The sequence below is a fragment of the Chroicocephalus ridibundus genome, chromosome 2 (assembly GCF_963924245.1).
Source record: "Chroicocephalus ridibundus chromosome 2, bChrRid1.1, whole genome shotgun sequence".
NCBI classification, from domain to species: Eukaryota; Metazoa; Chordata; class Aves; order Charadriiformes; family Laridae; genus Chroicocephalus; species Chroicocephalus ridibundus.
Genome location: NC_086285.1, coordinates 153,626,944 through 153,771,122, shown reverse-complemented (window position 1 = coordinate 153,771,122; position 144,179 = coordinate 153,626,944). Strand labels below are relative to the sequence as shown.

The 144,179-nt window shown below is 43.5% G+C and overlaps 1 protein-coding gene across 1 annotated transcript; it reads left to right on the top strand.

Annotated features, from left to right (window-relative positions):
- The first annotated feature begins 94,050 nt into the window (after positions 1–94,050).
- On the top strand, positions 94,051–124,525 carry RAD21 (RAD21 cohesin complex component). The gene is made up of 14 exons (XM_063327435.1): positions 94,051–94,228; positions 103,395–103,568; positions 105,419–105,548; positions 107,730–107,829; positions 111,407–111,513; positions 112,412–112,615; positions 113,196–113,321; positions 113,532–113,654; positions 114,910–115,133; positions 115,451–115,616; positions 115,976–116,127; positions 117,664–117,813; positions 119,977–120,060; positions 122,711–124,525. The coding sequence occupies exons 2-14, from the start codon at positions 103,425–103,427 to the stop codon at positions 122,900–122,902; spliced, it is 1,902 nt and encodes a 633-aa protein (XP_063183505.1). The 5' UTR covers positions 94,051–94,228; positions 103,395–103,424; the 3' UTR covers positions 122,903–124,525.
- The last annotated feature ends 19,654 nt before the right edge of the window (positions 124,526–144,179 follow it).

Here is a 144,179-nt window from a genome sequence, read left to right as displayed (position 1 = left end):
GAAGGGCAGCTTCTATCCTGTAACATGGACAGTAGTTTTCCTCTCATCAGCACTTCTGAAGTTTGACAGGGAGTGTCATGTCCTGGTTTAGATGTTACATATCCACAGAGATGAAGACCCTTTGCTTGACGTTAAGAAAAGTGGCACTTAGAAAATATATTTTGTTGGTGATGACTGAAATAAAACGGGTTTGACTTAGCTTAGCAGACTGGTGGGAAGGCAGAAGAAAGGTGATATTGCAGAGGTTGTACAGAGGGATGGAGGACAAGAAGGACAAGAAGTGGATTAGGATAATTTGCGTCAAAAGAGAAAGCTGGGCAAGAAAACTGTCTAGTTGGAAGAACAGTTAATCAATGGAGCAAATAACCAAGGGCACAAAGCCTCTGTCACTAAAGGTTTTGAGAAATGTTTAAAGCAGATATAAATTTGTCCTTCAAAATGCTCCCTATAAGGGAAGCCTGAGTTCTTAGCTCGTAAGTAGACCCCCAGAAGTAGGTAAGGGGAGCCCCAAGCAAGATGGCAGAGGAGATTGCAGAAGGCATTACTTAAAGTTACAACAGACTTCTGGGATATGAAGGACCCATGTTTAGTTATCCATGAAAAGACTTGATTCAGTTCTCCCTGTCAGGAGACTGTCTAATCACCACATGATACCTTTAAGATGGCAGAAGATCTTTGTTAAAGACATCCCTTCCAGTAGATTAATAAAATATGCCTTAGCACAAGAGCTGAAGTCCAAAACAGGAGTAAGACACAGGCTCTATTTGCTTTCTACACCAACAGAAGGTTCCTCCAATGGAGGTGAAACCACGTTTCTCTTTTCTGTGTTGAGTGCGTGGGGGGCCGCTGCTGTGCGCGTTCCCTCAGTGCCCCAGGAGCACTGTACTGCTAGGACACTCGTTGCATAGACACTCACAGAGCATTTGTTAAAAATAAATAGATTTGGGGAGGTTGTTTCCGTAGGGTAATGCTCCAATCCCTCAAACAGCAGTGTTGGTTACTGTCCAGATGGTGATGGGAGTCTCTGTTGCGAGGGTCCTTGCATCAGCATCTTCAGCTGGACCTGGTGAGACTCCCCAGCCCTCTGCTCACTTGTTATGATCCAGCTGGGCTGTGGTCCTGCTTGGCCACTCCAGCACACGCGTGGTCTGTTTCTATTGATAGTATCAAATTATGCACAAAACATCTAACCATCTTGACAAAAGGCCGCGCTATGTGCCCATTTCTGCTTCTCGCCAAGAACAGTTTCCACTATTTGCAAGTATCTTACCTATGTGCAGCCTGGTCAGCTCTGTAGCAGGAACAGCCTGGGTGAGTCCCTTGGATGGCCAGGTTGTCGGCCAGGTTAATCAACACATGTCACACACAAATAGTGCCCGTCTGTCAGTCCATCCAGGCACCGCAGGAGCTGCCCAGGGAAATCTCCAGGCCAGTCTCAAACTCAACCTGGAGGGCTCCTGCAGCAGTTGCCCAACAGCTTTGCTGTGCAGGGACTGGGAGCTCAGGCAATCCCCTTGTCACAAGGCAGTCTCTTCTCCTGGGTGCATCCCTTATTTCATATGTGCAGAGAGAGCTCTGCACATGTGGGGCTCTGGGACCAGGAACTAAGTGTGCTGGGTGCACACCCAAGCGTAGCCCTGATCCCCAGCTGCACCGCAGTTACAGCTGTAGGACAACTTGAATTTCAACCTTAGATCTCACTTATAACTGAAATTCCATGGCTTTTGCCCCACACGCATTCACAGAGCAAAGGATACACGCTAAGCTCCAGAATGGAGCCCTGCGCCTGCTGAGCATCCTCTGCACTGGTTATCACCTTTTTAGTTTCCATGGCAGTGCTTTTACTCTTTCCCAAAAGAACGCATCCTCTGTGCTTTCACTACTTGTCATCATATAACTGAAGCTCTTTGTTAAAAGCTTCGCTTGCTGGACCAATTTAGAAGCACATAAGCCTGATGAGATAGCATATTAATAATGACCCGCCTGCATAATCTGTAATAGAGATGTTATAGTTTAAATGACTGTTTCAGGGTTGGTAGATAAGACTTTTCATCTCCTGTATGTGAACGAAACTTCCTGACCCAACAATGATGTCTGTCTGAAATAAGCACAAAGCCCTGCTTGTATTTAAACCTGATACACATTTCCCAGACGGGGGAACTCTACAGTTTACTGCACCCTTGAAGGTCCTTTCTCCATGACTCTTCCTTCATATTTAGTGTAGAGAACACAATAATGGTACAAAATCCAGCTCAAAACATTGCAGCTTCTGCTTTGCAACTCCACCAGCCTCATGAGACCTTTGATACTTCTATTAGCATCACCTGTGAAATTAAGTTAATTGAATTTATTTGCCTACGCATGAAATGGTTTCACATTGTGACTGCTAGTTTCAAAATAAATGGACACACTGTACTTTGGAGGTTTTGCTGGGGAAAAAATAAGATGAAAAATGTTTCAGGGTAGGGGAGAGAAGAAACATGCCTATTATATAAGCAAATACAGAAGTGTCTACTTCAAGGAGGTAACGATACATTTTGGGGTCCGTGGTCACCATCCTCTTCCAGTCCTTGGCTAGACATGGAGTGGAAGCTCTGAATGAAGGAGAGAGATCTACACTGAGGAAAATTCAAAGAATCGGAGATCGAGTAGCGTTCTGCTTTGCACATAAAATAAGCCGTAGTTAATTTCTTAATTATTTTTTCCTAGTTAGACAGCAAACTATATAACGGCTATGACTTTCCTGGAATTAATTTTTCACTTGCAAACAAGGATACAACTCTGCCACTACGGTGTGAACTAGGAGTTTGAGGCCCGATATCACATCACTGAGGACATCAGCGACAGCTCTTCTGGAGAGTTAAAACACCTAAAGGAATTCATTTCATGTGCATCCCCTGGGAAGTGCGGTGAGACTAAGAACTTTTCAAACTGAAATACAGTAGGGCCAGGGTTAGCCCGTGGGGATGAAGTTCTGAGGATTTCAGTTTCTCTAGCTATAAAAGCGGAATAATGGCACTGGTCTTCTCTGGAAAACATTTTGAGATAAAAGGAACCTGATAGCACTGTAGGAGAAAAACCAATTGGGAATCATGAAGTTGCCATACTCAAGTGGATAATCCGTGAATATAAATATCCATTGACTGCTGAAAAGCTGTTTTTAAATAAATGGAAATAATGCATTTTTGCAGTATTTTAAAGGGAAAAAAATCTCCTTTTTACTGAACAGCCTTACTCTTTATATAAGCCTAGGGGATTTCTGCAGCTTTCAGCATCACAGCATCTGAATGAAGGATTATGTTTATAGTCATAAGCACAAAGAGCCCCACGAACGCTATTCTGCTGCACACTCAGGACTTCACGGACACAACCAGAAGAGAGCTCCAAAGCCCGCTGGAAATGATTTCACTCGTTCCAGCTACTTCGGTGGCCTCCAAATCAGACCAGAGAGGCACAGACTGCTTGAGCTGAAGCAGACCCTCTCTTTAGTTTGACCTTCACACTGATTCTGCAGTGCTTTAGGCCTCACATGATGCTAATAATAAAAAATTCGCTATGTAGGATATGTGTAGCACTAGAGCCACAATGCATGGCTGGTAGATGCTTATAGGTCCAGTGAGGAAGGGCAGAGAAACTGGTTAACGACCTGCACGAAAGCACTTGAAGGTAATAATGTGCCTGCAGCTACACAGGCATCTGCCTTTCAACCCATCAGGGGTGGTCACAGCAGAAGGACTGGGTAATAAATAGACACAGAGACGGAAACGTTAGACTTCTGAAGCTATATTCATTAGCAGTCACTTCTGTGGATTTTCAGAGTATTTTGGATGCCAGGTTTAAAAACCCAGCATCTTTTCTGCCCTTGTAAAACTGCTAGATTTTTATAAGTGCAAAAATACCAGTGTTGATATTTACATAACAGAAAAAAAACCGTGTTGTTTTCCCCAGCTATCAGATTTTCAGAGGGGAAATAACTCACCCATGGTGAGCCACCAGATTTCCAGATTCAAGGAGAATTTTGACCACTTCACGCATGAAGGGCATGTACAGGAGATCCACGATGACTGGGTGTCTAAATCAGCCCGAATTATTGCAAATGATTCCTAGCGGGAAGGGACCCAAATTCGGTATAGAGTTTACATGAACCGTGTTATGCCTGTCCCATCTCCTGCAGTTCCCACCTGCTTGCGTTTGTGAGCTGTATCAACGTCACTCTCTGTTACTTGCTTTGCCGTATTTTGTCAGATGGCATTTCCTCTGTGCCTTGCTTTCTCGTTGGGGACCAAATTTTACTCCTACTAAAATAATGCTATTCGCTTGACACCAGTGCAGGAACACAGGTGCAAGAGGAAACCGGCTGTGTTTATCCTCCCGCTGCTGCTGACTATTTAGACCTAGTAAAGGAACTTGGGAAAAGACTAGGCAGTCTATCAGCTATTAACTTATAGACTATTTCACACTTCATAGGACTTTTCTCTGCTTTCAGAACTGTGTTGCTCAAAAAGCCTTGTCAAATTTTACTGACTTTTATAGCTTGTGCTCATGCTGCCTGCATGAGTATGGATTTCCAATATCTCTTTTACATTCTTATAGTTTTTACAATTATGCTTGTCTTCTATCATCATGTGAAATAGCAAGATGTCAATTTTGTTTTATCCTAATTGCTGCTAAAGACTTATTGATGTGAGCAGTTGCTTTCTGTCTCTTATTGCCTTGGAGCTGTTTATATACGGGTCTTTAATGCAATATCAGGAGAAATATTTCTTGGTAAGAAAGTTGGGCTCTGGTATAATTTTCTTGATCCTACTTCAGTGCAGATCTATTGAATACTTCACGAGATGGTGGAGTTCAGAATACTTAGAATTACTACAGGCAAGATTGTAAAGGTATGGAAGCACCTGAAAATGTACATAGCTGACTAATGACAGTAAAAAATGCCCAGGCATCTAAGCTAAACTGAAATCAGTGACAATGATTTATGAAACAGATAGCAAATTAAAATAGAAAGTGTCAGAGTACAAACGAGATCCAAGTTCATTGTAGACTTTTAATTCTAATACTTAAATGTATGACTGATAAAAAATGGGAATTACTGTCCCAAGAGACAGCAAAATAAGGACAATTTTTAAAACAAGAGATTTCAGAATGATAGTAATTGGATTTGTGCGGGCAACACTTTTACCACCCTGAAAAGATGATATTTCAGACATTTTTCACGTTCTCTAAAGCAACAGTATAAAGATGCCGAAACACTTTTTCCTGAATGACCAGACAGATCTATTCCCTCAGTGTGTTTGTGTTCATAAGCGTGTCAATACTGAATGTCCTAAAAAACACGTTACACAAGCAATATACGCTACTCCACGCTTACGACACTCACGGTTGGAATTCAATGTTAATGACAGCATTATAAATGAGACCAGCATAAAACGGGACCCAATTTCATGACCACACATGGCTCCTGTTGCACTGCACAGCTCCGCTGACTTTACAGAATTCTCCATCAGATCAGATAAGGCGCGAACTGGGTCTGTGGTATCTAACGCCATTCTCATTCAGGTCACTGACTTGGTGATTTCTAGAAGGCTGTTATCTTTCGCAGAAGCGAGTTGCTCAGTAGCAGCTCTACAGACGTGTCCACAGCTTCTCACTACTTGCCCACAGTCTTGCTGCTGGTGCAATTAGCTGTGCGGGAGGTCCTGATTGATTGCAGAATGATGTTTTGGAAAGCTATGATCAGTATTCTGGAGGACACAGCACATCACCACAGAAAACACCATTTAGGCTGTCATAGGATGAACAAATGCAGAAAGTAAAGGAAGAATCTGGGGCACTCGGAATAAGGCTTGGCTGTCCATGTGTACCAGGGAACATTTTGGGTTCTTGTTCTAGACCGCAGAATAATCTGTGATAATTATCTTGATGAATGCAAAGATGACGGGTCAGACAGGGCACAACTTTCTGCTATTAAAAGGAAGAGTGTGTTTCCTGGTTCCAGGACTGCAGTCCTTAGGAAGGAGCTGTTTAGTGATATTCCATGTTATTGGTATGGCACTGGCTTGGAAAACTGTGCCCAAACAGTTATCTGTGCTTCTAAAGAACAGTGCTAAATGTAGGCATTAAACAAGCTAACCTCAGTCAGTGGTTAAGAAAGAAAGTGGGGGTTTGACATGCAGTTAGCACTTCTTTTGTCATTTTTGCAAACTATTCAATTTTATACCTATTTGTGTTAGTCTCTGGAATTCAGCATCCCACAAAACAAATGCAGAATTTATCTTTAATGCAGAATTTATATTTCAGTAAATTCCAGTTTCATTTTTCATTTCTGGATGATTTTTTTTTACTTTCATATTTCATTAAATACAAATTCTGATAACAGCTGTTTTTTCCAAGTTATGCTTAATGTTCTAATGCTGGTTTAAACAAGGACAGTAGTGGCATCTGTCAAAGAGAGGCTGCCAATAAAATTCTACGTATTTTGTGCAACAGAGACTATAAAGAACATCTCTTACTATAATGTCATTCAGAAACACGGTTGTAAGAGAGGCTCATATCTTCCTGTTTGCTCTCACCTTGAGATTTATCATAATGGAATTTCATGTCAGAAGACAATTCAAGGTTGTTTTCTTCTAAGCATCTCGCGCAAAATTGCATTGAGCGGCAGGAGGCAGTTGTTTTTATCAGCGTAAGATACTGGAAGGTGAATTTTGGAAGCATTTCAAATATTCTACCGTTCAATATTGTCCCTTTCTGTCAAGCATATGGTAGATATTCTTGATTGAAACAGAAGGGCACAATCACGTTCAGATTATTTTTAATGCAGAGATTGGTGCTTAAGCCAATCGTGTTAAAAGTACAGGACAGCTCTGAAAAAACCTGTACTCACTTCTGGACTACAGCTGCTCGCTGATCTGTAAGTCTGGGAATTTCCATAGAAGAGGCACTGTTTAATCTCAGACAGTGGAAGGTAAAAAGAGAAAGTTGCGCTTTCGTAGTCACCTTTGTTATAGATGTAGCACCCACTGAAACATTCAGGGGGATGCCGGTCCAGGTTAGGATTAGTGTCAGTTGTTGAAATCTAGACAAAGGCATACAACACTGAGGTTTCCCCCTTTCACAAGTTCTGCCCTCTGTTTCTGAATTTATCCTTTGTTATAACAAAGAGTTCATGGGTCAACCTCAGTTTGGGATGAAGACACCGCAAATTAGGTGTCCATATGTGAGCTTGGTGCCCAAGCCACTGCTATAGTCAGTGGAGGTTAGGGCGGCCCAGCTGCCAACCTGATGAGTGCTGAATCTCTCTACTGACTCCCTCTATGTCCCTTTATCTAGTACTAATCAGGGTTCTACTCAATTAGTAAACATAGGCATCCAGTGCCGTTTGAGATGAGCTAAGATGTCTGCACAGAGCTGGCAGATACAGCACAGGACCTACAAGGAGACGTGTGCTCTTCTGGACTTGCAGCTGAAGGCCAACTGAGCATCTCAACAAATTCACAAGGGCATCTCGAAAAGCACTAGGCACCTGTCTTTAGGCACTTGAATCAAGCCCTTACATTTAGACACCTTAATTTAGGTGTCTCAGTCTTAAGCTGAATGCCTGTACTGCAGAGAAAAGATTTTTGAATCTGAGTTACCTTTAGTCACTGAAGAAGTCTGCAAGAAACACCTGTTCCTCAGAGGGAGGCAGGGGCTCCTTCTGTAGCACCAGATTATGAGGGGGATCTTTATGGATACTAAATCTTTCTGTGTGGAAAGCATTGATGTTAAGCTTAAGTGGCTAAAGAAATCCAGTTACAGAACTGCGGAATTACAGTGGCAATATACAGTTTCATCTGCTCATGCAAAGATTGACTGTTTCTGTTAAATCAGGGATTAGATAAAATACCAATGTCACAGTTATTTTAAACAGCCTTAAGACTTTTTTAAAAAATTAGATAAGTCAATAAGTGGGAAACCAAGTTTCCAGACCACCTTTAGCAGAATACTGTTAGCATAATAATTAACAGCTAACAATCTACATACGCTTAGTGAACAAAGGTTTACTGGAGCAAGACGGATAAAAATAGGAAATGTCTATTCAAATTCCAAGCAACCATGAGCTCTCTTTTCCCATAGGAACTGAAAGATAATTAGCATCTCTGAAAATACATACACTGATTTTGACGGCTGCATACGGATTTAGGTACTTCACTTCAGCCTAAACTGAATATTTTGTCAACTTTAGTGGTTTCCATAAAATATAGTACTATGGAAATAGAAGAAAGCCATGTCTGGGATTCCTGGAAATGGCAAGATAGATAATTACTCAGATTAATAAACATTTTGGCAGTACAATTCAGTGCTTAACCTCTAATGGGTCATGGCTCAGATAGACAAGGAGATGCACTAGATTTATTGAGTTGTTATACCATTCTTACTACTTTACCATTATCTTCACGTTTTTAGATTGACTTCTGCTCTTTGAGCTGTGTTGTAAATCTTGGTAAGTCCCCAACGACAGAGGAGTCCCCAGTTTCGGCCTGGTTGTGGATACAGACTTCACCTAGGCTCTTTTCTCCTCCAGAGCCGAGAAGTTGCAGTCAACCAGCTCTCCATTGGCATGGGTCGTTGAGGTTGTCTTGCCCCAAGCCAGAAATCATATTAGTGGCTTCAGTTTTCTCTATCAGCAAAAGAAAGGAGAAGGCAGCAGCTGCTTCCTTTACTTAACTTGCTGCTCAATTTCTTTCCCAGAAGCAGCCACAGCCTGAAGGAATAGGTCACCCTAACCAGTTCTCCCTCACCTAGTGCAGGAAGAACAGCTGAAGAAAAAGTCTCCCCACACTTTCTTCCCAGTTTTTGTGGTAGGAGTATTGCAGTATCTCTGGTAGGGTACTGCAGTATCTCAACAGTCATCTGTCTCAGTGTATGAATGAATTTCCAGAAGAAATGGCCTCTCTCCTCTGAGCCTCCCATGCAAGCATGTTTCTCCTTAATGTAGTGGTTAGCCAAGGTGTGCATTTGCGCAATGTGTGCTTAAAACACTCTGGTTTGGTAAACAGCAAACCTCCAGTGGGAGCCATGGTTGCTCTGGGAATCAGGAAAAGCAAGGTCATGCAAAGCTCACTGCCCTTTCTTCTGTCTCCAGAAGATGGAGAGTAGCCAAAGAGATGAAAAACATGTTGTGTAGGAATGTGCAGCGCATTTTCAGGGGACGTTCACAGGTCCCCTGGCCATGGCATGACTGACGTGAGTTTCAGGCGCCCACATTGTGGAGCTCTTTTGTAGTCTGAGGAACACTGTCTGCCCTCCGTCGTACGTATTGATGGGGACCTGGTGAACCGGCTTCATGCTCCTTCTTAGCTCTGATCCTTTCACAGGATTTGAAACTTCAGTCATTTTCAGAGGCCCAAGGGACAGGCTCTGTGCAGTTTTGACATCAGACCTTAGGAGGAGCGTTTCGTCCGGTGCATGGAGGAGGGATGAGCCATTTTAAGTAAGTAGTCAGATGTAATCCTGTCTTCTTGAACCTGCACAACGACATCAGAAGAAAGAGTGTGTTAGAAGTATGCTTGAAAGGGAAAGACAAGTTTTTAAAAACTCTCATAGAAAACTGTCCGTAAGGAATTCTGAAAGTTAAAAAGAATTCAGAGGGAAACTGTAGGAAGGATATGTGACCTGGAGAGAGAAAACCAAAGGAGGTGAACTTAGCCTTTGAAAACCAACGAATATTGCAGAATGGTTAAAAATATCTATTAGAGAAAGATATCAGATAATAGCAAGATTTCTAAAGAAATAGCAGGTCATTCCTTAACAACAATATCGAATGGCTGGAGGCTGAAACTGAAAATAAATTGAAGAATTAATTAAACTGCCAGTTAAAATAATTGAAAATAGAGTAATTCCATTTGTTATCTAAATAAATGACTTTGCAAACAAAAAGTTTTCTCTGGGGAAATGTTAATGTTTTCTATCAAACATCATCTAATACTCCAAATACTCAACTTTCAGCCAAAGACTAATTTTCAATACAAATATACTGTCCAATGCCTTTGTGTAACGAAGAGTGTAACAAGAAAGATGTAAATTAAGCAGATTTGATTGTGGTGAGTTCGAGCAAATCACAATTCCTGTGTGGGGAGTTGCTTTCAAAAGCATTCTGAGAAGAAATTACACTGATTTCAGGATTCAAAATAATTAAAGAGGAGGGAAACATTTCCTAAACAGTTCTAGTTGGTACATGCTATGATTAAGTATTTGTTGCTCAGTCCCTTCTTAGTCAAGACTAGCTATCTTTTTAAAATATATACTTCCGTTAAGAAACAAACTTGTATTTCTTTCATATACATGAAATTCTTGTTGAAACTATAACCATGCTCTTGAAAACTAGGCGAGTAGTCCATCTGGCCTTCCCTTCATTAAGCCATAAAAATGTTGGAAAATTGTGGAGCCTAAGAAGTAGAAAACTGTTACAGAACTGACAGGATTTGTTTAATCTACTCACCCATGCCAACTTTTGTATCAAATGTGCTTCAGGGAATATAACAAAAGAAGTTTATATGTTTGATGATGTTGCAGAAAGGCAGAAACAAAAAGAGCATGAAGACAGGTCAATTGAGCTTAATGAAGTATGGGGCAATTTGCAAAACAAAAAAAAAAAAAAAAGAAAAAAATAAAAGAAAGAAAAAGAAGAAAAGAAAAAGAAAACTGCAGAAGAGACAAGATACCAGTTACATGGAAACCTGATTAGGTCTTACCTTGCACTCTACTGAAATTCCTTCCTTTGCACTATTTAGGTGCCGCCTTTGACAGTTCCTAGTAATACTCTAGGGGAAAGTTACACAGATGGCAAAAATTTACTACAAGAAGAATTTACTGTCATTCCTCCCATTAATAGATGGGAATGTAATATTCATTAAAAAGATTCCAAACTTCAGTCATCCCCTAATGATCATGCAAATTCCCTCATCAATGCATAATAGAACAAAAGAGGTCTCTGCATTAAGAATTACTTCTACCACTGTCTATGGCATTTCATTAAAATGTCTTATTTCAAACAACATTTTGCAGAAGCTGCTTATCAGATTTGCTTATGGGCCACATCCGAATAAGGGGGAAATGGCAGATGCTTCCCTGCAGTTCTGTTTTGTTTTGCTTTGCTTGGTTTGCCCAGACTTGGATGCGCCAAAGGTAAAATCCAACATAAAAGCTTTATACTTGGTGATGATTTTTATTTCTGCAATACAAACAAAACATCCGCACCGTTGCTCCCTCCATGATGTGGGAGGATTTTGTGACAATCTTTGCAGATCCAACAGCAAGAATCAATCAATAAGAAACTCTGTGCTACTCATGCCCACCCTCTAGCTTGAGCAATGGCATGAAGGCATCTTGGATTCAGGTGCCAGTTGGTAGCAATTTCCTTGCCTTTAGGTTGCTTTACATAATATTTTCATTCACAATAGCGCAGATCCCCCCAAATGAATCAGGAATTATTTGTATCTCAAACCCTGTCATCTGCCCAGAGTTATGGACAGTGGCGAGAAAATACTGCGGTGAGTTACTCTCAAGAAGTAAACGTTGACGGGGAGATTGTTAAATTAGAGTTAGGCTGGGAAACTGGGCTACCAGCAGGAGGGGAAAGTGAGAAGGATGCACATCCTAAATTTAGTCCAATTTAGCTTCCTGCTCTGAATTGCTCTCAGGATGCTCTTTCCCTTGATTACCTGGGGAGTCCATAGACTAACCTTGCAACTTAGGTAAGATGTCTTAAAACTCCTCGCATTGACTGAGACCTCTTCTTTGAAGCACGTTTCAGCTATTACATGCCTGGAGTAAGTGTGGGAAGATCATATATGATTGCTGCTTTCCTTCCGCTAGAAAAACCTGAAATTTAGCTCACCATGAAATAAGACCATGTGCTTAAATCATAGCTAAAATGTCTGTGAAGCTGTTCAAGCCTTGTGAGCTCCGAAAAACCATGAAATGCCCTGAGGAGATTAGCAAAACACCAGGCCCCTGATGGTGCATCCTTCTGGTCAGCATACCATGCTCAGGGGTTAGGAGAGCATCACTCGGGTCACGTCACATGGGGAATGACCCACAGCTTAGACAGCGCTGATCTGATCACTGTAAGGAGGTGTCTAGAGCAGTTCAGCGAACAGCAATAATATTTTTCAGGTGAGAAATGCAAGGAAAACCCCTTGACCTTGGTGTGCTTATTCGCCTTTGAAGATAAGAATTTCATTTTCTCTTTGTAACAGCATGCTGGAAAATAACAAGGCAAGGCTCTGGATTCATCTCAGGTGAGGTTCATTTATCAGGTACCAAGTTGCTCTAAAAACAATTCAACTTCTACATAACAGAGAGTCAGTAAGCATTGGAATTTTTGCTAACTTTCTGCCAAAGTCTGTGAGTACAAGAACATTTCAATATCAGGGTTTTTCTTCATCTGATGATGACACTATTCAAAAGGGAGTGGGGTTGAAGGGAGGAATACAAAGTCATGCTTGAGTAACTTTAATCATTAATAACTCGCTCATTTATAATTGGCTAAAAAGCCTCCCAGGTTTCAGTTGTTAGTTCAATGGATTAACAACACAAGGACACTGGCCTGTCGTGTCTTTGCAGGAGGAACTTGCTGAGTGGAGGTGCAGGAGCAACGACCTCATTATGCATCCTGGGCAGGGGAGGATCAATCCTACTTCAGAGAGGGAAGATGGAAAGCAGCGAACGTGGCAACGTGGCAGAACTAATGGTAAAGCTTTTTTTTTTTTTAAATATTCTTTCTCCAAAATGTGAAAAAAAAAAAAAAGCGGGCCCTGCGTTAGGTTTGAAAGCAGGACTAGGTGTAAAACCAGCTTGTACCATTTTAAGGGAAAAACATCGCTTTAAGGATTATTTTGGCTTGTCAAAAATGTCAGGCAGAAAAGAGGGCGCAACTGAACATGAAATGGATTTACATCACATCAGATTTGGGGAAAGAAAGGATCACTGCAAGAGCTCTCCGAGAAAGGGGATGCTTTGCTGAGTAAATTATTTACTTCCATTCCTGGTTTCAACAAGTAATAAGAAAAACCTGATTTTCACCACCTTCTTGCTGCAGTTGAGATAAGTAATAAATTGTGGCAAGGTGTCTGCTGTGGGGCACCAGCACGGCTCTTGTGGATCAGCATGCTCAGTCTCCGAACCATGAGCAAATAGATGGCACTAATCCTGGCATTAGCACTGCAGGGCTTAAAGAAGTCAGGCTGGTTACTGACTTCCATCAGCCGGGGCCCTGGCCCAGAGATTAACGACGCTACGAAAAACTAAGCCAGAGAAAGAGTTTGACCAAAGCTCTGCAACTCTAACCCAGTTAGATTGTTGTCCATTTTTACTGTTTCTATCGGCAGGATGGGACTTCTTAAGCTGGATCCAGCTGATGGATCAGTTCTTCAATTGGGAAATGCAGTTGTATTAAACCTTGAGAGTACAATTTGATTGCATTTTTCAAAGGGAAAAAGTCCAGCTGGCTTGTTCTGACAGTGTCAAAATGGTTTTTATATTTATGTTCGAATGTTATTCAATAAATGCGATATTGTGCATTGTAGGAAATGTGGGGGGTTTTTCCAATGCATGACATTATCAAAATGAAAAGATTTTGTTGTTTTGACTCAAACTATCTGAACTTTTACAGAGTGGGAATTTTCACCATGCTGGATCTAAGTTTTTGTTTAGAATTGAGAATAATGACAGGAAAGTCACAATTTCCTGGAGAACAACAAAAAAACCACTGTTTTCAGTCCAGATCTAACACCGACAATGACTGGATAGAAACTGGGGAGAAAATGGAAAAGATTTGGAAAAAGTAGTCAGCATTCTCAAAGGAACAATATTTATGACATATTTCTATTAGTATGGTAGCTGATTCTGCTCTGTCAGATGGTAGGTTGATAATTTACCGGAAAGTTGCTGCTTAATAATGAATAAATTTTCTTATCTAGCATATACAGATGTTTTCATCCCTACTGCCTATTTTAGGGTTTATACCTTTACCTACTGTCATATCTGAGCAATGCCCACACAAATCGCTCTTCCCTGTTGGAATTCAATTTTGGGACTTTGCCTATCGGGCTCCCTGGTGTAAAGAATGTGGTGGTGCTCTACCCTGACTTTGCCATCCAAAACTTACACGGCTGAGTCTAACCTCGTCAGTGCAAGCATCATTGTCACTGGAGATAAACAGGCTCAAAGGGTCTACTAAAGGTAGACATTTACCACTGACTTCCATTTCATCAGGAAAATTAAGGTAAACAAAAACCCATCTGTGGTAAAAACAACCTCTGGAACGTATCGTTTTCTTGAGGAAAGTGCAAACGTCTTTAGAGTTTTTTTACTAGAAAAAAAGAAGAATTTTTTTACAATGAGAGTCAGCGTAACACTGGCATAGGTTGCCCAGAGAGGTGGTAGATGCCCCATCCCTGGAAACATTCAAGGTCAGGTTGGACGGGGCTCTGAGCAACCTGATCTAGCGGAAGATGTCCCTGCAGGGGAAGTTGGACTAGATGACCTTTAAAGGTCCCTTCCAACCCAAACTATTCTATGATTCTATGAATTTACCTGAATACTGCTTTTCCTTGCATTTGTATCACTACATCTCAAAACAGAGCTAAGGAAGCAATAGCTTTTGAGGAAACAGAAGCATACAAAACCCAAAGTGGCACAGTCACCATCACCCGGATGGGAAGAGGCAGAGTCTAGCTTGTCCCTGGACTGCGTGCAGTGGTCCAAGCAATGCTGCATCCAGTATTTATTTGAGTGCTAGTCAGGAATTTTCGGAAAAATAAAAATAAATACCAGAGTGTGAAAAATGATCTGAAGACTGTGAGGCTGCTGGAGATGGTCAGAACTGAGAGTGATTTTCTGCAGCACAAGAGGGACTTATGTGGGGGACAGCAGTAAAAGGGAGCTGAATGGTGGCCAACAAACTTTCTCTCAAATATATTTGCCTTGTGAGCATATAACATGGCCTTGCCCCTGGTGCATACCTTGCAGCTGTATTTCTAGCTGTGATTTGCAGCCAGTCCATTCTTTCGCTTGTGCAAGAACAGCAGAATGATTAATATTTCTGAGTGTGCGTCACACCAAGAAGAAACAAATTTATATTTATATTTATCTTGCTTTGTATTTATGGATAAAAGTCCTAGGGACCCTTGTCTTTAACAGACAGCTGCAGGTATACACAGGAGCCTGTCAGAGTAGAAGATGTTTTCCTAACTTGGAAGGTGTGCTGTAACAGCATCTGCTTCATTGCAGGGCAGTGACACTGTGGCAATCAGCGCGTCCCACCGGTGTGCAGTCACAGAGATGCTCAGGAAAATAAGGAACAGGGTACAAACAGCATTTAGGGACTTTCAGAAGGGTTTGCACCAATCAGACACTGCTGATAGGAGATATCCTGTGGGAATACAGAAGCCCATAGCCAACAGGTCATATTTCACATAAGAAATTACTTTCAGCCTTCCTCCAGCCCTGTCAAAGCAAGAAGGAATAGAAAAGATGGAATTGCACGTGACCTTAATAAAGTTTGATTTTGTTTGGGGAAAACCATGGTGAGTGCTGTTAAGGGCCGATGTCGGGAAGCCCCTGTAAGGTCCAGGGAGAGGATTTTCAGGGACAGAGCCACCGCTCACCGCACTGCGGAGGCTCCAGGCAGCCTTCACCTGCCCGTGCCACTCCAAGGGCTCTCCAGCTCTGTTCGGATGATTTCCCTGTGCTGTTTAATTACAAGATCTTTCTGGCTCCGTACGCACTCCCACACTGGGGGTTCATTATCTGAGCCCTCTCTTTCCCCAAAATCTCTGCTCTTTGAGTGGTCCCATTCGAAACACACACTAAACATTCGCAGTCACACCAGAGCTCTTTTTATACTCAAACCAACAAGCACCCTATAAAAGTCACACATAAATATGGCACACACGAAATCTAGTTATAACTGGGAAGTTGTGAAATAGGTGTAGTATGAAGGGAAAGGAAAGGAACTGATTTTATGAGTACATTAGCAGGGAGAAACACCGAACAAGGAACCCTCCGCAGCAGTGACATTTGGAGCCTAAATCAAGATGACATCCACAAAGAGACAACAGAGAGATCTTGCTGTTCCTGTGATTGCTGCGGCTGCTATTAGGACTCCTGCCATTCAGCAAAGCAACTGCTGTTGTCTTTGGGAGCACCAATTCAGGATCCGCTTCAGTGGCTGTAATTTAATAGCAAAGGCATCAGAGGTTGAAACGGGGAACTTGGCAGGCATGCTTGGGAGAAGAGGGCTTTTTGTGTGCGAATCACTAAACCTTCAAGTTCCTGCTGCAGCTCTGCTTCCCTCAGTCATTTTTTGCCAGGGAATGTACAGCCTCAGCATGTCAAAAATGAAAAGCACAGATAACCAGCCAGTGTTAAAATTACAGAGGTTTATATTGAGCTGCAAAGCCAACTTGAGAAAATCAGGGAGACGAAGGAAGCAGAGCCCTCCCTTCTGCCCTTTTTACGGAGGCTCCAGTTGAGCCAAACCCTGGACGGCGGGCTGTGCGCTCACACACTTGATTACGGATTCAGGCACCAAACTTCAGGCTCAGGCAGTTTCCTGAAACTCACGGCCTCTTACCGAGGGCTGTCGGCGACGCTGTGCCTCCGCCGAGTCACAGCCCGATTGCGTTGCCCGAGCCCACGGCCAGCATAAGCCAGCGCAGGTCAGCTCCACCAACAAAGCGGGAGGCTGCGCAGAGGCAGAGCGAAGCCTTTAGCACCTGCGAGGGACGTACCCAGGCTGCGCGTTGCGTGTGCCGACCGGAGCAGAGAGCGCCATGCAGGCTCTGAACAAGCTGTCACCACTCTGGATGCTCTATACTAAATGCCACATGGACAGCAGCAGCAATCTCTTCATCACCCCCTAGGTGCTGCCTGAATTTGGCATATTTTCTGTTGGGCATATTTTAAGTTTATCCAGGCTACCACTCTACCCACCTATTTTTCCTTGGTGGCCCAGCTTTAAGGGCTACCAAGATGATTAGGGGACTGGAACATCTCTCTTATGAAGAAAGGCTGAGGGATTTGGGCCTTTCCAGCCTGGAAAAAAGATGGCTGAGGGGGGATCTTGTCAATGCTTATAAATACTTAAAGGGTGGGTGTCAGGAGGATGGGGCCAGGCTCTTTTCAGTGGTGCCCAGGGACAGGACAAGGGGTAATGGGCACAAACTTGAGCATAGGAAGTTCCACCTAAACATGAGGAGGAACTTCTTTCCTTTGAGGGTGGCAGAGCACTGGAACAGGCTGCGCAGAGAGGTGGTGGAGTCTCCAACTCTGGAGACATTCAAAACCCACCTGGACGCGTTCCTGTGCAACCTGCTCTAGGTGACCCTACTCTGGCAGGGGGGTTGGACTAGATGATCTCCAGAGGTCCCTTCCAACCCCTACCATTCTGTGATTCTGTGTAATTTTCATTTGCCTGTGGGCTCTCTGTGTCACCCACGGGCACGTGGCAGCTTGGCCGACCACCGAGTCCACAGCAAAGCCCAGTGCAGAGGGCTCTGCCTGGCCCCAGAGGGCACGGCCCTCTCGCACTCCTGCTCTTCCACTTGTCATTTAAATAAAAGCTCAGGCAAGCCGAGAGCCCACTAGTGCTGCAGAGCCTTCCCAGGGCTCCTTTGTCAGGCTGACAGTCATGATGCAATTAATACATTTTCAAAAAGACAGCGTATCCTGTTGGCGTTTAGCTGGTGTTTAATATGTTAGGATGACGCGTTTTGCTGGGATGAGAAGTGAGATCGAGCCTTAGCACTTAGGTCTGGTGCCTACGGGAGTTTTAAGCACTGAGCAGAGCCCAGATGATGAAGGATGGGGGTGATCTCTCTGGCCAGAAATGTTTTATTCCCCATAAACAACCTGTTTATGTCTTTTGAAAAACTCACATTTTCCAAAGAACCCAGTCTTCTCTGAAAAAAAATATTTCAAAATTAGCTCTCTGACCGATGTTACTATACATACAAACAACACAAATGCATTCCCCCCTTTCTCCCAGTTCTCTTCCTGTGCGATCCATGGAGAGGAGGCAGAGTTCTGCAGACAGAAGCTGCTATTCAGTTTATAGAGCCATTAAAATAAAACCAAAGTACCTTCTGGAAGGGCTCTGTAACATAAGGGTGCCTATGGCTGGTGCTGTACCATACTCTGCCGAGCTTTAGGGAAAAGAAAAGAAAACGCAATTGACTTTGAGCACCACTGCAACTGTAACTGATATTCCATTTGAATTAAACATTTCATTTACTCTGTCACAGTGACTGTGACCTTTTCAACTGCAGTTTGGCTCTAAATGACTGATGTTCTTCACGTTACACACACGAGGTGCGACAGACTTGTTCTATCAAAGAATGAAAATAGCTCTGCGGGTATTTTGTCTCCCTGTTTTGCAGAGATGTAACAGTGAATGCAATAAAAAGTAATGGTGTGGAAGAGATCGCACTGCTGCTTTCCAAGGGTCATGTGCATATGGCTGGTGAGGAGCCCTGGTATTTCCACCGTTTACTGAATTAAAAAACAGTGATGGGCAGCAGCCACTGCGTAACCTGAAAATGTGCTGCACGGGTCCGGTGGCTTCAGAGCCTGCAGAAAGCTCAGGTCATATTCCTAGTGGTGAAATTTCAGAATACAGGTGCTATGAGTAGGGTGGACCCTTGAAACCATTGGTTTGGGTTTTTTTATCATCTGGGGACTGCCACTTACAGGTGGCTTGAAATCACATTATGGGGAGAACACCCCATCCCTCCCCTCCCTCCTCACCACACGCAGCCCCCCGGCAGAAGGGAACATTGCCAGCGCTCGGAGGGAGTTTCAAGACGCTTGTCCACACTCTGCTTAGCTGACGCCAGTGATTTTATTTCTCTCCTCTTGGAGAACTGAGGCACTTTCCTCCAGAAAAGAGAAAGAGCACAGGTTTTTTAACTGTCTCTGCATCAGTGATCTCCACGGGTTACTAGGCTGGTTGGAACAGTAATAAAACCCATTTTCATGTTGCACTTTTCTTATTTTTCAGATAATCTCCTTTCCAAGGCACTTTAAGGAGAGAAGCAAGGCCCCTCTCTGGATGCCATATGTCCCTGTAAGACAGGGAGAAGTGTCACCGGGTGCCTCAGGAGGACACACACAGCCTGGAGTGCCTGGGAGCAGAGACCTGGCAGCTGGAGGAAAGGGCACAAAAGCTGTCATGGGCTGGTCTCTTCAGGATGCTACGGGGTCACCTGTGGGTACAAGGTAGGCATGTCCCCGATTACAGCCAGCAAAAAGCAGAGCTGAATGCGGCTGAATGGCTTGGGCTGGGATTCAACACGGGGGAGGAGATAATGTGGGGGCAGAAACAGCTGAGTGGGGATGAGAAGGGACAATACAATCTCTTTTAGGAGCTCTGCTGTCTTTAAGTGCTTGTTGAACTGTAGCCTGATTTTAACACACAGATACACCAGAAGTCGACGTGTTGTTCAGGAATGAATGGCCTGAGAGTGTGCACAGACCAGTGTCAGGTGTGCATGGAGTCATGCAATCAGCAACAGAAAGGCACTTCATGGTACTTTGCAACCTTGTGAAATCCCAGCTTGACCCAGGAGAAGAGATCACTTCTGACAAGAGACTACTCACTTTTCCAGTTAAGGGCTGCCGCAGTTTCTGCAAAATGAACTAACTGGAGAACACTGCCTGAAGAATAAGGGTCAGGAAAAGCAAATCACTGGGGATGGTACATCTGATATGATTTGCACAGCCAATTCAGTCTCAGTGCAGACGGTATCAGCCCATGGATGATCACTGAGCATCAAAAGGCTTGACTATAATAGTTGTGAGTCTCTGTACTTGCGTGCATAAGCCCGAGAGACAAGAAACTGAAGGGGGCTAGTTCACTGAGACCCCACTAAGGAACATGAAGAGGACAACGAAGCAGCCAAGGGAATGGGTAGGCCGAAGGCAGCCTAGCCCTACAACACCAGGGGCGAGAGCCAGAGGTCTCTGAACAGAGGTCAATGTCCAACCATTAGATAGCCACAGAAGTAATGACCAGAGGATGTAGACTACGCTGAATTGTGATATGGGCCATAATATATAGCTTCATACTCTAGAAAGCAGGGGAAAGAAAACTGGGGAAACACAGGACTCAAGAACTCATATGGTCACAGAGCAGGTTGGCATTAAAGGGTACAAACAGGAGCCAGTTCATCTGACAGGGGCCCCAGCCTGTACTTTGAGAGACAAGTCCTTTTTAATGGACTTAATGAACTAGTCCGTTGAAGTAAGCACCCAAATTCCTCATCACACATGGGGGGAAGGATGTTCTTTCACAGGTTTCTAAAGGGAGATCAATCTGCCTTCTGTATGTACCTAAATTCATAGCCTACTTGGCTAATTGCTCATAACTGACACAAACTCACAGCTACCTTGGCTGTTGGCTCCAGAAGGTCAAGAAAGGCTTGTACCAGCACTGGGAGTGATGTGGGGAAGGAGAGCAGCAACCCATACCACAAAGGTGACGGCTGATGGACAAGGCAATCCCCATCAATGGGTAGAAGGCTTTCAGTGGTCAGCTCGCCTTTCCCACATTCAGCTGCATTAGCACCGTGCGCAGAGGCTGCCCACACACGGTTAATTCACCTCTATACTCCAACCGGGAAAAACTATGTGTGCTGCAGGTGAATAATGCTTTATATTAAAGCACAGAGTGTGAGGGGAGAGCCAGGCTTACCTCCCACGCACGTATCTTGTGATATCAATACATGTGACTCACCCCTCAGCTGCTCCCCTAAGAAACCAAGCGATATTTCATACAAAAGCTACCCAGAGACTTATTTGCCTTCAGAAAAAAATGATATCCCATGTCTCCTTCCCTTTTTCTTTTTTTTTAATTTAATCAAGCTTTGTCTCGAAATAATACATTCTGCCCAAAGCTTTTCACACGCTCCTAAATAGTGTACAGGTATGTGAATTCAGCGTATACTTATTCTTTGTGATTTCCTAGCCGTTTCCTTTCTTTATTTGCAGAAGCCGTTTTCTGTTAGGAAAGACAGGGACAGATAACTATAGCCATAACCCTCCTTCCGTGCTTTGCAAGGCTTTCCATCCTTATTCTTGTCTCTTCACAACTTATTCCCCTGCACCGAGAAACACGGGCAAAAACATTCTGTACCCTATTTGTAGCTCTCACCGATCTTCTGCTGTTTTCCAATATCGTGGGTGTTGTTTTTCTTCCCAGGAAAGGGAAAAAAAAAATGTTTTTTCTTACTTTATCACCATTATTGTAAAAACTGCCAGGAACTCCTTTGCAGACTGTAAAATCTACAGCTCGCAGATTTCTGTGCAGTCAGAACTTGCAAGGGTTAGTTATAAGGTGATTATCCATAACAATTGTGAACTTGTTTCAAAGTCCAATTATTAGGCAAGCAGACAGTTTATTTTGTGCATATTTTCAGCATTTTGTTAGGTTTTGCCAATAGATTGCTGCTGATTAGTACTGTGCTATCTTGTCTAAAGAAAGACCATGTGTGGGCCACTTGCCACAGATACACTGATTGCCGTAAAAAACCTCAGCATGGGTTTCAGTTATTTATCACTGTTTTCCCATATTTAGAGGAGATGAGATAGCTTTTGACAAATGAGGGCTCTCTTACGGCTAAAGGATAATTCGGTATTTCTCCAGCTATATTTAAGTTAGTTAGCCTATTGCACATGTCAATTATGCTCTCAAATTTTAGGCTTTCTGATCACAGTTAGCATTTTGCCTGGCACTTTGCAGAACTGCAGGGGACCGAGATCCCTTCTCCAAAGAAACTTCCAATCTAAGAGCTAAAATGGGAGCAACCAAACAGCGTGAAACTGGTAAGAAGTGGGGCAGAGTTATCAGGTCACCCTCGTATTGCAAGGTGAGATTGCAGGCGATGAGGAGTCCTCGGCCATGTGGAAGCTCGTGAGTTTGGGCTGATGAGAGCACAAGAGGATGGATGTGAGAAAGGCTGCACGATAACTCTGAGCAGAGAGCGAGCAGGGTGAGGGCTTCCAAAGTCAACACCAGTTTGCCTGTCTGCTTGGGCTGTGGACACGCGTTAGTGCTGCTGGCCTGATGGGGAGATGATTGGGCTGTGGACCCATGGTGGTGCTGCTGGCCTGATGGGGAGATGATTGGGCTGTGGACCCATGGTGGTGCTGCTGGCCTGATGGGGAGATGATTGGGCTGTGGACCCATGGTGGTGCTGCTGGCCTGATGGGGAGATGATTGGGCTGTGGACCCATGGTGGTGCTGCTGGCCTGATGGGGAGACGATCGGTGTGTTAGTGCTGCTGGCCTGATGGGGAGATGATTGGGCTGTGGACCCATGGTAGTGCTGCTGGCCTGATGGGGAGATGATTGGGCTGTGGACCCATGGTGGTGCTGCTGGCCTGGTGGGGAGATGATCGGTGTGTTAGTGCTGCTGGCCTGATGGGGAGATGATTGGGCTGTGGACCCATGGTGGTGCTGCTGGCCTGATGGGGAGATGTGGCAGGGAGATGTGATGGGGAGATCACTGGATGATGTGACGCCTGGAAGCGGTGCTGAGCCAGCCGCTGCTCCCACCTCACGGGAGCCGGCGTGCTGGGTGGCTGTGTGCAATGCACAGCCGCCCTCCTTAAACCAAACAGAGCTCAATAGCAAAAACCACTGGGTGAAGATTTTGAAGTCAGTGAGATTGGGCACCTGAGACATTGCGCAGGTTGCTAAAAAAGCACAAAGAAATAACCCTCACGAGACTGCCAAGGCACTATGCAGCTCAGCTTTGGCTGAAGAAGACTCATTTCCCTCCCGTCACCCTTTAGTTATCCGCTCGCGTTTTCACCATCTCCTCGCTGTCTTAGCAGCTAAACCATGCTTAGCAAGGGCAGCCTTCCCATAAATAACCGTGTCTAAAGCCAGGAGTGAACAAAGGAGGAATCAGCAGCGGGAATAACCGCAAAGAATCTCACATTATTTTCTCCCTGTTTTTTTTTTTTTCGCAGTACCTTGAGGAGCGTCACCCACAGGAGCCCCCGCCAAGGTTGGCGGCCAGCGGGGGACGATGTCACCTGCCCCGGGCGTGTGGCCACCTGCCCTGGGCCGGCGTGTGCCCGGCAGGCGAGGTTGGAAGCCGGGTTGGCAAGGAGGGGAGCCCGGCTGGATGCGGGGGGCAATCCAGCTGGATGAAGGGGAGCCCGGCTGGCGACGGGGGGGAGCCTGGCTGGATGTGGGGAGGCGGGATGGATGTAGGGGAGCCCAGCTGGATGGAGGGGAATCCAGATGGATAGGGGGGAGCCCGGCTGGCGACGGGGGGGAGCCTGGCTGGATGTGGGGAGCCGGGATGGATGTAGGGGAGCCCAGCTGGATGGAGGGGAATCCAGATGGATAGGGGGGAGCCCGGCTGGATGCTGGGGGAGCCCGGCTGGATGGGGGGAGCCCGGCTGGATGCTGGGGGAGCTCGGCTGGAGGGGGGAGTCGGGCTGGCGAGGGGGGGGAGCCCGGCTGGATGCTGGGGGAGCCCGGCTGGATGGGGGGAGCCCGGCTGGATGCTGGGGGAGCCCGGCTGGAGGGGGGAGTCGGGCTGGCGAGGGGGGGAGCCCGGCTGTGCCCCCCCCGCCTCCGCTCTCGACAGCAGGTGGCAGCAGCCGCTCGCGTTTGGGAGGCGCCGGGCGCTCCCGCAGCGCGGGTCACGGCGGCGCCGTTTGGTTTTTAAAGGTGTTCTCCACCTCGTTTTCCAGCCATTTTGTGAAAAATCAATGCGCAGATAAAAAGGGAAGAAAAAGGCCTTTTTTTTTTTTCCCACGCAGTCTCTGTATTTAACTGTTTTGTTGGCTGGGAAGAGCGCTGGGGTCATATTCCAAGCTCCCTTAGAGCTCTGCCGAAGTCACTGCTGTCTCTTAAACGTGACATAGTTAGATATCAAATTAAAATCCCATTCGGGAAAGCTGTTCGGCTTCAAAACGCAGCTACCAGGGGGACTCGCCGCTTGTCAAATGCCGTATGCGAGGTGGATGTGACTGAAACTCAAGGATGTGTTCCTGGCGTGGGAGCGCAGAAAGCATCCCGGGGGAAGGCCGCAGGGAGAGCCGCGCTGCAGCAGCGGCTCCTACCCCAGCGTCATCTTCCTTGTCCCTGCTGGGGAGGTACCCCTGGTTTAATCTTCCGATTGAAATTCTGCTTTTCTAATACTTCTGATTTAATTGCCGTGACAGATAACGCCCGCACCCACTGACTTCAGTGGAATTCAGCCCATGTTTTTGTACCACTGTCCAACTGCAGTATTGCATTTCATTGAGGAACACTTTTCTAATTGGAAGGGCATGTGAAAATATATTGTATTATACAGCTATTTCCAGCACAAACAACTCAACCATCTTCCAGAGTTTGAATAAATCTTGAGATCAAGTTCACCTCCTGAATGACCCATAGATCAGTGCTGAGCTCTGCTGTGGTATTCAATTATTTATTCATGATGTTTTGCCCATTCTCATGACAAAAGAAAGATTTAAAGAGCCATTATGGTGTTTATGGAAGTGTTAACCAATTAAAAGCTCAAGGTTGCATGCTATTTCTTCTGAACAGCAAAGTAAAAAAAAATCAGGAGAATGATTGATACAGTTAATATATTTATTGGCATTAGTACATTCTCTTTTATTGCTGGGATCAGGGTGACATCATTCATCATAAAGACAGCATAATTGTCTTTGAATGTTATAAAAGGTGAAATTCATTCTCCTGGAAATTAAAGAGAACATTGCAAAGCTTCAGTTAAAAAAAAAGGGGGACTGAATGATACAGATGATAAAATGTACTGGCTTTAAATTTCTGTCCATAAACCTGGAATAAAGCTACTGAGAATTAGTCCGAGATGAAGATTGTAATGCAATAACCTGAAATTAGTTTAGGCGTTCCTCTAATCTCATTTTTCATGGTGTAGGACTATTCATCATAAAATCTGTTTTCCTTCATTGGCAGTATTTCATCTGTCTACTCACTGAATGAAAACAGTAAAGAAGGAGTGAAGACACCAAATGAAATATATGTTATTTGTTCTGGCAGAATTAGCTCACTGTCAGCAAAGCAAAGCAGACGGAGCAGTATCTTCTACCTGGACTTTGCTCCCCACACTCAGAACCACTCTGATCCCTTAGTCCCCTTTTTCATATGCAAGTTTGGGTTTAGGAAAAGGCCTTGACACCCCGATAAAGTGTCACTCTCATGGGATTTTAACTTTGCTTAGATTTTGCTTTTATCTCCCTGGGGAATTTCTTATCTACAAAGAGACTCTGAGGGCCTCTATGCTATTCCTTTGAAGATCAGCTCTGCCATTCTTGCCTCCATCACGTAAATCTCACCCTGTGAGTCCGGATTGGGTCCTCTGCCAGTCTGATGCTGCCTAAGAAATGGCATGCAAAAAGAGAGAGAACAGGGAAAAAAAAAGGCTGGAGCTTCTTATTCAGGGCTCTACAGGCTTCACTAAAGCTACGTGTTCATCCTTGCTTCAGCAAACCTTTCGGACCTGTCTCATGCTTTCACCTTGTTTGCCGTGGGAGTGCCATTCAAACAAGTTGCCCATGGGGAGGGAAGCCCCCATGGCAAGATGGCCAGCATCATTTTTCATGCTATAAATCAAGGTGGACATTCCCAGTGACTTAGAAGAACTAGCCTTCTGAATTATGCAATAGCTGTATATGCCTGGCTTAATCCAAGTATGTTTAAAATTAGCCTTTAATCTTATGCAAGCCCTGATGTTCCCAAAAATGAAATTGTCAGTGCAAACCAGACCACACTAAGCAGTATTAATTAACACCAGAAGAAAAACACAAAGGATTCTCTTTGATCATTGCTTGAAGACATTTTGTGCTTACCTTTAATTTCCTCTCCTGATTTGAAATAGCAAGTTCAGGTTATAGCTCTTTGTTAGAATAATAATTAAGACAATCTAGTCTATGCATATACATTGTTTAGCTAAAGGACACTAATTATGTGCATACATTAAGGACTAATTGAGGTTAAACCTGCGAGGGAGCAGCCCTTAGATTCTTTAGCAGGCAAAAATTCCTATTAAACATGGCAGTGTCAACCCAAATCTGTACTTTTCATTGTTTTCTCTTTTTTTTCAAAGATATTAAGGGAATCTTTAAGTCTGCTGCTGAGTTCTCCTGTCAAAGGATACAGCTTTTAAAACACTTCCATGAGGGTTTCTCTGCCTTGTAGATGTTCAGAGAGTCACCAAAAAAATCAGACCAAAGGAGCTTCTCAGTTGATGCTCCACTGCTGGGTGCCCTGACGGGGCTGACCAGATGGAGGGGACAGGGATGCTGCCCCGTTCTGTGTCCAGACCCTGAGTTAGCAATGGCCAGAGGAATGGGATGCCACTGGCATTTCCCTTGGGAAATTCCCTTCACTGGTTGCTGGGCCTCCACTCTTTGGACTTGCAGTGGGGATTGGAGGGCCAGCTGTACTGCACGGTCCCTTGCCACTGAGCGGATAGGGTGTCACAGCCGCGTTCCGAGCCTGCTCCCAGGTTTATCTTTACATGTAAGTGAGAAGTGTAAGAGGAGTATCGCCAGGGATGCACCGGAGAAGGCCTCAACGTTTTACCCTTTTATGGAAAAAGCGAACAAGGGAAGCAGTCTATTGCCAAAGCTAGAGGCAACTCATCTGGAATGAGCAAAAAGGAAATCGCACTGTGTCTACCCTTTTTTTTTACAGCCAAAATTTCGAGATGTCAAGTCTTCCCCCTTGTGAGAAAATCTGGAGTAATTGCATTACCCAGTGCAGCTATTCCAGGTTTTAGCACATCCAGTCCTTGACTAAACAGGGACTCTGCAGCTGTCCTAGGCAGGATAATGATTACAAGAGATAATCTTCATGTTTCAAGAAGCATTGCTGACAGAAGTCAGGGAGAAATGCTTTCTCTCTCTCCCACAGTAGCCAGAGAATTTCATAGCCATCCAGATACATTATGAGAACTTTATGTCTTTCTCTAAAACAAATGGTGGAAAGCATTGTCAGAGAAAGCACAGATGGATTGTATTTCTCCCCACCATATATCACTATGGTTAGCTGGAGATTAAATTTCTCTTTTGTATTTAGGCAATCTTGCCTTTATTTTCTTACTAATAGCAGCTGGAGGGAAAACGCTATAAATCTGTTTATTATGTATGCACCACATGACTGCTCTGTTCTTCTTATAAGCAGCACTACTTCTGCTGTCGTTTAAATCAAGGATTGGACTCAGTGTTAGTTAACAATGTCGGTATCTGTTTGATGGCCCTCCCCTGACTCTGTCGGTGATCACAACGCAGAAGCGCAGGGCAGGAGACGACAAGGTTACAAATACTGGCACTGCTTCATATTGACTATTTTACTGCCTCGGTGTTTGCGCTCAGTTCTTTGCGAACTCCTAAAGATTTACATCCCAATCCATCCAAATCACTGTGCAAGGCTAAGTTAACCTTGACAAAGCTGCATCCTTCGCTGCCGAATTTGAAGTTAGAAAAATGGAGTTTCTTCTTACACAGCTTAGCGATTTCTCTTCCAAGTCTGCCACATTTAATAGCCAACGCACGGCCAGGTTTCCTCCTGTAGACATTAGCAAGAGGAAGATGGACAAAGTAAAGTGAACTCAGCCATTGAAAGCACTTCGGCTTCACCCAGAAAAGAGCCGATAAGGATGTTTGAGGCACGATTGAACGGAGGAGCTCAGGTTTAGGTAGACTGCCTCCGACACTGAATTGATCTGGTTCTTTCTGTTAAAAGTCAAAACCGTTCGCTGCCAGGCAGAAAATATATACCCCCAGTTGCTTTCATTATAAATAATTAATTACCCACCAGTCCAAGCCACATACCAGCTGCTGATTATTCGAGTTCTGTGATTGTTTGAGTTCCTTAACAATTACCAGCCATTAATCTCAAGTTAAGAATAACCACTTAATAACCATTTATTACCAAAGAAATAGATTAATGGCAATTTCAGGAAACTTTCTCTTCAGGGAGGTGCTAAGAGGTGCCGTCCCATGGGATGCAAGTGTTTAAAAATGTAGGTGCTTGTGACAATGGCTATTAAGTTCTATTTGTGTGTGTGTTTGCAGACGATGCTTAGCGCTATAATAGGGCGACATCTCTGCTCAGAGCCTCTAGGTGCTGCTCCAGTACAAACAAACAGGACCTAATGCTGCATTTCCTACGTTGTTGGAAAGAGACAGTAATCTTTATTTTCAAGTAAACTGGTATTCTAGCAGGCTTTTCAATAGATACTGAGGAGCAGTATTTTTCCTTTGCAATTCTTTGGTCAACAGTTTAATTGCAATCATTTCTCAATTTAAAAAAAAAAAAAAAAAAAAACCAAAAAAAAAATTTCCATGAATCGACATCCCTTCTGAAATGAGAAACTACTTAAATACATTGTATGTGGAAGTGTCAGTGTATTTTTTTAAATTAGAGAAAGGTTAAAAAAATAAAACGTTAGCACGCGACGTCAATTTGAAGCTATTTTGCTCTGTTTCCTCACCTACCCAATCCCGAACACACGCAAATTTGGTCTGCTCTAATTTTTGCAGGGAAGTTTCCCTCTCTCCCCCACAATTTCAAATGATGATCAGCTGCAAGGACTGCAAGCTGACGGAAATCATTTCAGTCTAGAAACGGAGGCAGGTTCAATGCGGCTGTTTAAAAAAAAACATCTTCCAGTGGTGCTCTTCATTTGCAGACCAAAGGCTTCACAAAAAAAACAAATCTTGCCCACCAGCAGCTCCCAAGGATTTTGCTTCAGTGCCCCCATCCCTCGGGTGGGATAAAGCTGCACAACTTCAAAGAAAGCGTCTTGATTTACGCCGAGGATGTGGTCCAAAAGCACTGCTCAGGTGCTGCTCAGCGTCTGGGTGCAGCTGCGCCCCTCCCCCAGGGGCTCAGTACCCATCCCCGTGGTCTGCGGTAAGCCTTGTCCCCATGCCCTTGCAGATAAGCATGCAGAAAATCTGCAGGAATTATTTTTATATTGAAAAAAACCCCACCTCATTTACATATAAGCCGGTCATAACTATAACCGCAGCAGCAAAGCTTCAGAGGTGCTAAGGCTGGGTGACTTGTACCACGCCAGCCTCAGACTTGCCAGCCTGAAGGCAACGTCCCCGTGCCTTGCCCTGGGCCCAGCACCGGCGCTTCCAGAGAGGTGCCCCAGAAGGAGCCATCGGCTTCACGTGGGAAAGGCCGGCCGCAGCAGCGCTGCTGTTATTTATGGCTTGGCGACGGGGAGAGGGGTGCCTTGTTTCTAATTTGAATTCATCTGCCTCCTGGTAAAGCCCCTCCACATAAGATTTAAGAGTCCTTTGGAGCCGGCTGAGTGTAAATTTGGCCTTGAGCAGGAATGAACTTCAGCAGCTACTGACGTGCCTCCCTGGATAACGACTTAAATTCCTCCTCTCCACGTCAGAGTCGGAGCTCCTGTGTCCGAAGGGACGAGGAGTTTGGTCAGCAACTGAGGCCAGGAACCGGCAGTGCAAAGGATGGCAGAACACAAAACTTATTTGCTGATATTAACTTTAGAGAAAGGCACTTTGTTCTCTTATGCCCACTAATACAAGCAATATCATTATTAGATGAAAATATTCTTATACCAAAAAATTTTTTTTTCTCCCACCTTTCACTCCCAGAGTTAGAAAAACCCATTGTAACACCTCACTTATCTTTATCAGCCTAACTACAATGTGTCCATGCAGAAGATAAATGCTGTTATTATTTAAAATTCCTAGCACCAGCTCCCAAAAATGCTGACAAGTCACTAATCCCAAGAAAATGTATGGTAGTTAATTATAAGTGAAGCATGCAGAAGTCATCCAGTAGATTGCAATCAACAAGATTCACTGAACGAACACTTTGTTCCTCACCATGAAGGAGACAGGTTGTTCTCCGACCCTTCCTCCTCCTCTCAGCAGGACGTCAGGATAACGATGAGCACAAAATAAAACAAATGAACAAATGAGGCTTCAACCCCAGAAACAAATAAATCATCTTTCAGAGCCGAGGACTTGGAGATACACATTTCCACCTTTTTCAGAGCTGTTCTCCTGGCCAGGGAGGGGGTTTTGCTCATTTTACCTGACCTTAAGTTGAATATTGAACAAACCAAACTCCCACTAAACAAAGGGGAGCGATGATGCACCTGGAGGCACCATGGGGTGCCCCATGCCATGTGGTATGGAGCCGCGGACACCCCGCTGAGTAAGCTGCCTGCCAGAGACCCCCTGTGAGCTGCGGGGAAGGAGAAGCCCCTCAAGGGGGTCCATTTCCCCAACACTGGGTGGGAATGACTGGGTGTACTAAGACACAGTGTACATCAGAGGTGGTGTTGGACCGGTCTCCGCATGGTTGCTGTGGTGGCGGCTGGTGTGGCCCCACTGCTGGTGTGAGGGGTAATCAGCTCTTGTAGACACAGGAGATACTCCTCCTCCTTACTGGTGTTGGCTGGGGCCACGGACAAGCTCTTCAAAGGAGCTCGCAGCAGAGGGAGTGGGGGCAAAGAGAAAAGAGCCAGAAATGAAGCTACCATCTCTGGTTCATCTCTCAAGAAACCCTTTTAGAAAAGTGCAAAGCTCCAGTGGGTGAACTCAGTCCTGAGGAAACCCAAGGTCCTCACTGTGTTTATCGATGGCCAATGAGGCAGACTTTCATGGACGCTGATAAAACAGCCCATTTCCTAAGAGCAATATCTGGAGGCAACAGGTGGATCCCAGCCTTCCCGGCTCAGATGTCGCAGGTGTCTGCATGGGCAGGGATTAGCAGGCACACAGAGCTTGCCTATGGTGACAGAGGACATCACCAACATGATCTCAGAGAAACAGGATGGAGCAGACTCCACAACTCCATATGGGACCTTAGTAAGGAAATAAATGGGGCATCAAGGCTGTTGTCATGCCAGCAGAGTGGCCTTTAATGTTTTGAGCTATTTGCTGCTTCCAAAGTAAAGCTTAGTGGGAGCACACAGCCGTGGTTAGGACACCTGCAGATGTAGCAAGGAAAAAAAATGAGCCATGGATGGCCAAACAGTGCACTCATAAAACCCGCGGTCTTGAATTTCCCTTACAGGGGTCCCATCTCCTCTGGCAGCCACAGCTAGGCAAGTTGCTCGGTTTGCGGTTTTGCAGGGGCAGTTTTAAGATCCATTAACCAAGACTGTAAAGATGTATCTCATCAAAGTGGCAGTTGTCATGGTTTTATGTCAGTCCCAACCCATGGAGACAAGAGCACCACCAAAGCCTGCAGACCAGCCCTGCGCCTTGCCTGTCTCCTTTTAGTGCTGAGATCTTTTTCACGCAACAACGGGCCTAGCATTGAAAACATAATTTTTCTGACACTCATTTTATTTCTTTAAACAAAGTCATTAGAAACAGCAGATGCTGTTGATCACACCTGATGTGCTTTGGGGAAGTAAATTTCAACGCGCTGTTTGTATAATGTGAGGGCAGCATTTATTAGCTCAGCTGAACCACTTCACCCAGTGGATGCTGGATTGCCCAAGATGCCATAAATTGCAGGGAATGGGGATCTAAAGCACTGAAGTTACTGTGTTCCCATTGGATACTGCAAATGGAATTGGGCTTCATAATCTCTCCAGCCATAGTCAACAACTTACCCAGCAAAGGGGTCTTGTTATATTTCTAATTATAAAGGGAAGAAGGCAGGGTTTCCATCATATTTATGTCTAGCACCTTTTCTTCTAGGAAAATTGATACAATTTCCAGGCATTCACAATTTAGATTTAAATAATTTTCATGAGAGTATTTAATATGCATTGTTATAGAATGATATAGCTGCAAAGTATTTCATTCTGAATGAGTTTATGGGTGCTCTGTAAGGAAAAATATTTTGGTTTCACTATTCAGCTTCAAATTGATTTTCCTGCCCTTATCCAGAACAAATAACTATTGAGTGTGGGATGAAAAGCTTTCTTTAGGTAGAGCAAAGGGTTTTTCAGGTACCATAATGTCATCTCTGCACTTTCCTATTATTATTCTATTACTTATGATTTCTCTCCCACCAATAACACTCTCTGGTCTGTATCATAACAGCAGCTTCTTCCCCAAGTGGTTTATATCCAAATGAAGATAAAATGCACTGGAAAATTCAGAAACGAAGCTTTATTTGTGCGGAGTTTCAGGGGGAGAAAGAGTTGTTCTATTTAGGTACAGACATATCTCTGAGCGTAGACATAAAAACATCCCCGCTGACATTTATAATGTTGAGGGGGTTTTGTTTGGTGTTATGGAAGACTAACTAAGGCACGAACAACAACTTTGTGACCTGGACTTCTGAGGTCTTTCTCCACCAAAATGGACAAAAAGGAGTGACGGCAGCTAGGGAATTGAAGAGCAAGACCAGCATATCATTACTGACAAAGAATATCTGTGGAATTGGAGGCATACAACAGAAAAACTGTGCTGCACTGGTGAAAGGAAAAAAAGTTGAATATAACAGAGTGTGCAGAGGAAGTTAATATCCGTAGAGATGAGTGATATGTTTAGACTGACAGCTGAGAAAGACAGTTTTGACAGACACATATTAGATGAATTAGTGTAGGATGATGCAAGTATACATGGGATTTTTTTAACCTTCCTTTTTCACTTCCACTATTTTTCAGCTGAGCATAATTTTCTCTTAGACAACATTTACAATCTCAGCTCCAGTTGAACAAGGCTTCCACCAGGCTCTGGACCCTGGGGAAGGTGGGAAGTTAGAAAACATTTTCTAAGTTGGGCTGTAAACAGATTTGCATTACTGTTTCCAAAGACGGGATGGATTTGTATTTAAACCCTCGAAACATGAGACTTGTGGCAAAGATCCCAGTGATTTTGGGAGGATTTTTGTGTAAGCTCGATGACATTCAGGATTTCCAGTCTCTCTTGGGCTTAGCAAAGTGTGCTACATGGGCTAAACAAATGTTCTGTTTTGAAGTCCAAAGCCTTTGGCAACTCAGGTACAAATTTGCAAGTGATTTAGAGACATTTTCCAATAAGAGGCGGTTTGCTGAGTCCTTGGAGACAGCAATGACTGTACTGAGCAAGCTGGGCACTAGAGGGGCATGAGACCATGTATGAGACCATGTGAACACCCTAAGTTTGGCTTGAAGCCTTCAGAACTAGATGAATTTCCCAAAATTTCTTAAAACCTGATACTCCTAATGTAGCAGTTACTCATGCCAAGAGTCACACTGACGTCACCAGAACAGCTTAGTAAAGCTCAGTGTGGTATGGATTGCTGATTTGAGCTCTGTAACCCAAGGAAATCTTCACAAATAATTTTTTCAAGGCAGAAGGACTTAACTTCAGACACAGGGAAGTCAGAAACCATGCCCTTCCTCCTGGGCTGAGTGCTGGAGTTTCATCTAACACAAGATAATACAGATTTATCATGGGGAAATGACAAAATTTGCCTTGCCTCAGTGAGGAGGCAAGATCTCACTCTTACCCTAGGGACAAATCTAGACTGAACTCCCCAAAATATCTTAATTTCTAAGTCGGACCTCTGAGATTTAGGAGGTAGAGATGTGTTCACCGTGACATGTGCTTGTTGCACTTGTCACCTTCCTCATATCCCCAGGTATCTGCATGTCTCCCGTGCAAGCACTGGTGTTGGATTCCTGCATGTGCTCTTAAACCTGATGCCACAGAAAGCCTTCTTGAAGCGAGGGATTCTGTACAGCTCTGGAGAAAGGCAAAGCTGCAATAGCTGCAAATCATTACAATTATGCCTTCTAGAGGCTCTTAAAGTCAAAACCTCCTCTGAAATGTAATAACATGTTCTGCTTGGACTGAGAACAGAAACAGAAATAGAGCCATACACCAATTTGTATAACATAACGCCCATTTAATTGAATTAATTTAGAGATAGAAACACGACAGGATGCTACGCATCCAGCTGCAGAGGACAGAGCTGCTGTGCGCGGGGCGGGCGGCAGCGCGGCTTTCCTCCCGCCCTTCCGCCTCTGCCCAGCTCCGCCGGCTGCTCCACACCGGCCGAGCCCACCGCCGTCACGCCTCGTCCTGGGCTGAAACCCTCTCCCACTGGAGTTACAGAGACATCCTGCCACCCACGCCGACGTCGCCAGGATTTCAGCCGGCAGCTTTCCCGCCCTGCCTTCTGCATCTCGCATGGGCTCTTGCCACTCTTCCTGAGCCCCTCTTCCCAATGCTTACATTTGAGATGCCTGAAATTAAGTTTCTGACTTTGTGTTTTCCTAAAGTCATTTATCTAGATCTCTGCACATCCTTACAGCCCAACAGAGCTGGGAGGATGGCTGTACCCTTCGTGAGACCGCTCACTGCAGTACCTTCCCAGGTACAAGCTATTCCAGCTTCCCCTGCCGAGCTGTTAAAACTCTGCTCGGCACTCACAATTCCTTTCATGTCCCTGGGCACAACCAATTCACAAATATTCAGCACTATGAAAATTAAATTGAATTTAATAGCTGACTAAATATCACCATGGGCATTTTCTGATTGCACGGTACGGGGAGGGGGACAGCTGCTGCCACGTGCCGTGTAATCTCCTGTGCTGAACACAGCAACAGCCCTTTGAACAGACATCAATGACAGATCTAAAGCTTGGCCTTACAAAGCCTAGGTGTCATAGACTTTTTTTCTGTTTAGATTAATGTAAGAGTGGATAGACTCCTCTACCTTCATCTTGCTGATCTTGAACACCTCTCTTTGGATGTGGTAAAGGAGTGGGTAGATATTTTTTAAAAGTACTACAAGCTTTTAGAAGTGTTGTAAGTCTAAGTGATTCCTGCTTTTAAATGTCTGCAATATCTTTAAATTTTTTTCCCTCCTGTTATATAGAAGTTGGGGTTTTTTTATATGTGACTTGTTCTTCCTGCAGTTATACTGTCCATACAGTCTCTTGTTTTTCTCTATCTGTAATGGATGTAGATATAGCCCGCAAATAAACCCTTATCTGCAAGACTTCCATACATTTGGGAGAGGAGCTCTAGGAGGAAACAGAGAAAGCATTTAAAATAATGAGCAATTTGTAAATATTCATGCTTTTCGCTTGATCATTTGAGTACAATATATTATAGATCAGATTATCTGGAAAACTCCCACTCCCGTCTAATAGAGGGTCATAAACCACCAACTGTCCTGTTGCAGATTGGTTGCTCAGGATGATCAAGTTTTGAATGTTCGAAGTCAGACAAAGATCCCAGTCCCGTACATTTTCTGTACTTCTGCATTCTAGAAAAAAAAAAAAAAAAGATAAAGGACCCTAAAAGCTGTATGATACAGTCCTGACTGATCTCTTTCTTGTGGACATGGGGATTTCTAGGTTCTCCTAAGACTAAGTGCCAGCTGTCGGTGTGGACCTCTCCCATGTAGACCTCGAATATCTGCCGCCTTCTGTGGGAGATGGGAGACCTTCTGTCTCTCGGTCCCATGACCACTGTCTCAAAATATCCTGTTACTTCAACTCCATTACCAGAAACTCTCCTCCCTGCACTTTTTCATTTTTAATCTAATTCTTCCGGTAAATGCATTAAGTGAAGAAAGTAAGCCACAACGTTCAGAGCATATCTGAGCCTCTGCAAAAAAGAGGAGTGGATGAGGCCGAGAAAAAAGAGAGCAGAGAGGATGGCACTGTGGTATGTTAGGAGCTCCCAGGATGCTGTTTGACTAGTAAAACTAAACAATTCTAAACTGGTTTTGCCAGCTAAAGGAGATACAGGATCTGCCTGAAGAACCCTTGTGCACATCTTTACTGGAGCGTCTTCACCTGTCTTAAGCATTTGTGGGAATTTTCCTTTGGATGGTCTCTTTTCATGGTTCCGCTAGTTCAGGCTTCTTCTGGTCACGACACGTCTTCTCAGACCTTGTCCAACTTCCCTTTGCCTTACTTAGATTGAACTACATCTGTTCACTCATTCTTCCAAGTGCTGGGTCTGTGAGAGAAATTTTTTGCATGCTGCTTCTTCATTCCTTCTCTGCTAGGATTTTTCCATGGCCTTAATGCCATCTCATGTAAGCAATCTTAGGAGACCTGCTGTTCTCCTGTACTGAATCTCTCCCACTGTTCTACAGTGCTTGCACTTGAATCACAGATTATCCAGGTTAAGCATCTCCATTTTTTGTGTCAATCTTTCCAATCTAAATCTGGAGACAGAGACCCCGTTAGGAAACCACTGATTCCATGTTCACTGAGCCTACACGTTTCAGCCCATAGGGTTTTTTCCAGTCAAGCACAACAAAAAGAGCTTCTACAAGTATATTGGAAGCAAAAGGAAGACCAGAGAAGTTGTAGGCCCACTGCTGAATGAGGCAGGAGTCATGGTGACGGAGGATGTGGAGAAGGCAGAGTTACTGAATGCCTTCTTTGCTTCGGTCTTTTCTGCTCGGCCCAGCCCTCAGGAGTCCCAGGCATTGAATAAAGTAACAGGGAAAGAAGACGACTTCCCTTGGGTTGAGGAGGAGCGAGTGAGGGACCAATTAGACCATCTAGATATTCACAAGTCCATGGGCCCTGATGGGATGCACCCGAGAGTGCTGAGGGAGCTGGCAGAAGTCATTGCTGGGCCGCTCTCCATCATCTTTGAAAGGTCCTGGAGAACAGGCGAGGTGCCTGCGGACTGGAGGAAAGCCAATGTCACTCCAGTCTTCAAGAAAGGCAAGAAGGAGGAGCCGGGGAACTACAGGCCGGTCAGCCTCACCTCCATCCCTGGAAAGATGATGGAACAGCTCGTTCTGGGTGTCATCTCAAGGCACGTGGAGGAAAGGAAAGCTATCAGAAGTACTCAGCATGGATTCACCAAGGGGAAATCATGTCTGACTAACCTGATAGCCTTCTACGATGGCATGACTAGATAGATAGATGAGGGGAGGGCGGTAGATGTGGTCTACCTTGACTTAAGCAAGGCGTTTGACACGGTCTCCCACAGCATCCTCATAGGGAAGCTTAGGAAGTGTGGGTTAGATGAATGGACAGTGGGGTGGATAGAAAACTGGTTGAAAGATAGAGCTCAGAGGGTTGTGATTAGGGGCACAGAGTCTAGTTGGAGACCAGTGACGAGTGGTGATCCCCAGGGGTCAGTACTGGGTCCAGTCCTCTTCAACATATTCATCAATGACCTGGATGAGGGGATAGAGTGCACCCTCAGCAAGTTTGCTGATGACACCAAGCTGGGTGGGGTGGCTGACACACCGGAAGGCTGTGCCGCCATACAGAGAGACCTGGACAGGTTGGAGATCTGGGCAGAGAGGAACCTTATGAAATTCAACAAGGGCAAGTGTAGGGTGCTGCACCTGGGGAGGAACAACCCCATGCACCAGTACAGGTTGGGTGCTGACCTGCTGGAGAGCAGCTCTGTGGAAAGAGACCTGGGAGTCCTGGTGGACAACAGGATGACCATGAGCCAGCAATGTGCCCTTGTGGCCAAGAAGGCCAATGGCATCCTGGGGTGCATCAAGAGGAGCGTGGCCAGCAGGTCAAGGGAGGTCATCCTCCCCCTCTACTCTGCCTTGGTGAGGCCGCACCTGGAGTACTGTGTCCAGTTCTGGGCTCCCCGGTTCAAGAGGGACAGGGAACTGCTGGAAAGGGTGCAGCGGAGGGCTACAAAGATGATTAGGGGACTGGAACACCTCTCTTATGAGGAAAGGCTGAGGGATTTGGGTCTCTTCAGTCTGGAAAAAAGACGTCTGAGGGGGGATCTTATCAACACTTATAAATACTTAAAGGGTGGGTGTCAGGACGATGGGGCGAGGCTCTTTTCAGTGGTGCCCGGGGACAGGACAAGAGGCAATGGGCACAAACTGGAACATAGGAAGTTCCACCTAAACATGAGGAGGAACTTCTTTACCCTGAGGGTGGCAGAGCACTGGAACAGGCTGCCCAGAGAGGTGGTGGAGTCTCCATCTCTGGAGACATTCAAAACCCACCTGGACGTGTTCCTGTGTAACCTGCTCTAGGTGACCCTGCTCTGGCAGGGGGGTTGGACTAGATGATCTCCAGAGGTCCCTTCCAACCCTATGATTCTATGACTCTATGACTCTATGACTCTATGAGAGCTGTGGTTCCCAGCTAACACTGGTGTGCAAAAAAAAAATTCTGTCTGCAAAATCAGATATCATAGAAACACTCTACCTGTGATTTTCTTTCATTTTGGGGGCAACTCTACCAGTGGCCACACCATGAATGCTTTGTTTTTCTATTAATAACCTAATACTGAAGTATACTTTGAAGTATAAACCTGGGTCATGGTATTTAGAGATAGAAAAGCTTCATAAACTCACTACACCTCAAAATTTTAACACACACACAGATTTTCCAATGTGTCACACTGGGCATTCAGGGACTTGTATGGTCTTGGGGCATCTTTTTGCACAACTAGCACAAATATTCTGCTTGCCAAATAGGACCCTAACGGGCGAACTGAAGCTTAATGGCTACACTGCAGTGGAACAGCACAAGTTGCTGCATTTTAATTGCCTCTTATTTAGGAAGTGGCACAAAATCACGAAGTGTTTGGATTCTGGCCGTGACTCCAGCCTCCTGCGTAGTTCTGTCCTCAAAGCCAGACATCAGATCTCAGAAACCCACTCTTGCTTTCTATCTTTTAAAAAGACTTGCAACTACTGTTTAAGGACAGCATTGCCTTCAGGGGCAGATTTTCAGACGTCTGTGAGTACACAGGGCACAGAGAATTGCACAACTGCCATCTCCACCTGCAGACAGAGCTTCGGTGCACACATTTCATGAAACTGCCGATTACCTACCCCTAGTTGCAAAGACACCCTTCACCATTCTCCTTTCTCTTCCACACTTCACATCTCACTCTTCTTGCATACATACATCCTTTCAGTGACGATATTTTACAATATCCCTTGCTGAGGTTTCACAAAGTGAAAAGCATCCGTCTCCTTGTGCCAGACAGGTTCCTGCTCTTACAGGGTGCTCAGCTATTGGGACAGCCGTCAGGCAGCACTCATCCCTCTTCTGGCTTTCTGCATAGGAGACTTTTCTTGTTTGCGAGTCAAATTCTCTTGCCTTGGCCTCTCCAAGCCCTTTTTGACCTGGAAACCAGACCAGTGTCCCTGTGCCTGCAGGCCCTGGGGAAATTTCCTTTCCGATGCTGTAACCTCCCTTCCCAGGCATTGTACGACGGGAGTTGCACACTTGAGTCTACAGCACAAAAAAAGGAGGTGTGCAGACATGCGACAAATCTGAATTATTAATTAAACCTCATAGCGGCCATGGGAAGCAAGCAGTTATTAGCTTAACCAAGGGATGGGGAAATTGAGGCAGTCTTCCAAGGTCACACTGTGGAAGAGATTAATGAATAATCTTGTAGCTCAGACCCAAGCTCTCATTTCCCGACCATTTTTGCCTCTTAAGATATATAATAGAGCAGCATCAGAATTACGGTGTAGAATTCTATTAATAATCACCAGTCAAAAACATGGCACATCTAGCAATAACAGCTGAGGGAAAACTTAATAATTTCCTTTTTAATGTATTTCCTTCGGTACTGCAGTGTTTGATATTAATTAAAAGAGACCCCTGAGCAGTGCAGAATCATAAAAGCCTCAGTCAGTCACAGCTGAGAATATGCTAAAACTTTGTGTGTTAAACTTTCAGGCATGGCTTTTGGTTTAGGTTGAGGGTGTGCTCTGCCTTTTGTTGGTCTGGTTTTAAAATTAACATTTCCTGGCAAATCAACTGAGTCACCTGAGGGGTCTCAAATCCAATCACAGAGCAAGTGATTCCCTCAAGCTTTGAGGTCTTGTTATTTTTTAATTCCCTATCAAATAATTTATATGGAGCTTTACCTATATTATAGTTCACTGATGCAAGTAATTTCAGAGGTTTTTGGCAAAATAAACCTCCAATGAAAAATATTCTTAGTTAATAACTAATATAACAAAGACAGAAGTATTTTGCTATCACTGTAAATTGTGAGTTAGAGTTCTGCCGAAGTGAAAATAATATTGTTTCAGGTCCCAGGCCCATCAACAGCCATGGCTGTCGAGTGATAGGGCAGGTTGTCTGCTGTGAGACTATCTGGGTCTTGATAAGGCCAGTTGGTCTGGAAAATGCAGCATCTCCTTTATCATGGTCAACTTTGGACTCACAACAGACCTGGAGCTGCAGCCTACCCTGAGGGCCTCTAGATGAGCAAGTTTTCTGGTGGACCATCAGGTCATAGGCAGTCTGACCTTCCTCTTCTAATTTGTGATCAAGCTGAACCGAAAGCCTCTCTACCTCAAACAAACTTGCCCTTCTCTCCACCCCACCCCTCTCACTGCTCAGCATGGTCCCGTTTCACAGATTCAGTGAGTCCAGAAAAGCTCCCAAATGTGTGGTGCTTAACAGAGTGTGATACGTGACTCAGACCTGGCCTGTGCATAAGGCAGCACCAACACAATCTCTCATGATGCTCTTGGAGATGTACACATGTCCCCGCTCCTCCTCACTGGCTTCTGATAACCTTCATCCTCAAGGCAAAAACATTCATGTGGTTATGAAGATGTCGTTCACAGTGGTATCTGCTAAGGACCTCCTGCACCAGGAGGCTGTACATATAGCTCACATCAGCAGCTCGTATCTGCTTCTTCATGCTGATTCTTTACAATAGGGAAGATACGGCAGCTTTTTAGGAGCGGTAAATTTCAAAGGCAGGAATCTAGGAGAAGAGTTTAAAACCTGAACCATTATGCCAAACATACAGAGATACAGAGGTATAACAGCTAAAGTGATGATTGAATCCCAAACTCCTCCTGATTTCAAGTGAGATCCAGGCACATATTTCACACAAATGTACTATGAGGGAATGAAGCAGAACTTCCAAAACTTAGGAGAATTATCTGTTCTGGATGCTAAGACTACATAAAGTATTTCTCTGTACTCATGAATTCACCTCTACTCATTACTCTCAAAGACTTTGAGACTGTACGACACTGATCCAATAAAAAAGTTTCTATGGCACTGCTGAAATGATACCTCTACAGATGGAAATGTGTTATTTGGACCACGTGTTGGTGAGACAGATAAGGGAGCTTCACGCTGGCATCCAAGACCCGAAACAGGAGCGCAGTGACAGGATGGCAGCAAACTCGCAGGGTACCACAGCCAGCATCCCTTCCAGCTCTGCATGGACTTGCCCTGATCGCCTCTTGTCAGGAGCAGTCTTTCATGATTTGCTTCCCTGTAAGACTGCCTATAGAAGCAGGTCAGTGCCATGAGATATTTATTATCTATATATATATATGTGTGTGTATATATATATACACGCCTACATACATACATATATATGTATACTTAATCAATATATATATATCAGTATAATATATACTATACATCAGTATATATATAATATACATCAGTAATAAATTTGCACGTCTCAAATCAGTAATCTCACTGCACTGCATAATGTTCTCACTCCAAACCATAATGCTGCCAAAAGCCTAAAAATCACCGTTTCTAACTTTCTCATATTTTTAGACATGTAATGACAGACAGATAGTTCACACAGGCCCAAGCCAAAAGAAGAAATACAAGACCACAAACATTTTAAATAGGTAGCTAATACCAAAGAGCACTTACTCTGGAGATCAATATAGATTTCCATAGGAAACATGTGCACCCTCAAATATACATGATCGGTAAAAGCAAAAAAAGTTTAAGTACCGCAATTTACACAAGCAGCAGGTATTCAGAATTAATGGTATTTGTATTTCTTACTGAGTAATACTTGGTTCCTGGCAAAAGGTACTCCACTGCTGGAGTAGGTTGGACCCATTGTGATTTACATTTTCAGAACACTTTCCTTACATAAAATTAATCTAAGTTAATTAAAGAAGACTGATCCAATGATCCAATGACATAATTAAGTGAGCATTATGCTCTCATGAGCAGAAGTGAGCGACCCTTCGTGCCATGGATAGAAGAGGAAGATGGTGACTTATATTTTCTCCTTCTGACAGCAGGAGCTGGTGGAGCAATGTTTGGTGATAGACCCCAGCAGGGTGGAGCGATGCTCAGCTGTGGACGGTGAAGGCTCCAGACCAGCAAGGACCAGCTCCGCTGGTCTCTAGCACGTGGCGCAGGAAGGCTGACGGCCGGGCTGGGGACGGCTCCTGTCATCCCGTCTGACACCATCCTCTTGCAGAGACAAACCCTGCAGCTCCTGAGGTGCAGAAATTACATTTTTTGATAACATAATTCCAACACAGTAAGGTCCTGATCCAAATTCAGATGAAATTACGCACTCCTGCTGACTTCTGGAAATTCCAAACTTTTAAAAATCTTGCCGTATTCTCCAAAGCTGATTTTTTGAAAGGTGCTTTATTTAATATATTATTTAATTTATAGCCTGTCAAAGGGTTCAAAAATGCCTGTCCACAGCTTCAGTGACAGTTCACCATTCAATCACGAGGCCAAAGTCCCTCTCCCTGGCTGAGGTAAAGTGACTGAGAAGCCTTTCTCAGCTGTGGGGCTCCAAACAGCCCTGTTGATACTGTGGTGTGGACTTTGCCCTCTGTGGGGTCAGAGGAAGACCTCTCGTTATTACCTATGAGTGACTGAATTTCTGAAATCTAACCGTTTCCCATTTCTGCACAATTATTTAAGTACAATTTAAACTCTCTAGAAAAGGGGAAAATTTCCAATTTCCATCTCAGTTCCTCCAGATATACAGTTCCTGAAACTGCATTTGGCCTCTGAGAAAAAGATTAGTTTAAAACAGAGGTTAATAGTTCCTGGAGAATTTCTCCAGATGATATCATCAGTAACTCATTCTAATACTTCAGTCTTTTCTTTTTTCCCAAGCAGACCAGCTGCACCAATCCATTTCCAAGATAGGCCCTACCCACAAACTTGACAGATGAACTAAAAGAGAGGAAGGCTTTTTTCTAGTAATTTGAACTTTGCGCATAATATTGTTCATGAAAGTTCAAGTGAACTCAAGAGAGCTCACTTAAATCCCAAGGCGCAGAAGGTGTAGAAGTAACTAAAAGTGAGAACTAACTGCACAGCGATACCAAACCCAGCACTTTATGGACCTGAAACAGCCTGCCCTACAGCAAAGAACCACTCCTTGAATGAAGCTTTATTTGCATATACATTTGAGATGACAAATGAGGCCAGAAGAGAAGACAGAGAACCCATGGGAGATGTGTCTCACTCTGGAGTGGCAGCTGAAGACCAGGTGGGATACCCAAGTAGGCCGTGTCCGTGCTTAGGTAATGCATTGACATCCTTCATATTTTAATGTATGATCATGAGTTATTTTTCTGCGCTCCTTCACAATCCATATTTCCACTGCTGAAGACAAAATTCCATTAGTGTTTTTTTTTTTTTTAATCTCTGCATCACTTTTCACCATATTCCATTACAATAATTGATAAAAGAAATGACAGAGCAGGTAAGATGCATAGCCGAAAATTTCTCATCTTTGAGATCTGCTGTGAATTATTTGTTCTTGTGTCTCATTTGAGCCCTAGGACTCTTTCAGCAGCCAAACGTGCCCAGCAGTTAAAAAATCAATAGACTCCTACTGAGGAGTATGTCTCTTCCCATCTCTTGTGCTGATTTGTTCTGTAACCTCTGACAAGATCACGTTCCTCTTTGGCTCCCACCCTGTCTGCTTGTGAAACTGTGTGCAACAATGGCCCGAAACGTGCAACAGCAATTCCCAGTGTTGGGGAGAAGAGTCTGCCCTCCACTGAGCAATGTCCTGCACTTTCTTTCCCTGCAGGAAAGATGGGGAGGGACTCCATCAGGGAATGTGGCAATAGGATGAGGGGTAATGGTTTTAAACAGAAAGAAGGGAGATTTAGATTAGATATTAGGAAAAAAATTTTCACTATGAAGATGGTGGGACACTGGAACAGGTTGCCCAGGGAAATTGTGGATGCCCCATCCCTGGAAGTGTCCAAGGCCAGGCTGGATGGGGCTTTGAGCAGCCTGGTCTAGTGGGAGGTGTCCCTGCCCATGGCAGGGGGGTTGGACCTAGGTGATCTTTAAGGTCCCTTCCAATGCAAGCCATTCTATGATTCTATGAAAGTCTCCCAAAAGCTGATAAGCTCTGGAGGCTTGTGGTCCTGTTGAATCCGAGATAGCAAATAAACTCAGCAAGAGTCTGCAGACTGTGTCCAAGGCCATCAGCACACAAGAGCATCAACACCAGGTTTTGTAACTCAGACCATACCCAAGGAGCTGGCAGCTGCTATATGCAGACACAGACCACAGGCGACAGGGTTTATATACACCTGGGTAGGAAGGGACTTCTGAACACCTTCCTAAAAACCACCGGTGCATCGGTATGTCCCTCTGCTTCCAGCAAACACCCAGGGTCAGCCTCCCCAGTGCTGCTCTAGCTGGGTAAAATGAAGGATTGAGGGGGATAATTGAATGGACAGTACCAATAGTACGTTCTAAGTAAGGTCCCTTCCAACACAATCTATTCTATGATTTTATGATTCTCCCAGCCTCTGCGGCTTCCATCAGCATCAGATTAGAGATATTTGCCTCCTTTGGTCATCCTACCTTGCCCACCTCGGCCAATGCCTTCTCTGGAGACCCTGTGAGATCCCCAGGGCAGCACAATGCAACTGAGGAGCAAGGTCTGTTTTTCAGTGAGACCCTCCCTTCCCCTGCCAAGCCCTGGTGAAACCACATGAGCTGAGCAGTCATTTCTCAGCACAAAACTTGCTACAGAGCTAACCAGGACCTATGCTTATATTATCACTGTAATTTAGAGCCAAATCTGTACATAAGTATATGGGTAACTGCAAGCCTCGCTCGTTTTATACTCACAGTGCTTCTGAGAACTGTGACAGCTGCGTTAAAAAATGGGATCATTTACATGGATCCCTATGTAAGATCATAAACCAGGTTTCTTCCAGACTTAATGCTGCTTCATAGCCTCTAACAGTTAGCACCCATACTGTTTGGGTTGCAAGAGAGCTAATTTGTCACCCTTATGGCTTCCACCAGCAGTAGGGTAAGAAAGAGCAGCAATTTTAATTAAAAGTTTATATGCAAACATATCTCACAATTTCTGTGTGACAAATGGTTTTCCTCACCCTGCGGGTTTCCCTGCTGTTGGTCAGAGCAAAATGCTTGCCTTTGCAAAATTGCACATTTTTGTCAAAACACACACAGGAAAACAGCAGTGATTCTCACAGCTCTATTTTGGACTTCTGTAGGAGAAGCAAACTTCTTTCTGTCACGCCTATTATTTTATCTGTTTAGGGCTTCATTCCACAGGCAATTCTGTCTGGAGTTAAGGCATCTTCTTCACTTTATTAGTTTGTAATTGCTTTAAAACAAGGACCATTTTCTTCTGCATTCATGCCTAGTACCTCAGATATCTCCACATTAATATACTGAAAAAAACTATGGTAAGTCTTGGAAGTATTTTATTTTTAAGTCTTTTTACAGCATTATGGCATACAGTGAAATAAAATATCCAAAGCTATAATTGTACTAGCTGTGTTAATGGCTGAATAATGGGAGAAATTACACAAATAAATACATGTCTAATTTAAATGCGCTGGGTATGTCTGCTGAGTGTCCATTATATTTCTTCATGTTTTTTTTTTCCTCATATTAACTTCCATTTCTAATCCTTCCCTCTCCATGCAGCCCTCTAAGATGGAGTATTCTCTCTTCTTACTGTCTGGCTAGCTAAACCATATTCTCAGCAGGCAGTTGCTATAATTGCTGACGTAAATTCTTTCCATAAACTGAAAGAAAGGTTTGGAGTGATTTTCTTCATATCAGCGTATTGCAGTAGATCAGTCCAATATCGTCTATCCCTCGTATCATTCTGTCCAATGCAAATTCATTACCATGTAGTCTGGGATCAGCACAGATTAAGTCTATTCAGTACAGTTTTCTGCATGCATATAGAATTATAGAATCATAGAACTGCCTAGGTTGGAAGGGACCTTTCAGATCGTCGAGCCCAACCATCAACCTAACAGTGACAAAACCCATCACTAAACCATATCTCTAAGCACTATGTCCACTCATCTTTTAAATAACTCCAGGGATGGTGCCTCAACCACTTCCCTGGGCAGCCTGTTCCAATGCTTAATAACCCTTTCAGTGTAAAAATGTTTTCTACTATCCAGTCTAAACCTCCCCCGGCACAACTTGAGGCATTTTCCTCTCATCCTATCGCCTGTTACTTGGGAGAAGAGACCGACCCCCAACCTCTCCACAACCTCCTTTCAGGTAGTTGTGTAGGAAAAAGCTCAACTTCTCTATAAAGCCTTCTGATTCTGTGCTGATGTGGGATCTGGTGGGATCTGTGGGAATCTTTCTTATAAGAACAACTTCTAAGAAGCCTTTTCCTTGCAGGGTAGCGTATTTTGTTTACTGAGTTTCAACAACATTAAATAATTATTCTAATTGCTAATAGCCAGGAAAAGAGGAAAGATAGCAGTTTAGAAAGTTTGTTCACATTCTGAAAGTTGAAAGAATTACTTTGAACACCACTGTATATAATCCTAGACTCCACAAGAATGAAGAAAAAGGAAACAGGGTGGAGAAGCCTTGGAGGAACCCAATAGCAGCCCTCCAGCGCTTGAGAGAAGTCACTGAGAAGATGGAGCCAGGTTTTGCAGAGGTGTCTGGCAGGAAGATGAAAGACTATCATCATCAATTGAAACGGGAGATTTTTACTGGTCATAAGGGAAAACATTTTCATCAGAGGCACTGGAACAAGTTACCCAGGAAGTTTGTTTGTGGTACCTCCTTCCCTGGAGATTTTTGACTAGCTAGACAATGTCTAGGTACCAACCTGGGCTGAATTCAGTGTTGACCCTGCTTCGGGCAGGAGACTGGGCTAGCAGCCTCCTGAGGTCCTTTCCAGTCTCAACGATTCAATGATTCAAATGATTCAAAGACCACTTCTTCCAAGCTCAGGATCGGTGCATCCCTAAGAGCAAGAAATCGGCCAAGGGACGCAGCAGACCTGCATGGTTGAGCAGGGAGCTTCTGAAAAAGCTCAAGTGGAAGAAGGAAGTTTACAGTAAGTGGAAGAATGGAAAGACCCCTTGGGAGGATTACAAGAATGCTGCCAGAGCGTGCAGGGATGAAACGAGGAAAGCCAAGGCCGCTTTGGAATTAAACCTGGCAAGGGATGTCAAGCTCAACAGGAAGGGCTTCTCCAAGTATACTGGAGGCAAAAGCAAGACCAGAGAAGTTGTGGGCCCACTGTTGAATGAGACAGGAGCCATGGTGATGGAGGATGCAGAGAAGGCAGAGTTACTGAATGTCTTCTTTGCTTCGGTCTTTACTGCTCGGCCCAGCCTTCAGGAGTCCCAGGCTTTGGAGAAAGTATCGGGAAAAGAGGAAGACTTCCCTTGGGTTGAGGAGGATTGAGTGAGGGAACAATTAGATTGATTAGATTGTCACATGTCCATGGGTCCCGATGGGATGCATCCAAGAGTGCTGAGGGAGCTGGCGGAAGTCATTGCTGGGCCACTCTCCATCATCTTTGAAAGGTCCTGGAGAACAGGCGAGGTGCCTCAGGACTGGAGGAAAGCCAATGTCACTCCAGTCTTCAAAAAGGGCAAGAAGGAGGAGCCAGGGAACTACAGGCTGGTCAGCCTCACCTCCATCCCTGGAAAGATGATGGAACAGCTCGTTCTGGGCGTCATCTCAAGGCATGTGGAGGAAAAGAAAGCTATCAGAAGTACTCAACATGGATTCACTAAGGGGAAATCATGTCTGACTAATGTGATAGCCTTCTATGATGGCAGGACTGGATGGATAGATGAGGGGAGGGCAGTAGATGTTGTCTACCTTGACTTAAGCATGGCGTTCGGCATGGTATCCCACAGCATCCTCATGGGGAAGCTTAGGAAGAGCGGGCTTGATGAATGGACAGTAAGGTGGATGGATAACTGGTTGAAAGACAGAGCTCAGAGGGTAGTGATTAGGGGCACAGAGTCTAGTTGGAGGTCAGTGACGAGTGGTGATCCCCAGGGGTCAGTACTGGGTCCAGTCCTCTTCAATATATTCATCAATGACCTGGATGAGGGGATAGAGTGCACCCTCAGCAAGTTTGCTGATGCCACAAAGCTGGGGGGAGATGGCTGCCACACCGGAAGGCTGTGCCACCATACAGAGAGACCTGGACAGGTTGGAGATTTGGGCAGAGAGGAACCTTATGAAATTCAACAAGGGCAAGTGTAGGGTGCTGCACCTGGGGAGGAATAACCCCATGCACCAGTACAGGTTGGGGGCTGACCTGCTGGAGAGCAGCTCGGTGGAAAGAGACCTGGGAGTCCTGATGGACAACAGGATGACCATGAGCCAGCAACGTGCCTTTGTGGCCAAGAAGGCCAATGGCATCCTGGGCTGCATCAAGAAGAGTGTGGCCAGCAGGCCGAGGGAGGTCATCTTCCCCCTCTACTCTGCCTTGGTGAGGCCGCACCTGGAGTACTGTGTCCAGGTCTGGGCTCCCCAGCTCAAGAAGGACAGGGAACTGCTAGAGAGGGTACAGCAAAGGGCTAAAAAGATGACTAGGGGACTGGAACACCTCTCTTATGAAGAAAGGCTGAGGGATTTGGGCCTTTCCAGTCTGGAAAAAAAGACGGCTGAGGGGGGATCTTATCAACACTTATAAATACTTAAAGGGTGGGTGTCAGGAGGATGGGGCCAGGCTCTTTTCAGTGGTGCCCAGGGACAGGACAAGAGGTAAAGGGCACAAACTTGAGCATAGGAAGTTCCACCTAAACATGAGGAGGAACTTCTTTCCTTTGAGGGTGGCAGAGCACTGGAACAGGCTGCCCAGAGAGGTGGTGGAGTCTCCAACTCTGGAGACATTCAAAACCCACCTGGACGCATTCCTGTGCAACCTGCTGTAGGTGACCCTGCTCTGGCAGGGGGGTTGGACTAGATGATCTCCAGAGGTCCCTTCCAACCCTATGGTTCTAAGTTTGGGCTTAGCAAAATAATGCCTGAAATGATAATTTATGGTGTGTTTTGGCTTGCAGTTTTGCACTAGAAAAATGCAGGCATGGGACTTGCAGGTTACAGTATGCAGCGATGGGGGGAACAGGACTGGTAAGAAAAAAATACTGTTTATTCCTTGCTGAAAAAAAAGTCAATGCCAAGCATTTCCATCAAACACAAAACACTGAAATTCCAACCCCTGCTCCAATGGCTTTTTATAGAAGTTGGAGGAAGAGAATGTGGAAAGGACCAATCCCAAATATTTTTTGTGAAATAGGGATGTTTTCCAGTCCCAGACTCCACCCTGAACTGCTTTCCTCTGTCACCAGGTGCCACGCAGCCCTTCTGCCAGGGCAGTAGTGAAAGACAAGAGATGGGGGTGGAGACCCATTTGCCTCCAGCTGGCCTGGCCCTTCTCCTCTGCTCTTCTCAGGACACTCTGCTGGGGTGCAGAAGCTGGAGCTCACGCTCTCCTGGTCTCTCATGTCCTCTGTCAGTGCTGATCCACAGACCTATTGAATAAAAGGTCATCTTTTTTTCTAGTGCTTTCTGCATTTTTGGAATCCAGACCAAAGGATTCTTTTTTTCCTTTGGAAATTAAATGCATCACTTCACTTTGGACTTTTTACAAATAATGTGTTGAAAATAACTCCTCTGCTCCTAAACACTAACCAGAGAGGATTGTGTGGGCAAGATCCTCAGCCAGCACAACCCTCCGGGCTCCATTGCTTTTCATGGAGCTGTACCCCAGCTGAAGGTCTGGTCTGAAACGTGAATCTGGCAACCGGTCCGGCGGTCCACCTGAACCATCCTCCTGCTCATGCCAAGAGTGCCAACACCCGACCTCTCTATAGCGATAAAGTTCACCATCAAAAATCACACACACAGCCCCATTGCACAATGTACCCAGACGTCTAGAGCCAAACGGTGGACATCTGTTTTCATCAAGCGACCTTTCATAGTGGATATATTTGGCTTCCTTGCGTTGTATTCAGGTGCAGGGCTCCAAATATACGCAGACGCTAATGTGTTTATTTCAATGCACAACTATTTAACTGCAGGCAGCTGTGACATCCGAAAACTGGCATGCATAATCCTCTGGGGTGTCACATCTGCATTTATTGAAAGATTCCACATCAATATACTCGAGCTAGTGTTTGCATATGTTGGGAGTTCTGCACCTGTATGTATACCAAGACATCCCAAAAACGGAGTTCTAGATCTATTGCATTTCTACTCTTTAGTGATTGAAAGGTAAGCCCATATGGGCAGTCCTTTTCTGTTCCTCTTAGAAGGAGAGAGAAATATCACATTTACCCTTCTTGGCACATCAAACTCAGCAAAAAGGAACAAGAAAATGTTTGCCTATTCTTAGCTCTCAGCACACATTCAAAGCTCAAAACTTAACAGCTCTTGCTATAGCAAAAAAAAAACCTCCCAATGTGAGTCTCTCTTGATAGTTGTTAAGGTCCCCCCTTACTCTTCCAAACTAGATCAAATTTTCCATTATCTTATTTTCCAATTCATCTGTCGTTCACCTCTAATGGCCTTGTTGCATAAGTTGTTTTTGCCTGAATAACAATGATGAACGAGATTGTCATCATTCTGTTAGGAGATGTTTCCTAAATGGTTTATCATCTCTCCCAGTATTTTTTTCCTAAGCTTTTCCGTTGCTTTTACCCTCATTTGTACTTGTGATCAAATGACTTCAGTATTTAGCAAGCTCTTCATCCTCTTAATTTGTGTATGTTATGTTTGAACTTACAGAATGATTGTCTGAACAGCCCTTTTGCTTTCCGTAAGGTTTATTCCAGTTGCAGTGTATAACTGCATGCTGCTATCGAATGAGTAGCAGTTCCATCAATCCTTGCAATGAAGCTGTTTCCCTCTTCATCCACATCTTTCTCCTCAAAAGTCCATGGAACCATTATGTTTGCCCTATTGTCAGTGGTGACCTTAAAACTTGCTACTTAAACTGAAAAAAATAATAATGTTTCCGGTCAGTTCACTGTAAATTTATTAGCAAGTTTTAGAAAAATAAATCTTAAAAAGAAAAAAAAAGTGCATTTATGTTAATGGCTTAAATACACATTTAGAGTTCATGAAATTTGTGGAATCCACTAATTACCTTAGGTAGCTGGATGGATCTGGGAGAACAGCAATAACAGATCAAGCAGTTATCAGATTAATAATATTCCTCTGCATGTAAGGAACATTGACACCAATTCATACAGAAGCAAAAGAAATTGAAAAAACAGACAATGTCCCTGACTGACAAATGCAAATAGGTCATTAATCCTAAAATACTCATGTGGTATTTACAAAATATTTAGCCAAAAGGCCAGCTATTGTGTTCCCGGTCTGCTTTTATTATTCTTGGGAGGATGCACCGTTATGTCAGCAATAAGGAAAAAGACGCATTGTTTTGGGATTTGTCCATGGAAAGAGAGGAAAGGAGCAAGATGTTACAAAAGGGCCACCGCAGGCTGCAGCTGTTTGGCGCTGCCAGATTTAAAGACCCAGCTCCAGAAGCACCCGCCAGGAATAAAAGCCACAAACAAATGCTGCTTCGCCAGCGAGGAAATCAACAGGTTTCAACTTACACAAGCAAAATGCTCCCGAAAGATTTTTTCCCTTGCGGTTTGATAGAACCACGGTGCTCTATGTAATGATGTAATGTAATAATGTCACAGTTTTCTCCTTTTTTGATGAAAGCGCTTTGCTTAGAGAGGGGAACGTGCGTAGCAGCTGACATCCAGATAACCGAGAGGCACAGCTTCACCGCGAGGGTGGATGAAGGGCTACAGTCCAGAAGAACACAAAGCCCTCCAACTCCACGGCTGGTTGAGAGCCACGTGGTGCAGAGCCCAGTCCTGACGAAGGCTGCGCGTGCCCTCAAATAACCCGGCTTAGAAAGTCTAGACAAGCAGCTAGATCGTGCCAAGGCACTTGCTGAAATCTGTTGTAATAACTGAGCGCCTCAAGGTGTTGCTGTCCCTTGTTTCTTATTTGTCTTGTTTGCAACTTCTCTTCACCCTTGTTTTAATTTCAAAGCAATTTTCTGCTGAATCTGTGCGGATGTGCAGAATGGTGTAAAACAGATAAATGTGAGAAGAGAGCTAGAAGTACCAAACACTTCCCGCTGCTCGCCGGGTCACAACATAGACGGGTGCTTAGCTTCAAAATTGTTGCTGAATTCTTTATGGTTCCTCTTCACTGTGACAAACTGTCCTTTATACCAACTGGCTGACAACAAAGGGATGTTCCCCCTGCAACTAACTTAAGCCAGTAGATTTGCAGCATTTTGCAGTTGCCATATCTCAAGATGCTGTCACATCTTTCCTTCTAGCAATAAAGAACCTATTGAACCAGAGAGTCAGTCAGTTTTCCCATTTTTAAAGCTAAATGGAAGGGGAAGAGTACAAAACTGGCAGAGCTGAAAGATGGCATTGTACATTGGGTATCATGTAAATGTGGATTTGTGTCAGGAATTATTTTTTCTCAACCAAGCACAAAATGCAAAAAGCCATTACTCACTTTATGCATCATGTGTCACAGTATGAAATCATCTGTAGCAGACTGACAGATGGAGCTGGAATTATATTTGGTGTTTCCATATGTTAGTGGTTAATGGAAGAAGCTCAGAGGTCCAGTCCTGCAGAACCGAGTCACGCAAGCGAACCCTGTCAGAGGCGGCTTTGATGCTGGTGGGGTCCACCTTGCCCAGGCACAGCGGCCGTGCTCCACGGCGTGGTCCCCACCCTCCGGGAGTGCTCCACCGTTTAACTGCATACAGCTCCATCCACTCGCAGATTGTCAGCCTAAACGAGGTCAGGGCTATATATGCATCGAGAGTGACAGCTACCCGCTACTACAGTGTACATACAATAAATGACTTTTTAAATATGAAAATTTGCCATCTGCCCACTCGCATGGAGAAACTTAGACTTGCATGCAATTCAAAACCTCCTTCGAAAAATAGAAAGAAACTCAAGTATATCCTCTGATCAGAAAACCTGAACATTTAGTTTTATCTTTACTCCTCAAGGTGTTACCATAGCCCAAACTTACAAATATATGCAATAAATGAAGCACTAAGATTTCTTTCCTTTTTAAGGGTAAGAGCAGTTTCAGTCAGAATCAGACCAAGGGCAGACATATTTTCTGGTGTGAGGACACTACTGGCAGGCAGGGATCCCATCCCAGGTGTCCCACCACTGCTGCCTGCCACCACTCACGCTCTCAGAGGATATGACCCCTCTGACCCCCCATCTACAAGAAGGGTCAGAAGGAGGATCCAGGGAACTACAGGCCTGTCAGCCTGACCTCGGTACCAGGAAAGATCATGGAGAGGATCATCTTGAGTGAGCTCTCACGGCAAGTGCAGGGCAGCCAAGGGATCAGGGCCAGCCAGCATGGGTTTAGGCAAGGGAGGTCCTGCTTAACCAACCTGATCTCTGTCTATGACCATGTGACCCGCCTTCTGGATGCGGGGAAGGCTGTGGACGTTGTCTGTCTGGGTTTTGGTAAGGCCTTTGACACCATCCCCCACAGCATTCTCCTGGAGAAGCTGGCGAATCATGACATAGACAAGTGTACTCTTTGCTGGGCTAAAAACTGGCTGGATGGCCGTGCCCAGAGAGTTGTGATTAATGGGGTGAAATCCTCTTGGCGGCCGGTCACCAGTGGTGTCCCTCAGGGCTCAGTTTTGGGGCCGGTTTTGTTTAATATCTTTATCGATGATCTGGATGAGGGGATTGAGTGCACCCTCAGTAAGTTTGCAGACGACACCAAACTGGGTGGGAGTGTAGATCTGCTTGAGGGCAGGAAGGCTCTACAGAGGGACCTGGACAGGCTGGATCGATGGGCCAAGGCCAACTGTATGAGGTTTAATAAGGCCAAGTGCCGGGTCCTGCATCTTGGTCACAACAACCCCAAGCAACGCTACAGGCTTGGGGAAGAGTGGCTGGAAAGCTGCCCAGCAGAAAAGGACCTGTGGGTGCTGGTGGACGGCCAGCTGAACATGAGCCAGCAGTGTGCCCAGGTGGCCAAGACGGCCAACAGCATCCTGGTTTGTATCAGGAATAGCGTGGCCAGCAGGAGCAGGGAAGTGATCGTGCCTCTGTACTCAGCACTGGTGAGGCCTCACCTCGAGAACTGTGTTCAGTTCTGGGCCCCTCTGTACAAGAGGGACGTTGAAGTGCTGGAGCGTGTCCAGAGGAGAGCTACCAGGTGGTGAGGGGTCTGGAGACCAGGTCGTATGAGGAGAGGCTGAGGGAGCTGGGCATGTTTAGCTTGGAGAAGAGGAGGCTGAGGGGAGACCTCATTGCCCTCTACAACTACCTGAAAGGAGACTGTAGAGAGGTGGGTGTTGGCCTCTTCTCCCAGGTGAATAATGACAGGACCAGAGGAAATGGTCTGAAGTTGCGGCAGGGGAGGTTTAGGTTAGATATTAGGAAGAATGACTTTACTGAAAGAGTGGTCAGGCACTGGAACAGCCTGCCCAGGGAGGAGGTTGAGTTGCCATCCCTAGAGGTGTTTAAGAAACGTCTAGATTTGTCACTTCAGGGCATGCTCTAGTGGCAGAGATTGTAGGGGGGTTTTTTTGTGTGTGTCTGGTTGGACTCGATGATCTCAAAGGTCCTTTCCAACCATGAAGATTCTATGATTCTGTGATTCTATGATCTGCCGGAATAGCTGCTTGCATAATTGCTCCCCACGGATTTTGTCAATACTCCAACTAAAATTTATATACTGGGTTTTTCTAACCAAGGTCTGAACTGGATGACTGAGTTTTCACACGCTGAATATACATCAGCAGGTCTGGAAGAGCAGCAGCTTCCAAGGTGGGCTGGTACCCGGCTGCTTATGACCAGCAGAGGGGTTGGGACTTGGTGGTCTGTGTTGGCTGCGAGCAGAGCAGGAGCTGCCCTGGCTGTGGGAGCGGGGCTCAGCAGTCTGACTTCAGAACCGGATGTCAAAGAGCTGCATCGTTCATCCTCGGTGACCAAGTGTGGTGCTGAGCTGTCACAAATAGATGTAGCGGCTCCCTTGGAGATTGTTTCGGCGTCTTTTATGTGTAGTTGCATTGCAGCATGTTTTACAGCCTGCGCATCTGCTGGAGACCTTGTCTGTTCATTGGTCACTGTACCATCACATATTTACTCCTTGCAGATGATTAGCACGTCTTTAAAGTATTTTTCTAAAGCTGTCTCTTGCACATGCCTCTAAGCCTAATAAAGCTCTGTGTTTTTGTTAAATGTGCATTGCTGTCTGCTTAACTGTGAAAAACAGAAAAGAAAAACAGAGAGGCTGCTGTGACTTGCCAAAAGGTTTCATGTAAGTATTAAAAAATCAGCAAGCAACCAATACATGTCCTCATGTTCCCAGTCAGAAAGCAGAGGGTTTTGCATGTAAGTGGTTATTTAATATAGCGAATAAATCAATCCTCCCAATATATTTAATCAGATTAAAGAGGTTCAGTACACCTCTTGTGGATTACCTGTTTCCTCACATCAGGACTTTAAAAAACTGAGCAAAATTAACACTGAAAATGCTGTAAAATACTGGGGAGGGGGGGTGGGGGAAGCATGTTTTAGCAGCTGTTCCTTAAAATAGAACTGACATAACGTGAGCCCCACTATTTCCCTTGCTTTCTTTCATCTTAGCCCTGAATTGCTTTCATGGATATCTTCCACTCATGTAAGGAAATTTGCAGTGCTTGGTCCTTGCTTCATGTAAAAGCACTGCTCTGCAGTCTGAGAGGATGTCAGTAGACTGCACCGAGCCACATCATCTACCTGTCACTTTTGAAACCTGCATTCAAACAAATTTGAAAAGCCAACCACCTTGTTTCTTAGGTGGTCACCAACTTCTGCAAGTGCTGGAAGTGCTGGTGAATTATCTGTGTTCCTCCCTTGATGGCCAAGTTTGACATCCTAACGTGTGGGAAGATGTCCTGTGCAAATGAATGAGGGACTACTAAGAGAAGTACCACTGGGAGGGGGTCCTGGGGCACTAGAGGTGACTGGGGCAGATTGCCTTCAGTCATCTCGATCTAATTGTTTCATGAAGAAGTTTTGGAATTACTGCTTTATATCACATCTCTGTAGAGGGACTTGATCTCACCATATCACACTAGTACTCTTCCAGAAATGCCAACGTGAAACATGTAAATAAGGTACCAAGCACAATACCCATTGTCTTTCGTATCTCTCTGTTTCTTTGTCACCAACCCAACACCCATACATATCTCTGCAATGCTCTGATGTTCTTTCAGCTGCTCTTTCTCTCTAAAAAATGTCAACACACCATAAACGCACCACATGGTGTTAGGAAAATGTCCTCTAGTGTATTCAAGTACTTTATCACCTCTACATATGGACAAAATGAAGCATCACCCTGGGCAAATAAAAGCCTTATGTTAACATAACATCAGCCGAGGAAATGTCAAGGCGACACCAGGAAGGCAGCGCTTCAGCACTTCTTTGGCTTGGAGATGTGGGGTATACGGCCAGTGAGCCCAGGGCTACACACACATACAAGTTAGCCCTGTGGACACAGGCAACCAAAGCTTTTAATGCACCAGGAGAGGTCTGTGCACGGAATTTCATTTGCGTTCTCAAAAGCAGAGGACAGATGTTGGCACCCAGTAGCACAGACAGACGGGCCAGGGTAATATTTCATGAGGATGTGAGGCAGTGACTGGAGAGATAAGCCAATCCCTCACGGGCAACTTTTTGGTCACTGAGAGAACAACTTCTGCACTATTAGTTGGGAAGAGTAGAGCTGTCTTGGCTCCAACAAAGTTACAAGGATTGTTTTGCCAAGGCTGCAAGGGAGGATTTGAAGGATTCTGGCCAGGTCTCCGCTACGAAGCTTTACGAGCATAGCTGTACTGGCTACGAGCACACACAAATCACACCTCGCAACACCAGCAAAAGCCCTGATCTGGGCACAACTGTGCTTTCAGATAATACTTCAGTTCGTACTTTGGGACAGGTTTGAGCTAGGCTGGAAGCAAGCCCCGTCAGAGACATCCCACCTAGATGCGGTCCTCTGCTGTGATGCGGCCGGGGGTGGCTGCCAGCAGAGGCCGGGCAGACTTGGGGCACCTAAACAGTGCTAAAGTCTCTCAACATGAGGTTGTTCCGATTGAAACCAGCTTTCCTCCAGGGGAAGGTAAATTCTTGCTAGCCAGCCAGCGTGGACTGGGTGGTTCAGACCCTTATCTGCAGAGAACTCCTGCTGTTAAGAATTAATAACGTTCAGAAACAGGATGGTCACTTGGTGCATGTTGGCAGTCACATCCCTCAAAGGCAGAACTGCCAGGACTGAAAAAAACCCAGATGGGCTGAGGGAACCCTGTAAAGAGAGAGAGAGGAAGAGTAGGAGGAGGTTCCTTCACCAGGACAGGGTGGCTGAGCCACCTGCAGCTCAGCAGCTCGGGAGACGCTCTGGCAGAGCCGGGCAAGCAGCTGACCCACAGCCAGCACAGGAGCCACATCGTACTGGGCTTCCCCTATTCCTTTTTGAACAAACAGGACACATTTTGGAAGAAAGAGGAGTAGTGGTAAGGTTAACTGCCAAGTAGATAATGCACAAGGGCAGAAAAAATAGTGTTATTGAACTCTGAAAGCTGAAGCACTTGTTATTAATTACTTTTAGGCTACTTTGATACTGTGTGTGTAGGACTGATCATCCTGAAAACCATGGCATTACCACTTATGCAGAGGGCAAGACCAGCAATGAAAATAAAAGATGAATCGGTATTTATTTTGCAGGCTAATTAGATTGCTTTCGGGAAATATATGAGTCTATTTAAAGTAAATGATAGCAAAAGTCACTGATCATTAAATGCAATGTGCACATTAAATGCAATGTGATCATTAAATGCAACATGCACAAATGCACAAATGCACAAATGCAATTTACAACGTGCACATAACTGATGATCAGCATCCCTGCATGCTTAGAACATACTATTTTTCAGGTTTTTTACATATTTTATACGTACTTTTGCATATATTTTACATATGTAGATCTTCTTTACATAGCATCCTTTACTAATGAGAATGTGGTATTTAAGATGTAGAAGTATTAAAGGGATGTAACACTACAGTATTTGGCAAAGTACGTATACAGTAGTTTTAAAGATGTCTGATCTAAGTTGTAAGTATTTTCCCTTCTACAGAAAACATCGTACTTGGGTAGCAAAGGGCAATAGCATCTCACCCAAATGCTGTTACAGTGAATCTAACCAGCCACACCACAGTGAGACCGTAGTCTGTAGTGTTGACTTCAACACCTCTTAAAGCCTATTCACTAAAATCTGAGACCAGGATGAATACCCCATTTCAAATTCCCTAGTGAAAATTCAGAAAACTATCATCCTCTGACGTACTAAAATGCTTAACCTAAGGATGGATCTTACATCAGTCCTGTCCTCACTGAAGACACCCAAGTTCAACCATACAGACTACAACCTTAGGTTTTCTTTATTATATTAATTTTGCCATCCAATAGTCAGCATTTTTACTATCATGATAACTGCATTTCTAAAGAGCCTGTCATTCTAGGTTGTCAACCATTTGGATTACATTTTTTAAGTTTCCCCTTTATAAAGAAACACGTTTTCCCTGCTCTTCTTTTTAATGCTGGTTTTCGTACAAAGTAAGGGTCAACAGCCAGTTTTTTATTATGGAAGATACACTGATACGCCTTCCAGTTTATCTTAAGGTGAAACCTTTTGCAAAGCCAAAAGCTGTGTTACACAGTAAAACAATTACAGAGACCTGTGCAATACTTCTAGTACTTTAATTGCAACCTATAGGAGGAACTGCAATATTACGGTCACTGAGTAATACTCATCCAGCTTTCTTCAAAGCCAATGGTGGACTACTGTTGCCATCAGTCAGAAACAAATTGGGCCTTGAATGTGTACCCATTTCAGTAAATTGCTTGTTAGCTTCTCCCATCAAAACTGCGGTTGAGCGTACCGTTGCCAGGCTGAGACAACACTCACGTTCGTTTACAGAGGTAGCGCAGAAGTGTGACCGTTGCAGAATACGGATTGTTTTGGCTTCTCTGCTTCCATCAGCCACCCCCGCAGAGGGGAAGGCAGGCAAGGCAAGGCAAACCCAGGCAGCTCACAGCTCTGGCTGATAGGAAGTAATGGTCTCTAGCAGCCCAGCGCTGCCATTGCTGGACAATGGTGCGGCTTTCGTGGACCTCTACAAAAGCCTGGAGACCTGCAAAAGAATCCCAGAAGCGTGGGAGCGTGAACTCCAAGCGCCAACCTGCCTGCCTGTCCTTGTTGTCCTCGATGAGAAATACCTGAGAAGTCAATACAGAGTTCCTAATAAATTGTATTCCTGGAGATTGCAACATGGTCTTTCCTCGGCACATTTACCAAAATGAATACAAAATTTGCCCATTCCACAAACCTCTTAAAAATCTCTGCATGCAGTAAAAGGGTTAATAAGTCAGCTTCTTCTCTGCCTGTAGACATTAGTTTTTATGGCTAAATGTTAAATTTTAGAGTTACATACATTTTATATGCACTGATTTTTATTGCCTAGAGAGTTCTGCATTTATGAATCATCCTCAGGTCCTCTAGCTATTTGAATCTAGGAATGAAGTTAAAACGCTGCATGGTACTAATGTAGTTTGTTTTTCTTTAAAAAAAAAAAAAAAGCAAATGACAAAGCATTAAATCCAAGGCACAGTTAAAAATTCTCATTTTCAGGAAAGAACGTAAAGAACATTTAAACTAATGAACACCTGAAGTGACACATACCCTAGTGAAACATTCAAAGAACTAGAAGTTGTATGAAATTATACGTATGAAGAACAGCTTGCGAATGAGGCAAAGCCCCTTTCCTATATATGCGTACTTCTTGGACACTTTTTAAAAAAAGCAAACTCTTCTCCCCAACAAACAAGTGAAACTGCAAACTCTAATATAAACATCACTTTCCCCTACACCCACGCTAAAATATTTCTGTAATTTTCAAACAATGCCGTGTGTTCTGCTACCAAATTGCATCAAGAAGCTCGCGCAGCTTATCCATAACATTGTTGTCAGAACCGTTTATGGAACGTGTAATTCATCCGCAGGGTCTATGTCTTGAAACACGGTTTATTATTCTGGGCTCCCGGCAAAGTTCAGCGCTTTGGATACAAAAGCTGCTGACAGTTCATTTTCATTCCTCAAGTCTCCGCGTTTCTGTGTTTAAATCCAGCGGAGTCCTGGCAGGCTGTCGACTCGAGGAGTGCACCTCCAGCTAAAGACATGGAGGGAAAGATTTTTATTAGCAGAAGATAACTATCAAACTAAATTACAGCCTGACTCTTTAAGGATGGATAGATACATTTGGGTAGAAACATAAAGGTAATTTCCATAAAACTCATCAGAAAAATAGACACTTCTCATACGGTTTTCGAGTGATATAGCCTTCTTGCTAGCTACAGGGCAGCCAAAATAATCCTTCACTGGAGAAGCAGCCACTGGATGGGTATTTATTAGCTACCTAAATAATTCGAAAAGGAAGTAAAATTAATTAGGATCAAAAAGTGAGCAACTGGAAAGCTGACATATACCATCAAATGCAAGTGTGTGAATTAATGCAAACTTAATCTTGTAAAGTGTTGATCTCTGAACCAAGCCCAGCAAGTCACTTAAATGCGCTTTCTAGCTATAAACATGTCACATGAGACCCATCAGGGTACAACCACAGGCAGCCAGTTTAGCGTGGCAATGAACAGGGACACGGTGCCCAGCGTCTTGCAGGATTGCTCCCTTTATCCTCATTTTATGTGTCCTGGAGTGTAAGATTTAACTGCATATACCGTCCAAATACGCAACATCTGCAGTCAGAGAGAGACACAAACATGCAGATCCCGAAGTCTGCTTCTCTACTTATATGAAGGCTAGTCTAATTTAAATGTTTGCATAGCCACCGTTTAGAGAGAGAGTTTACATTTAAATGATGATACCATTTTTGTTAAAGCAGCTCTAGCCCACCCAGCAAGCTGTAAATCCTTCCAAGGTGAATTCTTCGACCTCTATGAAAGTTTTGTTCACAAACGAGTAATTTTCCCCTAATTTTCTATTTTCTTTAATGCTTTCTTATTAGCAATAACCACCACATCTTGCCTACCAGGCAAAGCTCTTAAAAGATAAGTAAATGTCGCAGAAAATGCTGGACATTTCCTAGGGATTATTGCATGCCTTTAATTTCTTAGTAAATTCAGGTTGATTTAGGCGTATGCCGGAATTCTCTTGCAAGGATTGAAGTTGCCGACTACTATGAGAGTCTCAGAAACTTCAGGGATGAGGTACAAGAGTTGAGAGACATAAAGTAGGAATGGATTCCAGCATTCCCAGATGTTTCCTATAAGCACAAACTGAAACCACAATGTGATTTCATTACAGTCAACACCAATTTCCATTTTAACCCTATTAAATGATGAGTGGATCATGATAGGTGATCCTGATAATTCTAGCTGACTAATGTTTTCCCATTAAGTTCTTGTTTTCAGTGGCTTCTATTTTGCCAAATACAACCGTTTAGACTACATTTTTCTTCTTTACTCTAACTGGTTATGTTTTTGTTTTGATTTTTAGGTTTCGGTACAGCCAGTTCAGCTGTTTCTGAGAAGTACGCGGGGAAAAAGTCAATAACTTCGCCAGAGCTTAAACTAATATTTTAGATGCTTTTTTTTAGCATGCTCTTTATGTTTACATATAGCAGTAGGGAAAAGCAACTGAGCAAGATTTGTGCCGTGCCTGTGAAAAACCCCTACTCTGGGCAAATTGTGAGATTCTAAAATATATATATATTATATTTATACATATTATATACATTTTCTAAATATGTTTTCTATATATCCATTTTAAATACATATATATGAAAATACAATATATATATATAAAAATCCAATATATATATAAAAATCCAATATATATAAGTATTGTATTTATATATAGAACGTATCTATACACACGGTGATTGGCAGAACTTAATGGATATCTACTGAAAATATCACTGGGCATCCCATCTGCACTGACCATGCCTCGTCCCTCCTGAAACAACTTACCAATACCAGGTACAGCAAGCACACCGGCAGGAAAAGATTCGGAACTCTGAGTGAATTTTCACTGCAGAAATCACCCTTTGACCAGGGAAAATAAAGAGTCAAATTGGGGGCAGAGGGGAAACCTTCTTGGTTTTAAAGAATTTGCTCCTCTGGTTCTGTGTGGCTCCCGTGCAAAGTGCACTTCCCTGAGGTTCCTGACCCTGATCCCCCTCCTTCTGTCCTGACCTGCTGGGCTTTGCCAGCCCACCCCACTCCTGGCTGGTTCCCAGAGGGCCAGTGCAGAATAATGCAGAAGTCGGCTCCGTCATTGCTCCATTGGAAGGAGTTCACTCAGTACCATACATTCCACCAGAAATTAGCCCACATCGCTAAATTGCTAACTTAGCACCCCAAATGCACTACGTGTCTCTCCGTAAAAATCAGAGCAAGGTCCTCAAGAACCACGAACTGAACCCGCAGTTCATGATCTACATTACTGTCCTGTGATTAACACGCTGATCTCAACAACCCCCAAGGTGTCCTTCAAACCTTTGCTGGGTGGCTGGTCTGTGTAAGTGTTACCAGCTGCTTCTTGAACTCATCTAGTTGGAGCCTGGGCTGGGTAACTAAACATCTTTAGGTCAGTGCTACTGACTGTCCTTTGTGGATCTGCTAAATGGAATTAGATGTGGTAGGAGAATTTATTTACATTTTTTAAGACATTTTGAAAGTGTTAGAAGAATAAGCTGTCTGTAGCACTCAGTATTCCAAGTCAGGAAAGACGAACATGAAGATAGTTCCTTATAAATTGCTCCTTGGGAAAAGATGTGCTGCTGGACTGATGGGCTCTAACCGTGCCATCCCTGTTATCTTGAAGTGTCTCCCTGCAAGTGGGCTTGATGTGGGTGACATGGGAAACAACGACTATAGCCTGAAAGGCTGTAAGTACATGAACGCATGACAGGTGCCTGAACTGACCACCACTTTCGTCAGTGAGAAGGAACACAAGAGATTAGCACATGGCTGCAAGAAGAACAGAGAAAGCTCATTTATTTTTGTACTTTGGGAACACAGGAGTGACTGATTCAGCTCCCGCCCCTTTCATAGAATCACAGGATGGTTGAGGCTGGAGGGGCCTCTGGAGGTCATCTGGTCCAACCCCTCTACTCAAACACGGCCAGCTAGAGCTGGTTGCGCAGAGTCATGTCCAGATGTTTTTTAGATGTTTCTCCAAGATGGGAGACTCCATGACCTCCCTGGGCAACCTGTGCCACTTCTTGGTTACCCTCACAGTGAAAAAGCGTTTCTACATGTTCAGAGGGAACCTCCCATGTTCCAGTTTGTGCCCATCGCCCCTGGTCCTGTCACTGGATATCACAGAAAAGAGCCTGGCTCCTTCCTCTTTGCACCCTCCCTTCAGGTATTTATATACGTTGGTAAGATCCCCCTGACCTTTCTCTTCTCCAGGCTGAACAGTCCCAGCTCTGTCAGCGTTTCCTCATAAGAGAAATGCTCCAGTCCCACAATCATCTTCGTTGCCCTTCGTTGGGCTTTCCAGTACGTCTGTGTCTCTCTTGCACTGGGGAGCCCAGCACTGGACACGATACTTACTCCAGGTGCGGCCTCACCAGCCCTGAGTAGAGGGTTAGACTCACGTCCCTTGACCTGCTGGCAACTTTAACACAAATTTCTGAGAGTTTATCGTATGTATCATAATCAGGGCAAGCAAGCTATAGCTCTAAATTTTAAGGACCAAATAGTCCTGATTTTGCTTTTTACAAAGTTCTGTGTTCTTCATTTTCCCATCCTAACTTTTGAAGGCAGCTTTCTGAAAGTACATAGTATTTGTAGGCACAATTAATAAAATATATGTACTGGAAATACAATCCCAGTTTTGGATTTAACTCTTAACAATTCTATAACCCAAAGCCATGAATTGCATGTAAATATTTAATTACACACATTTAATTGGACTAGGAATGTGCTTTTCTCTGATGTAGATTTATGAAAGTGACGGTAAAAAGAGATGCTACTTGACTCTCCTTTTTTATGACAGAGTATAAACCATTGTCAGTATTTTAATGTATTGAATATTATTAATGTTTAAATGGAGTGTATAACTTTTTTATTAGAACTTTTCTTTGAATAATTGCTTTGAATTGAATTTAAATTCTTTTTTAAATATGACAATGCTATGGACATTTCAATTTCTGAGAATGTTGTTGAAGGGAAATTTAAGAGCAGAGAGATGTATTGGAGATTCAGCATTCACTGACATAGTGGAAGAAGAAACATGACTTTCAAAGGGTCAGTGTTAGCTCCTTCCTATGTTTTATATGGAGTAGATTGTTCAAAAAAAAAAAGCACCAAGCAAATACAGAATAGAATACATGAAAAAAGCAGGCACAATATCGCCTGGTGGAGGGTTCCATTTATGAACACCAGCAGCATAGAGGCCAACCTTCTTATGCCAAGAGTCTTCTAATAAGAGCTGCCTCTGGCCACCATGCTTCAGGTGTGTGCTGGAAGAGGAGCCTTAGCAAGCCCCCCATGGCATGTTCAGAGTTACTCACAGGGCCCTCACCATGCATTGTACAGGACTTTGCTGCCTGAAAAGCCCCTGATGCAGCGTGTGCCCTGTGCCAAACTCCTCGACATCTCAGCTTGAACTGCCCCTGATGTCCCAGGGCATTTGCTTGGTCTGAGGGACTGAAACCTGGGAAGCAGCGCTAGCACAGGAGTTCCTTCATCACCTACTTTCACTCTAATCAAACCTCTTTTCTGCACCTGGACAGTATTTTCTCACCCTAGCTGGTCTCTGCCTAGCTCACAAGTACTGAGATAAGCTCATCTGTTCGCTTAAAGTAAGGTGATTACCAGAATGATTTGATTTAGCATTAGTGACTTCTTGTAATCTCAACATTTTTCTCACTGTATCTGCTGGGTAGGATTGAGCTTTTCTTAACAGCCCAGTCACCTTAAAGTCAAAACATCACCTGATAATGATTTTTGCCAGTAGGAGATGGACAAAATTTGTTAGAGCTTAAACTAACTGCACAATCAGTGGGGATGCCGCAGCTCAAGTCAGACTTCATCTGCTGCTAAATCCAGTCCCTCCCTTGCATTAACTGAAGCAGCCTGCGTAGACCTGGCGTGGTTTCACGGCACACACCAGCGCTGCTCGCTGCAGGGACCTGCGGGTACCCGACCTCCTTTTCGATAAAAGAAATATGGGTAGGAGAAGCCATACTGCCGCATTGTAACAGAGCTCCACGTGGATTAATTTTACTCAAGACTGCTGATGCAAAACGCAGCGCTACTGCAACCAGTTTGCTCCCAGCACTTGGCCTCCCTCATTTACAGCTTGGCTTGGGTAGTTGTTATACCACACCAGAATATGGCCCTGGAGACCAACATTTACAGTGTACAGTTCCTTTGCTCTCACCTCACCTCTGCATAATACATGTGAAGGATTAAGCAGGCATATTAACGGGTTGGAGCCCTGGCCCTGAGGGACAGGGATGGGGACCTGCTGCTTGGTGACTGGGGAGGGACCTTACCCAGCCCTCCTCCCTCTGCTGAAACCAGCCCCAGGGAAGGCCAGGACATCACGGGGTGGCAACGTGGCTCCAAAAATGCACGCTTCTGAAATGCTGTGTGGTCGTTGGAGGGTTTTTTTGTGGTTTGTTTTGTTTTAAATCACAGAAAGCTGTTGGGGTTGCGGCGTGTCCCATCAATCAGCACACCACGCAGTGTCTATATTAAACATCCTACCGAGTCCCATCGGGAGCATGAAATTTCCGATGACAGAAGATAAGAAAATATTCAGCAGGTTTTGTTAAACAATTTATATGTTAAGGGACTGAAAGGTCAGCAAGAGGAAATTGTGTTTTATCTTCCTTGCATATATATTGCTTGATGATTAGGTCAAAAATGCTACAAATACAGATGTAAGTGAAAAATATGACTATTCATAGGCAGAGATGGGAAAACAGAGGGCTTTGTTATACTGTTCATTTTGGTTCCCAAAAAAACAGATTCAGAGAAAGGTTGTGCATTGGTACAGAATGGGAGAGCTGCTTTTCTGTCGCTTGTGGGTATTTTTGTTCTTTTGCTGTACTGTACCTGCAAAGCTTGTGTAAAATTTCTAGCAAAATACATTTTTTATCAATTCTTGTCCATCTCCCGCGCAAAAATGCATGGAGAGCTATTTCATCCTTCAATTGGCAATATTAGATGAGTGCAAATTAGTTACATTTCCATCCTATTGACTGCTTAGGGGTTTGATCTTGTCTTCAAACACTTGCAGGGTAGTACCTCAGTAGACCTGCTAAGATTGGTTGGATAATTAGTGCTGAAAAATCTGTAGTTTGCATTTCTGATTTCATGGGGGGGATGTATGATGGCCTTTCTGGAAAAAGAACTCATCAAAGGGAAGGGGAAAACCAAATTCAGACCTTCTGTGTAGGGACTGTGCCTTGCCTCGGCTGAATTGAGTCAGAAGGTTTTAGCAATGAAGCTTCTGTTATGTTGAATTTTAAAGTGGTTTTCATTTCAGAAAAAAAGAAATGAAAAAGAATAAAGAATTTTTAAGGCACTGGGCAGGCACCTGGGCACAAGGCATTTCTGGGTTTTTTGCCCAGATCTGTCATTGACTTTTTGATTATATCTTGTGGGTCCTTTTATTTTTTGAAGGAAAAAAAAAAGCAATAATAAGAATGTTAAGAAAATGGGGAGGTTTGATTCACTGCAGCATGATCTGTAGGGTTATGTTGCAGGCTGGGTAAGGAGACCTTCAGTGTATTTTGGTCCTTCTTTATATCCATTTTGCCGTTTGTCTTTGATACGTACTGGCTGTAATCCTGTGGTTTCAAGTTCAACAAGGCCAAGTATAAGGTCCTCCACATGGGTCACGGCAATCCCAAGCACAAATACAGGCTGGGCAGAGAATGAGTTGAAAGCAACCCTGAGGAGAAGGACTTGGGGGTGTTGGTTGATGAGAAGTTCAACATGAGATGGCAACGTGCTCTCACAGCCCAGAGAGCAAACCGCATCCTGGGCTGCATCAAAAGAAGCGTGGACAGCAGGTCGAGGGAGGTGATTCTGCCTCTCCACTCTGCTCTTGTGAGACTCCACCTGGAGTACTGTGTCCAGCTCTGCTGTCCTCAACATAAGAAGGACATGGACCTGTTAGAGTGGATCCAGAAGAGGGCCACAAAGATGATTAAAGGGCTGGAGCACCTCTGCTATGAAGACAAGCTGAGAGAGTTGAGGTTGCTCAGCCTGGAGAAGAGAAGGCTCCAGGGAGACCTTATAGCGGCCTTCCAGTACCTGAAGGGGGCCTACAGGAGAGATGGAGAGAGACTTTTTACAAGGGTATGTAGTGATAGGAGAAGGGGTAATGGCTTTAAACTGAAAGAAGGTAGATTTAGATTAGCTAGAAGGAAGAAATTATTTACTGTGAGGGTGGTGAGACACTGGAACAGGTTGCCCAGGAAAATTGTGGATGCCCCATCCCTGGAAGTGTCCAAGGCCAGGCTGGATGGAGCTTTGAGCAACCTGGTCTGGTGGGAGGTATCCCTGCCCATGGCAGGGGGGTTGGACCTAGGTGATCTTTAAGGTGCCTTCCAATGCAAGCCATTCTATGATTCTATGAAAGTCTCCCAAAAGCTGATAAGCTCTGGAGGCTTGTGGTCCTGTTGAATCCGAGATAGCCAATAAACTCAGGATAGCAAGAGTCTGCAGACTGTGTCCAAGGCCATCAGCACACAAGAGCATCAACACCAGGTTTTGTAACTCAGACCATACCCAAGGAGCTGGCAGCTGCTATATGCAGACACAGACCACAGGCGACAGGGTTTATATACACCTGGGTAGGAAGGGACTTCTGAACACCTTCCTAAAAACCACCGGTGCATCGGTATGTCCCTCTGCTTCCAGCAAACACCCAGGGTCGGCCTCCCCAGTGCTGCTCTAGCTGGGTAAAATGAAGGATTGAGGGGGATAATTGAATGGACGGTATCAATAGTTACTTTCTATTAACAGTAACAGCTGGATTCCATTATTAATAACGGCTCAAGTCATAAAATGTGTTCCAATAAATATTGATAGCAGTCTGTATCTCTCCCTGACTGGTTCCCCTATCTGGAAAATTTACCTCCTTCTCCCCCCGTAGTTGAAGAGACAGGGCGACAACGCAAAGAAGATGCCACGCTGTCCCCTGTAGGGGATGGGGGAGGAAGGGACGATGCTCCGGGTGGGGAGGCAGGAGAGAGGCAGGCTGCTACAGGGGCAGGGAAAGAGAGGCCAGCAACGTACCCCAGGTATCCTGGGTTCACCGAGGTCACTCATGACATCTAGGTACTGATAGAAATATGATACATACATTAACAATAATGGTGGCACTAAATTACCAAGATCTTTAGACGGACAGTGCTACAGGCTGTTCTGCCTTTCATTAGGTGAGTAAAGCGGATAGAAGCGGGTAGTCGTGTAAAGATTACCAAGTATTCCTGTCCACAGATGACTTTTTGCAGACACTAACTCGTTTTTGAATGCGGAATAATTTCTGGAAACAGAACACCTCAGTCCACAGAATTTTTCCCTCATTAATAGTGTTAATTGGCTCGTGAATGGACAATAAAATGTTTGCCTTTATGGTCTCCAGCCCTGTTGCTAAGAGCTATATACAGCAACAAACCGTTCACATAAATTTTCACATTTTTCTTAGCTAAAAACCCAACAGGAAGGAAAAAAAAAAAATCCGCTGACATTGATAAAGAATTTGAAAAAGCTCCTATGGTTTTTGCCATTCCAAACTGCCAGTTTATAGCCTGGGAACATTATCGCAGCTTCATTTCCACAACAAAAAGGCCCCATTCTTTTCTTAAGGGTTTGACCGTTCATCCCGTCCTTGGTGTTTTGCATCAGAAACGCACTCGCGCCGTCAGCCGTTCCCTTAGCACTCACCCACCGAGGCTGCCAAAGAAAAGTCTAAGCAAAGGACAAGTGTCCAACAGGTTACTATAGTTCCTTTCGTGCCCTTAAAATTTGCAGGCTTCAGGCGTTTAAAAAAATGTAATTAACATTTGTGCATATGATACATTTAAAAACGGGGTGAACTTTTCGCACTCGGACGTTAACAATTTCCATTTGTCTGGTCTCCAGTAAGTTTCAATCGTTGGTTAGTTTTACTCCAGGGATTTTTGCTTGCGGGGCTGGAATCCTGCTGGGTCCTATTAGGCCTTTTACAGACACAGAACAGGAAACGGCCATTTAAATTTTCAATGTAAATCCAGCGAAATGGAAGGTATTTTCCCCCCAAAGGTGAAAGAACAGGATTTCAATTATTGCAAGCTGGTAGGTGGGAGGCATCTTGCTAATACTAAATTATTCAGTTTTTCTTTCACTGTCATTTTATATAGTCGTTTAGTTACAAGTTATGAAAATGTATCAATAATCCACTTACGCTATGTCAGCTTGCTGTGCAAAACACAGTCCCATAAGTGAATCAAATATGATTTTAGAAACATTTAAGGGAACAGCAAAGTTCGTGCAGTTGAGGATGGAGACATCACACCGCCAGAGAGCTCACGTAACAGTGTTCTTCCACCAAAGTTCCCCAATTAAATTCCAGAACGGACTAATTGTTAATGGAAATTATCATCTGCTGGTTACTTGATGTCCTACAAGAAGTGAGTCCAAGGGTTTTAGTGTAGTTTAGTTTAAAGCATACTGGTCTCTGTATCACAAACGTTACCAGTTGACAGCCTGGTTGGCAATCACCAGCAAATCCACTGACCATTGCATTAGCCTCTGGCGGCAGCATTTGCCGGCCAGGGTGAGATAAGACAACATCAGGAAACCTGCACCGTGCATATTCCGCAGTAGTAACCTCAACTTCATTCTCTGAGGCTGCCAGGGTGATACCTACCAAAGGTGCGAGTCCACACGGTCCTTAAAAATGCCGTTGAAGTTTTGTCTGTAGGATGTTACACCAATTTGAGCAATTAGAATTGGAAAGAGACAGAATTAAGTCAGTACCACTGAATTTTGTTGACGCGTCTCTTTAAAGAGCGGTGCCCAAGAGAAAAAAAATTGCTGCAACACAGAATTTGAGAGTAAACACCTCAGCATTTTAATAACTGCAAAAGCCATTTTTGATGGAATGCCATGAACGTTATTGCTGTAAGATAAAACAAAGGGCAATCCTATAAAACAGTATGTAAAAAGACAAAGACATTACTTGTCACACTGCTTATTTCAGGGCTAAAATGCTGGCTGCATGTTCCCACTGCACTATTTTAATGTTCCCAGCTGGTTTCTGCAGGGGAGTGCTTACTTCTCACAAAGGAATGCGACTAACTCTTCAATCAACGCGATTCATATAGGAAACAGAAAAACACTTTTTCTCACAAAAGGAATGCGACTATTGCTTCATCCAACACGATTCATAGAGGAAGCAAAGAAAGACTGTCTCCCTATTACCTTTTTGCTCCCCGGTCTCCCCTGGTCGGTGAGACAAAAGGATGCTAATTGCAGATCACTAGCACTGATATGAGATTTTTTGGAAAGCAATGTAAATAAGTGTTGAACCAAAGGGACGTAGTAAGTTCAGAAGCCTCACCCCATGGCACGTACATGTGTAGTCCTCTAGTATGTATGTGCTGGTGTCAGGCGTGAGCATCACGACAGCATTAAAGGCATTAATCTGCCTGCTAATGTCAGAGGTAGGATGAAGAAACAGGACCCAGAATATTTACTCCTCCCCAACTGGCAAGAAGCCTGGAAAAAAAGGGCAATGAAATGAAGACCCTGGGAGTCAAAAAGGCAGGGGAGGGTTATAGGTAAATTCAGAGAGGTTCTTGGAAGGACAGATTATCCAAGGCATTCAAAAGGATTACAGATTAAAACTCACAAAGCAGGTGAAATGATTCAGATTGGAGGAAGACATGGTTAGAAAAGAGAAGGTGAAAATGAGTTTAGCAAATTAGTTTTAGATAACAGCAAAAGGATGTTTGGAAATGAGGGCAGAAACGGACAAGGAACTTAGCGATGAAGATAAATTGCCATGGATAGGCTTGCTAATGTCACATGGAATAAAATTATTTGATTTAATAAGTGTGTAGATAGAGAGGCAAAGGAAGAATGAGAAATCAAAGGCGATGTTAAGAGAAGGAGGACAGTAAAATTCTGAATAAACAAACAAGGGAGAAAAGAACATCCTTGGGACAGCTAAGAAAGTCTTATCTGAAGGGAGTTTGAGATGGCGTGGTAACATCAAAGAACATATGATGGAGGCAAAAATTCACAAGAAGAAAAGAAAGTTGTAAGTAACAGAAACTGTTGGGGAGGACGAGTTAGTCAAAATAGAGACTATAAAGATAAAAGGAGGAGGACTGAGGGTGAAAATCTGAAGGGTGCCAACAGATAGTGGAGAGAGAGTGGGAGGATATACCAGAGGAGGTGCTAAGAGAACAGTGTTTGAGGTAAAAGTAGAAAGCAGAGAGCACAGGCTCCCCAAAGGATAAGGTGGAAAGGAAGAAGACGTGGAGAGGTGCCAGTGGTCCTGAAAGCCGCATTAAGGAGGATGTGAATGGAAAGAAGCCCTCTGGCTTGGCTAGGAAAGAACATCAGTGAAGGAGGTCTCAGTGCATACTAAAACTAGATAATAAAGAAAGTCTGATAAATGCTAGCTGGGAATGAATGTTTGGAGGTCTAATTGGGTGTGGGAAAAGCTCAAGGCGGAAAGTGCAATGGTGTTTCCAGGCGGGCTGAAAGAAGCCAGAGAACTGTGGCAAGGCAGCAGCGACATGGCTGAGGAATAAGAGAACAAGGGGCAGCAGGATCGTGTCATACAGGGAACAGAGAGGTAACACCACAGAAATCTTACCCTCCAAGGAACAGAAAGCAAGGGGAGGTTGCATTTAATTGAGAGGCAAACAGAGGAGGTAGAAAAATCAAAGTAGTTTTAATCGTCTTTTAGGGGATTTTGCTATTTAATATTAGCAAAGGGTTGCACGCTTCAAAACTGTCCCCTGCAAATGCAAGATCCAGAAGTCTCAATAGATGTAGTGTCATATATTAAACTGATGCTATAGTTGACCTTGTTTCTTGAAGGAGAGGCAAGAGATTAACTTATATGGAAGCTTTCCAGCCACTGAAAGTACAATAGAACTAGACAAAATATCATAAAATCTGTCTCAGTTATGGGGCAATCTAGCCATTAGCGTTGAGGTGAAAATATTTTGGAGAATCATTAGGGTTGATTAATAGATTTACAGGCCCTGTGAATTAGAGAATAAAAATCTGTGGGGACCCATATTTTCGGTCTTTCTTTTTCTGATGAGACTGCAGGGATTACCGAGGCCACACCAGCCATGAGGCTGAAGTATCAAGGCAGGCTCCTTTTGATTTCTCTCGGTAACTAGAAGATCGATTTACCTGGCACGGTCTGAGAGGAGTTAGCACGGATCTGTCATAGTTTTCCAGTCATTAAATAATTGTGGCAAAGGAGGGCAGCTCCCAGTTTCCAAGCTACTTGTGGTTTACCAAACGATTTCTGTTGCTCAGAAGGGCTGCTGCTGAGACAGGCTCTACTTGCACCTTGGCACCAACTGTTTGTGCCCTGGTTCCAAGGCGAGGTGCAACAACGATGCAGGGTGCGGTACTGGTACTCTGGTGCTATACCCGTACTGCTGTGAAGGCCGCAGTCCCCTTACAAATTCAGTAAGTTTGCCTCAGACACCAAAATATCCGTCGCTTCAGTGCCAGGACAGTATGTAGCTGCTCTTTGTCACATCCTCATCGCACGCGGTGGAGCGTTAGCCGTGCTAACAGCATTGCATTAGTTGAGCATAGAATAAGCTGCTGACCTACAGTAAACCACCGACTAAGGTTGTCAGGCTGGCTCATGGCTTAATCTGAAATATACCGGTGACTTTATGTATTCAACATTGAAAATGCTAGGGCACTCTCCCTATAACTAACAAGAAATATATCCTTGCAGATGACACCTAACTTCCCTGCAACCGGACAAGATAAAGAAATTGTAAAAAGAGCTTTCTAAATATATCGTTCCCTCTTCCTTGTGTAGAAGAGTACCAAATAATAAATGCTATAAGAATAAAAAATGTTTCTAAAGATGGCCACCTGCCATTGTGTGCCTTAGTGTAATTAAGTTCATTTAGTAGGGCAGTGACTTGTCTCCTTGACAGGACCTCTTGCAGGCTGATCTTGGTAAAGATGTTAAACAAGCAATGCATTTTTAAAAAGCGATCGCCCTTCAAATCACACAAACCAAAAGACTGAATTTCATCTGCTTTGAAAATGAATTTTTTATGCCACACAAAATCAGCAACACAGTCATCGTTCTATTTAAAAATGGCATAGTAGGAGGATGCTTTCAGGGTGGTTTGGTTTTTTTTTCCCCCAAAGATTACGTATTCTTTATGGCTTAAGTTGAGAGGCTGCCTAGCCTCATTAGGAATCTGGGTTGACAATAACTTTAGAGAATCTATGCAAATCTATACATTAATACATCTGGTGATTAATAGCATGTGAATTTCTCACAACTCAGATCCACTTATATCTAATTAGAGGCAAGAACTCTGCTAAAGCTTCTAGTCAGAAAGAGACCCAGAATCTCTTTACAGAAAATATTTATTTCGTTCGCACTAGTCTGTCCTAGGGAGAAATACAGAAAGGTATGATTTCTCTACTCTTGTTTCTCATGTAGATGTTGACAGAACTTCTAACTTGCTTTTGAAATCTTAATTCTGAGAAAAGTTAAAGGAAGTACAAGAGGATGATAAAATCTGGCAGATGAGATTTGGCACAAAATGCCTGAAAACCAAAATCATATACGACTCATGAAAAGACACATCAGAAATTTAGAGGGAAGATGCATTGCACATAACAACTTACAAACCTGCAGTTTCTCCCATGATTCAGAAACCAGTCATCAGAGCTGAAAGATATCCTGGGCACCAGAAATCCAGGACAACCCCAGGTTGTGTTTTAATGACTGGTATTCGTTAATAATGGTTGTCTGTTTGGTAGTAAATCAGCTGTGGTCTAATTGCAAGTCCTTGTGAGTTTATTCTTGCATGAAAAAGCCAGCACAACATTTGACCATGCAGTCAACGGTGTGTGGTGGTGGCTCTTCAGGAGCTAAGAACCACATGGCTACAAGGCTAAAACATTTTCTTACTTAAAATATTACTAGGGCACTTGTACTGATGGTGCATGGTAGCTTGTAATTTTGAAACTTTCATTGCACTTGTTCTGTGAATCAACATAGGATTTCACTGTTCAACATTCTTATGCTGGCACCTTTAAGTAGCAGCACTTTGTACATGATCTTTTTATAAATGAGAAGACATAAACGGAGGGAGAACAAATGGAACTCAGGATTTGGGGATTTACATTTCATTTATTTTAGAACTGCTAGAATTCTATTTAAGTCTAATTATATGCATTAAAAAAAATTAAGATATACTTATTTTTAGCACCATAATTTTTGTGGGACCTACAGATTTGTACTTCATGCTTATAATTTCTTTCCCATTATTAACCCTTTCTTCAAACTGACCTGACCTGGCTGGGGTTAGGAGCTCTCCCAGGGAGATTTCAGCTTGTACGGTGGCACTGGAGCTCCCCTTCCTCCCCCTGCCCCCCTTCATCTGAGTACTGGAGACATTATCCCAGTGCAATTCTCCCCAGAGGCTCGCTGAGGAGGGAGGAGAAGGAGAGGGTAGCTCCAGAGCACCAGACAGACAGACAGACACTGCAATACCCCTAAGCAGGACGGGAGGAGGGACAAGGCAGAGCGGTGCAGTGCTGGACAAAAGAGCAGGAGCGAGGATACCGTACGCGTACCGGCATCTAACAAACCTGATAGTGTTGCTTAGTGGATAAACTCAGAATCACCCCCTCCCACTGTACATTTGTTGTCCATCACAGCTGAAACGCTTGGGTCAGTTTAGTTATGGTAACAGAGGCCTCTAGCGGGAGGACAGCAAATGCCAGACAAACACCTTCTGCGAGGATAGTTCAAATGGTTTTACACAAAACTCTCCTTCAGAGTTGTGACAGATCAGTGGACGCAAGTGGTCCGGCTTTCTTTTTGCCCCATCCTTATCGGGTACAGGATACCATACACAGGAACACTATGTACTAGCCAAGCTTGGGATCCGGAGGGTCGTGAAGCTGAGGTTTGTCACCGAGAATGGCTGCACTTGGGTATGAGCATCACAGAAGTGGGACCGAGGTCGTTTATTCCCAAGAAGAGACAGGGCAGAGCCGGTAGCTCTGCACACCACGGGGGCATGCACAGGATATTATGACAAGAGATGGGTGAGCTTTGATGAGCTTTCAGCAGCAGGGAGAGTCGGCATGTGAAGATACGATGTGGATGAAGACAATCTCACTGCAACGCTGTACAGCCACCCACTGACCAAAGAATTTTTAAAAACAACCTTGTCCTAGTATGCACGGATTTAAAGCATAAGCCCTGACATTAATCTCTAACATTATCATAATCTTCAACATTAAATAACTACCACTTTATTTCAACTCTACAGGGATTCCCTAGAATTTCTTTCATCAGGAATGGCTAAAACATTCCCGAGACCCTTGGCACCAGTCTGGCACATGTGATGTGTACTGGGCCTGCTTCTTTACTCCACTGTATCAGTTTTATCCCAGTGTAAAACTGATATAATAGAGAACCAAGCCTCCAACCTCTGTGTTTGACTCGCCAGACCTTAGCTTTAGCACAGAAGAAAATAAATCAGTGTATAAATCTGTTACATATTTCTCATCTTCTCTCCAGAGGCAAATTCATTTTGGATAGGTGCCCTAGGGAGCAGGAAAGACCGCGTTTTCAGCTTTTGTGATGTTTGTTCCTTCTTTGATCAGAAGATTACACAGTAATCTCAACAATAAAATGAACTCCAAACAATAACAATCCACCAAAGTTTTAGCTGTGTGAAGAAAAGCCTCCTCAGTGAAGACTTTGAAAAGAAATAGGAGGTGATGGAGAGGTTAATTTGGATGTAATTTTATTCTTAAGGTGATTTGACTCATGACTGGGAGCAGCATTACTGGAGAAAATGCATTGAACCTCTCTGATGGGAGATGAACTCAATCACTAGCAAAGGTCCTACAGCAGTGGTCCATGACTCCCAGGAAGCATGGTCAGTGAGCAGGTGATGAGACCACTGCACACGTGCAGTCCTCAGCAGCACAGCCCAGATGGGTGTTATGTGTTGCTCTGCCCTCTTCTCTCCATCCTCCGCTTCTCTTTGCGCAAACCAGCCCTTTAAAACTGCCTTCATGCCTCCCTCCAGCCGCAAACTTCACCGTTTTCTCCTGGTTTCTAAAAGGATATACAGGTATAGCCTTGGGTATGAACTTGTTTCCCAAAGCTAAGTTCTATGAAAAACAGGTAGATGCTTAGTGAAAACGTTATTTCTCTTAATTCCTGTTCATGCTGCAAAATAGTAGCCTATTTTATACACACACACAACTATAAGGGCCTCTCTCTCTGAACAAACATATGCTGATACTTGAATGGTTGTGGTTAAACTGATGAGTGAGCTGGAAGTACAAACTGCTGGCACGAAGAGGGTTTCGGAGCCAGGTATGCGTTTCTCTCAGCGGTTACTTTTCACAAAGCAGGCACGGAATTTACTCTTTGAAAAGACACTTCCTTTTTGAAATTGTTACTGGCTTTGAGAAAAATAACACATTTCAAGCTTTCTTTGCACGTTGTAAGGAAACACAAACAGGATATGAACAACATTTAAAAAATTCTCTGCCAGTCACCTTTAAAACCCTGCAATTCTCTGTAAAAGGACTCTGCTGCATTTTCTTCCATTAAATCCTTTCTGTCTCATGTATTCTCAGTGCTCTGTTCCTGCTGTATGCGAAGTATGTCTTAGCCATACAATATCACATTGGGGAGACTTTCTTTTATGATGTGACATACTATCACAGTACAGTTTTAGGAATCATTTGAGCAGCAGTCCTAGGAAGACAAGGGAAAAACCTAAACTTAAGATAAAAAAAAAGACACAGCAAGCAAACTATAGGGATATACTTTTTCATAAGGGTATACCGTAAAGGTATACTTAAAAAATATGTTAGAAGACCCAAAATATGAAAGTTCTCTTCTGTACTTAGAATCATAGAATTGCCTAGGTTGGAAGGGACCATCAACCTAACTCTGACAAAACCCATCACTAAACCATATCTCTAAGCACTATGTCTACCCATCTTTTAAATACCTCCAGGGATGGTGACTCAACCACTTCCCTGGGCAGCCTGTTCCAATGCTTAATAACCCTTTCAGTGTAAATTTTTTTCCTAATATCCAGTCTAAACCTCCCCTGGCACAAATTGAGGCTGTTTCCTCTTGTCCTATCGCCTGTTACCTGGGAGAAGAGACCGACCCCCACCTCTCTACACCCTCCTTTCAGGTAGTTGTAGACAGCGATAAGGTCGCCCCTCAGGACGTTTTCTCCAGGATAAACAATCCCAGCTCCTTCGGCCGCTCCTCATAAAACTTATTCTCCAGACCCCTCACCAGCTTCGTTGCCCTGTTCTGGTAAATGTTCAAATCAAGATCTAGCTGAAGAAAATACAGCTGCTATAAGAAAAGTCCCTTTCAACATTGAGCAGTCTTTCTCAGCTACAACATTTTGACTGCTTGCCATGCAGATATCTTCCTAAAATGTAAGTGTGCACCCACAACTACCAGTGGTAATGTCTCCCCAGACATTCCAAAGGGACCATTATCCAGTCATCCAGGGTGCGTTTATCTCCACATTTGTTATCTAAAAGTTGGCCATCTAGTTCAAACCAGTTGTCCAGGGAACCTCTTCAGTCAGTGGAGGGAGACAAGTATCTTAAATGGGCAAAGATACACATCTCAAGATGTGTGTTTGACACCAATAAGAGGAACTGCCCTCTGGATGTTCCTGTGCAGCCCACTAAAGGAGAAGACAGCTAGCTTAGACAATCATCTTGACTTTTACATGACTGAAGATCAATGAGACAAAGCTCACCACAAATGTACTGTTGCAGTGGGGCTGCTGTAAGACTCGGATTCACTCCTTTCTTTAGATACACTTCCAAAGCACCTACAGGGTGAGTCACTTGCCTGAGGGACCTTCTATGGAGACTGGAGAATGACAGTCTATTCAGGCCGCCTAAGATCTTCTGGGACACCGCAGCAGGAGCCAAGAGCAAACCTTTTGCATTGCAGGAAACCTGGACAAGCAGTTAACATTATGTGGGATGAATCCCAGTTTAAACCCCACTAAACTATGGACTTCCACATTTACTGTGCAGCACTAAATCCAATGTCATACTTTGCTGCAAGATAAACAGTACCCAATAATAAGGGAAAGCCATAATTGTCTGAAATAGTAGCTCTTAAGAGATTTTTTTTTATAGCAGAGCAAACCAGATGTTGACTTTATGGATGTGACAAACTGTTTTAAAAATCGCAGTACAATAGGATTTCAGCTGTTCGCACAGATTCTGCTAAGTAATCGGTATATGTCCAAGGAGAGAATTTGTCCTTAATGGCTACACTTCTGCTTATTTTTAAGCAGCAGCTTAAAAATGTCAGCCAGCATGAAGTATTGGAGCCAAGTGGTCTCCTGCTGTGTTTATTAATTTCAGTGCAGAGCCATTTTAGCTTTGTTTTTTGCCATTCAGATGTCTGTGCACCACATCATTGCTCAGTATTTCTGCCCGCAGTAGTGCGGTGCGTGGAGATGTGCAGGGAGCTTGTGTGTCAGACAAAAGCTGCTGACGTGTTTCTGGCCGAAAGCTTGTCCTGAAAAGTATCAAAGCCAAGGATCTAAACGAAGCATCCAAATCAGCACACCAGGACTCTGACCAACCCCATAACTTCATGTTGTTACGGTTCAGCGTTCTTGCCCACCCCACGAGCAGTGCTCACCTGTAACAGTACTCTCAGGGGTAAGCAGGCTCGGCTGAATGCAGAAATACCTTCCTTTCATCAATTTTTCCTAGACCAAGTCCTACTCTGAAGTACAGCTTCTTGGTTACTTCTACTATTGCTACTTTCACGGCTGTTATCTCAGTCCTGTTGGATCACGGCACAAGAAAGCAAATGCTGCTGCTAAATGAGGCTGGCCTCCACCGTGCAAAGACCAAGGGCCAGATTAGTCCAGTCCTTCAGCTTAACTCTACAAACCTCATTAGTTAAAATCAGATAACCCCCCTCCTTCTCCTTCTCTTCTCCTTCTCTTCTCCTTCTCCTTCTTTCCTCCTTCTCTTCTCCTTCTCCTTCTTTCTCCTTCCTTCTCCTTCTCCTTTTCTCCTTGTCTTTCCCCTTCCCCTTCTTTCCCCTTCCCCTTCCGCTCCTCATCCCTCCCTTTCTCCTTTGACTGCATCTCCTTACCAAACCGTCCATACAGTCCTTTCATCACTAAGGTAAAAACAGGATTCTGCTGACATCTGAGGAAAACATAAGCAAGTAACACATAAAGAGAAATTATGAAGTAGTGTAATTCATATGGATGAATCAGACTAAAAGCTACTTTTCTCCCTATACATGGAACCAGATTTCTATGCTTCTAAATGATATTCTTACAATTGCATATAAATTGACTTTGAGGCTCTCCCGGGGTCACTGTGGACGTTTTCCCATCATCAGTGATTTTCAAGTGCTTTCCAATAGTCTTATTTTTTTCTGCGCTAAGGTAACAATACGAAGGTAAACTACCTTACTTCAAAGGAACATTAAAACCAAATTTATTATGGCATGTGGTGTTTAACTGCTGGGAGTTGAGGATGTTATATACAGGAAGTTTACTGGAAAGCTCAGAGCTAAGGAATTTCTGCATATTAGTTGTGACACCTCTGGGAATATTTAGATTTTGAACCAGAACTCAGGTGGGCTTCAGTGCCATCAATTCTATCCCGAAACGAAAATTATCATGCTATAGGCAAATAGTACTGCCTTGTTCCCAGATAAGAAAAACTTAGTTTTTATAAAAAATAAAAAATAATGTGCTGACTAGGTGGACTTCTCTGCTGTGCTGAAAGATTGTATAAGGTTTATGCAAAACTTTATTCTGAGGCTACACAAAGACCTCAGAATAGGATGTGAGGGGGTGTGTGTACATACATGGCTTCCATCCTCAAAACACTATACTGATAAAGGCAACAAAAAACTGGGATTGTTGTGCCCCAGTTAGCCTGTTAAATGTTCACACTAATAGATATAGTTACTAGCTGAAAAAACAGCTCTTGAAGTTGAGATTGCTATATATCAGAGTCAGAGATAAGCAGGATTTGTGAGATTTAAACTAGAACACAGGTAGGTAAGTAGGTAGGTGATTATCTACTAGTATTGTTTCCAAATTTCAACCAAAGGCAATTAATCTCTTTCTCAGAATGGAGGGAGCCACAAGACAGGAAAAATAGTTATTTATTCATGTTAAACAATTTAGATGGGTTTAGCAGCTTTAGTTTTCCAGTGGCTTGAAGTAGGAATTTGGAACGTGGCATAATACAAGCATGATCCTACTGATGTGTCTTTGGCTTTCTCTGGGAAATGCTGCCTGCAGCAGAGCAAGCTGTTAGCCTGAATTTGAAAGGAAATGAGGCTTATTCAATTAAGGTCTCTGTCAATCCTTCCCTAATAACTTTTGAACCAGATGGCCAGTTTGAAAAGAAAAAAAAATTACAAAGGGATGGAAGTCTCTGCAGCCCGAAGTTCCTAAAAGCTTTCAGAAAAGCAGCAAATACAAAAAGAAGAACTAAATATTGCATACCCAGAGGAGGAGACAAGTGAGCTCAAGTTACCTGGTGTGTCTGGCCTGCCAGGCAGCTCCTCAGCAGCGGAGCAGCCAGGGAATTGGTATCCTGGTGCAGCCAGGGAATAATCACCCCAGCAGTTCAGAACCAGCCACAGCACACGCTTTCTCTTGCCTTGCCCATGGCAGGAAACTGAAGACAAAGTGGGGAAAAAAAAGGCTTAAGGTGCACGAAGGGGAAAAAGGCAAAGTGTTAGGGGCTGTGAGGGAGGCCGGTGCTCTCCCAGGTGAGGGCAGAGGGAATATGTAGTAACACAGATGCAAATTGATAGGAAATGAGATTTTAATAGTGCTGCTGCTCATGTGGCTTCCTGCTTATTAACCATAATCATCATGGTATCACACAGAAGCCTTTTTGCTGAACTGACCTTTGGCATGAAGGTCACAAAACCTGTGATATGTATACATATACATATATACATGTATGTGTTTAGATCTGATTAACGCCGCTTTATCTGAACCTCAGGGACGTAAACATATTTCTGGTGGCAAGAGGAAGGCCACTATAGGTAAAGGGAAGAACGACAATAAAAAGTGAAAATTCTCCTTTCCTAACTGTAAGATGAAATTTTGGCTTGCAGTATTTAGATTTTAAACACCCGTAGCTTTTTTGATATATCTATTACAGTGAGCATGAAAGCTCTTCCAGCAAATCAAAACTGATTCTAAAATACCTATAATATCATCAGAGTCAAGAATTCCTTTATCTTTTGCACAACCTCAATAGAAGGCGAGCTTGAAAAATGCTCCGTAATGTAACAAATGAGTTTGCAGACCTACAAGGAAGGGAAATGAGTACAATGCCAATTTATTTTACTGCATCTTTTATTATTGTGAACTGTATCTTAATTTCTCCTACTGCTTTAATGTTGCTGCTATTGTTATTAGACAATATATATTCTATAGCTATATATTCTATGTTATAGTATCACAGAAAAAAACACTGACCAGTAATAGATGTCAATAGAACATGCTAGAAGCTGTGTAGTTAACAATTATAGGGCAGACATTTTGGAGACAACCTGCAGATAGGAGAAAATGTTCCCTTGTTTTCGTAGAAAATGTTCCCTTGTTTTCATAATACAGTAGCAGTGGCTTTATGCAATGACACACTGGGTTTATATTACTGGAGATATTTCTGTCTAAATCTGAGTATATTATCTACATAAATATCCAGTTTTTTATGTACCTCACTTAGCCCTTGACCTGCGTCTGACCATGAGTGCCATGGGTCGGTCTTGCATCAGATGCTTCGTGTTTTCTTTTATGAATTTTATAAATATTGCCTTCTAATTGCATTGCGGTTTCCACTGTAAGCTTTCTCTAGTGGCTAAACGTTGCAGCCTATTACAAACTAGGGGCAGGCTACGTTCTCATCTCCTTCTCAGTCTCACCCATTTATTGACCTTCTTTGAGGCTAGAAGGCCTAGGCTGCTAACTTAGACTAGGACAACTGAAGCAAAATAAACTCCACTGGAAACTTCAAATCCCAAAGATGTAAATAAGACTTTTTCCATTGATCTTTCTGGATTGTGGCTGGAGGCATTAAAAACCTCACTGTTTCCTGGCACCCTGGGTCTCTGGTAGGCTAATGGTGTGTATTTTCCTCTTTTATCACTTGTCTTACAGTATGCCCTGCCTAACTCCCACTCAGACCCAGCCCCTCCTGTCTTTTGATCTCGGTTTGATTGCTTTGCTCCTTTGCTGACTAGATTCTCACAGCTTACAGGGAGCTGTGATTGAGAAAGCGGCTCAGAACTAGGCCCATCATAGTATAATTTAGGAACAAATATAATCATCCCCACCACATTATATAAGTTTCGAAAAGGTTACAACTCAGAAAAATTACTAATGCTTTTTTGTACTGAAAAGATAACAAAATAACTTAAACACATTTTGGCTATCTCTACTTGAAATAGAAATGCGCTTCCTGAAGAGAGATTATCTGTAAAGATTCAGGAAATACAATCACAGGTTTTAGGAATGTCGAACAAGAAACAATCTGCCAATTGTGTTATATTACTCCCTGTACAAACTAACCAAGCTTTATATTAAAAACATTTGGGGAGTTCTTTTGGCTCTTGCATTTCCTATCCTAGAGTCGTAGTTTTCTGATGTTTGGAAATTTTAATTTCTGGCCTCAGTTTTCCTGTGAACAGGTTATATATGTTTGTCCTTGAGTCATTACTGCCAGTTGGCTGAACTGAATCTTCACCTTCTGTGGCATTTACCTCTCCTGCCAAAACCCCATCATATCCCTCGGCTTTTGTTTCATTAACGTAAATACACCAATTCTTTTTATTCTCTTGACATAAACAGGCTCTTTGTTCTCCTGAGTCTCCCAGTACTCCCGCCTCCCAGTACTGCAAGCCAAGTCTGCATTTCTGGGAATTGAAAACTGTAAAGACGGTATTTATACCAATAAAAGTTACGTAGGACCAGGGCATGAGGACACAAGTACAGGATCATCCATACCATCAAAACACTAGCCTGTTCCCTGGCACAACTTTAGTCCACATTACCCAGCATCCCTCCGGACAACGCATGGCTCAGGGGACAGAGCAAGTCATGGCCGTTCCCAGTAGATGCTTTGAGATGAATCCTGGACTTCTCTTTTAGGCCTGACAGTTGGGAAGGGGGAATGCAATTTAAGCTTATGAGCCATTTATTTGCTAATATAGATATAGCCGCAGAATTTCAGACATTAACGAGACCTCATTTACATGCTGTCACAGCAGACACTTTGATACAGTTGATGACTGCATTTTCTGTTTTCAAGGACACATTACATGGACGACATCACACCAACTGACCTTTTGCAGTTGAGGCACTTAGAAGATGCTTTTATTTACACTGCCATTTAATTATAGCTGAATTAATTTCTGAACACTCATTTCAAAGTATTTTTCGATGACCACCTTTTCAATAACATCACATCACAAAGCCAGTCTAGTATGGTACCATTTCTGATTGGTTCTGTGGCTGTTTGGCACATGTTCTTGTTAGATACCAGGCTCAGAAATATCTAAATTTTACCATTTGTTCTCCAACCGATACCAGAATGACAGACTAACGCTTAAGTGAATTGCATCTATGTCTAAATTGAAAGCTGAGGGGAGATCTCTGGCAAACTTCATTCACACCCTTCAGGAAACTTTCCTTTTTTTAACAATCAATCATCAAAAGGGATAGTAAAGCTAATTTTTTGCTCTTTTTATCCCCTTTATAGGCCCTTTATAGGCTCTAGCATTTAGCAATCTTTTCCAATCCAAACTGCCTTTAACGTTTTTTCTGAAGGTGCAATTTCTAGTTACTTATTTCTGAACATTTTCTGCTTTACAAAGATGATTGCTATTCACTGTGTCCCTGTTGTTCGTATAACACCTAGTTTCATATTCGGCATTGGTTGTTCTAATTTCTTTCCTTTCTTTTGTGTAAGCCCCTTGTAATTACTGTATAGATACTTCAATTGCTTTTTACTGATTATATCCAATTTCCCAGACAGATGAGACACAGTCCTTTCTATATCTTTTTTTCATTAATATGAATAATTTCTTCTAGCTAGCAGTGTTTTCCTGCTCTTTGACCTATCCTTTTTTTTTGTTGTTTGTGTACGTTTTAATCAGATCTTGTTTAATTTGTGCTAAAACCAGATGTCTCTTCCACTCTTCATAATTCCTCTCACTTCTTCGCTCACATAACAGACTCCTAAGAGACCAGTATCCCTGGTGCTCAGTACTGTTATCATAAATGTTTTCCAGCAGCTGGTTATCCTAAAATCTTTTTTTTTTTTTTTTTTCACAGAGAAAATCCTTGGCTGCATTATATTGTTATGAACATGTCACAGAATTGTAAGAAATGTAAACTGCAGGAGCCACTGCAGATCATCAAGTCCAACCTTGCTGCTCCAGGCAGGGCTGGCTTCAGGGACAGAAAACAGGGTGGGGAAGCAGCAGCAGGAAGGATCAAAGGCAGGAGAAGAGCAATAGGAATGACCTATTGAAGGCAGCTAGAGATTAGCAGTTCATCATGATCCTAGCGCATAGATATCAGCTTCTCAGGACGCCCAGATCAGAGACAAAGAACACTGAGTAAATGCTGACAACTCATAGAGGTGAGATAGGATGGAGAAACTCATCACTGAGATGCCCTAAAGGGTACAAAAAAGCACGTGCAAAAAATCAGCACACAGCTCCCAACCTAAGAAGAGACCAGGAGACAAGATGAGGTCTCAATAGCTGGCAGCCTTGTCCTTCAACAGGATTCCTGGACAGACCACCTGGACTCAAGCATCCTGATGCCTACGTGTTGGACAGACTACTTGGGTATATATGTCCTGGTGCTTGTCCGTAGGACTGTGAGAGAGCATGAATGAAAACAGTACTCTTTTAAAGTAAAGCACCTTCCAGTCCCCCTTCCAGGGGGTAGCAAGAGCATGGTTGCTCCCTGAGGGGAGATGAGCCAGGAGCTGAGGGTGATCACGCACAGGCAGAGGTACTGCCCTCACTGACCCGGCACCCTCCCACCGCCCCTGAGCAAGGGGAGCAGGGCCAGGCTGACAGGAACAGGGCCTGATGACAGTCCAGTGACAATCAGATGGATGCAAAGGGATGGGTCAGGTCCAAGATCAGCCCAGGAAGTCCCATTAGCAAGTCAGCAAGGGACGGGGCTGGGCAAACACTTACCCACAGCACAGCTCAGGGAGGACCCAGCAGAAATGGGACTGCAGGACCCCTGGGAAGACCATGGGGGCCCCAAGTGAGACTCATCAGGGCAATTAAGGCTTGTTGGCCACTCAGGGCCCTGACACGCACGTTTTTTTGTACTCATCCGGTTGATTTTTAAAAGTCTCTGAGGCCAAAGATTCACAGAACCCTGGGCAACCTGTTCCAGGGCAAAACCATGTTCATGGTAAAGCTTTCTTTTTCTTATGTGTAAATCAAAATTTCCCTCACCGTAGCCTGGAACTGCTGCTTCTTGTTCTTTCACTATGCTGGCCCTGTCTTTTCTAAAGCCCTGACTGCTTTTAGAGGCCACCAGAGCCTTCTCTTCTCTAGGCTGAAGTCCACTTTGCTTTGCCTACCCTTGTACACCATATACTCCAACTCCCTCACCAAATGGTTTAGTAGTTCTCTGCAGTCTGCTGACAGCTCCCTCGCACAGGGCAGGGCCCAGCCTTTATAAAGGGTTTGAGATGTGACCTCACCAGTCTTAAGCAGAGGGTAAATGGAGAAGGTAAATGAAGGCTAAACGAGTAGAGGACAAATGGAAAGAGATGCTCCATTTCCTGAGCATCTCTCCCTAGCTTGCCGTAATCATCCCTGATCTGTTCCAGGTCATGTCATTTGTTCACAGAAGAGTGACAACCAGAGGAGACTTTTCTGGTTCATCAGTCTACAAATGTACATCAAACTGTATCTCGGTCACTCTTCAAGACTGCTGTAACAGCCAATGTGTCTATCGCTTGCTTATGAGTTTGGTATATGAAAATCTCTAACATTTTCCACTTACATGCTTCCAGGCACCTTCAACTTAACCTATATGTAGTTGTAACTTACTTGTAACATTTATTGATCATCTATTAATTCGACATTAAGCATTTATAAATGTACCCTTCATACAAAGTATGATTCATTCATCTACAGAAATCTATTGTTTGGGAGGTTATATTATATAAAACAGATCTTTATTATTAACAGAATTAAATTACAGTATCCTGTAAAAATCATTCATGATTATAAAGACAGAGAAACTATGCTGACATGCTTAATAGTACTAGAAATTGAATGGTATAGCTATTATACTGTATATATAATATATAGGGGTTTATGGATGAACAGTCTTTGGCTTCATTCTTTATTTAATAGCTATTTTGATCCGCCATGTTGCTCTAACTTCTACCATAATTCTCTATAAATCATGTAGCGCACTTAAATGGTTTAATTAATTGTTCTACTTGACCAAAGAAACAAATATAGCCATACCTATATAAAACAGTAAAATATCCAGGAGAAAATTTCAACAGATAGATAGTCCCAGAAAATTTGTACTGAAAAATAATTAAATGGCCACTAAAGCAACAGCAAACAGGAATTGTGAAATAAGAACTCACAGAGGGAAAGTGCATAAGTAAAAAAAATATCTCATTCAGTGGGAAAACCGCCTTTTCATTCCTAAGAGATTTTAAGACCTGATACTTATCGTATATGAAATACTGTATTTCTACTAACTTTAAGTACTTGAGTTAATAGCAGGCGGATTTATACTACTGGGCAACCTTGCTCAACATCCATTCATGTTACATAGTTTGATGCAGAATCTATATTTCACGTTTGTTCCCGAGACTTCAGCCTTGCCTACAAGAAGGTTACCTTGCAGTAAGAATATTCATTATAGTCATGTCATACTAATGGAGATGCGTCATCCATGTTCGGTGATCTTTTACTTTACCATGATGCATTGTTTCTATACAGAGAACGGAATTTATTTTGAATGACAAACCCAACTTGGGGAAGAGGTAGGCTGCTCTCTTCACTCCCCTTTCAAACACCATGCTTCGGAGGACAGCTTCTATGAAGGCCCGGAGGATACTTACCAGAAGCCAGTTAGGCTGGAAGGCAATGTAATTCTGAGGATGGAATCAAATTTTTAAAGTGGCAGGATTTGTTTCCAGACATCACTGACAATATAATTTTATCAAAGTATAATCCTGATGTATTTTTCCATACTCTTTCCAAAGAGTCTCCCGTGCTGCAAGGACAGTGCTCAGGAGCAGGGTACAACTTGTACCTTCTGTCTTTGATAAGTCAGCACTGGATGATTGCACTTTTGGAGGCCAGGCACAGCCGCTGACGGCGGTTTTCAAAACGGCAGCTACATCTTACCACTGCAGTGAGAGAGCTGGACGAGACTGGGGACGGTTGTTGGAGCAGCTTCATTCTGTTCAAAACTGTTGCCAGACCTGTGAAAAACACTGATAGGCACATTAGGTACAGTCAGCTCCATAGCTGTAATACAACCAGAAGGAAGGCGGGTACTTTCCCGGTGGTCTCTGCAGAGCCTGCCTGAGGAGCACCAAAACGCGTGGTTGCTCTCCCCTGACAGCTCGGCCCAGCGCTCTGCATTGCTACCGGGAAGTTACAACGAGGTACAGACAGCAAGAAATCTTGTGATGAAGACAGGCGCCATTATTTAATAGACACTCACAGGTTTCAGAGCTTGCCAGGAGACTACTAATAGTTTTGCCGCATCTTGGTGTATATAGTCAGAAAGATCACTTCGTGGTCATTGCCTGCACCATGGCTATCAGTTTGAGGAAATGGCGAAATGCAGGAAAGCATAACTTGGAAAGCCTACAAGTATGCACTTGCCAAAGCATCAGATTTGTCTTCTTTGATAATTTTAACTCAAAAGACTTATTCCTACCAACAAGGTAGAATGATGCTATAGGTAGAGCAGATAAGTAAAACAATAGTTTTGATATAAACACACCTTTTAGGTCAGCGCATGGAAAATAATAACGATATCAATTGACATCACAGGAGCCTGAGAAGTCAGATAAAAGGGAGGGAGGTAAAATCAAATTGCCTAATGATAACTGAACCAAAAATATATACTTAACACTGTCATTATGAATTCTAAATTTTTTAAATCCATTTAATTACTACAGTGTGCCATAATGTAGTTGATTTGTACTTTATCTTTCAGAGAGGTACTAGCGTCAGAGACACAGTTAAAGAAGGTTTCATGATTCCTTAATAATTTTAATTATGTACATATGTACAATTATGTATTTAATAATTTTCATATACTTCAGCATTATACCCCTATCTGGTTCTATGAATCAGATAAAATGATCCCAACAGCATTTTAGTATTGAACTACTCCCAGGGCAAGTATTACATGAACATGACCACGCTGATAGAGATCGGATGTATACTTTAATTTCTTGAAAGTTTACATCAATGTAAGATAGTTCTCAATTAAAATGCTGCAGAGCATCAGCACTCAAGGTATGTATAAAGTTTGTGGGTTTGACTGAAAATCCATTCAAAAATCAATGTTTATGTTGTATTTCTGATGCACGCCTTCAGCCTCTCCTTTCCCTGCAGAGCTGTCCCTGTGTTCTTTTCCCTGGACCATCCATTACCAGCTTCCTCAACAGTTTCACCCTTCTGATCAACTTTAGTAGTTAAAAATGACCACAAACTGCAACTAGCAGGTTGGGAGGAGAAAGGCAGAAATGTGTCAGAAGAGTGTAATAGAAGACGGGAGAGAAAAAAGACTGCAACTGAACAGCAAGTTGAAACGTTCTGGTCCAAGAAAGCACTACTGGTGTTTATTGGCAAAATGTGAAATCTATTAAGCTCCAGTATGCAAGAAAAACTTCATCTGATAAGCTGCAAGCCTTTCCAGAAAATTAATATGACAAATGTTTAAATGCATGTTTCAGTTTACTGGAAACAAAATGTGTTAGGAAGAGAAAGGGAGGATGCTTGCAAAGTTTTGTTCTTGAATAACAACAAACTTAAGTCTTTTCAAAATTGTTCAGCAGCCGTGGGTTGACAGGTAATTGAGTCAAAAAGGCCAGTACAAGAATGCTGAGTCTACAGATAATTTGAAATTCTTATACCATTTCTCCTGAGCTGGGGAAAAATCCTTTTCATTCTAAGAAACAAAATTACGGAGACCTTGAAAACCCCGATACAAACAAGTTTATTTGTACTGATTATGCGGTGCATGATTTGCTGTGTCAGATCTTAACAACATTCCACCTACCCAGTATTAGCAAATGTTGAGAGATGAATTTCTATTGCAACTTCACAAATCTAGACTTTTTTTTTTTCCCCCTCAGTTGTATTTCTTTGTGTTCCTCAAATGAAACGAAGTGGTAGGAAACATCTTTGACTTGCCATGTAAAGAATTCCCAGCAAATATTAAACCTTTCTGCCTGGAGCTACTGGCAAAAGCATGTATTGTGAACAAAAAGCCAAAGCGGCAAGAATGCAATGCTTTCATTTACTCCCATCTTTCAAGTACTTCACATGGGATCTGTGCCAGGCGGCCCTTACTGAAGACAGGAGGCCTAAAGTACCAGCCAGAGTGCAAATGTTTGTCTTCCAATGTTCAGACGAGAGCATCGTGCTGATTTGGTGGTGGCAGCTGAATGCCAGTTTCAGAAACCATTACACCCACAGACCACCTAAAGGCAGTTGTGGCTTACAGTTGCCAACTTCTGTCCATGTGCACTTGCAGTAGGAGGTCCCTTTCCAGCACCTCCCACTCTTCTATACATCCGCAGCAGAGCTGACTTGCTGTAAAGAGGCTGAAATTCTTTCTCAGAGAAGGTCCAACATATTGGACAAACTGGATTATCTGCCTTGAAGTGTTGAAGTTTTTAGAGTACGCAGGTTCTAATCAATTTACTTCTACTTCACATGACGCAAGCACGACTGTGACTGGCCCAAATTCCTTCTTTGATGACTCAAAAAAAGCAATTTATCTGGCAACTGTGTTGCTAGTACTTTGAAGCTATTGGGCAAAACAGCTTAGATTGGAAGGAACTGGAAGATGGGTGTGTGACTTAAGAAAGGATCTGGATCTCAAATTTCAAGGGAAAATGTTTATCGGGGGAAAATGATTACTTCAGTTATTCAAAAGGAATTACAACGTCATCCTTTCTCCTAAGAGAAGATTATTTATATATGAACTAAGTTCTTCTGGTGTGTTGCTTGATAGATACACTTGATTGAAGCTGGTAATGAAAATACGCTTTTTGCCTTAGTTTCTTTCTAAATGTCACTGCATAACGTGATCTGCTATATGCCAGCAGGCGTGTACATAATAGTCACAAACTTGCTTTTTTAAGTACCATCTGGAATGCATGTGTCTGAGCAGAGCCAGAGGAGAAATTCAGCAAAAAGTACCGAGTGCCGCATACAACTCAAACAGTGTGCTTCTTTTCTTGTGGTAGTTCGTTAGAAATAAAAAAAAAAAATGGTTCAGGAAGATGAGTACGATGAGTTTGAAGGAGTCATGCAATAATTTAATATATGATTAATAATGAAGAGAGCTCATTCATGTTCTTTAAAACTGATAGGTCAGTGGATGGAACTCAATGGACGTGAGTTCCAAGACAATGTATTTTGATCTTCCCTGTTTACTGTGCTATAATTGTTTTAAAATTTAGTAGAATATCTGAAAATTATGCTGAAGTTTAAATATCAACTTGCTCATGAAGTGCATTCATCTCCACAGTAAAAATGAAACATTTTTTATATTGGGCAATTAACCTTAGTTTTGGACCATGCAAAAGAACTGTCTTGATTTCAATTTTGATGGAAGGAAGCATTCTTGTTAGATGAAGCAGAAAAGTATCAAACTAAGAGACCTTGGAAAAAATAAGCCATATTAAATTAGACTGGCATCATTTTAGAATACATTCAAGAATAAATTAGAGGACAAGATCACAGACTGATCTTCACAGTAGTCACATACTGCCGTGAGAAACAGATGTGATAACAATTCAAATCCTTTAGATTTAAATTGAGCCAAATTTAGACTATAAACTCTCTGGGATTTGCATATACTTGCTTCTTTGAAGTATGTATTTTTAAAGCCCCCTAATAACTAAGTATGGAAAGACTGGAAATGAAACTTTGGAAGAATTGCAAAATCTGACTACAGAGAGTCATCTGGAAAGGACTGGACCTATGTATTAACTTTGTACTTTTAATTAGATGGTGGGTATTACCAAGAACTTAACTTTAAGCATCCTAGCTTTGGTTCCAAATAGGATATCTTTTATTATAGGCAGAATTGCTTGTTCAAACAGTATAGAGCACAAGCAAAAAAAAAAAATCTGAGACCCATTTTTCATTATTTTATGAAAAAAATAATGGGCAATAATTAAGGAAATGGTAGTGACAATTAAAAAATTATCATAATTCTCTCCCATCATTAATTTCTGCTATCAGTCAAAGGCAATCTGATGTAGTGCATCTAGACAGGCAACCAGCACACAGTGGCCAATACTAGCTAGAAAAGCAATTTTGGCCAAAAGCCACTAATACTCAGTGTCTGCCGAAATAGCGAAAGAAGGATTTCTTATCAAAATGCATGCAACTGAGAGAAGTAATTTGGCAAGAGCCAAAGCAAGGCTATGCTATAGACTTTTCAGTAATAATGTGGGTTGGGGTATGAAGCATTTAGATTTCCAACTCACACAGTTGTGCCGTTACTTGACTGGTGTGGCTTTTTTTTTTTTTACCCTGCGAGTCATTGTTTTCCTATAGCAGCAAACGACGCACCTTTGCTCGTCCACCCTTTTGGTGGATTTGATGGTGGAGGAAATGGCCTCAAGTTGCCCCAAGGGAGGTTTAGATTAGATATCAGGAAAAATTTTTACACTGAAAGGATTATCAAGCACTGGAACAGGCTGCCCAGGGAAGTAGTAGAATCAACGTCCCTGGAGATAATGAAAAGACGGATAGACGTGGTGCTTAGGGACACGGTTTAGTGATGGTTTTAGAATCATAGAACTGCCTAGGTTGGAAGGGACCTTTCAGATCATCGAGTCCAACCATCAACCTAATGCTGACAAAACCCATCACTAAACCATATCTCTAAGCACTATGTCTACCCATCTTTTAAATACCTCCAGGGATGGTGCCTCAACTACTTCCCTGGGCAGCCTGTTGTACTCAACCACTTCCCTGAGCAGAACTGCATGTGTAGCACGCGGAGAATCAATGTTTGTTCTGAATACAGGTTCTAATGAGACATTATGAACGAAAATGAATACTGAAATCTGCAAAATTGAATCTGAGGAAAGAGAACTGGGAGACTGGATGTTTTTACATATCATTTGTTTATGTTACCATCCACTAAAATACATCATCTGAGTGTCACAAATAGCAGCAATACTTCTTAAGCCCCTGGCAGGCAGATTTTCTTGGTATTTTAACATTATTTTTGTAAACTGATGCCCCATTACAAAAAAAATATTACTTCTGAGAAGTTATTTTAATAAGATTTTTGTATTCTGGGTCGCTTTGGGCTAAAGACTGTTTGTTGTTGATCCAGAATGTTATTTTATTTACTTGTAGCATCAGACTTCCTAGTGCCTCAGAGAGAAGACCAAAAAATCCTGTTCCCAAACCCAGCCTCCTTGTTTTCCCTTTCCGTTCCTTTTACTTAGTCATTGACTCCTTCTGTGCAAGTCCAGTTGTAGCCACAGTTCCCCCTCTGTTACGGCACAGGTGGCTATCATAGATTAGCAAATTAGAAACAAGAAAACCTTTCTAAGTCCTCTTGAAATCAAGTTACTCCAAACAAAGAAATTGCACGGTGCCTGCAGTTGTTCCTAACTTAGATCAGAAAACACCCCACAGCATAGAAGGAGCACCTGCAGCATCCCAGATAGCAGAGAGTAAGCTGCAAAGCTCAGAAAGAACACCTGGTGTAAAAAAGGATCTTTGTTTTAAAGGAGACTTTTGTTTTGTTTTAAAAAAAGTGAATTAAAAATTCAGAGCCACCTTCAAGGCAATGCTCTTTTATTTTTTGGGTAACCCGAGAGCTAAGCACCACATGCAGCCAGGCTGGTCGCCAGGTGCAGCCCGGCCTGGACGCGAAGGCTGTGCTACCCACCCCCGACCCATCAGCGTCACCGGGCTGGGCCCGACCGGGGTGCACGTCCCGGCTCAGACACCCCGGCATCCCGCCGGCAGGCTGCCCGGCCCATCGGCCTGCCCGACCCCACGTAGGACGCAGCCCCGGAGAAGGCCCCGTCTCGGTGCCCCGCGGCTCCCTGACAGGCCGCACCGCTACCATGGCAACCGCACGCGCCCGCCCAACCGCCGCTTCCGCCTCCCGCCGCTCCCCCGGAACGTCGCCGCCGGGCCCGGCCCTTCCCCCGCGCAGGCGCAGTTACCCCGGCCTCGGTCGCGGCCCCGCCCCTCCCCGCCGCGTCACGCACCCGGCCCGGCGTCACCCCCCGCCGCCCCGCCCCTTCTCCCCGGCGGCGGCGCGGGGCGTAATGGCGTGGCCGGGCGCATGCGCAGCCGGCCGGCTCTGGTGGGGCGCCCGCCTCCTGCGCAGGCGCAGTGGGCGGCGGCGCCGCGCGGGCGGGGGAGGAGGGGGCAGTTTAACAGTAAACATCCGGCCGGTTTGAACGGCCGGTTTGGGCGGCAGGAAGGGCCGCGGCCGCCATCTTGTTTGTTTGAGTGAGCGGCTCGGCTCGGCGGAGGAGGAGCGGAGCGGTTACCGAGCCCGGCCTCGCCAGCCGCCGCACCAGCCTCTCCCTGCACCGGAACAGGGTAAGGAGCGGCTCCGACCGCCCTCGGTTGCCCCGGCTCACTGCCGTCATCCGAAGGGGTACAGCGGGGCGGGCCGGCCGCAGCCTGGCTTTCGGGGCGCTGCCGGCCTACTCGGGCTCGGCTGGGCCGCGCCGGCTCTTGGGCCGAGCCCTCCCGGCGGGCGCAGGCGAACGGCAGTGGGAGGGGAGCGCCCGCCTGGCAGCCCGGGGCGCGGCGCCGGCAGGGGCAGGGCGGTGGGGCCGCTCCGGGGCCCTGAGCTGGGCCGGGGTGGTTGGTGTGACCTGCGGCGAGGTCGGGCAGAGCGGAGCCCCGTCTGAGGCCTGGCGGCGGTACGGGCAGAGCCCCGGGGCGGAGGGGAGGCAGAGGCGGGTGCGCTCCGAGGGGAAGGCGGTCTGAAGCCTGGAGCGGTCCCACGCGTGGAAGCGCAGTGATCCCCTCAGTGATCTCCCCGCTTCCATGGGGGAGACGGTTCACGGGGGAGCCGAGAGAGTGGTGTGCGGGCGTCCGGAGGCCGGAATAATGTACCAGATCCCCAACCGGGGGCCTGGCAGAAGGGCCGGGGTAGCTGCGGGGCTGCCGCAGTCCGGGGAGGGGAGCAAAGTTTCGTCTGCCCGTGGCTTATTTTCTCATGTGATTTAACTTTTCACTTGGACAAATATTCTCGCAGTCCTTACTAGTAACATATGAACTAGCTTCTGGGCGCTGTGGCTGTTGAATAGGCCCCTTTAAAAATGCCTGCCTCTTGAAGAATTAAGACCTTACTCTAGCAGCTCCTAGGGACACTGATGTAAATCTTCCTGTAGTTTTTGAGATTTCTCTCTGATCCTAAATGAAAGACTTCAATATAAAACGAGTTGTTGGTTTCTTATTGATAACAAAGGAAGTTGGGGATCACTGTGACATATTGGCATGGCACTGCTTCAATAAAAATGGATTTTTATTAGATTTAGGCACATGGAAGAAAATACTGTAAATTTGGAGAAGTTACCATTTAGGCCAGTATTGTGTGTGTGTGTGCAGTAAGCTTGTGCTTTCATTAATCTGTTCCTGAGTAAATCTAGATACATGAAAAGTGGTGGAACAACAAAGCATTATTAGGGCCAGACTTGCGTTTTATTTTGTGAAGATTCATTTGTGAATACTTTAAATTCTATGAAACTTGGAAACACAAAGCCCACTGATCTAATGTTTTAACTAGAGAAGGAAGTAAGTGTGATGTGGGATTAAAAGGAGGAGCAAAAAGTTAGTGAGACCTACAATAAACTTAAATTACCACACAATTTAATTAGTCTTGTCTTGCTATCAGGGTTGCTGATATCATGGGATTTTTCCACAGAAATGAGAATAGTTGCCTCAGTTAATGCATGAGTTTAACTTCTTTGAGGTAAAATGTTAGAAAGTTAGTTTTTTTACATTTGGGCTCTTTGGGTGAACAGTGCAGAGAAATAAGCACTGCAAACGAGAGTGACATAAGGAATTCTGTTCTCTTATTCAAGTTATGTACATTTAAGGAGTGTGTTAATACATGGTTTCTACAAGTGTATTAGTTTGACTTGGAACTGGAATTGCACAAAACAGGTTGGAATAATTGAGATAGGGCCTAAAATTAAAAAGATTGTTTTCTACTGGATGAGTAGACACAGGGGCAAGGGCAACCTGCTGAGGTTTAGATTCATAGGGTTCAATAATGTCAAATGCTATACAATAGTTCTGTGTGATCTGCCTTTTGAATTAGTAACTTTAGTAGGGCGCTGGTTCTAGCAATTTGATTATGTAGGTGTGTAGTATATGGTAATTGGAGAACAGTGAATGCAGTTCCTGTAAAGGAGAGGGGTGTGTTTTGAGGTATTACAGACCTGACAGTGCAAGCTCAGCCATAGGATTTCAGGAAAAAATGTTGATGGAAAAAGCAAGGCCTGGAGACAAATGGAAAATGCTGTATGCATTTAGCAAAGGTATGCCAAGTTAGACTGGTTCAGTTTCACCTTTCAATAATTGATTTTGTGGACATAAGAAATTGAGGTGACTTGTCAGTGAACTTCAGTAAAGCTGCAGGTGCCACAAAGAAATACATTAAAATTCGGAAAAATCTGGATTGACCAGAGAATTACAAAAGTGGCTGAAGAAAGGAGGTTAAATAAGGTAGTGCTGAAAAGATCTATTGGAGTAAGGAGTTATTAGTGGAGCTTGTAAAGACTGGTACTATGATGAATTTTATTTTATTTTTTTAGTGGCACCAGGTGTTCAGTGTGCTAATGAAAGCTGCTGGTGAGACAACATTATTAAGTGCCTGCAGCAGGGAAGTTTTAGACATTTAAGAAGGACCGTATCGTGAAGCATTCTGAAGTAAAACTGAAGAGCTCAAAGTACAATTGCAGGGTCAGGGTAATCCTTGCAGACTTCTGAAGTCTGGCGGGACCAACTTGGACTGCTGCAGGTGCCCAGGGTGAGATCACATCCCCAGATCATCCAGGGCTGGCTTGGCTTAGCAAAGCAGAAACAGAGACAGCCTAGGAATAAAATGTGTGTGTGCTTAACCAGCAGAGGAGAGAGATGGAAGGATAGCGTAAGAACAAATTAACTAAAATGACTGGCTGATTTCTAAATTGTAGTATGAAGGTTGTTTGCTGATCGGTGGATGAATGTGGTTCTGGAGTAGCCCTACAACAGGAGCAAAAGTAGGTGACAATAAAACAAATTGAAGACTGAACTTAACCTATGAACTGGCACGTGTATGCATAATCTGACCTAGTAGAGTAACAGGCAAATGGATTTAATGGGCTGGAGTGAACCACAGTCAAAGTAAAATATTGTATATGTTGTCTGGAATATTATTGTCAAATGTTAGTTAGTTAAGTTTCTTTATGAATGACTTGAAGGATGGGACTCAAATTACACAGGAGTGCTTTTCAGAATTTAAATACTTAGCCATTCTAACATCTGGAAGGATTTTAAGACTTAGTATTTGTGAATTGATGGTTAAGATTAACTTCATAGGTAGCATCTACCCAATTTTCATGTTGCTTATTTGGGAGGATCAATTTCCAGATACTCAGATGGGGAATGGAACAGGCAGATTCTGGATCACACCCTGCGTGCTATCTGTATTGTATTAGTTTCACTTTACGTGTTCAATTACTTTGTGTATAGAATTATAGCCTTTTTTACATTTCTACAGAAAGAAAAATAGTAATAAGATTATTCAGTTGTTGAGGACCAATTTAGGCAGAGGAACCTGAAGACAATTGTGGCACATTGAAGCAAATTCAAAGTTAATTAAAATCAAGTATAAAGTCTTTTAAAAGCTCAATTTGGCAGGCTTGGGATTTGATCCCACCTGGTCAGATGTGAGTACATATTATTTTTGCTTCAGAGTAGTGCAAGCAAGAAAAAAAAATGAGTAAATTCTTAGAACAAGTTTTAAGGTCCTGGTTCATATCCAGTCAATTTCAAAAATTAACAGCTGCTGATGTAATTGAAGATGTCCCCACTCATTGCAGGGGGGTTGGACTAGATGACCTCTAAAGGTCCCTTCCAACCCCAAGACATATGATTCTATATCTTACCTTACAAGGTTTTTAAGAGACATCAGCTACCCTTTATCTTTTGAGGATTCTTATGAATTGCTTTTGCAGCCAATGACATATGTTTTATGTGTCTACATGAGCACTCTGCTACTCCAGGAACTCTTAGTTCCTTTAACATTCATCCCAGTCTTGAATTATGCCAGAAAATCTTTCTTCTCCTTTTGTGCCAGTGCATCAGCATACTGCCCTGTGAATTAAAGATCAGACAAAAAGCCTGAAATACGGAATAGGATTATCTGAAAAGAAAGGGAAAAAAAATCTGGGGAAGGTGAGAGCAACCATTGGGGCCTGCTTTTAGGCAATTGCGCTGATACTCTAAACAACAGTAGCTGAACTGCTGCAGCTCAGAACTGTAAAGGTGCGATTTCTACAGTTGTTGTAACCCCCATGTTACCATACAGAGCAGGGTGTTTGCTGGGATTTGGAAGTGGCGGAGCCTCCTGTTATGACATAGGAAATCGTCTCTTCAGAGAATAGAAGTATGGTTTGTTAATAACAGTTCAGATTAAAACAGACTTTAAAACTATCTATAGTCTGGTTGTCACTGTTTCTCTTCATGCATTTTGCTGTGACAAGGCTTCATTAATGGCTGAAGAGAAACAGATGACCTCTGTCAGAAGCTAGTTATTTTTGGTTCTTATTCGCTCCTGAAGTTTAGGTACCCTGCACATGTAGTGTAAGCTTCTCACTAGTCTTCCAAGCAGGTTTTAGGTTTGATCCATAACTCCAGTAGTGAGTGGTAGTCAAACCTAGGAAACACCATGAACGCAGGTGTCCACTTACTGTTTCTGAGCCTTCCCTTGGTGCAGAGGTTTTCAGCCTCTGTTCTTTGATTTAGTTGCTAACAAAGCATACGTTTTGAAAACCATTCGCATATGTTAAGCCCGGTTATGGGGAGTGCTTTGACTTGGATTGTCAGTTCAAAAAAAAAAAAAAAGTTGTGAAATCATTAGCCGTGGTGTGATCCCGACATCTCAGTTTTTTTGGGAACCTTGCTTTCTTTTAGCTATCTTAGATAGTTTGTCTTAAGCTTGCATTACCCTTGCTATCTGGGTTTTAAAGTGGTAAGTTGTTTCTGTCTGACTTGGCCAAATAGTATGTTTCACATTTAACAGGAAATCTTTGGTATATTTTCAGGGTTACAGTTAACTGTATGCTTGAAGTTTTGTGAAGCTCATGCTACATATTTTAATGATTGTAAAACATGGGTGAATAATTGTGCTAAACTCCATGAATCAAAGTACATTCTCTTGCAACTGTTGTTGGAAGTTTTTAGCAGAGCTATATAAGTGGTTTTGTTGACTGTATGTGGCTTTCCCTATTTTTCATAGTTAAGGATAACTTAACAGGCCTGCTGTTACCAGAACAGCGCATGATTGTCGTAGTAACTCAAGATATCAACTTGCTGTGCTGCAAAATTATGTCTCTGCATATGCAAAAATATTGTGAGGCCTTTGAAAATGCACAAGGGATTGAATTGTCAGCTGGCCTTTGAGACAGTGTGATGTCTTTTGAAGAAACACTGGGGGAGTAGAATGACCTTCCTTTAGGTAACTTCTATTGATGAAGGAGACTTCCATAATTGTTTCATTGTGCTTCCTAGAAAACTTTGCTCATGTCCATCTTCTTGCAGTGCTGTCCTTAGCGCCCCCCCCCCAATCTCAACAAATAAAACCGTCATTTTAACTTTCTGTTAATCTGCAGCTTTGTTATAACTCATAGCTATTAATTTCACTCCCAAGAACAGTTTTGATCTCTGTGTCCAGGAGCAAACTATACCAACAAAGAGGAAGGCAGGAAAGAATGCTAGGAGACCTGCCTGGATGAACAGGGAGCGCCTGGACACACTGTCACACAAAAAGAAACTTTATAAGGAGTGGAAGAAAGGACAGCTAGAATGGGGGGCATATAAGGAAGCTGTCCGAACAGCAAGAGACCTGGTGAGAAAAGCTAAAGCTCAGTTAGAATTAAATCTAGCCAAGGAGATCAAGGGAAACAGCAAAAATTTTTATAGGTACGTTAATGGTAAGAAGATGACTAGCGAGAGTGTGGGCCTCCTCAGAAAGGAAACGGGGGAGCTGGTGACAAGTGATATGGAGAAGGCCGAGGTTATCAATGACTTCTTTTCCTCAGTCTTCACTGGCAAGGGCTCCAGCCACACTCCCAGAGTCACAGAAGACTGGCAGGGGTTAGACAGAACTGCCCATCTTAAGCGAAGATCATGTTCGTGACCATCTGATGAACCCAAAAATGAACAAGTCCATGGGACCTGATGGGATACACCCACGGGTACTGAGGGAGCTGGCGGATGAGGTTGCTAAACCGCTCTCTATTATATTCCAAAAGTCATGGTAGTCTGGTGAAATCCCCACTGACTGGAAAAGGGGAAAGAAGGATGAACCAGGGAACTATAGGCCAGTCAGTCTCACCTCTGTGCCTGGTAAGATTATGGAGCAGATCCTCCTGGAGGCACTGCTGAGGCAGAAGAATAACAAAGAGGTGTTTGAGTACAATCAACACGGCTTCACCAAGGGCAAATTGTGCCTGACAAACCTGGTGGCCTTCTATGAGAAGGTCACAATATCAATAGACAAGGGGAGAGCAACTGAGGTCATTTACCTGGACCTGAGCAAAGCCTTTGACACTGTCCCGCATGACATCCTGGTCTCCAAGCTGATAAAATATGGCTTTGATGGACTGACAATTCAGTGGATAAAGAACTGGCTTGATGGCCGCACCCAAAGAGTGGCTGTCAATGGGTCCATCTCCAAGTGGAGGCCAGTGATGAGTGGAGTCCCTCAAGGATCACTACTGGGACTGGTCTTGTTTAACATCTTCGTCAGCGACATGGACAGTGGCATAGAGTGCACCCTCAGCAAGTTTGCCGATGACACCAAGCTGTGTGGGGTGGCTGACAGGCTGGAGGGAAGGGATGCCATCCAGAGGGACCTTGACAGGCTGGAGAGGTGGGCCCATGCCAACTTCATGAAGTTCAACAAGGCCAAGTGCAAGGTCCTCCATCTGGGTCGGGGCAATCCCAAGCACTGATATAGGCTGGGCAGTGACTGGCTTGAGAGCAGCCCTGAAGAAAAGGACTTGGGGGTGCTGGTAGACAAGAGGCTCAACGTGAGCTGTCAGTGTGCACTAGCAGCCCAGAAAGCCAGTCGTATCCTGGGCTGCATCAGAAGTGTGGCCAGCAGGTCGAGGGAGGTGACTCTCCCCCTCTGCTTCACTTTCGTGAGACCCCAACTGGAGTACTGTGTCCAGTTCTGGAGCCCCTACTACAAGAGAGAGATGGATGTGCTGGAACGTGTCCAGAGAAGGGCCATGAGGATGATCAGAGGGCTGGAGCACTGCTTCTATGAAGACAGACTGAGGGAGTTGGGGTTGTTCAGTCTGGAGAAAAGAAGGCTCCGAGGAGACTTTATAGCGGCCTACCAGTATCTTAAGGGGGCCTACAAGAAAGCTGGTGAGGGACTTCTTAGGATGTCAGGTAATGGTAGGACTAGAGGGAATGGATTAAAACTAGAGATGGGACGATTCAGACTGGATGTTAGGAAGTTGTTCTTCACCATGAGGGTGGCGAGACACTGGAACAGGTTGCCCAGAGAGGTGGTGGAAGCCCCATCCCTGGAAGCTTTTAAGGCCAGGCTGGATGGGGCTCTAAGCAACCTGATTTAGTGGGAGATGTCCCTGTCTATGGCAGGGGGGTTGGAACTAGATGATCTCTTGAGGTCTCTTCCAACCCTAACAATTCTATGATCCTTTCTCTACTGTGTTAACTTGAGCTCAAGCTGAGCATGGCCTTCATTTCCTTTAAATCCTCTCCACTGTGTCCATTCTTGGTTATGAACAGAATCAGTGGCTAATCTGCCATTAAGACAGATAAGCTTGGTAATCTGTTCTGTTGTCCAGACAGCTCTGTTCTGTTTAATGCAGCTGAAATTCAAAGCTTTCATCGTTTTACGTGTTGTACCCACTCATAGGTGTCGTTCAAGTACAGAATATGGTACCACTGCAAAGATAATTTTCCCTATCCTTCAACTCCCATTTATTGAAACATAAATGCTCCTGCACAAATGCACAAAATACCCAAAAGATTATTTGCCTTTACTTTGAGATCTACCCCTAGTTCTACAATTTTTAGTTTGTTACCCAGGTGTCTAGCGGTTGCCTTTGCTTCCACTGAACCAGTAATGCCAGTGGTTCTCTTGCTCCTATACTTATTTTTCTAGCCGTCACAACTGTGCTCTCCTTTTTTTTTCTTTTCCTCTTTTCTTTTGTGTGAAGCATACTCTATAAATATCAACACCTCTACCCTAGCTGCTTTGAAACTTGTTTCTTCTACCTACAAGTAAATTGGTATGGTTTAGGAACTGGCTTCCTGAGAATCTCTGTCTGGCTGCCGTGTTTACCAATGCTTTGTGTTTCCCCGTGTTCCCTATTTGCTTATAAGTTGTGTTGGCATGTATTTGGGAAACACCAGGGGTTTTTTTTATGGCTATAAACTGATGCTCCTCACACTGTCTCTGCGTGCCCAGATTAAACTGCCCTGCTTTCACTGTTACATTGCTGTGCTTCCCCTGGAAGTTGTTCTGTAGGCACGGGGGAGGTAAAAACTGAAATGCACTTGTTGCATCTCTTCTGTTCTTTCATTTCTTTTTCCCTTGTTATGGGTATTGCTGGAGAAAAAGCTGTTTGTGGAGAATTTCTACCTCTTTAAAGCAAACTTTTCTCAAACTTTTCTCAATTTGTAGTTGAACTTAATCTTATGCTTACCTCGTGCATAAAATTGGCATGTTTAGATCATAAGACACCATGCTGTTCTGCTTCCCTATGGTTTGATATGTTGGCATCTTATCAGCCGTAGGAAGGTAGTTACGAGACAAGTAGATAAAAGGAAGTCAGTTTTTCTGGTGAAGGAGAAGGAAGAAAATGAAATCTTCAGGAAGTTTAGAATAATGCATTTTTATCAATGCTTGAACAAAAAATGTGAAGCGTTACGAAGAGGATTGTGAAATGGAGAGCAGTCTCTTCAGAAATGAAGACATAATTGTACTTTCTGTTTAACAAAATATGGTGAAGTCCCAAAAGTTTAGGGCTGTGTATTTTATAATGCTGAATGTTTAACTGGAATGCTATAGAACATATATATATACTGGTGTAGTATGGTAGTAGCTACTGAATTAAGAATAGAAAGAAATTGATGTGGTAGAAAACTACAGTGGACTGAAAACTGAGATATGTTTATTTGCATCATATGATTTTGGTATCATTAAGATGAAATTTAATATATTCAAGATTTTTTTCTTGTGGGATGGTAAACATTTTTAAATTATGTAAATGGTCATCGGTTGCTGTTCTTCCTGCTTTATATTTCCTCTGCAATAAATATATATGCTTTTACAGGGCCAATGCTTCCAAGTGTTGCTGCCTTAAATATTTTATACAAATAGGCTGACTTAATGACTGAAAAGCAAACATGTGCTTTGCTTACTGCAGGTAAAGGATGTGTTTACAAGGATGTTCCTCATAAAAGATTTTCTAGAAGCCAAAATAATTTGCCTTTCTTTTTACAGGTTTGCACTTTGTTTTAGACATCTGGGACCATGTTCTATGCTCACTTTGTCCTGAGCAAACGTGGGCCGCTGGCCAAAATCTGGCTGGCGGCCCACTGGGATAAGAAGCTAACCAAAGCCCATGTTTTTGAATGTAATCTGGAGAGCAGTGTGGAGAGTATCATTTCACCAAAGGTATCTATTTTACACTGATGTAATGTTATCTTGTAACGAAAAGAAATTGTGTGTCCAGGTGGTAGTTACTATTTGGGTCACTGAAACAAATAAAATTCTTAATGTTGCTATTTTAAAGAGTGGAAAGATCTGTTCAGATGTAAAATACTCTGATTCAGAAGAGTATTTTCTTGTGAATTTTCTAAAGCTAAAGTATCATGCAATTTAGTTACAAAATGTTTTGCTTTGCATAAATGGAGGACTTGTATCTTGATGTACCATGCATCGTTTAGAAGCAAGTGTTTGAAAGAGAGGAAATCCTAGGCTTTCTAAGAATTATGTCTTAAAGGCCTCATGATGATGCTCTTTCAGTGCTGTTGTTACTGGGAGCTGTAGAAATAACACTTAAGATATTTTTGGTTCTGCTTGTGACCTAAGTTCATAGCATGTTTCTGCTTAGCTACTGCAAAAAGATCTGAAGTATTGTGGTAGCTTGTAATGTTACTGGTTACACGACGATAGCTTTCCATATAATAAAAATACTACACACTAGTGAAAAAGCCTTGCTTTTGAAGCTTTTAGTCTCTGGTTTTCTGAGAAGTGAATAGATGGCAACAAAACTGAAAGAGCATAACGCTTTTGGATTGCTGTTGTGAAACCAGAGGAAATTCTGAGGAACTTGGGTGTTTAAATGTGTGGGGTTTTGTTTTCCTTCTACTTTTCATGAAAATGAAATTTTCCATTTAAGAACCAGTGGACTGAGATGGTTGTGACTTTTGTCACTTAACGGATGTCTGAATATTTTACAAGAAAAGCAACTATGTGAAAAAGAATGAAAACTTATTTTGATCTTTTCTTTTGGTTGATACAATATAACAATGTTTCTATAATGCTACTCTGGATTTGGGAAAAAATTGCTAAGTATAAGCAAAAACTGTATAGTACAATCCCATAGATATTTACAATTCCAGAACAGTGATTTGCTTCAGTGTCAGCTCTGGAAGGATTTAGAAAGAAGATGATAATGTTCATGGACTCACTAGTGAGCTGCAGTGTTCTTTTAGAAAAAGGATAAATTGATAGGCATTCTTTCTTATATTTAACTTTGTATAACGGTTTCATCAGCTGAAATGCAATAAAACTTTAGAATTCTTAGAGGCTGAGGTTCAACCCTGTATGGCTTAATCTTTCTGGGAGACAACTGTTCCATGTACCCTTCAACACAGGTCTCATGCTCTTTCGGACTAAAGTACTGAAGAAGAATCCCTTCCTTAAATTTTTCTATCAGTTTTCTGTTCCCACAGCACATACTTAATTACATAGTAAAGGAGTGAGGTTAAAGAGGAAAGGCACTTAAAACATGTTTTAATGTGTCAGTGCTTGTTTATGGACACCCCATATCTTCCACTATTCCTCTCTGATTTTATTTTTAATTGCAGGACAGAAGATGGAGAAGTAACAAGTAACAGTTTTTAACCAAATTTTACTTAACCAAATTGTAATTTGTGGTTGTCCAAGCTTCTGTATTTTTCACTTTTTTCACATTTAAAGTAACGCAGATGTCAAAAAAGTGTCGTAAAAGGGTTTTATCTTGTCATCTTTTTTTTTTTACTAGGCAGAGCAGTGTTTGGGAATTCCTGGAGTGAGCTGCTATTTAGTTACAGATATTTGCCAGATCGTCTGTAGATAATATGTAGAGCATGGTCTTGAACTGTAGACTTTGCTTTCTTTCTTTCTTTTATTTTTCTGCTGATTTTTATACATGTTTTGGATATTTGATGTTATTGAAAAACTCATGCAAAGCTGAATGAAATTTCATTAAAAGAAAATAATGCTACATCTAATTCACTGGTTGTGCAATATGTTTTTAGGTGAAGATGGCACTTCGAACCTCAGGACATCTTTTACTAGGCGTTGTTAGAATCTACCACAGGAAAGCAAAATATCTTCTTGCAGACTGTAATGAGGCTTTCATTAAGATTAAGATGGCTTTTCGTCCAGGTATCTCTCTTTATCTAAGCACTCTCTGAAAAGTTATGTTGTTATATAATGATATTTATTTAGAAGGTATACTGTTTAACCTTCCTGTCTCAGTAGAAGAATTACATGAAGTTATACAGGATTAAAGGAGAAGTTATTTTCTTCAGTGCAGCTTCAGGCTGGCTATGTGACTGAGTTATATGCTGAAAATCATCCTTAAATTGAATTCTGAATGAAAACTTTTCCTATTAATGCTGATTCAGTTAAATATCAATTATGATTTTGGCTGTTGTTGGTGTATGATGTTAAATGGAAATACGCTGCATGGTTTTTACCTTCTGTCACAAGTCTGAAAAAGGCCAGTCGCATGTACTGAATAGAAGCACAGAAGGGAGCTTGTTTCCATCAAGGGTAAAGATTGCTTTGCCATGAGTTACAGAAGAAACATAGAAGTAAGCTGGTTTTTTACCACTCTCACATTTTAGTTTCTGGAAATAATGTGAACTGTAATGTGTGCAACAAAATTTCCCTTATGTATTTGTGACACAACTTCCCCCTCTATTGTTGCTTACTCTAAGGTTTTTTCCATGAAGATGGAGAGCCATATTAATACCCGAAATTACTTTCCATCCAGCAATTAATTACTTGGCTTACACGCAGTTGGTAGTTTTCTTTAATTCTGTCCTGGGAAACTCTTTTCCAGATGGAGTGTAGCTGTGGCAGTGATGCTGCTTGATACTCAGCTGCTGAATCAGATTCTGCCTTTAAGTTTGTGAGTGTAATAGATTTAAAAGCTGAACTTAAGGAAGACTTTTTTTTTTTTTGAAAGGCAATTCTTGAAAGCTGGTGCAACATTAGAGAAAAGTTAAGGTATATAAGCTTTTAGCTTCATTTCCTGATCTTCACATTGTGATTCAGGCATTGAACTTTAAGTAGGTTTCAGTGGCAATTTGTTGACTGTTGCCAATTTTTTGTTTACTAGTTGCCTTTAACTTCCCTGGGTGATGAGAACACAAACTTGTCTAATTTCACAAGGCAATCCGTTTTCCCAATTTTTCCACTTGCAACAGAGCTCATATAGAAGGCGAAGCACCTTAAAACAAGAATTACAAAAAATGAAACAAGTTGTGGCACTTGTCTTTGTTCTCAGTTTATCAGCTTTGTGGTTTAGGCATTGTCTTGATCCTGTCTGCTGTGAGAATCATTGACATGTTTTATTTTAAGCAGCCAACAGGTAAAAATACTGGATAGCTCTGAAAGGATGGAATAGGTTTCTTCATTCCTAGCCAACTACCAAGATGAGTAAACTACAGACTCATGCTTGTTCCTGGTCTCTCTGGGCAGTGGTTCTTTGATTATTCATTGTGGAGGGGAACACAGTGAGCACAGAAGTATTTGTACCTCATAATTGCCTGTGTTGTGTGGGTCAGAAGGCAGAACGTAGAGTTCAAATCTTCTGCAAGTTACAGAAGAAATTGAACCCGCATTTCCCATGTGCTTTCGAGTGTCCTGACCTCTAAGCCTTTGAATAAAAAGAGAGGCACCAACTACTGTTACTGTTTTTGTGTGATGCCTAGTCTGATAGTCATGCTCTGAGAATGCCACTGAATAGCAGATTAAGCATCATGCAAGGATAAGAAAAGGTATGTATGTGGTTTAGGAATCCAGCTCTGTAAAATGCAGAAGCCTAAGCGTTTGTGTGGCCCAAGTACAATCAATACTGTGCTGGGACTTAAAGAGCTAATTGAACTGACTAAATGACCAGTAGCAAAGTAGTCATACTGTGTTGCCACTGCTTTACCCAAACTAGGCTGCTATGTTGCCATTGCTGTACCCAAACCAAAATATAGGACTAACTAGCTCATCTGGAGCATCGTGATAAAATGATTTTGTAGCAAGTACCTGCATAGCGTTGTGATGACATACGCTGCCTGTGTTAGCTGCATGGCTCTGCATTGTGCTATACAAACATTCAGTGATTTGAGGCTTCCAGGTTTATACAAAACAGTAAAAAGGCTTGAGGGTATATATTTTGAATTTAGACTGAATCTCAATACTAGCCTTATTTAAGGTTTCTTCGTGGGTGTCTATCAGCTAGTTAAAGACAAGAAGCTCACACAGAAAGAGCGATACTGAAAGCACAGGGAAAAATGCTGCCCATGTAAGGAATGGGAACTCATGTCTGACTGTTCTTCTCTGCAGGGGTTGTTGATTTGCCTGAGGAAAACAGAGAGGCTGCTTACAATGCTATTACCTTACCTGAGGAATTTCATGATTTTGACCAACCACTTCCTGATCTAGAGTAAGCTTGGTTTCTTGTTTTGGGTGGGTTTTTTTTTTATTTCCATGTTTTGTTTTCAGTTGAGGAGAACCTGATTTTAACAGCAAACTCATTGCCAAATTAAAATAAAAAGCCTGTAGGTACCATGTGTTCTTAAGTCTTTTAGTATACAAAGCAAGTACGCAATCATATTTGTATTGATTTTAAGTTCGTAATAGCATGTAATTTTAACCAAAGTGAAAGTTGTGATTACAGAAGCTTTTGAAAAACTCGTATGTATTATCGCTTTCTTTTTTCTTCTACACAAGGCAATCTACATCACATACGTTCTTAGGTTAGGCAAGATTAGTGTTTTGGAAATGTCCTTGTTGACCTTCTGTAGTGGCACTTTTAATTCTTAAAACTGTTTAATACTAATGGGTTACTTGTAAACATAACAAGTATACAACTTGCATAGTTCTTGATCTTTAAAAAAGTGATGTTACCCTTTTGGATTACTCATAATGGAATTTCTGGGACATAGTTTGCTTTACTCAGTGTTCTATTTTGTTTATATTCAAATTAGAGTATATACTAATTTGAAACTACATAAAAAATTGTGTTCTAAGAAATGTACCTTAACACATCACAAAGTGTTAACTTGGTACTGCTACTAGATATATTTTTTTGATAAATTATATTAATAGCTTTTGAAGTTGAAGGGGGGTACATCTGTTCTTAGTTATTAATTTGGCATTTAAAATTAGGACTACAATATAGCAAGGAGTAAGAGAGGTTACTGATATGTTTCCCAGAAGCTAACACAGTTTGGATGATAGGTTTTAACCATGAATGGTCTTAGTGTTTTAAGTAGTGTTTTCTGGTTTGCATTCACCATCAGCTGTTTCATTATCAGAGAATCATGGAATTGCTGAGGTTGGAAGGGACCTTTAAGATCATCAAGTCCAACCTTTAACCTATCCTGACAAAAGCCACTTCTAAACCATGTCCCTCAGTGCCCCATCTACCCTTTTTTTTAAACACCTCCAGGGATGGTGAATCCACCACCTCCCTGGGCAGCCTATTGCAATGTTTAATAACCCTTTCAGTGAAAAAATGTTTCCTAATATCCAATCTAAACCTCCCCTGGCGTAACTTGAACCCGTTTCCCCTTGTCCTATCACTTGTCACCAGGGAGAAGAGGTCAGCCCCCATCTCTCTACAACCTCCTTTCAGGTAGTTGTAGAGGGTGATAAGGTCTCCCCTCAGCCTCCTCTTCTCCAGGCTAAACAACCCCATCTCCCTCAGTCGTTCTTCATAAGGTTTGTCCTCCAGACCCCTCACCAGCTTTGTAGCCCTTCTCTGGACACTCTCCAACACCTCAGTGTCCCTCTTGTAGCGAGGGGCCCAAAACTGAACGCAGTACTCGAGGTGGGGCCTCACCAGTGCCGAGTACAGGGGGATGATCACTTCCCTAGTCCGGCTCACCACACTGTTCCTGATACAGGCTAGGATGCTGTTGGCCTTCTTGGCCACCTGGGCACACTGCTGGCTCATATTCAGCCGGCTGTCAACCAACACCCCCAGGTCCTTTTCTGCTGGGCTGCTTTCGAGCCACTCTGCCCCAATCCTGTAGCGCTGCATGGGGTTGTTGTGACCCAAGTGCAGGACCCGGCACTTGGCCTTGTTGAACCTCATACCATTGGTCTCAGCCCATCGGTCCAGCCTGTCCAGATCCCTCTGCAGAGCCAACCTACCCTCAAGCGGATCAACACGCCCGCCCAGTTTAGTGTCATCTGCGAACTTACTGAGGGTGCATTCGATCCCTTCATCCAGATCATTGATAAAGACATTAAAGAGAACCGGCCCCAGCACCGAGCCCTGGGGGACACCACTTGTGACCGGACACCAACTGGATTTAACTCCATTTACCACCATCTCTGGGCACGGCCATCCAGCCAGTTTTTTACCCAGCGAAGAGTACACCTGTCCAGGCCATGAGCAGCCGGTTTCTCCAGGAGAATGCTATGGGCAAACAGTGTCAAAAGCTTTGCAAAAATCCAATTAGATAACATCCACAGCTTTTCCCTCATCCACTAAGTGGGTCACCTTATCATAGAAGGATATTAGGTTTGATAGGCATGACCTGCCCTTCACAAACCCATGCTGACTGGGCCTGATCACCCTGTTCTCCTGCATGTGCCGTGTAATGGCACTGAGGAGGATCTGTTCCATGACCTTCCCAGGCACCGAGGTCAGACTGACTGGCCTGTAGTTCCCCGGATCCTCCTTCCGGCCCTTCTTGTGGATGGGTGTCACATTTGCTAACCTCCAGTCAGCTGGGACCTCCCCGGTTGTCCAGGACTGCTCATAAATGATGCAAAGTGGCCTGGCGAGCACCTCCGCCAGCTCTTTCAATACCCTTGGGTGGATCCCATCCGGCCCCATAGATTTGTGCACCTCCAGGTGCTGAAGCAGGTCCCTCACCGTTTCCCTTTGGATTACAGGGGCTTCATTCTGCTCCCCATCCCTGTCTTCTAGCTCAGGGGTCTGGGTACTCAGGGACCAACTGGTCCTACTGCTGAAGACTGAGGCAAAGACTTCATTAAGTACCTCAGCCTTTTCCTCATCCTTGGTCACTATGTTGCCGGCCCCATCTACTAGAGGACAGAGATAATCCTTAGTCCTCTTCTTATTGCTAATATATTTATAGAAACTTTTTTTGTTGTCCTTGACACCAGAAGCCAGGTTTAGTTCTAGCTGGGCTTTGGCCCTCCTGATTTCTTCCCTACATAGCTTCACTACCTCCTTGTAGTCCTCTTGAGTGGCCTGCCCTTCCTTCCAGAGGCCATAGATCCTCTTTTTTTCCCGAAGTTGCAACACTAGCTCCCTGTTTAGCCACGCCAGTCTTTTTCCCTGACGGCTTGTCTTCTGGCACATGGGGACAGCCTGCTCCTGCGCCTTTAAGACTTCCTTCTTGAAAATCATCCAGGCTTCCTGGGCTCCTTTGCCCTGGAGGACTGCCTCCCAGGGGACTTTGTCAACCAAGCTCCTGAAAAGCCCAAAGTCCGCCCTCTGGAAGTCCAAGGTAGCAGTTCTGCTGACCCCTCTCCTTGCTTCTTGCAGAATCGAAAACTCTCTCATTTCATAGTCACTGTTCCCAAGACAGCCTCCAACCTTCACATCCCCCACAAGACCTTCCCCGTTTACAAACAACAGATCCAGCAGGGCACCTTCCCTAGTTGGCTCTCTCACTAGCTGTGTCAGGAAGTTATCCCCAGTACATTCCAGGAACCTTCTAGACTGTTCCCTCCCTGCTGTATTGTATTCCCAGCAGATGTCCGGCAAATTGAAGTCCCCCACGAGGACAAGAGCTCGCGATCTTGAGACTTGTCCCAGCCACTTATAGAATATTTCATCTGCCTCCTCATCCTGATTGGGCGGTCTATAACAGACTCCTACTACGATATCTGCCTTGTTAGCCCTGCCCCTGATTCTTAATTGACTTTTAAGTGTATAGTGTACTTTTTAGGAACTAATTTCACATTTATCTAAGCAGGCTTTATCTGTTAATTTTTTTAAATGGAGATTTTTAATAATTGCCTTCTGTTTGTTTAAGTGATATTGATGTGGCCCAGCAGTTCAGCTTGAACCAGAGTAGAGTGGAAGAAATTACAATGAGAGAAGAAGTAGGCAACATCAGTATCCTCCAGGATAATGACTTTGGTAAAAATCTCATGTATTTTTACGTGTTACTAAGCTAGTTTTGGTACTTGTAAAGTTATGGTTTTGCAATTACTACAGAATGCCCGCTACTACGTATAAGACAAATTACATCAAACATGCTGTGTTTCCATATATTTAACTTTTAATTTGTACATGTTGGCTTTTCCAAAAAGCCTGTCCTCTAATATTCATCAAGCTTCCAGCTACCTATATAAAGCTGAAGAATATTCAGTCAGGTTAATTAGTGAAGTACTATGTCAATTATAATTTTCAAAACATGGTGTGAATATGAAGTCAGCCGTTGTTGTAATCATAGGCATATTTTCAGTCAAACTGTTACGAAAGTTCTCAAGCTGAAGCACTCAGCAGTGACTAGCTTACTTCTTCCAGTATCTTTTCAAGGACAGTGTTCCAAGATATGAATCAAAGCCTGGAGATGGTTGTATTTGAATATCTAGTTTCCAGAGTACAATAACGTAATCCATAATTTAGTAATCTCTTAAAAAGTATAATCTAGGTATTGATGGTGGTGTTGATTCTGTATTGGTTTGCTCTCTGTACCTGAAGCCCAACCTTGAGGTGTAAGGTATAACTTTTTTGAATTCCTTTGAATTCTTTGGTTTCAGTGCAGCTAAAATTTAGTAGAATCCTGCTAAATTCAATTCAAATAAGTATAATAAAATGCTTTGAAGAGGAGATGGTTATTTTTATAATTGTTGGAAGGGTATTTTTATTATGGTATTGCTGGACATAAATATGTACATCTTGTCATTAACTCAGCAATTAAGATAACTTGAAATGAAGTTACATTTACATTTGGGCCTTTGCTGATTGATTCACTATGTGTCTTGTGTCTTGGTTCTTCGGCATTTATAACAGTGAAATTGTGTTCTTGCAGGTGACTTTGGGATGGATGATCGTGAGATGATGAGAGAAGGTAGTGCATTTGAGGATGACATGCTAGTGAGCACCAGTGCTTCCAATCTCCTTCTGGAACCTGAACAGAGCACCAGTCACCTCAATGAGAAATCCAATCACCTGGAGTATGAAGACCAATACAAAGATGATAATTTTGGAGAAGGAAATGATGGTGGGATATTGGGTAAGTTTGAGAAATTTGTGTTTTCCTCTGCCCTACCTTCTGCCTCAATAATTAGTTCTTCAGGGAACTGGGGGAGGTTGTTTCCTTTGCCAAGGTCCCTGTCTAACTTATGCCTTCAGCAGCAGAATTCTAGTTTGTGACTGTTACAGCAATATAGATGGTGTAGTATGTTAAGTGTTGACGTATTCCAAATGAAGTAAAATAAAATCATCCAGAGATTTTCCATTCTATACGTAATGTTCTTTAGAGAAAAATTAATGTGCAACTCTTTTTTTGTTCTTTCTTCCAAGGCCTTATTTAATATGTTGAGAACTGTATTGAGTGCTTCTCTGTGAAGTACTAAGAAACCTACTAAGATGCAAATATGTGACGACTGTATTGTAAAAAAGGTTATCTGTAAACTCAAAGTTTGAGCTGAAATGCACCTCGAAAAAGCACTCCTAATTGCTTTTGTGTCAGCGTTGAAAGTATAGGTTTCTCTAACCTTTGCACTGTCTTTATCTGTGTTGTCATAAATTTGTCCGTACTTGTTTCGTGAATGTGTGGATGCAAAACTCATTCTTCCATATGGTTGTTTCAGATGACAAACTGCTCAGTAATAATGATGGTGGTATTTTTGATGACCCACCTGCACTCTCAGAAAGTGGAGTAATGATACCGGAGCAGCCTCCCCATGATGATATGGATGATGATGATAATGTATCAAGTGAGTATGATCTTGGGCTAGATCTAGAATTACTTGCTTTCCACTAATTTAATTGGGGTTCTCATCCCCATCTCTCCATCCCTAAAACCATGTTGAGCTCAAAAGTATGAAATGTGGTAAACCACTTTAAGATGTGGAGGAGTGGTTGGGAACGGTAGCACAGTTTCTTAATGTTTTGACATAGTGCAAGATACTTGTTCTAATTGGCAGTGGGTGGACCAGACAGCCCGGACTCAGTAGATCCAGTTGAACCATTACCAACTATGACTGATCAGACAACGCTTGTTCCCAATGAAGAGGAAGCTTTTGCTCTGGAGCCTATTGACATAACCGGTGAGTGAGCTATTTGGGAATGTTTTACTTGGGTCATCAGAGACAACCTTAGCTTGATGGAGTGGAAATGAATGTCTGGCACTGCTGCTGACTCTACTTCTCAGTGGAAAGAGAAATGCGGGACCAAGTACTGAATTCCTTTTATTCTAATGATAGCCTTACAGAATGTTCCAGGTTGGTAGCTTACATTGATGATCTTGGAGGATACTAGTCTGTCGTTTCTGCAGTTGGTATGTATAGCGGCATGGTACTGGGTACTGTAGCTTTTGATAAACGTGCTAGTTAAAATACAGTGAGTTGGAATAGACATCATCATGTCTTTAATTCTAGTACGGTATCTAGTGCAGCACAACTCTCAATACCCTGTGAGGGCCAGAAGTGACTGTTTACACTGAGACTGAGTGATTTTCTAGTTCATAGCTTTAGTGAATTGCTGATTTGAGGAGATGCATCTTTATACTTGAAGTTCCACTAAATAGTGAAATTCCTTGTCGTCTTCTCTAATGCAAGACACTTTTTTATTTTAACTGGTATTGTATTTGGCTCATTATAAACAGATCCCTGCTTCATTAAAAAAATTAAGATCTGTAAAAAATGCAGTTTGTCCTGTGTTTTCAGACTGAACTCCAGCCCCTCATTTGCTGCTTGACCAATTAAAAAGCCCTAGCACTGCCCTCTGGTGGCAAGCTAGCAACAGAGGTCCTAGCTGATCAGCTGGGACCAGCAAAGACAGCATTTGCCAGAGCCTCAGGGCCTGCTGCAGAGTGCCAGGCTGTAAGCAATTTACAGTAAAGTCATTCTAGAACAGGATGGGAGGGTACAGGTAAGATAACCACCCACGTTAACACTACCAAAGCTCAAATAGGGCTTAGGGGAAAAACTTGTTGTGGTATTTTGACTCCTTGTCGGAGGGCCCCTGCATCTCAGGGCTTTGCTCCTGAAGAACACCAGCCTGACAAGTGAGCCATGAGGAAGGGAGGTATGTGCAGGTGAGGACATTGATGAGGCTTAGGTAGATTCAGTAGAACTACGAGTATACGCAGAAGAATTTGTAGGTTATGGAACAGTATTCACAGTGTTTGACCTTTCATAGTGCTTATAGCTTTTCGTTCCTTCTCCCAAAGCTAATATTGCCTTAGATTCTTCAGGCAGCTTTGTACATGGGCAAATAAGACCTATAGAGAACGTGCAAGATTCTTCTACAGCGTGGTATCTGTTTAGGCTAACCTTCATTACTTGCTAAAAATCTCAACAGTCAAGGAAACCAAAGCAAAGAGGAAGAGGAAGCTGATTGTGGACAGCGTTAAAGAACTGGATAGCAAGACTATTCGAGCCCAATTAAGTGACTACTCTGATATTGTTACTACTTTGGATTTGGCACCTCCTACTAAGAAACTGATGATGTGGAAAGAAACTGGTGGAGTTGAAAAGCTTTTCTCTCTGCCTGCACAGCCTTTGTGGAATAACAGGCTACTGAAGGTAATGTTTTTGTGCTGGTTCATTTCTAAATGGACTATATTCAAGATTGTGCCTCGTATAGTAAATATCAGCACATGAATAGCAATGTAGTGATAGTGGTAATCATCATCTAAAAAAATAAACTAGTAAAACAACTAAAGTAACACCAATGCTTACATTATTTATCAGTTACAGAAATAAATGATTTTCTTAAAATGTTACTACTGCTGGAGAAGAGGTTAAATGGGAAAGGAAGATGGCCTGTAATTACTTGGCCTAAAATGAAATTAAGGACACTGAGAACTACAATAGTGAATAATGTAACCTTTCCCCCGTAGCTCTTTACTCGTTGTCTTACACCCCTGGTACCAGAAGACCTAAGAAAGAGGAGGAAAGGTGGAGAGGCTGACAACCTCGATGAGTTCCTTAAAGACTTTGAAAACCCAGAGGTTCCTAGGGAGGAGCAGCAACAACAACAGCAACAGCAGCAACGAGATGTCATTGGTTTGTGTCTTGTTAAAGATGCTCTGCTTTCCTTCAGAGCTTATTTTTCTCCTTTGTTTGTGCTTTATATTAAGTCGCCAAAGATTATGAATGAAGCAATGGTTGATTAGCTTGATATACAGTCTGTGAGTTAAAATAGCTTTTTTTCTAGAGGATGACACTTAAAGATTCAGTTTGCTCCTGTGGATTAAATGGGTGTTGGACTGGATTCTATGCACATCTGTACCAATTCTATTTAAGTCATGGCAAAGGCTATGCAGACTGTTAGGAGTGCTCAATTCTAAATTAATAGCAGACTGGACTTAGTAATGGAATTTCAAATGGTACCGAAGTATCTAAAACTGGGTTTGTTGAATTAGATGAACCTATTCTGGAAGAACCAAGTCGTGTACAAGAATCGATGATGGAAGGCAGCAGAACCAACCTGGATGAATCTGTTATGCCACCCCCACCACCTCAGACAGGTGTTAAACGCAAACTGCAGCAAGTAGAACCAGAGCCGGTGTTACCTGTGAGTAAGATGTGCTGGGGTTTTTTTGTTGGTTTTTTTTTTTTTTTTTAAGAATGAGAAGTGGGTAGTGTCTTTGAGCAGATTAGAGGCACCAGCTTTCTGTGGTGTTGTGAAATATGCTGGAACAGTATCAGAATCTTTGGCCTTGGGTAGTCCTTTTGGTGTTTTTCTTAAATGGGAAGCTTACTGAAACATTTAAAATGTAGGTAGGATAAAGAAATGACACTGTTTCCTCCAGAAAAAAGTCTTCGAGGAGTAAAGTTTATTACTCACAAAGCTATCAAGTTCTTCTGCTTGGCAAATGTATATGAACAGCTTTCATTGATGAAAAAAGGATTGTGCTAGCTGCACAAACTTCCTTTTTAAGATAGTCCTTGTATTCTAGGGTTTAACAGTTCAAAGAAAACCTTGGATCTTCAGGAAAGGTTTTCTAGTTGAGTTATAAGTAGACTTGGAAACTAGGTCGCGTCTACCTCTTCTGTAAAAGCTGTGATGCAGTGTGATAGGAAGCCATATTTGTGAAGGGAGAGGAAATGGGCAAAATGAAAGGTGTATGCTCTTTCTGAATGCTTACCTGGTGAGAACAGCCCTGGTTTATGCTGTCTTTCTCATATTTGTGCATTTTTTAACTCCACTTCTCGTATGTTTCTTGGCTAACAGGTTGTTTGCTGTAGAATGAGACTGTTTAGATGTCACATTGCCTTATTAAAAAGGGTGCAGCTGATGCTCCTCTTGGCCATGTCATTGGGTGAAATTGGCATCAGCTGTTTGTGCTGAAATCAATGCTGTCATGCCAACCAGATCAGGCTTCTAGCAGTGTACCTGTAGCAATAACCTGCTGTATGACTCTAAAGTAGAAGTTATTTTAATAGAGCTGTTTTGGGGTACATGTAGAAACAGTTTCAGGTATTAAGGTAGCTATTGGCAATCACTTAACTGTGTATAGATTCAGGGGGAGAATACTGTACATTAATTTTAATAAAACTGAGTACATAGATCCTGTTAAACTGCTTTTCTGGATTTTCCTCTTGATACAAACGTCTTCTGAGAATGGGTGACTTCTGTGCTCAAGTTATCATACATTTTTGTAAACTTTACAAAGTACCTATGTTTTAATTCCTTCATGCTTGTATTGCAAAGAACAACATTTTGATATTTTGAAGATGTCTTGTTCCAGTGAGTTAAAGTGTCTTCATGTAGCACTGCATCTTGTTATGTGGGATTTTAAAGTTGCATGTTCTGATCCAAGAAATGAGGTCAGTTGTTTGGATGGTGGACTAAGTTATTGGAAAGCCTTTTTCCTTATAGCGGTATCATCATTTCTGGTTTGAGTAGACTCTAAAGGATTAAAGATACACGTATGGACAGCAAAACAAACCAAGAAGGTTCTTCATCTTTCAAAAATGAAAAGTTCTGACAAATGGCTAAGATCTAGAGACTTGGACTTTGTGAAACTGGCTTGTAGCATCAGCATTCTGTTGTAAAAGCACTGATAAAATAATGCTATCTGTTTAACTATATTGTGTACTCTTAAAGCATCCACCATCACAACAGCTGGAAATACCACCTGTAGAAATGCCTCCAGAGGAGCCCCAAAACATCTGTCAGCTAATACCAGAGCTAGAACTTCTGCCAGAAAAAGAGAAGGAGAAGGAAAAAGAGAAAGAGGAGGAGGAAGAAGAGGAGGTAAGAACTAAGCTCTTAAAAGCAAGCTATGTAGAAAGAAAGGATTTGTGTGTTCCCCAACACTGTTTGACTTTGGATTCATTAAATGGTGTAAGAAACCTTCAGTCCTTACTTGGGAAATGATAACCTTTGGAAACGTAGACTTTAAAATTATTCCATGACCGTTTTTATAAATTGCATATACATTCTGCTTTGAATTAGATGGTTATCCTGTTCATACACATAGTTGGATTAAACCAATCTATATATTAACTATATATTAATCTATATGTTAACTTTTTTCCCAGTTTCTCTACCTCCTCCCCTTCAGAAGCACAGGGGGATGGGGAATGGGGCTTCCAGGCACTTTATCACACATTGTCTCTGCTCCTTCCTCCTCAGGGGGGCGGACTCCTGCTCCAGTGTGGGGTCTCTCCCACGGGGACAGTTCTCCACAAACTTCCCCAATGTGAGTCCTTCCCATGGGCTACAGTTCTTCATGAACTGCTCCAGTGTGGGTCCTTTCCATGGGGTGCAGTCCTTCAGGAACAGACTGCTCCAGCGTGGGTCCCCCATGGCATCACAAGCCCTGGCAGCAAACGTGCTCCAGCGTGGGCTTCTCTCTCCACAGGGCTGCAGGTCCTGCCAGGAGCCTGCTCCAGCCTGGACTTACCACGGGCTCACACTCTCCTTTGGGCACATCCACCTGCTCTGTTGTGGGGTCCTCCATGGGCTGCAGGTGGATATCTGCTCCTCCATGGGCTGCAGGGGGACAGCCTGCCTCACCATGGTCTTCCCCACAGGCTGCAGGGGAGCCTCTGCTCTGGTGCCTGGAGCACCTTCTCCCCCTCCTGCTCTCTCATATTCTCGCTCCTCTCTGGCTGCAATTGCTGTTGCACTTTTCCCCCCCCCCCCCCCTTCTTAAATATGTTATCCCAGAGGCACTATCACTGCTGCTGATGGGCTCGGCCTTGGCCAGTGGCGGGTCTGTCTTGGAGCTGGCTGGCATTGGCCCTATCAGACATAGGGAAGCTTCTAGCAGCTTCTCACGGAAGCTATCCCTGTAGCCCCTGCATTACCAAAACCTTGCCATGCAAAACCAATACAACTGTCCATGTCCCAAAATCTGATAACTGAAGTTGTTTCTTAGCTACAGTGTTGAATATTCTGTGGCTATTAAACCAAACTTCATTGATTCTTCTTATTTTACACCCAAACTGCATAACATTAAATTAGCTTTTTAAAAACTGTTTTATTGTTGAAGTAACGTATCTGGAATTTTCCTTCTGTAACAAGTCACACATACAAAGAAATGTGAATTACTTTAATCGAGATGACTTTCCTAGAAATGTAAAAAAACCTGTTAGAATAGAACAGAATATTTTCAGTTGGAAGGAAAGGACCTACAACTATTGTCTAGCCCAATTGTCTGACCACTTCAGGATGTTGCTGGATGCAGATGAATGTTAAAGTCGTACAATGAAGAGGAAGAAATACATGCTGGCTGACTTTTGAGAAATAATATAATTGGCCAAACAGTTTTTCTGTACAGCTTGAGGTTCCTGAGTTAAGACTAGAAACAAAGTAGTTTGCATGTGTCGCTTTCATTAATTAATTGCTGGTTTGAAATGAAGCTCTTATTTTAAAAGCATAACACATCTTCCATAAACAAGTAGTGTTCTGCATAGGTGAGTGCTTCACAGGACATGGAGAGGTGAGTTGTTACTGCCGGCCTTTGCGGCTTTCAGCAACAACCTGGTTTGCTTTTCAATGGTTCTGTTTCCACAGTGAAATGAGAACATGTCTGTGTTTATTAATGTTTGCAAAATAAAAGCACTGTTGATACCATGTTCAGTGCTAGCATTCCTAGATTAGATTGAAGTGTCTCTTCTCATTCAGCTGTCATGACCGAACTCTTGTGTTTACTAATTGTCAGCATAATGTTTTGAGGTATAATCATAGTGGCAGGCAACCTTACTACGATACATCAACTTAATGTGTGTGTCTTCTTCCGTCCCACTACCTGCCTCTCCTAGATGTATCTTGTGACTCAAGTTGTCTAAACCTTCTGGCTTGATGAAAAGAAGAAGCTGCAGTGATATCTAGAAATAGCTCATTTATTCCATAACTCAGTGGATGAAAAGATCATTGTTTTGTAAATGCGTGAATTTTGACTGCTTGCAGGAAGAAGATGGCACAGGGGGTGATCAGGATCAAGAAGAAAGGAGATGGAACAAGAGGACTCAACAAATGCTTCATGGACTTCAGGTACACATGATAATCTGCTTTCTCTTAAAGTTGCTTTTGAGTGTGCCTACCGACACTTTTGACCTGAGTTAAAAGCTTTCCTTGCAGTAGATGTTACAGACTTAAAATGCCAGTTCTGCCTTAAAGGGGAAAAAACGCTTGTAATTGATTAAATCATAATATAATTGACACTTTATTTAAAAGAACATTTGAAGTTAAATCTTTCATTTAACTGTTTTTCAACCTTCATGTTCACATTTGGTGTGCAAGTAAGACTCCCAGAAATCAAAAGTTTAAAATAATTGGGTATGATTTTTTTTTTAATAAAACCTTAGTATCTTTGATTTTGTGCTACTTGACTCTAGGCAAGCCTAGTCAAGGTCTAGGGATAAAACCATTTTATGGGATGCTTATTCCCAGCTAGGCTGGTTCAAAATCTTCAAGCTACAATAAGCTGAATACACAACAACCGTGGGAACCTGACCTTGGCTGAGGTGCAAGCATTACTTTCAGCATGTGGCTTCAGTCTGCACAGCCAGATAACCTTTGTAGGATGGCTTATTGCTTGCTAGAGCTCAAGAGCTTTTTTTCTTAGAAGATAATTGAACACCCCTAGAATACACTTGAACTTAAGTGCAAACTGCTGTCTGTTTTCATATAGGTCTCTCTACATTTACTTCATATATTCTTGGACTGCCTTTACCTTTCAGTCTAGTTTGCCTTTCCTACCCCTTGGTTCCCGTAAACATTTTGGCTGCTCCTGAAACTCTGCTGTCTCTGAAGTGTGTCAGTTCCAGCTCTCTAAGCTGTTTTTGTTCTCCAAAGTCATCCTCACTTTTTGTGAAATTGATAGGCACCATCTCTACTGATAAAAGCTCATTGTCATTATTGTATCTTTGAACGGAAGTGGGTTTGGGAGGAAGGGGGGACTGCTATCGAGTTCTCAGTCAACTGAAATTTTAGTAGTATTTTGTATTAATTAAGTTTCTCAAAAATGATATAATCAAGCAAAAGCTTTATGTTTCTGGAAAATATTACGAGTTATACCATAAGAATTACCTGCATACATCTCTAAAGAATGAAACCTTAATTTTAAACTCCTAAAGAGCCTTTATGGCACTTAAATACACTTAAATTTAGTTCAGATTGCATTGTGTACTAATGTGATCTAAGTTCTTTTGCACACCTGCAAGAATTCCACTAGTTTAAGTAAGATTGTTTTAAACTGTTGTTGTAGTTTAATGCTGGTAATCAGCGCAGTCCCACACAGCTGCTCACTCAGTACCTACTGGTAGGATGAGGAGGAGAATCGGAAGGGTAAATGCAAGAAAACATGTGGGTTGAGATAAAGACTGTTTAATAGGTAAAGCAAAAGTTGCGTGCGCAAGCAAAGCAACATAAGGAATTCATTCACTACTGCCCATCGGCAGGAAGGCATTTAGCCATTTCCAGGAAAGTAGGGAATTGTTGCACATAATGGTTACTTCAGAAGACAAATGCTATAACCCCCAATGTATGCACTCCCCCCGCTTTTCTTTCCCCTGGTTTTCATTGCTGAGAATGTCATATGGGGTATGGGATATCCCTTTGGTCAGTTGGGACATCTGTCCCGGCTGTGTCCCCTCCCAGCTTCTTGCGTACCTCCAGCCTCCTTGCTCCAAAATGAAAACATTTGATCCCATCCAAAACGTAGCACTGTATGAGCTACTGCGAAAAAAATTAACTCTGTCCCAGCCCAAACCAGTGCAACTTGCTTAAAAATAATTTTTTAAAGTGTACAGATGTTTAGACGGTAATGTTTTTTCTCATAGTGTTTCATCACAGTTTCTGATGAAGAGAGCTTTAGAACTCTCTTTGGACCATATCTACCTTTTTTTTTTTTCTCTCAATTCTTTCTTCCATGTTCCCAGAAGAGCATCACACTGGATGGCTAAAACATTAAGTCTGTAATGAGATTCAAAGTTAAGATCTGTTTAATATAAAGTAATTCGGTTTGGCCAGCCTAATATCTTTTCATCTAGTAGATATTCCAGAGCAGACGGTTCTGTTTTAAATTGAAGACGTCAGTTGTTGTTCTAGCCAGCAAACAGATGTATTTTCCTGAATTATTTTTTTTATATTCTGGCCAAGATTTTGAAAAAATATAAGTGGCCATGGGTACTTAGTTTCAGACAAACAGAAGAGTTCTAGAAATAAACAGGCTTTCTCCCTGGGAAAATTATGCATCTTTTAAATAACCTAAGCTCTTGAAATTTTGTTTTAAACAACAGATCATGATTATTTTTTGAGTTATTTTTATTTTGAGAAATAAAACAGGATTTTTTGTTCCTGTTTAAAAATAATTGACCTGTAGTCAAAAGAGACTGGCTAGCTGCTGGTGCAGAAAGGAAATCTTATGGTATACTACAGTGTTTCTGGAATATGTGACTATAAGTCGCACAGATTCAAGACTGATTTTTCACACATCTCTGGGAAGCCTTCTTGGTTTCATTTAAATAAGATCCATATAGAATTTTTTATGTACGTGTTGCAACGTCCCCATCCAATGTCGAGTCCTTCCCAATCCCTCACAGTGTCCTGGGGGTGCCAACAAACAGAATCTTGTCAGGGACTTCCTTGTTTGTATGTAGTTCTCCATTTAATTTGTGGTATCAATGTTTGTGTTTTTCAGAGAGCTCTTGCTAAGACTGGAGCGGAATCTATCAGTTTGCTTGAGCTGTGCAGAAATACGAATAGAAAACAAGCAGCTGCAAAATTCTACAGTTTCCTGGTACTTAAAAAACAGCAAGCCATAGAGCTGACACAGGAGGAGCCTTACAGTGACATCATTGCGACACCTGGTCCCAGATTTCATATTATTTGAATGGTTAGATACAGCAGAGCTAGTGTTTGTTTCACTAGTGCGTACGTGTATTGCCCCATCTGTAGGGCCCACAAGACCATTGCAGAAAATTTAGATTTTATTGTCTGTATAAAGTCCTTGGTTTTCTTTTTGGGTTATTTTGGTTTTGTATTTTAAATTTACCACTTAAATTTTTAGTGAAACTGCTGGGGTGGGTGGCTTGAGTTCCAACTGCAGAAACCAGACAGCTCAAGGACCCAGATGAAGATTGTTTTAACAACTCAGAGCAGATGTGTGCAATATTGGTGCATGTAATGTTGAGTATCGATGAAAATGTCTTACGATAATTTGCCTAGTTGATTCAATAGTGATATTTTTAACCTATACAAGTAAACCTGAATGGCCAACCTATTGTCTGATTAAAAACTTTGCCAAACTCGTCTGAAATGTTCGGTCTGCTTCTCATAGTAGTGGGTTTTTTCCCTAGATCGTTGTGCATACTGTGGGTCTCTTACAGCTGCCAATATGAAAGGTAGTGCCTGATATGTCAGCTTGCTTTGTCACTGCATTTTTGCAGTCGGATTTTTGTAGCCCTTGATGCTAAGGGGAAACGGGTGTCTGTGGAAAGCACTTCCTCTATGTGATACTGTTACATACATGAAAAGACGGAACATGTGTTAAGCATTTTAGACGAAACATTCCTTCTCACTTATCACCTCATTACGGTCCACTACTGATAATGGCTAATTACTGTTAATAAGCGTCAATGAAAACTCTAGTCATTTCATTTAAACCTTTTAAGATATCAAAATGCTTTAGGTTTGTTAGAGCTGTATATAAACTCCAGACTTTTTAAAACAGACTTCTAGATTGTAAATTATCTGATTTTTATTAAGCAGGCATATGAAGATAAGAATAAGAGAAGCTGAACAGATTGCCTCTGTAAAGATGCTAAATTCAGATACCACCTGTACCGAAAGGGCAACAAACTCGAATATACAGTACAAACAGGCACAGTTCCACTTAATTGTGTAGCGTATTAATGGCTCTTTGGATATATTTATGGTTTTAGTATCAATTTTTCCAATAATGCACACTCCTGTGTTCAAAACATTTTATCGGTTTTGCAAAAGAAGTCCCATTTGATTTTTACTTATAAAGAATGAAGCTTTACTGTTAGACCAAGTAGCACCAGAAATTATGTGAATATGTTGATTATGGAAACCTGTCTTAACTTTTTTTTAGGGCAAAATTATTCACACTGAAGGTTCTGGTTTTAATGTTGGCACTTTTGTGAAATAATTTTGGGACTCTGAAATTTCAGTGTATACTCAAATGTAAAATTATGTGAATGTTTTTAAAAAAATCGGAGACTACATGATGACCATGTTTTAATAATCCTCAAAAAAGTTAATTGTATAAAGTTACTGCAGCTTTATTTTCAACATGATGTGCCTGTAAAACCATGATTTCTCCCTTTGTAAAAAGAGACATTGTAGATAACTTGAATGTTTAATTATAGAAAAGGTCATTAGTTTCTTGTTACACATTTTTAGTCTGTTGCTTTTCAAGGTTAATATTCTTGAAAATAGTTGATGCTGTTATGTATAACTTTTCTAATAAAAGTTGTGTTATAAGCTGTTATGTTTTAGCTCGGTATCTTGCTTGAACACCTTTTGATTCTTCTGTAGTAGGGACCTAGCATTTACAGGTTGCTTGTTTTGGTGTTAGGAGTGGAAGTGTAATGATTTAGCTCTGAGAGAGATTTAAACTTGAATATGTTGTAGGTTTCTTGCCATTAGAAGGAAGAGTTGTTTTGCTGACCGTACTGTGGTTTTGTTCAGGCATTCTATGCTAGGAATGTCTGTGCGGAAAATTAGGGGAGACTGTCTATAAAATGGGATTCATCTCCATGCCAGTCCCTTCTGACTGCCAGAACCTACCCAGCTTGAATTCTTGTAGCTCTGCTGTTCCCTTGCTTCTAGAATCCCCTCTGCATGCGGGTATGTCAGTGCTTCTGAAGTTACGTGCTCCCGGTAGATCCAGATGCTTGGATCCAAGCCTGTAGAAGCAGCGCATCTCCCGTAGAGTCACTCGGGTTACCTGCAGAGCTTGTGTGGAGCCCAGGGTCGACACGGGCTGTCTGGGGAAGTTGAAGAACCAGCCTGGATCCAATACGGTGCCTGGGCTCCACACAAGAGTGACTGTACTGCTCTGAGCTACCTGTGGAAGCAGCCGGGCTGCTTCTGTTTGTGCTGTGAGCCTTGTGGCGTGCAGGGTGGTCGGGGTTGAGCTGGCTTGAGTGTCTGCATATGTGTACAACGCATCCGCACCGGAATATGAGGACTTGATTTTTCGTTCCTTTGGTTAAAGCTCTGTAAGGGAGAGAAGTATAGGGACTCGGGTACTCGCACTAGAATGAAAGAGGATTTCTGCCTTTTTCTTGTATCAATAATCTAGGACACTTCTGTCGCCAGTTTTGCTGTTACACCACTGTGATCAGCACGCGTGACAAGATTTTGCACAAATATGTGCTCGTGATGATGTTAAATATAACCCGAGGCAATGAATGCAAGCTCTGCTTTATAATGTACAGGATTTGTTTATAACATACAGGAGTTTGTAATGTGGCCCGCAAGTAGCACTGAGAGACTTGGGTTTCTTGGAAAGCAGGCTTCGCAGTAATACGCTGATCAGCTGTTGAATAAGGTCCAAGGAATGTTGATAGACAAACCATTCGCGCGCTCTATTTCTCCTATATCTACAAGAAGTGTGTTTCCCTCCTCTGTTACTGCGCAGACAGATGATGAGATGCAGAAAGGCTGTCTGTTGCGCAGCATTTATTCTGTTTACCCTGTGACTGCTGTTCTTTACAAAGGTATTGGAGGACTTAAAAAAAAAAAAGTACACCATCTGCATTTTATTATCGTTCCTCTTCAAATAAATGTCTAAATGGTTTTAAAGGAATTAACCATAAGCATTCAGTTAGCTTTTACTAGATAAGGAGCCATTTTCCTAGCAGTTCAGTGAGTAACACCATCGACTTTTCAGAAACCAATCTTCTTGTGAGGGATGTAGATGCGATGGGTCACATTCCTGTAAAACGTATTCCTTGCTGCTTTACCCTGCAGGCTGGAATGTCTCCAGCGTGTTTGGCTACAGCGTTACGCTGCACCAGTGAGGGGAAGGAACTGCTGCGGCTACCTCTCGGTGCTCTGTCTTCCCTGCTGGCAGCAGGTTTGTTCTGTCTGCAAATCTGAAGTATTTACATCAGTAACTACTGGGCATGCCCCGCTTTCCAAATTACTCCTTTTTGGTGGGTGAAAAAGAAAACAGTTCCTGAATCTAAGGCAATATTCCTGCAAGGAGATTCAGTTGCTGAATGAATTCCTGCCCTGCATGTCTGACAGCCTTGAAGACGCACTGCTCCAGTTGTCCCCCGAGAGAGCTCTGTTCTCATGCCAGCTGGGGCGGAAGGAGGAGGTCAGGCGGGTAATGTTACCTGTGTCTGTAGGTTAAAGAGTGCTCTGCTTCTGGGAAGGGTATGAGTAGAGGACTCTTCATAACTCACAAGACGTTTTCTAAGGCAGGTTCTAACTTACCTTCAGCCAATACTTTTAGCTATCACTGGAACTCGCACTTAAAGATTTTAAACCAACCAGCTGGCAGCTGTCATGTGCAACTTGGCTTCGGGGGCTTTGTTGGAGGGTCAGGTAGGTGGTGGTAAGGATGTGGAGCTGGTCTTTCCACCTGCAAATAAAGGAAGGGTTATTCTCCACTCCCTGTTGTCATCCCACTGCCACACGTCTGTCTGTGTGGTGGTACGTAACAGATGACCTTTTGGGGGAGGAGTGGGGTTCTGCTAAGTTTTTCTGTTTCCAAAGCTCTTGTGGAATATATTTCCTCAAGTGGTTATCGTGTTCCTGCTTGTGCTTTTTTCAAAGATTTTTCTTTTGTTAGACCTACAGAGATGGGCTAGGCTATATGCTGTGAACGTCTGCAAGGTGAAATACAGGAAAGCTAAAGGAGTGGGAGATGGACTGTCCTAACACACACTGAAGAAAGGACAATTCTCTCTGTACAGCTGATAAAGCCACCAGAGAGACAAGAGGAGGAGATAGAAAAAGGGAAGGTTTTCCTTCGTTATTCTCATAGGAGCTGTTCTTACATTTGTTTTATTTCAAAACATTTTCATGGAGAGTCCAGAAAAAAAAACAACCCAGAACTCAGCTAGGAGAAAATGTTCATATCAGCCAGACAGTAATGTTAATGTTGTGTTATAAGTAGAATAAAGTGCCAGAAACTTTCTGGGAGAACACACCCCTCCCATTTCACTTGGCCCCAGCTCTTCCCCAGCAGCCAGGAAGGCTACAAGAAGTAGCTTGGCTGTCATGAGCTCAGTCTCTACATGTTCTCCCATCCTTCTTGTTTGCCCAACTTTTGTTTTCAATAAAAACAGTAAATGTTATAACGTAGCCTGAAACTAGCACTAAATAATGGAGGACTGTGTGGTTGACCTTTCATCATGGATGTTTATAGATGTGCTTTGACATCGATCAAGAATACATGTGATGAGAAACACAGGTTTGCTCCTGACGCTTAGCATCCTTCTAGAGCAGATGGGGGTTTGAGGCCAGTAGCGTTCTCCAGGCGCGGACTCATCCGTAAATTAAGCTGTCACTCTCTCAGAATACTTCCCCCTTCCCTGCCTTGCAGTGCCCAGGTAGTGCTGGTAATGATTTGTACCATTAAGTTCTCTAGGTTGGAGGACGGTGGGAACCGATTCATGGCAAAACCCACCGAAAGAAACGTGGGTTTTTTCCCTCCAGCTGGATCCATGCCTGTATCCCGCGCACTGGGCAGCCAGACAGAAACCTGTGCCAGCACAACACAAGAAGCACCAGGCAGGAGAATAGAGAAGGGAAGGGGTGAGGATTGCTTTTTCGGATGGCTGCGCCAACTTTTGCATGTGTGTTAAATCAGTCTAAGAAAATTATTCACGCTAATGCTGCTTGAGCTCAGCATTGGCTAAAACTGGTGCATTGGCATGGTTATCCTCAGCTTGCACACCAGCGTTAAAATTCTGCTTTTCCAAAGGCAGCAGTTGAATGTTCTCCTTCAAATGGGGTATTTCAGTGACAGAGCTCAAGTCCAGCCCGTGCCAGCGGATGTGTCTACACAAGCTTTCTGCTCATTTTGTGAAAGTTAATATACCCAATCCTCGCGTTACTTGAGAGCAAGCCAGAATTGGTGTCAACGTGCGCTTCACAGGCAGCGTGTACCACACATCGCGGTGCGTTTTATCGGGATACCATGAACCGTTCCACCGCTGAGCATTTTTGCAGAAAAGCTCGGCTAAATTTGTTTTTGTGCAAATTAAACTGCTTCTCATATTCCTTGACTACGGGACTAATCTCCAAAACAAAAGAAATGCTGATGTTTAAGGAATAAGAAACCACAGTCAATGTTGTGAGAAAAAATAGAAGGAGAAGCAGCTTAGTATTTGGATTCAAAAGCCAAATTTGATGCTTAGCTTAAGAATGTTTCCCTGATTGGTCAAATAACTGATGAGAGACCCTGAAAATAAACTAAACGTAGCATTTTGCATTTGCTAATTACATGAATACAAACTTGTAGCTAGTCTTGACGATGCTGAGGGAGGCAGCAATGAGCCAGAAAAGCCATGGCAAGGTTTGTTATGGTGGCAGGCGCTTAGCAACACAAGCTGCAGGTTTTCCTTGATCATTTCTCAAGACTGAAATAAGTGTGGAAGACACCGGGTGCTTCCAGTGCGAAGTTTCATCTTCACATCTGTCAGAAGTAGTTCCAGTTCGTTAATTGCGGCAGGCTCCCTGCGGCGTGAATTGGGGCTGGGATCTCTGTCGGCTTCGCCACCAAGCCGGTGGAATTGCAGGGAGGCTCTGTTCCGAGCTGAGCAGATAGCCCCAATACTAAAAAAGGTTGAAAACCAAGGCCACGCGTGGGAGGAATGTACCAGGAATACTTAAACCATCCTTCATGTCAGCAGCAAAGTCCCCGTCACCCCCTGTCTCGCCTGTGCTGTCCCCTGGGCAGGGGTGACGCGACTATCGGAGCGCTGCAGATGTTCGACGGGTTTTACCGATTCCCAACGAGCTGCTTTGGCTGAGGCACGAGGGAGCGAGCGGCTCGGTCTCTGGTGCAGGTGGCTGCGGGGGAAGTTTTCGAGCTCCCCGTCCTGATCTGGGAGTTCCATGTTCCCTGGGGGTGGCAGGTGCAGGTTGCCCCCAACACGCAGAGCCCGGGGAGGAGGAGGAGCCTGAGCCTGCCTCAGAGGGCAGCGTTACGTCTAGCTAGATAGGTACGCAGATAACCTTAGAATCATAGAATGTGTTGGGTTGGAAGGGACCTTTAGAGGCCGTCTAGTCCAACCCCCCTGCGGTAACCAGGGACATCTTCAACTAGATCGGGTTGCTCAGAGCCTCGTCCAGCCTGGCCTTGAATGTCTCCTTACCTAAAATTATTTTGCATTTATGGCAGGCTTTGTTCTTATGGCTTGGTAATGCCGTTTCTGATAGGAAAGGGCCCTTCTGGCTCAGTGTGACGTGCAGACCAGTCCCCCCCACCCCAAGGGAGATCCAGCAGGTGCCAAACCCAGCCAGATGCGCTGGGCGTACGTACAGTGGAGCCACTGGGCTCTGAAACCCCGAGGCTGGAGTGAAAGGGATAGAACCTAAACATGAGGAGGAACTTCTTTCCTTTGAGGGTGGCAGAGCACTGGAACAGGCTGCCCAGAGAGGTGGTGGAGTCTCCAACTCTGGAAACATTCCAAACCCGCCTGGACACGTTCCTGTGCAACCTGCTCTAGGTGACCCTGCTCTGGCAGGGGGTTGGACTAGATGATCTCCAGAGGTCCCTTCCAACTCTATGGTTCTATGATTCTATGAACCGTGGGTTTTCATCGCAAACGGGGCGGAGGCATGAGCTCTGCCAGCTATGGAGGTGGATTCGGCAGGGTGAGAGCCAGGGCCTGCAGTTTGGCTGCCGGGCCGAGGATATGACACAGTTACCCGCCTGCTCAAAACATCCACCGGCACAAACACGAACGTGCTGTCTTGGCGGCCCTTCTGCAAAACCCCTCTCCATTTCCGTGCTCAGCTTTTCAGCTGTAACAGAGAGTTTTCCGCCTGATTTTAGGGCTAAGACTTTTTGTGTCAAAGGACCGGATTTCTGCAACCAGGGCTACGTGTGCTCATTCTGCGTTGGATAGAAAAGCACACCTTTACCTCACGTGCACATCAGGCATCCTCGGTAGAAAAACACAACCAAGACATGCTTACCATACTGGAAGGAAAGATGAGACTACTCTTACTCTTCAGATTTTGGTGGTTACATTCTCCTACCTCCTAAGTGTGGCACTTCTATTTTTGCATTAATGTGTGTGGTTTTAGTTAACGACTAAACAACAGCAATTTTTTGAACCTAACACTTTCTTCCTTACAGTGAGAGGAGCTGGGTTGCCAAACGCCTGGATACGTGTCAGTGCAGTACGTGGGATTCATAGCTTGTCATCTGTGAAGAAAACGGGCCCATGGTAGCAGTGTTTGTGTCTGGCTGAGGGAGACAGCACTGCGCAAGTTGTTGGATTCCTGTGGTACGGTGACCAACACACACATCATTTCTGAGTACGCAGGTAAAAACCTTGGCCTGAGTGTTCTTCTGCCCAAAGAGAAAATGGATGCTCTTACATGGCGGCTCCAAGTCTGGTACTCAACTGTGAGCTGCCAAGAGTTCCCTGGCAGCCTTGGACTCGGGGTTTGCCTGCTCTACGGGAGCTGGCAGGGGATGCACTGTGTGAGGACATGTGTGTAAACGCTCCTCCATGAACGGCACTTGGCCGGGCACCTGGACTACGAAGTGCCCACTCTCCTTCCTCTCCAGCAGAGCAATTTCCCAGCCTGTCCTACTAGAAAGCCCGATCGTGGCCAGCCAGGGTGGGTGAAGCCCATGTGAGAGAACCCTGTAAAGATGACTAAGGTGCGTGCCCTGCCATTTCACTTCTATGTCTTGTCACCTCAAGCGTGTCGCGGCTGCAGAGGAAAGCCAATACTCTGTCCCCTGTCACAGCACGACCTGCCAGAGGCAGAGCCGAGGAGGCAGATGGAGAGAGCGTCTCCCACCAGGAGCCTCACAGTTAGGACAGAGTCCTTGCACCCAAGCCACTGATGCACAGTCAGGTCTTCATCACTTGGGTAAGACTTAGACTAGAATACCAGGACTAGGGCAAGGGACAAAAGAAGATGTCTTTCTGCTTTATAGTAGGAAAGTGAAAACAATGCAACTTTTAAGCAGAAATCAAGCTAGTTTCACCCGTACATTACACACATGCGAGTCAAGAATGCTCGTTCATGATTCTTCCACCTACTCCAGTGGAGAGCTACCAAGTTAGCACCAGGTTTTAAATCCAAAAAGGTAATTTAAAATGTTACAGTAAATTTGCGGCTGACATGTAAAGCAAAAAATGATGTTTTAAGGTCATTGGAATAGCCTGTTACAAAAACTGTACATTATTTGAAAATTTCAGCTTCTAATTAATTCTGCCTGGAAGAATTCTGTTCCAAACACAGGACAGAGAAATCCAGCTTAACCAAAAGGTACAGTGAAGTTTGTGAAGTTTGATTGCAGAACTAATTGGCTCATCATTTGACAAATCATCGCTACAATGCATAGTCTGCACGTGTTTAAAACACATCCTCCTATAATCAGCTTCTAGATTTTTTTTCTAGCTGTTCTTCTGTTTAGTATCTTTATCAACAACCTGGACGAGGGGATTGAGTGCACCCTCAGTAAGTTTGCGGATGACACCAAGTTGGGCAGGAGTGTTGATCTGCTTGAGGGTAGGAAAGCTTTGCAGAGGGCTCTGGACAGGCCAGATCGATGGGCCGAGGCCAATGGTATGAGGTTCAACAAGGCCAAGTCACAACAACCCCATGCAGCGCTACAGGCTTGGGGAAGAGTGGCTGGATATTAGGAAAAATTTTTACACTGAAAGGGTAATCAAGCATTGGAACAGGCTGCCCAGGGAAGTAGTCGAGGCACCATCCCTAGAGGTATTTAAAAGACGGGTAGACATAGTGCTTAGAGATATGGTTTAGTGATGGGTTTTGTCAGAGTTAGATTGATGGTTGGACTCGATGACCGGAAAGGTCCCTTCCAACCTAAATAATACTATGATTCTATGATTCTATCCCAGTTTGATGTAGTAGAAGTTGCTGGCATTTAAAATAATCCCTTACAAACTGTAGTTTCTCCATATTTTTTCCTCCAATCAGCTAAATTAGATCTTCTTTTTCAGGCTTAGGGTTTAGAAGCACAACGACTTCTTGATGAAAGCCGTGGAACAGTGGGCAAAATGCCAAGAAAAGAAGATTTAAAGGAGTTAATTTCCTGCTGACTGAAGGATGTGTGTGAAGTCACATCTATTTATCTTCCATTGTGACTCCTTATTTCCTTCTGAAAGGGGAAGAAAACTTGTCTTCATAGCATTTCTGCGCTGATATTTTAATTTTAGAGGACCTCATTGTAAAAGAAGGACCAAGAATCTAAGCAATCCAGGGAAGGATCTTAAATTCTTGAAATACTTAAAGTACTATGAGGTGGAAACAGTCCACAGAAAAACGTCATCAGCTCTCTGCTACCAACCTAAGTATCTGTCCGTACCGCCACTGAGGACGGAGCTAACCTACTCCCTCCATGCTTGGATTGGTCTCACAGAGCCAGAAACCTTTCTCGGAAAAAGTCTTTCTCAGAAATCACATTCCTGAATATTCTTTTCATGAATCTGCAACTGTAGTCACGTGGTGCTCAGTTATTTTTCTCCAGCATTGGCAATTTGTTGTTTCTCTCAAATGTTCATCTGGCTCTGTTTTGCTTAATCATGGTGTCTCCCAAAGGTCTGCACTAATGAGTTTCTGCATTCATACCATATGCTTTCTTTGCCATGGAGAAGTTTAGTCGTATAGAAAACAGATTTTGAGACTCTTTCTATTCCCTTCCTCTTCTGTGTTCAAATCTGAAAGGTCTTCTAGGCAGAAGAGGCTTCTTGGGTCACTTCACCCTGCTAGTTAGAACCAGTCCACATCTTAACAATGCTCCCACTAACGCAGACATGTGGCAAAACTTTGAAAGGAATTTTCACTTCCTTCTTAATTTGGATTTAGGTTAACTAGCTTTTTTGGAGCCTTCATTTGAAATCCCAGAGGCCAATGTCATCCACACACTCAGAAAGTGGTGGCAACTACAGGTGATTATAGGCACCAGCTTCTTATTCAAGGAGCTGCCATTCTTAGGGTGGCGTTTACAGCCAGGCGAGACGGGGAAGGACTGCTCCTGAGCAAGGGGAGGTTTCAGAAAGATTTAGGAGGCTCAAGGTGGCTAGAACAGCACTTCCCCCCTGGAAGTGTTTAAGGCCAGGCTGGATGGGGCTTTGAGCAGCCTGGTCTGGAGGGAGGTGTCCCTGCCCATGGCAGGGGGGTTGGAACTAGATGATCTTTAAGGTCCTTGCAACCCAAGCCATTCTATGATTCTATGATGATTCTATAACATCATCTCTGGAGCACAAACCTCCCAGGAAAGGACAAGCAAGCCACCCTGGAGATAATCACAGGTCACAAAGGAAATTACCCAAGCTACTCAACTGATAAAAACAACCCATAGGAGAAAAATATCCTGGACAGAGAATATAAAATCTCCATTGGAATTATCCATTGAGGAAACAGCTCAGCGGGGAATGTTCTTTACAAGAAAGTCCTTGAAGGACTATTTGTACCTCCCTTTCTGGCAATTGCTGTCCCTTCATTCCCATAAATTCCCATTCCGGGGTATTTCTGGCACAGATCTGCTATCAACAGCAACACTTAGTTTAGCGAAGCATCACAAACCCAGCTCCAGTAGCATAAAAGACTTCCCTCCTATTTTTCCCCATATGAATCACTGTGTTTCTAGTTTTCTCTTGTAGATGCAATGGAAGCAGTGTTCAAGTGACATTCCAGTTTTTCAGATTGTTCACCAAGTTGAAAGTGTACATGGGTGTTGACTGCTAATCGAGGTCCATGCGCGGCCTGTTCCCTGGTACAAAACGCTGTCGGTTGGCTGGAACGTAGGGACATGTGGAAGAACCTGGTGCTTTTGGTTCTAAGAGAAACAGCAGGAAGGAAGATGGCTCATTCCAATACAGCTCTGTCGGGAAACCTCCTGGGCAGGGAGCCATTCATGCACCGTCCCTGTATGAAGTATGGGAAGATGTTGACTGTCCTGAAGGATGGAGGCAAGGACAATGGTGTTGATGTACACTAGAATTGGGGGGCAATTGCGCAGAGGAGTTTGTATTGGTGAGCCTTAGGAACGTGTGGCAGAACAGATTTGTTCAGAAGAATTTTAGGGAGGAACAACAGTTTTCCTGTAGTCAAGGACTGTTTTTTTTTAAGGCACCAGTTTAATAACAGCTTCTCTCCCTGATATCCTTCAGAAAAAGACCATGTTCTTTTTCTAGAGGCTGTCATTTCTCAACCTGTTTGTTGCTGGAGGCTCAGAGAGGTGTGATGCACTTTGTCGCCATGCCAGAGCAGCACCCAGGGCAGCCAGCCTCCTTAGCAGTGGTGCCAACTGCAGCCCATCACAGGGTTGCGCTGGACCTACCTCTGCATCCCTTTGTGGCACCGAGATGGGTGTCTCAGACTCTCGTGGTGGTGAGAGTCCCATCTAAGAAAGAGACTCACCACGGATGAAGTTCAGTGGTCATGCCCTGCCCTCTCTGCTTTGCAAGTCTACTGGCAAGTAAGAAGAGCGTTCATGCCAGCGGATGGCGTTTTTCTCTGAGTTATCTAATTTTCCGGCAATGGTATAAATCTTAGCTGATTATGTAGGCACTGCCAGAAGAGCGGAAGACAAAACTGTGCTTATGTCTCCAAAGCACCAGTTCCAGTTTCTGTGCTGAAGTTACCACTGCTACGTTACTTTACAGCTTTTGAGATTTTTGCCCAGGTGCTTGTTATATGTATTTTTTCAATTACAATGGATTTTCTAATTGTCCAGCTTTGTTTTCTTTTGTCTGGTTTTACAGCCACTTCCCAGAGCTCAGGACGCTTTCATGTGAGCGCTGGGCTTATCTGTAGGATGTCTCCTGATAAACTTGACAAGCTTGCATTTTCACAAGCTGGTCAGACTTCCTGAAGCAAACTAAAATATGTTGCATTAATGTATGGGAAGAGACTTAATCCACTTTTATATCCATTTTCAATAAAACACAATTTTCTCCGAATGATCTGCCTAAAACCTTTGTCTCCCAACTTGAAATATATTTCTGAAAGTAATAAAATTTTCCATTACACCAGCAAAGTAGATATTAAATTTTATTTCTCTAAGTGTCAGAACTTCTCATCCCTCGGGGAATGTCTTCTGTGTATCTTTGCAAACTTGATAAATGAAGTACAGTGAATCCAACTGATGTCCTACCTTCGGAGCAGGGTTATTATAAAACAGGGGGAAAAGGATGTTCCTATAGTAAGTGGAATCAGAAAAAAAAAATAAATCTCCTTGTGTTCTTAGCATACCAGGAAATTTCTGGCAAAAAATTATGACAAGGTATTTTACTTCTGTATGTGCGCATAACTGTAAGGGCAGCTTGCCGTATACTTCACTCATTTAGAGGAAACTTCCCTGTGATGGATGACACAACTATGTCAAAAATAACAGAGCCTGGTGATAAATTCATTGTGCAGCTTGGACCTATTGTCTTTCTAATGCTCCATCTCCTTCGGACTTTCTCATTCCAAGTGTCCCAGCATCCTCAGCTGGGGCTCTGTCTTCCTCTATGTCTTTTTCTTTTCCTTTTTCTTTTCATTTATTAAATTCAAACTACAGGATAAATGTTCCGTTTTCTTCATCCAGGTATGGAATCTCACGTGCTCCAGGCCAAAGGCAGGTGAAAGTCTATCCAATACTAGTAGAAACTTTGCTACGTGGAGAAAAAGCATTCATTCTGGGCAAGTGTGGCTCCTTGTCACATGAAGCAAAAATGCCAGTGCTGTTGAAGCGAGTGGAAATTTCCCGGTGGGTTTCAGTGAAGTCAGAGTTTCGGTCCTGGATTTTGGGACCATGGATCTGGGCTGTCCAGGGGACACCCCACAGCCTTGGTGATCACGTCCCACAGGAGCCCGTGCTGTGTCACTGCTCTCTCTTGCTTGCCACCGGGTGCTGTAACGAACAGAAATGGTGTTGTGGAACGCTGGTCGTCATCACCCCATGGGAAGAGGATGCGGGCGGATGTGACCCTCTGTGACCAAGTGCCGCCCTCACCCCAGGGGACTGCACTGGGACGGCATCAGCTGCCCCCTCACCCTCTCCTTTTCCTCCTTGTGCCAGAGGAGGTTTAATAATCTCACCCTGTCACCCATTCCCAGGCAGGATCCAGTGCTCCCCCTTCAAAGCCTATTTTTAAACCTGATGGTTTAAAACAAGACTAATAAACGACACTGTCAGAAACCGAAAAGCTGATTTGTCAGGATGAAGGGAACCGGTGGATATTCCTTATGCTGAGAGAACACAATTAACATTCAAACGCTATCATTATGAGGCCATTAGCCAATTTGGTCAGTTAATTTATGGGCTATCTTCTCGCTTTGGCTGGCAAGGGAGCTGGAGCCTCCTCGCCTGACCCACCGCCCATGCTGGATTCTGCTCCTGAGCGTGAAGCCAGGGCTGGCACAGCATTCACGTCTGATGGAAATGGCAGTTTCGTTATTCCTAAAATGGTTTGCTGAGCTTGAAATGGGAGTGCTTGGCGCAGAAAGATGCAGAGCGGATACCGCAGATCAAGCCAAGGAGTCTGGGGATACCTCATACGCACCGTGAGGCACAACGAGGAAAAAAGCCACCCCTTTCCCTCTGAAATGTCCCTCTCCGTGCAGGTAATGAGGGTCTGCAGCCTGAATTGTGATAGTAGTTGGAGATGTTTTAAAATCCATTTGCAGGTCACATCCAGCAGGCAGGCAGGCTGTCATCAGCTCTGATTTTGCCATTTCATTTCCACTCGCTCTCATTCATGTGGAAAGATCCTGGAGCGCCCTGGGCTGTGATCTGCTCAGGTCTATTTTTGGCTGTCCCCTTTCTGAAGGAAGGTGATTTCTCACATGTGGTTGTTTTCCAATTATCACTTGTTGAGACATACCCCCTGGTTATATTACAAAGAGAATCAGGTGGCAAGTACATATTTACAAGTCTTTATTCTAAGGCGCAGGAATACCGTATTGATCGGAGCTTTGAGCCGGAACTGTGGGGACTCTCTGGAATCACATTTCTTCTGGCTGAGTTGACCCAGCCTCTTATTCTTCCATGGGAGATACAGGAAATTAAGTATTGTCTAATTTACTTCCGCGTGTGTGTGTGAATAGAGTGAGGGTGGTCCACTGTACAAGATTTAACATAACCAAGTGTCTCCTACAATATGCTGTAAAGTTCCCATTCGATTTGATATTTAGCAGGGTTTTTTCCAGCCACTGTTCACCCACTGCACACCAAGCTGTGATCCACCTGCTTCCTTCATTTCAAAGGCTTAATCTTTTTCATGTACAATATTAGTTTGTAAAGCACTTTATCAGGAAAGCACGGATTTGTGATGGGATGAGTGGGTGAGCTGGCAGTGCCGTGGCCTTTCTGTTTGCTCTATCCCACTCACAAGATGCACGGGATTACCTCTGAGCTCTCTCGGCAGCCTACGTTTGAAAGCTGGAAAAAGCATGACGATAAATGAAATATTTCCATTAGCAGAGAGCAGATGGACTCGTTCTGCATCAAAAACTAGCTCAAATATTGACAGCATTGCAATAACACATCAAATACAGGAAAACAAAAGCCTCGGGGCTGCCGCGCTGGCTTCTGGCAAACCCTGCCATGGGCTGATCGAAGTCACCCTCCTTCCCCACCATCCACTGTCCTGGCAGAGTCCCAGGGCAGGTCACAGCAGTCCCCAGTGCATCCCCGCTGCCACAGCAGGACCAGCAGGGGCTTGCTTGGAGCAGCCTTGTCATCAGCGGAGGCTCCCTCCTGCATTGGATGTTCAGGACCAGCTCGGTGAAACCTCCGGCCACTGGTTTTCCTCCGTTCTCCCAGCTCCCCGAAGTGGCAGAAGTCCCGGTGAGAGCCGCCGAGAAGGGAGGATCTCTTCCGTTGATGCAGTGGACGTTTCATGGCTCATAACCTTTGATTTCTTTTGGCAGCCACCTTTTCCTTTGCACCAGCGTGACCAGCAGCTGCCTTTTCTCCCTGAAACTTGAAAGGTTTTGACATTTTTCTGCAGTTTCTGTTACTTTGGTGAGCAATTTAGCCCAGGGTCTTTACACCAGCCGTTTTCCTCTTCCAGCTGTTTGCTCACATCTGATGGAATCATTTCAGTAGAGCAGCTTCAAGCTCATTGTAGCCAATGCCCTAGTTTCTGTTACAAGTCATTGAGATGTAGTTCATTTTCTTGCCTGTAGTTTTGGAGACTGAAATTGAGCTGCATCAACATTCTGGTAATTTCTGGTTGTTTCTTACGCATCTTTTCATTTATGGACATCCTACTTTTTCTAGGCAAACAATACACTCATTATCTTCCTTCTTTCTATGTATTGTTTGATTCAGAAATCAAATTTGAGAACCACCTCGTAGAGCTTTTCACCTACAAACGCATGTGTTCAGCCTGCGGTGAGTTGTTTTGGCCCTGGTTCATCCAAACAAGAGTACCAGATGTACATGTGATACTTGCAGGGCCAGGGAAACTGAAGAAGACGGCGCCGGAAGGATGCGCGTAGCACAGGAGCTCCCTGTTTCAGATGTGGGCACGGTAAGAAAAGAGGCCCTTGGGTCTGGGACTGCCCAGCCTTCCTTTGTAGCTGGGCACTGGAGATTTCTGTGGGCAACAGCTAACAGAAAGCGCGCTGGGAAAGAAATAAAAAGTATGATCATGCTGCAAAAAGCACGGGCAACTAGTTGAAAAGTTCAATAATAACACCAGCTAGCAAGAATGGAAAATGCCCCCAAAATGTGTGATTACTCTCTGCAGAGGCTCGCAGTTGAAATTTCAATACAGCGAGTGGACTATTTCCTTATCAAACGTGACAGAAGGCAGAGCTGACTGTAAGGTACTGTACAAATATGAACAATGACCACTCTAGTGAATAGTCTGACACCTGGAAATCCATCTACCACTAAGAACAGTTATTTTGTCCGTGCCTAAACCATATTTCTGAACCTTTTCTACCTGTCAGTAGTTAAGTTAGAAATAATTATGTGATTCAATGCTGTGTTTCTGGAAAAATCAGTAGTATGAGAAAACCGGTCTTTTCCCTCTGTTCGGCTTTGTTTTCCGTGCTCCCTTCTGCGCTGCTCTCGCTCTCCGAGTATTATAGGAGGGATTCATACTAATCTGAAGGAAGAATCAAGTAGGCTGGAAACATCTTATTCTAAATTACACATGCACTTGGGCTTCTGACCCGCGGAGCAGTCTGACAGGGTAAACTGGTGTGACGGATTTTATTGAAGTGGAGCAAGGGAGTTTACTCTTAAGGCAGCAAGGGCTAATCTGCTACAATTTGGCTAAGTTAATTAAATATGGAATGATACAGTGATTGCATCTGGGTTCCAATTAAGACTAAATCAATAAACCAATGGGTCCAAATCACGGAATCGCTAAACTAATGCAGCGAGTAATCAAACTGGAGTCTGAGGGTGGCAATGGAAGGAATTACTTAGCGTTAGCCCTATTTCAAGCTCTCATGAGAGCAACGGACAGAATTTAAGGACAAGCCAGCTTCCTTTCCATCTCAGGCTGCAGGCTGTAGTCTAACCAGCACATTAAATTACTTAGTCAGTGAAGAATCATTTTGGTTTTAGGCCGATGCCAAGGAGATGTTGTAATCCCATCCTGTTTCATTTTGAGGAAATGCAATTTAGTGAGTTCTCCGCGGTTCCTCTTTAACACGGCCCCTTCGTAGTGGGTTGCTGCCAGCGGTTACGGGTTAACTGTTCTCTCCAAATACCGCAAAAGCTAGAAACTTCCCAGGGAAGAATAAAATCTCCTTCCGTGAGGTACAAAAGAAGTGGTACCAAGAGGAGCCTGCTGCCCCCAGAACAACTGCTGTTTCCCCTCCCCAGGCACTTGCTCCCAGCAGCAAACTGCTCCTCAGACCTGTCTGCCTTGGGGAAAGGCTATTCCACTGTTCCACAAAAAATATCCACGTCTCTGAATTTGTTAGTCCAGTATAAAACTTCCATCAAATTGATGGTGACACACAGAAAGCCCCTCATGTGGATGTCCCAGGGCATCCTACCTCCAAGGGGCTAAGTGCCCCCACACGGGCTGCCCGCCCGGCCCCTTCTCTGCCCACTAATCAGCCAGATACGTGGCGAGACTTCAGAACAGTTTGGAACCATTATTTTATTGTATTGCTTGTTTTGTTTAAAGTCCCTTTAAAATTCAAGCTGTCCTATTTCTCAGAAGAGAGACCTCAGCCTCCTTGCTGTGGCTGTGGCTTTCTTGCTGCCCTGCCTTTATCCAGGCAATTTCAGGGGAACATAGCCTGTAAAGCTAAATGCTATGCTATTTTCCAAACATTTCATGCATTTTCTTCTCAAGACAGAATAGCGCGAGGAAAACAGTGACCTGTGGAGATTTAGTTCAGGCTTCAGTGGTGAAGTTTTGACAGACGCATTTTTAAAGATGCTGGAAGATCCTGACGGACAGCTTGTAGGATTTTTAGAACTGTCTTTACAGGTGACTTGCAAGGTGTTTTCTGTCACTCTGAGTTTCTGTCACTCAGAGCAGTGGCTTTAGAAACCAGGTGTGCTGGTTAGAAACTCATTAGAAACCTAAGGAGTGGGTGCTTTGAGCAAGTGAAAAATTGTCCTGTTCATTTGCCTACGCTTAAAAAAAACCCCCTGGTACTAAGCACCTCACTGTGCAAAGTGTCCCGGTAGGCATCTTTTCCTATGTTTATCCATTCTGGTGTGTTGTTTCAGTTAAGAGGGTGACCATCAGATGAACATCTTTAAAAATGAATTAGGACATTATAATAGCACAAGACAAGGAAGCCAAGATGCTGTCATTTTTTTACCCCTCAGCTGTGAACTGGCAAAGTTATTTCTGCCTTTGTTCCCTTGTGTTCCTAATAACATAGGGTAGGGAACGGTGCCTCTCCTTTTAGTGGGGTCCATCGTCACAGGCAGAGGCTATTACACGAGAGAGAAGGTCAAATCTCCCTTAGTCAAGGTGGCCCCACACCTGACGTGGTACCATCAATTATCAATATAATTCCTGTCCTGGTGCAGGGAAGTCCTGTGTGGTCACCGGATCACACTGAACACTCAGGACGGCCAAATGATTTCTTCCAGCTGAAATCACTTTAATGACGTAACGATGGGGAGTTCAGCTGGCTGGGCATAAATACATCACGTCTGGCAGAGCAGTGGGGGTTGTGCCATCACCGAGTAACTCTAGAGGGCTGGGTGGGTAACGATACCCCTGCCATAGGCTTCTACGGGACAAGTGAAAAACATACAGACAGACTAGCGTGCTTTACTGGATTTGACATATTTTTAACGAATTAGAAAAAACCCATGGTAAATTCATTAAGACTTTTCCATGGGGGTTTCTAACCAGAGTCCCACAGCTGGGATTTGAAGGTCCTGAGACAAGAAGTAGACGTTTTCCCCTTGGATGAGGCCCAGAGAACGTACTGGAAAGATAAATGCACACTTCTCATCTTCTTTCTTTCTCTGTAAAACATTTAGGCTTAGATCCTCCCTGGAGACAAATTGGCATGGTTTCACTCGTTGCAGTAGAGCTGCAATAATTACGAAAGCCCTTTGCATTTTAAATCATGTCAGTTATGGCGGAGACAGAGGGAATATTGCAAACCATGGTCCCTTCTGCGTGACCATGTCCCCTCCAGCTCCTGGTCCTCACTTGCCTGCTCTCCCTGTCTCCGCCTTGAAGCCAGGTTCGATGGAGGTTTTCTCACCCACTAGCACCCCAGTCCTGACCTGGGGGCAAGAAGTGAGTCCTGGTGGACAACATGAAGTGAGTCCATGGTGGCCAGCAATGTGCCCTTGTGTCCAAGAAGGCCAGTAGCATCCTGGGGTGCACCAAGAAGAGTGTGGCCAGCAGGTGGAGGGAGGTCATCCTCCCCCTCTACTCTGCCCTGCTGAGGCCGCACCTGGAGTACTGTGTCCAGGTCTGGGCTCCCCGGTTCAAGAAGGACAGGGAACTGCCGGAGAGAGTGCAGCAAAGGGCTAAAAAGATGATTAGGGGACTGGAACACCTCTCTTATGAAGAAAGACTGAGGGATTTGGGTCTTTCCAGTCTGGAAAAAAAGACGACTGAGGGGGGATCTTATAAATGCTTATAAATACTTAAAGGGTGGGTGTCAGGAGGATGGGGCCAGGCTCTTTTCAGTGGTGCCCGGGGACAGGACAAGAGGCAATGGGCACAAACTTGAGCACAGGAAGTTCCACCTAAACATGAGAAGGAACTTCTTTACCCTGAGGGTGGCAGAGCACTGGAACAGGCTGCCCAGAGAGGTGGTGGAGTCTCCAACTCTGGAGACATTCAAAACCCGCCTGGATGCGTTCCTGTGCAACCTGCTGTAGGTGACCCTGCTCTGGCAGGGGGGTTGGACTAGATGATCTCCAGAGGTCCCTTCCAACCCTATGGTTCTATGCTTCTATGATTCTATAAGTGCCTGGAGGAGCCAGAAGCAGCTCAGTGCTCGTGTCCCCAGCCCGGAGAAGCTGACACGATCCCGGCTCGCTGGCTGAGCACAGGGAGTTATGGCTCCCAGGGGGCTGCGCCTTGGGGACCCCACGCTGCCTCTCCAGCCGTCACTGGGGCTCCCCAGGAGCTCGGTCTGCCTCATCAAACCCTTCCACTTCACATCCAGAGCGCGGGGTCCCACATCCAGCCTGGCCTCGCAAATCTCCCAGCCTTCCCCCAGAGCCTTTGCAGCCTTTGGGGCTCCCACTGAGTGGCCCTCTCAAGTAATTACCGCAGAGGGCCGTACGCTGGTTCTGCAGAGGCCATTAATCACTTTTGCTGAGACAGAGGGACTGTTTGTACAGAGTTTGCAGAGATTATCGCCCTGGCTCCGGGATTTGTCACGTTGCATTACAAATGGTGTTTTAGTGAGCTCCTCAGTTCCCAGCGGGCCATAACCTGTCTGAGGCAAAGTCAAATATTGCCGAGCAGCAGAGGTTTCCCAAGAAGGGGCTTATCTGTTCCAGATTGCTTAATTATATAAATAGGACTTCGATATGGGATACAAATGCAATTAATTCCTCAAGGGCTACATTTGATAATGGCACAGAAATTAATCTTCAGTCGCAGAAATAACACTGGCTGTTTCACGGAGTTTAAGTAAAAGCCTGTAGAGATATCCACTATCCCACCAAAAATATTGCTTTATTTTCCCTTTCAAAAGAATTATAGTATTATTCTTGTAACCTACTGAGATTTCTTATTTGAAAATGTTTTAACAGGGATTAGTTCATTAGTAACTGAAGGGAATGGCACAGCCACCACAAAACAGCCGAACCACAAGCAGTGTCCTCCATGAGCAGGAGGCTGAGCCAGTGTTCCCAGGTTTCGGATCCATTCTCCCAGACATAATCTGTCAGAAGGATGAATCAGGATTGAGTTTTACAAAGTCATTTACCGTGCCTAAGTACTGCGGTGTGAGTCAGTGGCCTGACACTGTTGGGGGGCTCGTCCTAGATAACGTAACGGGCCATTTCCCAGGGGGTAACTGGGAAACTCTCATGTGATTCTACCAGGAGATGCTGATCATAAACCCATTCCTGCAAAAATTTACCAGCAAGACAGTCAGATAAGGATAGTCATAAAGCCAAGGGCATTAGTGAACAGCGAATGCTTTCAGGTCTATGCCATACATTTTTCAGCCATTCCTTCTGCTCTCAAGTGAAGAGCAGAATTTCCAGTCTTAAGCTTTTACTTAAAGTAAACTTAGGTATACTTATACTTATTTAAAATGAATAACTATTAGTGTTATTGATTCTTTTTTTAGGTTAGGTTTTCCTTTCTGGGCCCAAACTGCCCACACACATAAACGGATCCAGTGCCTTCCCCAAACTCCTGTTCTCCATCTGGTAAGTGTCAGCTCTGTTCAGTTCACTCTCCGTACACTTCACAGAAGACGGATGCAACTCAATGCCACAGGTTTTTACGTGGTTTTCGTAGAGTAGAGAATCTGGAAGGGGATGGAGGAGGGAG

Bases quoted from the DNA above. Each gene is read 5' to 3' on its own strand.
- RAD21 (XM_063327435.1), top strand. From the start codon at position 103,425: ATGTTCTATGCTCACTTTGTCCTGAGCAAACGTGGGCCGCTGGCCAAA. The intron at 113,322-113,531 runs GTGAGTATGATC...TCTAATTGGCAG, and splicing joins TGATGATGATAATGTATCAA to TGGGTGGACCAGACAGCCCG. The intron at 117,814-119,976 runs GTAAGAACTAAG...GACTGCTTGCAG, and splicing joins AGGAGGAGGAAGAAGAGGAG to GAAGAAGATGGCACAGGGGG.